Raw genomic sequence first — 116,942 nt, 5'->3', positions numbered from 1 at the left:
AGGAGCAGTGTGGTTTTCGTCCCGGCCGTGGAACACTCGACCAGCTCTATACTCTCTACAGGTTGCTCGAGGGTTCATGGGAGTTTGCCCAACCGGTTCACATGTGTTTTGTGGACCTGGAGAAGGCATTCAACTGTGTCCCTCGTGATGCCCTGTGGAGGGTGCTCCAGGAGTATGGAATTGGGGGCCCTTTATTAGGGGCCATCCGGTCCCTGTACGAGCGGAGCAGGAGTTTGGTCCGCATTGCCGGCACTAAGTCGGACCTGTTCCCGGTGCATGTTGGACTCCGGCAGGGCTGCCCTTTGTCACCGGTCCTGTTCATAACTTTATGGACAGGATTTCTAGACGCAGCCAAGGGCCGGAGGGGGTCTGGTTTGGGGACCAGTGGATTTCGTCTCTTCTTTTTGCGGATGACGTGGTCCTGCTGGCCCCCTCTAGCCAAGACCTACAGCATGCGCTGTGGCGGTTCGCAGCCGAGTGTGAAGCGGCTGGGATGAAGATCAGCTCCTCCAGGTCCGAGGCCATGGTTCTCGACCGGAAAAGGGTGGCTTGTCCTCTTCAGGTTGGAGGGGAGTTCTTGCCTCAAGTGGAGGAGTTTAAGTATCTCGGGGTCTTGTTCACGAGTGAGGGAAGAATGGAGCGGGAGATCGACAGACGGAGCGGGAGATCGACAGACGGATCGGTGCGGCTGCCACAGTAATGGGGGCGCTGTGCCGGTCCATTGTGGTGAAGAGAGAACTGAGCCGAAAAGCAAAGCTCTCAATTTACCGGTCGGTCTACGTTCCTACCCTCACCTATGGCCATAAACTTTGGGTCATGACCGAAAGAACGAGATCCCGGATACAAGCGGCTGAAATGAGCTTCCTCCGTAGGGTGGCCGGGCACTCCCTTAGAGATAGGGTGAGGAGCTCGGCCATCCGGGAGGGGCTCGGAGTAGAGCCGCTGCTCCTCCACATCGAGAGGAGCCAGTTGAGGTGGCTCGGGCATCTATACCGGATGCCTTCTGGACGCCTTCCTCGGGAGGTGTTCCAGGCACGTCCCACTGGGAAGAGGCCCAGGGGACGGCCCAGGACACTCTGGAGGGACTATGTCTCTCGGCTGGCCTGGGAACGCCTTGGGCTCCCCCTGGAGGAGCTGGAGGAGGTGTCTGGGGAGAGGGACGTCTGGGCATCTCTGCTGCGTCTGCTGCCCCCGCGACCCGGTCCCGAATAAGCGGAAGACGACGAGTACGAGTGTGTGTGTGTGTGTGTGTGTGTGTGTGTGTGTGTGTGTGTGTCTGTGTGAAAAAAGGTAAATGATAAATCTAATAACATTTAATTTAAGTAAATGTATTCAGTGAGGGAAGGAAAACCAAAATAAATCCACCAAATAAATTTAAGAAATGATTGTTACCAAAATCTCTGTAAAACAATTATTGGAACCTAACAATCACCATTAAATTAAATGTGGCTGCAGCAATTTCAAATACACTCCACTGTTTTAAGTTTATGTGGGTTTCCAGGAACTTTTTTATGATATTCTGTGACTTTGAACCCATGTTTATCTGGGGTATAAATATGAAATATGACATGCCAGAGAAAGACTTAACGTTAAATAGATTAAGGTAAATGTGTACTGAACTTGTAGTCTAAGGAACTGGCTTTGAGAAATTAACTACTTACGCGAAAGTAATTGCTCTTTTCTACTGAATAAATACTCAAATTAAAGGTTGATTTTTTTTCAGTATTTTTTAATCTGAGATTATGCAACTGGAAGCAGAATAATTATTTATTAGTTTGTTTTGTTTACACCTTTTTTTCAGAATTGCTAATAAATGTAGCGGGTAATGTTTTGTAAAATTCACTTCATCTTTATGTTGGTTATAAATATAACCCCAAGAGGGGTTCCCTGCTTCTCAGATACAGTACAGGTCTTAAAAACTATAGTTAGCATTATAAAGAATTATTTTAAAACATTTGTAATTAGCAAATATTAAACAATTAAAAATTCTTTGAAAATGTACAATTATTTAGCATTTAGAAAACTGGAGAACATGCTAGGTGTGATCATACAATGGACAATATTAATACTTTGAGAGGGATCTCATGGAAATTGTGGAATATCAATGAATCGTTTATCAGTCCCATCATTTATTAATCAATTCTGCTGCTTGTGTTAGTGCTGGACTTAAAATATGTCCACACTGTCACTTCAAATCATTTTATGCTGCTAGTATAGGGTGTTAAATGCGCTAAATAAATAAAAAAATCAATCTTAACAGATGATTATTGCTGTGGTGGCTGGTGAGTGATGCTAGTTACCAGCATCAAACAAAATTCTCTGCCCCAACCAATCCGCTTCTGGTCCGGATTCCTCTTCAGCCAATCATCGCTCGAGGCTTCGCTTGAAAGACCTTCATACGCAGAATCTCCTTCTCTTCAGCTGAGCTTCGACCCTCCTCCACCCCATCTCCACCATCGGGCTTCAAGCTCCTTCTGACTCCCTTATCTCCTCAGGCCTCCACTCCATCACCAGTATCAGGATCCCGAGGGGAAGACTTCTCTGATTCTAAGATGTTTATTCAAGCTCATGTCATTATCAGCATCCATGTTTTCCACCGGGGTCCGAGCAACAAAAGAAAACAAACATCAGTTAATAAACTTCTCTAATTGCCATTAGTGTTTCTCACATTTGTGAGTCTTTTCAGGATGGAATGTGTTTTAACTTGCCTAAATACTTTACACAATTACTAAAACGTTTTGTAAATTTCACTCAGCATGTAAAAAACATTGTCATTTCCTTTTTTCCCCAAACATTCAAAATGTTGACCTTGCTAACCACTCCATAAGATTACACACATTTAGAGAAACTTTCTTCAGCAGGACTTGAAAATGTCTGCAGTTAGTAGAAATGCAATAAAGTTGTTGTTTTTTATTGATTAGCAATTATTTTATAAAGAGAAAAATTCACACAAGTACAACCACACTCTCAACTAGCAGGCTAATTTACTCTAATTTAGAAAGCTGTATTTGTCATCAAAATAAAAACAGATTTTTTCTTAAAATCATGTGCAACACCTAGAAAACCTATTGGTGTACTTGAATTTTGAATTAGGGTTTCTTTTAATAAATATGTTACCAATCACATAACTGATAAATATTTATTATATTATTTTATAACTGATAAATTTAATATTATAAACAAGAAATGTGAATGGCACAATAGATTATGACTGCAAAAAAAAGCCCAACGTTATCCACTAGAGGTCATTATTTGACAAGAAGTGATTTCAGCCATTTGGATCCCAGGTTTCAATACAGATATGAAGTCACTTCCTGACCAGAATGAGATTATTCTTTAAAAAAAAAAAGAGAGAAAATATGACAAGATAAAAAGTACTGAATCTGATTTATGTGAGTTATTTGTAGCTGGTTCATAATAAGAATGTATGTTTTTAAGCAGAAAATGTTATGTGTTCCAAACCTGTTAAACATTAGCTCCCCCTGTTTAGCTGTGCAATTCTGAATCATACCAGATGCGCTTAGGGTAAAACGATAGATCAAACGCAGAGGGGAACATCTGTGAGCCCAGCATTGACAGTCCAGCCATGAGAGTGATAAAAGTTGCACTGTCCTTAATAATGAGGCTGAAATCATCCAGAAAACACCAGATAGGGTCACTCTAAAGTTCAGATTTTTGTGTTCCAATCTAGAACCTAAACAACTACATATGTGAGACAGTTCTTAAAAAAGGATCTACCACAAGGGAGAAAAATGCAAGTTGGTGGAAAATAATTTACCTTGGTTTACAAAGGAAATTAAAATCGAAACATTGGACCAAACATGGAGACTTACTGTGACTTCTACTTTTTACGCTGCGCGTGTGGCCAGAGAAAAGGTTCAAACCTCCACAGAGGAATGAACAAAAGAGAAAAGGGGAAAAAGAACTTGCTCTTGGTGTTCCTAAAAGACATTTAAAGCAACAGGAACCCCAATGTTAAAAGGTCCCCCTCAAATGTTGATGTCGGAGGATTTCAGGTTGCAGAGCATGCACTGCTGACGGCAGCCACCTACACAGACCCTAGAAATTTAACTGGAACTCCAGATTGTATTTTATAACAAATGTGATTTCTTCATTTCCAAAAGAAATTGAAAAGCTCTAGGAGGCCCTATTTAAATGTCTCTTTTTGAGCTGGTTTCACAAACAAAATCAGTATATCAGCATGTTAGCACACTCAGAACAACCCCTGGAAGGAATGTGGTGTGAGAAAATAAATTAGATCTATTATTAAACTGAAATAATCTGACTGGGTTCTATCATTGATCCTGCTTAATGCATTTTTTCTTTTCATCTTTTTTACTTTACTGTCACACACAGACGAATAAAAGTTCTAAAAATATTGCCCTCTAAATATTTTAGCATTTTGTCACATAACTAAAAACATTTATAACACAAATAGTGCATAGTTGTAAAATGAAAGCACAATATTTAATATTTAATTAGTGTTATTTTATTTTTACCAATAGAAATCTGAAAAGAATGGAGACTATATGTAGTCAGCCCATTTTACTCTGGTACCTCTATATAAATTCAAATAAAATCAATTGACTTTAAAAGTTGTCCAAGCCCAACATCTCTCCGAGCCACTGTTCATTTCATCATTCGAAAATGGAAACAGTATGATACGACTGCAAACAAACCAAGACATGGCCGGCGACCTACACAGACCCTAGACACTCTAGAGGAGCTGCAGAGATCTACAGCTCAGGTGGGAGAATCTGTTCACTGGATTAGTTGTGCAATCAAGAAATCATAACCTTTATGGAAGAGAGGCAAGAAGATCAGATCAAAATTTAACCGCATGCAAAAATACTATGTGCGGCAGAAAAGTATCACTCTGGATTAAACCATATCCACCAGGAAACATGGTTTTGGCAGCATTATGCTGTAGGGCTACTTTTTCAGCCGGGACAGGAAACTGGTCAAATTGGTGGAAGCAAAACATTCCTGGAAGAAAACCTGTCAGGGGCTCCAAAAACTTGGGAATAGGGTGGAGGTTAATCTCCCAGAAGACAACAACCCTAAACATCCAACCAGAAAGACAATGAAATTATTTGGATCAAAATAAATATTCATGTGTGAGAATGGCTTAAAGTAAATTCTAAATGAGAATCTTTGCAGGAAAACTGATGTTCAGAGACAGTCTCAAAGTCTCAAAGCTGGTAGAGACAGATTCCCAAAAGTATTATTTCCCTTCCATTTTACAGTTATGCACTACTTTGTGCTGTTCAGTCACATAAAACTCCAGTAAAAGATATTAAAGTTTGTAGCTGTAATGTTAGAAAATGTGAAAAAGTTCAAGGATATTAATACTTCAGCAAGGCTGCAGAGCAGCTCAGGCTCAGGTCAGGACTTGTATTTTTCTGGAAGGATGTTATCAGTCTTGGAATAAGACGCGTTAGATATATTTTTAGCTCATTTCTTGTCAGCGATATGAATAACTCCAAAAGCTTCTGCCTTCTGAGGAAATGGAGACATCTGAAGACACAATGACTTCAGCGCTTGAAGAGAATGTCTTTTAGCTACACAATTCTAAAACTAAATACCCATAAATAAACAGCTAACTAATTACAGGAAGGCTAACCTCAACTATCAGTTCAGCTTCAGTGAAAAGAAAAAGCAAACATTTCGAAAGAGTAACTGGTAAAGTGATTTAAAAACAATCATTCTGTAATCACTTCTCACCATTCTTTTTACATCTGTGGCAGCCTTCACTATACATTGCAAGGACTGAAATCTGATCACAGAGAAAAGTTTTTAAAGCTAAACATGCTCAGAAAATGGGTTTTTTTCTCCACATGCAGCACATATGGAACAAATTGAGCTTGGACTTGTTCATGAATAATTCTGTTATAAGCTCCAGCTTAAATTACAAAGCCCTGGTGCTTTATTGCTAATAGGTAATGAGAACATAATGTATAGTGTGGAGTTATAGACTGTTTTCACCATTAACAGCTCTCGCATTCACACAAATATAGAAGTTGTGTATAAAGATATCAATCTGATAAACTATGGCTAATCATTTTTTCCACCTATACAGCACAAAACAGTTTTTATCAACAGATATAGTTGAGCCCTGCACAGTGTAGTAGTTGGTAATACGTGGTAGTCCTTAGTTTGAATTTCAGTCTGGTGTTTTTCTGCATGGAGTTTGCATAGGTACCTCAACCTCAATGGCCTAAGGGCGGCCCTCAGACAATTGAGGTTACGAGCCTCAAGACGGAGACTCAGTTGATCCCATAGATTTTCTATGGGATTCAGGTCTGGAGGGAGTGCAGGACAATCCATTCAAGGTACCTCAGTCTTTAGAAGGGTTAGGGTTATGATGCAACCTAGATGAGCTGGAGCATTGTCTCCATGAAGGTAAAGTTAGGCCTGTGTTGTTCACACAGGGGCACAAGACTGAAATAATTAGGTTATTCAGGTAGTCTGGGCTTGTCACTGTAGCATTCACAAAGTGCAGGGTAATTCTGTATTGACTAGACACACCTGTCCACACTGTAACACCACCACCACCAAAGGCTTGCCTACTGACAACAGCAGCTGATGCATAAGCCTCTCCTTGACATCTTCATCAGCATTTCTGTTCAACGTAAATCGATTTTCAACAGAGAACAGCACTGAGGCCCACTGGTCCCTCATCCAGCATAAATATTCCCTGGCCCATGAAAGTAGATGATGCATGGTGGTGTGGTCAGGTACCCTTGCAGGTTGTTTAGCAGGCAGACCACGCTGACGCAAACAGTTTTGAATGGTCTGATGTGACACTTGGGTGCCTCTCACCTCCATTAAATGAGTCTGGAGTTGAGTAGCATTCATCATCCAGTTCCGTAGGGCACTGTTCACAATGAAACAATCATCAGTGTGAGATATGGCCAAAGGACATCCACTTCTATGACTTTCTATGACTCTTCCAGTCTCTCTGAATCTCTGTTGCAACCTGCTGATGACACTCTGTGACACTGTGTGAAACTCTAAGCTCAATGGCCAACTCCGTCTGAGAACATGTTGTTTGAAGCCTCGCAATATTGAGGTCCTGCTGATCAGTTGTCAGGTGTCATCTTGGTCTCATGATGTCAAAATGTGAACAGCATGATAAAGAGTTGAATACGAATTCTGATTAAACCGGGAAATTATGGGTCGATTCATGGATCAAACACCTGTTGTGAATTTTGCCGTTAAGCTCCTTGTTAGAGAACAGCAAGTTGTGCAACAAATACTGAAAAAATTTAACAGATGGACATGTGCATTTCAAACGTTTAGAGAAGGTCACATTAAGTTCACCTGTAACGGTCATTGTGCATTTTAGGTTCATCCTGAAAATTCATCCAAAAGTCAATCGTTGCTCGGTTGGTTGCTTGGTAGGTGGGTAGGAGGCAGGCAGGCAGACAGACATGCACACAAATTGCCAGTTACTCCTGAGAGAACTACAACAAATATATAAATGTACATAAAAGGAGGCCATGTGCTGTGTACCCGTTTAACCTCACCACGTAATTCGATATTTTATTTTACTGAGCTGCTGTACATCTCATCTAAATTGGCTGTGCACACCCACGCATGTGTTTGCAATTACTCTGATTAGACCTCTCCTTAGGCTGACAGTAGGTGGAGATAAATATTACACGAAGTCCTCAGACCTAGTTATTAAATAAAACAGATAGTTGCGCTGTAAGGTCATGAGTAATAAGTCAAAAGTTAAAAGGCAAAATCAAACTGACCAGAGTGGAAAATACTAAAGATTAGATCTGCAACTAAAGGCAGATAAACGCTCCTGGACCAGAGAAGCACACATCAGTAAAGCGGCCATGATCACAGCTCTAATCAGAGAAAGTCCAGATGTCTGAGCCACTTTACCGTGGCTGAAATCTATGTAGTCACTTTATTAACGGCTGAATTAAACATCACTGCTTGAAACCTTAATTTATAGATGCAGAGATATATGTTGCCACCTCTGGTAAAGATGTGTAAAAAGCCTTAAAACAAATTCATCGTTCATGGCTGTAGCATAATCATAAAGGAAATTTTGAAAATAAAAACTTTAATTTGAGGACATTTATTCATTAGTGATTTCACGCCATGTTAAAAATATGTTTTAAATCATGAGCGGCACAACTGTTTCCTGTTGTTAATTTCTTGGACAACAGCATCTGCTGGTGTGGTGTTGTTTGGGTTCTGGACTAGTGGCCTATGGATGCGTTGGGCCGACTGTGGGCAGTTAGGGCCGAGATAGGCTCTGGTAGGAATCCCTTCCTTACTGGGTGTGATGGCACTGTGCCCTCCATTTCTTAGACCTTCTGAGTTATTGCCAGCCCAGTGGGTCAAGGGCTCTGGGGGTATTTCTCCTCCTGGGTGATGAGTGGTCTTGCTGCCAGGGGCTTGTGTGGGTGCCTGGCTCATGGGAGTCAAACATGGCCTGCACTGAGGGGTCTGGCAGCAGAGCTGGATAAGGCCCTGTGTCTCTCCTTCTGCCTATTTGGCCTGGGAACTGCTGCTCCTGTGCTTCGCTACCAATCTACCTTGGGCGTCAGGTGTGTGGCTGTTCTGTGGGGGTGCCCGGTGTCTGTCTGCCTGGGGCTGCTGTAGCCTTCAGGGTCCAAGGCTACATTCCCTGTACACACACACACACATGATTTAAGTCATGGATTGCGAATATGAAGTCCTCAGAAACTCTGATCAGAACTTAAATAAAAGTAAAGAAAATTTGTTCTCTTTGTGTCTCTGCTCTGTTCTCTTAAACCCCAGTCGGTCGTGGCAGATGGCCGCTCACACTGAGCCTGGTTCTGCTGGAGGTTTCTTCCTGTTAAAAGGGAGTTTTTCCTCTCCACTGTCGCTACATACATGCTCAGTATGAGGGATTGCTGCAAAGTCAACGCCAGTGACCGTCCACTGTCTCTACATGCTCATCCAGGAGGAGTGAATGCTGCAAGTCACTGACTGGATGCAATCTGCTGGGTTTCCTTAGATAGAAAAACGTTTTATCCAATTTGAATAAAAAGCTAACTCCGACTGCACTGTTCAGTGGTTAGGATTAATTGGAATGTATGTACTTGATTGTTGTGAAGTGCCTTGAGACAACATGTGTTGTGAACTGGCGCTATATAAATAAAACTGAATTGAATTGAATTAAAGCATAAATAAAAAAAATAAATAAATGTTTTAGCTACATTGTGAACATACAATTATTTATTTACATTGGATCCTTTCCCACTGCTGGATAAATATTCTCATTCATATTCATATTTCTTTTGCAATGAAATCTGAATACAATTTATGTTTTTTTTTAAACTTCCTCACCAGGGTGCCAAAAGACTTTTTTTTCATGAAAAGACTATCACAGTTCGAAATGATACATTGTGTGATAGTGGTGATACCTTGCAACAGAATAAGTAAAGTCTGGATGTGATGTGCATTACCCATAATAAACTTTTAGGTTCTGTTATTATTCATGGGCCACATTGACAGTTCTTACTGGGATGCCTGCCTGCATCTTTATGATGCCTTGACTCTTTTAAGAAGCACCTGAAGACTTGTGTTTTCAGACAGGCTTTTAACTAGGCTTAGGCTGGATGAGTTTTTGTTGTGCAGGCTGTTTTATCTTTCCCTTTATGTCCTTCTATTTAATGTTTGTGTGTGTTTTTTTAAGTAGATATTTTTATTTTAAAGCAATTGTGGATCTTGACTTATGAAGAGTGCAAAATAAACTTTTCTCATATTAACTCTTTAGGGGCATTTATTCCTGTAGTATAAACCTCAATTGTGATTAGCAAACTTTTTTCTGATGAATAGCCTTGTAAATTAAAACAGATCAAACTAAGACAATATCACAGCTAATTTGGTTAACTTAAAAAGTATCTTACTAAATGAAGCAAAACCCTGAAAACCAACATCAATAAATAAAGTCAAGTAGCCATGGTACTTCATGCTATAACAGCAGAATCACTAGATTCTGAAAGAAATGGATTTACATTGACTTGGTAAAGGTTTCATATCCCATTAACTATTAACATTTTGTTACATCACAGCCAATTACAATTGGTTACAATGCGTTTGAACGGGATTTATTGGACAGGCTGACACACAGAAACACATTTGTAAGTAAAGTGTAAGAAAAATAGTTTTCAAAATTTTTGATAAATATAAATCTAAAAAAAGTGGCATTTATTTTAGTTCTGGCTGAATTTTTAGTGATGTCCTGCTGGAAGGTGAACTTCAAGTCTGATGTATTTTGGACCCTGTAACAGGTTTTTCCTCCAGCACTGTTGTGTATTTAGCTCCATTCATCCTCCCATTAGCTGTGACCAGCTTTACTACCCCTGCTGATAAAAAGCATCCCCACAGGGGCATGCTGCCGCCACCATGTTACACTGCGAGGATGGCAGATTAAGGGTTATATGCCATGTCCATCACATAACATTATGCATGTGGGCTAAAAACGTCAGTTTTGGTCTCATCTGATCAGAGCAACTTCTTTAACATCATTGCTGTGTTCTCTACATGTCTTGAGGCAAACTTGACTTCTTCTGGCTTTTCTCTTGCCACTCTTCATCATTACCAGATAATAGTTGTTTTATCAACAGATTCCCTCACATGAGCTGTGGATCTCTGCAGCTCTTTCAGTCACAACAGGCCTCTTGGCTGCTTCTCGGATTAATTATTTCCTTGTATGTCCTTTCATACTATGATTCTTTCCGTTTCAAATGATGGGTTAAAAAGTGCTTTCATTACCCAGCCCTTCTTTTAATTTCCCCACAGCTTTCTCCCTGACGTATCTTCTGTAGTTCTTTGCCTTTAAGATGCAGTTTGTTCAGGAAGATTGTATAGCAAACATCTGAAGGCTTCACAGAGCTTTTTTACAAATATACCCTGTGTCTTGGCCCGTCCCCTAAAATCCAAATAACACACATTGAAGTTTGTGTTTGGAACTTGTCAAATGGTGGAAATGTACATGGGGTGTGAATACTTGCACTGTAATCTTAAATAAAATTGTCAAAAGCATTTTAAAATTTTACACACGATTTTATAAACTTTAGATTGATATACGATCATCTAAAAAGATCATTTTAATTCAAAGCATTTTGTAGTACAAGCATAATGTTTTGACTACTTTGAGTGTACTGCAAATTTATTTAGACCATGATCTAAAACAGTACTGTTTGCACAGTGGATTCTGTGTAATGGATTAATATCTGAAAATGGGTGTGTATGTAAAATAGCTACTGGTAAAGCTGAGGTGTATTAGGATGATGGAAAGCCTAACATAAAATAAGCTCAATATTCCTCTACAGATATAATTTGAAATTTGTCACCTGGTAAAACCTATAATTCTATTGTAAATCAGTATCAGAGGCAGCTTCAAACTACCAAAACAGGGGCAGTGTTTTTCACTGCTGTGTGCACCATTTATGTGATAGTCATGTACATGTGAGGAATCTTCACCTTCTCTTGATTCTGCTTTCAGTTAGTTTGTTGCATTACAGTAAGGGTGTTTGTGAACATTATAAAGAATAAGAAGCACCGTTTTACCTTTGTGTGTGTCAGCATGACCTCCCACCACCTGGCACACATGTGTTTACACACACATACACACACAAACACACTACTACTGCAGTTTTTTCAATGCACCTCGTCTAATTCACGTTAACCCATAAAACATGTCTGACATATTAATCAGCTCTGTGTGTGGGGGTAGCTCTACTGTCGCTCTGCTGTTCGGGGGGGAGGACTCTCATTGGGCCATCTTACGCATACAAGCGGCCAATAAGGAAAGACTAAATCTCTCCTCTCCTAGCAACAAGACTCTTTTTGCTCAGTGCGGCGCAATCAGCAAACTGACACCCATAATTTTACAATATGAATAATTGCAGCTTTACAGCTTTTGCAACAGAAGCAGCAAAACAACTTTAGCCTTTTCCACATCCACAGTGGAACATCTTTTTCTTCCCTCTGTTCTGCATCTTGTCAGCAGCTATGACTCCGAGTGCATTCAGGCTACTCTTGTGTTACAATCTTAAAGGGGCAGGCCTGCATGTTTAGGTTTTTGTCTGTGTGTGCTCACAGGCGTAATGGTCTGTACTTGTTGACCTCTCAGTGCTGAGTGCTGGGGCCTCTCTCAGGAGGGAGAAGGAATAACTTGGCACAGATCTATCGTTTTCGAGAAGCTATGAGGCCTTAGAGCTTCTCCTTTTGTGCAGAAGCTCCTGGTGGCTGCACAAAACTGTATTTCTTTAAAAATACAACAGAATTATATTGAGATAATTCTTCAACTACAGATATCACAGAAACTACAAAGGAAAGAGAGCAAAGAGAAAATGTCATGTGTAGATAAAACAGAGGAACACATTGATTGAAAGTTTACGGTTATTATCAGGAACTCGGCTCTGACTCTTGTGCAGCACCTGTTGCCATGTTACAACTCTGCACATGTACATAGCTGTCCCAACCCATGACCCTGAATACATTCCTGTCCCTTCCTTTTGGAAGTCGAAGAGAGTTCAGCATATGTCCCTGTCTGCACAGCAGATTTTGGAAAACAGTAATCTCTTTTATCTTTTTGCATTTTATTGCAGTGATGGTTTGGAACAGAATGTTTGCATGCATTTTATCTTTTTTAATCCCCAGGGTGAGTTTGGTATTCAGCTTGTTCAGTGTTTATGCATTAAATCAGAAAATGAAGTTGCATGGCTGGATATCTGAAGAGAAATCTCTGCTCTGAAGCCTCTGTCTCTCACAGCTCTGTGAAATTTGACATTTGGTGATTTGTACTATCAGTCAAAACTTACACTTACAAGATTTCTCAAACTTAGCAGAAAATATCTCAGAGGTCAATTAGGGTGGGATACACAAAACTCCTTGCGAACAATTAACTACTCATATGGGCTCCTGCCTTCTTCAGCATCTTCAGTCGAGTTCCTGAATATCTGGCAGCAGGAACAAAATCCCCCACAAAGCTCATTTAGTCCACTTTCAATGAAGACAGACAAGGAGAAAGCGGCCCTTCTTTGAAGTGTGTTCCCTCCATCCTGCTCCGGCCCCACCTCCTGTCTAGCAGATCAAACCGTTACAGTATAAGAGCCGCTCTCGCACACAACCGGTCTTCAACCTTAGGTGACCCTTGCACTCATCAGACCCGCTCTCCTGTGGAGGAATGCTGCTTGTTGGAGATTTTAATATTCTCCAGCCTTGTGTGCCCTCAAATTTGGTGGTGCGACATTAACACAAGCTGACACCACAGATTAGCCACAGACATCAGGAATGCCGCGGCCTTTTTGTGCCACGTGGATTTTGGCCAAAATAGCCTTTGGATGTAGGGGCCACAGAGACCTGAGATAAACGGATCCACAATTTTAAGACACAATTGACACGGCTGTTCTACTGTTGGCTTACTACCTGCCTATCTTTATGAACAGTTTACAGTAGTTTGCAAAAGTCTCTATATTCCCAGACTGTTTTACACTATGTCACAATACCAAAGACTTCAATGTAATAAAGATTTTTAAAATTCAGCCTGCGTTTTTCCAAAAACTATGTAGAGGACTCAGGAAATGAGGAAGAGGATACTCTGGTCAGATGACACCTAAACTGAAAAACCAATATTTGTGGCGGAAAACTAACACTGCACATCACCATGAAAACACTGTAACAACTGTGAAACACGATGGTGGCAACATTACTTGGTCGGGATGCTTTTTTCAGCAGAGACAGGGGAGCTGATAGGTGTTGATGTTAAGATGGATGGAAGCTGAATACAAGGCAATCCTGATGGGAAGCTTGATGGAGTCTGGAAAAGACTTAAAACTGTGCTGGAGGTTTACCTTTCGGCAGGACAACTATCCCTAAACATACAGCCAGAGCTACAATGGAATGGTTCAGTTTCAAAAACATTCAGGAATTAAAATGGCCTAGTCAAAGTCCAGACATAACTCTGAAATCTAGATCCAACCTTTTTCCAGAGAAAAATGAACGAAAAAAAATTGGTTTCTTCTTTGCAAAGCTGGTAGAGAGGTACAGTTAAGAACAAGATTATTCATACCCATGGCAGACAGGTTCAAATAAATGTTAAAGTTTCTTCTGGCTGGAAGTAATATTACAATTTTGGATTGGCCAGAATCCAGACTTCTGTCGAGGGACCTAAAGATTAGTGTAATGGCCACAAGACCAAAACAGAACATTTTTTCAAATGGTTATCCAGAAGTGTAGGAATAATTTTTGATATGCCAGTTTTAGATAAAATATAAAAGGAAACAGTTTTTTCAAAATTGAAACTTCTTTTACGTTGTTTTATTTTCTTAATACAGATTGTTAGAGATGAACTTCTTGTTTGAACCAAAATTATTTTAAACCTTGTTATGCCAGAAGTAGAGAGAGAAAATGCAGTAAACACACAGTGAATAGGTTAAGTGTTTGTGCAACAAAAATCTTGTATTGATTTTCCTTTTATCCTTTAAAAGGAGATATTCAAAACATTTAAGATTCTAAGTTTTCCATACCTTAGATCAGAAATAGAGAAACAAAATTTTAAAATAATAATATAAAGTTTAAATTCATTTAAATTGATTGTAAGAATAACCATTATTCAATAATTATTTAAATGTATACATAATTATATAACTTTTTAATTCATTTGCTGTAAAGGTGCAGATGTTCAGGATGGGTTGTTTACATGAAGATACAATAATTCTCACACAAAAACTGAGACCATAACTGATCATTTCAGACAATATTCTAATTTTAATGCCACATTAACACAGGTTTGTATTCTTTAATAACACGAATACATAATTATCAATCATGCATATCTGTTTTTTTTTCTTACTAATAAATATCAAGATGTAAAAAGAAAATCAGTGAGCAGGTTTAACCATACTAAGGTTCTGATGAATTACCGTTGTTTTATACTTTGATATTTTTCTAATTTCAGATATTTAAAAATGGTGGCTATCACCAATCAACAAACTTCTCTGGACATTGATTTCCCACCTCAACCATAATAATACAAACTTGAAAAGAAAATCTGCATAATATTTGTTAATAAACTACAAAAATTATATAAGCCTGTGGTTTTAGTAATTTTATGGATTTACATCTTTATCATGTCACCTAAATGTTTTGTTTTAGGTGATCTTAGGCATCTTTCATGACTTTCATTTTGTGAAAACAACTGAAATTACTGATAACCACTTTTAAACTTTTGACCTAATAAAATTGCAGTTTTAGTCTATTAGCACAGCTGGGAACAGATGCTTCAAAGCATACAATGATTTTTTGTGACTGGTAAACTACTTTAAAACAACACTGACACATTACATAAAGGCAAAAATATTATCGCAACTTTATTTATATTATCTAACTAATGTGACAAAAGTTTTTTTAGTTCCAGAATCAATTCAGCTAACTTTGATGTTGTGTTTGAGAGCAACATAAATATCTACAACCAAAATTGAATCTAAAGGGCCGTACATAATGTATGAACCTAGTTTACTGCAACATAAAAATGTCACAAACACATTCACAACACTTGAACCGATCCCATGTTGGGGATTAGAAACAGGCAACATAAACGATGTGTAACCACAAAAACCACAGAAACCACACATAAAAACAGCATTTATAAAGTGAGAAAGTGTGGCAAACATTTGTATGCCAGTGTTTAGAGAATGTAAATACACATGTTGTTGGGGTCATTTGACCATGATGTGCAGAAAAGGGACGAATGTCACAGTGGACATGAAATTGTTTAGTATGATGAGGATTTCTGGGTGCTACTTCAGCAATGCATTGTGGTCATGTGCTGTGCTGCCTTTCCCTGAAGACCCATGATAAATTAGGAGGAAAAATAATGTAGGCCTATGGGTGATTTTATTTATTTATTTTTTTTAACTTTAAGTTTTATAGATTTTTTGCAAAATACAAAGAAATATAAAACAGAAATCTAACTTCCAATCTGGGGTAAGTCTCCCACACCTCAAGACCCCGTTGGCAGGATGAGGGGTGGATCTCTTCAAAGAGGGCCCCTCTCTGGAGATGAGATGCAACATTTGATCTCGACTATACCACTGAAGTGGTAGCGCTAAGTATATGTTCTGGTAGATTTCCCTTTTATTTCTTTCAGCTCAGCTTTCATATCTTCTTTAATTTCTTTCTTGAGTCTTTGGAAATCCTGTTTGTTTTCATTTCGGAATTCGTGTGGGGTTGCTGATCATTCATTTTCTTCTCTTCTAGTTGTATTTCTCATCTTATTTGACTTCTAGTCTTTGTGCCCCCTATCATTCCAGTGTGGTTCATGAGATGAGCCGATTTTATCTAGAATTTGGGAGTTTTGTCATGTCTGCCATACCAGATGACACTTAATAGAAAACTCTGCACATCTTTGATCTTTTTAATAATCAACAACTACTGTGTGATAAATTTGTCCATCCTTGAATTGTTTTCTCTTTCAGATCGGGTGTGAGTTCCCTTGATTCCTTGCTTTACATTCCCCGCTGTGTGTTTATTCATCTGGTTTGCGATTAAGCTTAAAGGGTCTTTGTTCAAGTAGAGCTGCTATTTTTGTTGTGACTCCAGAAATGAGATGTCTGGATAATAAACATTAAATTTCCTCTGTTTCTTGTACAAATTCCTCAGTTTTCTGTTGAGTTTCATCCTTGTCATCCTTTCATACTGTCTCTCATTTGAGGATTAAAATGTGGTGCAAACAATGTCTGTATAGGCTCAGGTTTAATTAGCAGTGTCGCCACCCACTCATAATTTGAGACAGGGTTGAGTTCATTCATGCAGTGTCAAAATGACATACATTTATGAAAGGGAATCTGTGTGCACAGGTCCATAAATATGAAAGTTTCTGCCTTTGTTCTCGAACAGTTTTAGTAATAAAACTACAAAGCCATTAGACGTCTGTGTTATTTTGTCTTTGTATAATAGCTGTAAATTGCCTGTTTTTTTTATATAAGTTGTCACTTTCTAACACAGAATGCTTAGTGGTGCATATCAGTAGTTTAAAGGAGTTACAAAGAGAAGTAACTGAGCAAATATGTCATTATGCTATTGCAAGACTGTCCAGTGTGGCCTGGGGGCCATGGACATTATTGTGTGTGGACCATGACCACAATTCATCAGTGGTACAAACTTGGCCTGTCAGCACAGGCAGTTGATGAAAAAATTTACACATTTTCAGGGTGAAGGCCTTCCAAAAAAGATAGTCATATTAAAATATTCTTAAAATGAAAATGTTTGGTACAAAAACTATTTGTCTTTTATCGACAACATTTTTGCTTCCATTTTAATTTCATAGAAAAAAATGACCACACACATCCACTTTCTTATTCAAAAGCAGACTTGGATGAATCCATTCATTAAAACTGAAAGAGTGACCTCTTTGTAACATTTTATAGACCAAGAAAACGGAAAAATAAATGAAAAAAATGCAAATTAGTCATTTGAACCTGACAATTTTGACCTAAGTGGCAAAACGTTTGGACACAACTGCGCTGAAGTAAACACTATTTTAACAAGAGGACCTAGAAAAAGTTCAAATTAATTTTCAGATGATATTGTTTAACCCACAATTTTTTCCAAAATTAGAGTAAGACTAAAATTACTATAAAATGCATTATATTTAAGGCATTATACTTTTCTTTCATTTATGATTGTTATTATAATTCAGAAAATATTAGTCCATTGTGCATTTCATGATACAGTTAAGAGAGTACACACTGTCCAAATGGAAAAAACCTGATAGCAGTTAAACGCATTAACTTTAGCACCAACCTGAACTTTGACACCACAAACATGGCATAAACACATCGTAGATCATCACCAACAACCTCCACAAACAAGAGTGTGAAAAACCAACAGCTTGAATCAATACTTTGTTTAAACAGAGAGCAGCTGCTGATGGAGAACCGAGATCACGAGAGCTCGATTTCAAAGAGCAAACGAGCAGCTGGAAGGAACCTGAGTTGGGTGGATGCCTTGTGTTTGGGAAAAGCTCCATCTGCTCCCTGAAGTTCTGGGGTTCTTCAGCATCACGCTAATCTTTGCAAAGTTACTCCAGTCTTATTCATGATTTGCAAGTCAAACAATATCTCAAATCTTTGGGTAGAAGAAACCCTTTATTACATTTCTAGTGTTTTTCAAAAGCATTCTCATTTTTGCATTATTTCACATTACAACCAAATATTCCAATGAAATACATTTATGTGACAGATCAACACAAAGAAGCAAATAATTAAAAAGCGGAGGCCAACTGTACATGATTTTAAAACTTTTTAACAAGCAATAAATAGTCTGGCATTTGTGTTCAGTAATCTGAGTCACTTTGTGGAACCACATTTCACTCCAATTAGAGGGGTTTTGGAGTTTTTCCTCTATCTGCTTTGTACATCTAGAGACATATTTTCTGTCACTTGTTTCTAAAACAGCTCAGGTGCAGTCAGATTGAACGGGGACCATCTGAATATCAATTTTCTTACAGTAGACTATGATGGGCCTTATTTCTGGATTTTGCCGAGATTATTGTCACATGAATATGTGTTGATCTAAACCCATCAATTGTAGATCAACCTCACCTGCGTCTAACAGGGTTTCTTCAAGCACTGGCCTATATTTAGCTCAATTTAGTTTTCCATTAACTCTGACCATTTTCCCTGTACCAGCTCAATGGTGAATGGTAAGTGAACTAAACTTATACAGTGCTTGTCCAGTCATGCTGCTTTACACTAGAGCAACATTCACCCAATCTCACTCACAAACACACATATTCATACACTGGTAGACACACTGTCAACCTGAGGTTAAGCTGGAATCAAATCCACAACTTTCAGATAACTACTCTACCTACTGAACCACAGTCGCTGGAGGAATGTATCCCCACAGCATTTTGCTGCCACCACCATTTTTCCACATAGGTATAATTGGTTCAGAGTGAAGTGTTAGGTTTAGGTTTTTGCGACATGCTGCCAAAAAGTTCAATGCACCTTCTTCCACATGTTTGCTGTGTCCCTTACATGGCTCATAACACTCTTCAAACAGGAATTCTTATAGCTTTCTTCCAACACCAGTTTTCTTCATGTCACTCTGAAAAGGGCTTAATTAGTGCAGTGCCCAACTAAAAGGTGTTCTGTCAAACAATTATGGATCTCTGCAGCTCCTCCACAGTAACAATGGGGTTCTTGCCAGCTCCTCTGATCAATGTTCTCCTTGCTTGCCCTGTCACCTTTGAATGTCAGTCATGGTTTGGTAGGTATACAGATGTGCCAAACGTCAAAGCTTTGGAAGCCATTTTAAAACTTAACCTTGCTTTAAGCTTATCCACAACTTTACCCCTGACCTGTCTACTGTGTTCCTTGGTGTTCATGTTGCTGTTTGTTTCTTATGTTGTCTAACAAACCTCTGAGGCCTTCACAGAACATTTGGATTTATATTGAGATTAGTTAGACAAAATCTTTTTATTAATTAGGTGACTTCTGAAGACAACCAGTTGCACTGAAATTTATTTAGGGGTATAGAACAAAAAGTGGCTAAAAAGAAATGCACACCAAACTTTTTCCGTTTTATTTATACTTCAACAACACTAAATGCTGGATACATTGAATCTGTCTACCCATAACTTAAAAAAGCTGGAGTCAGCCTCGTACAGCTAACTTTTAAGGAGCCAGCTTCAAAACTGTGCATAATTTTCCTTCCACTGCACAATAATGTGGGACTCTGCATTGTTTTATGACATCAATTTCAAATAGAATACATTACAGTGCAACACAGTGTGGTCCCTCCACCACCTGTTGCTATACACTGTCAGACACTTGGCCCAAGAAAGACTACTACATATTTCTAATACTTACAGAACAGCCCAATTCATTTGTATGGAAATACTGTCAATTGCAAAAACATGCAGATAGTCAAAGTAAAGGAGCAGCAACCTTGAGTCTCTGTCATGACTCATTGTGAAGTCGGACCCAAGAGCAGACAGGAAAACAACACTCCAATGTGGGAGGTGATTATTTTTTAGAGAAACTTACAAGATGGGGAAGAAGCACAAGAGGAACTGGAGAGCCGCCAGCAAGAACAGCAAACACTGAAACAACAGAAAACAGGTGAGGCACAAGAGGACAAGCAAACTAGCAGAGCAGGTACAGAGGGATCTAAGAAGGAGGTAAGGAAACTGACTAACGTATATCTGCTGGGGTGGGGATCAGTGACCTGGAAACCAGGTGAGACCAATCAGCAGAATGCAGTTCAGCTGAGTGAAGACCAGAGCTGAGGAGCTGAGGAAAGCTGACTAAGAACACAGAAATGATTTCATATGCTTCTAAACAGAATCGAAAAGTCAGTCAATCTACTAAATCAAAAGCTAAGGACTAGCACTAAAGTTAGAATATAACCCAAAACATGAAGAACGGAGCGCAAGTAAGAACCAAGAATATCAAAACAAAAGGGAGAACCAAGTACGGAACATCATGAGTGACAAAACAAAACGAAAAAAATCACAACCCAAAACAATCTGACAAGAATGACTCACAGATTATGGCACTAACACTGTTTAGAAATGACAGGTGGTGAACTTTCACCTTATTGGCAAGCTGTGTTAAAGTAAATAAATCCTGTTAAGCATTGTTGTTTTAAATGTTTTTATTTATGTTTTAAAACTGTGGCTTTAACTCAAGGTTCTCACACCAATAACTTTTTTTGCAGTTTTCATTCTGCACTGTGAGTCTTATGGAGGATTAACTGTAATTATGTGGATTTCTGACAAATTTTTGATTACATTCAATGATGGAGGAGAGATGAGAAATATTAGCACGTTGCAAACAAATAGGAAAACAAATAAGTTTGTTGCCAGAAGATCATTATCAGGTCCTCACTCAGCTGCAGAGCTATCTCCGTCCTGAACATATTTAGGTTTATCAGTCTGTTCAGGTCATATTGACGTGCATTTTACTACACCTTGCCTTATTTTGAAGCAGGCTCCTAAGGGTCAGGAATCATCGCTGTGCAAATCCAGTAACAAATTACTGGATTTGCTAACGTGTCAAAGTGTTTCACCCAAAACATTCTGATCATCAAAATAAGTAACTAACAGGGAGAGGAAAATAGGTCATTGCTGAGAAATACAGCAGCAAACATGTCTATAGTATAAAATAATAACCTATAATGCATGTATGGGATGTATTTAATAACCCTAATAAACTTTGCACCTGTTGCCTTAAGTGAGTGAATAATCATGTCTGCACATACAGTATATAAACAACAACACAAAAGTTTGTAAAGACTCAGTGAACACGTTGCTTTTCTAAAGCAATGATGTCATTTACTGGAGGTTAACACTGGGAAATAACACAATTGTGTTTTTGTGACCCACATTCTGCAGAGTAAGTGATGTACTTCCCAAATCAAGTGAGTAATGGAACCTGGAGTGAATTATCTCAGAGTTATATAAACTCATATTATAAGGGTACATCATGATTAAAGTGATATAATTCAAGCATTTATTTCTATTAATTTTGATGATTATGGCTTACAGTTAACGAAAACTCAAAATTCATTTACATAGAAAATGATAATATCACAAAAGATAAATAAAAATGAAAAATTATAAAGAAATGTCCGCCTTCTGAAAAGTATCTCCATGTATATGCAGCATATGCACTAAATACTTGATCTGGCCTCATTTTGCGTGAATTCCTGCATCAACGCAGCACAGCTCCAAGACAAGCTGGAGGGACTATGTCTCTCGGCACCTGGGAACGCCTTGGGCTCCCCCGGGAGGAGCTGGAGGAGGTGTCTGGGGAGAGGGATGTCTGGGTGTCTCTACTGAGTCTGCTGCCCCTGCGACCCGGTCCTGGATGAAGCGGAAGACGACGAGTACGAGTACTGATTTGCTATTATGGAATATTATGGGTAGTATTCCTAAATGTTTTGGTTTTGGTCAACTTTATCTACTTGTTAACCCGTTGTTTGGTATTAATGCAGAGCAGGTTTTTTATGTGCAACCATCACAATCAAACCAGCTGAGTTTGCTAAACTCTAAAGGGACTTTAAATGGACTTATAACAAACACTGGGTGGATTTGAATGCATGAATCAAAGAATGAAAATGTGAAGGAACCCTTTTACTTGCAGGAGGTTCTGCGATGCCCTAAAAATCATCTTAGATGCATGGCATCATAAACTCTTAAAAATGCCAGACATTATGTATTAGAAATTAGGTGAACTCAACATGTAAATGGAAACTGGGTCATCACAGGATGGACATCACAATAAGGAACCAAAACATGTGGACAAATTAACACAGAAATAGTTTGCCGGACTCAAAGTCGACCTTCTTCCAGGACTTTCAGTCGTTAACCCTAAAATCCTTTAGAAAACCATTTGTTTTAGGAAACCATACAAACAGGTAAGCTGACAGATCCTTCTCTCTGTATGAAAGGGGTTTAACAGCAGGGGTAACTGTGTAATTTTGAATTGTTTAAAATAATCATTATTAAACTTGGGGGACCTTTTTTACCCACTGAATAAATGTACTCAAATGAAACATTGAATTTCTCTAAATGTTTCAGTGTGAACTTATTCTACTGCAATAGAATAATTTATTTAAAGGATTTTAACACATCTTTACAAGGGGTGCCAATAAATGGAGCCTGTAGTATACATCAGGCAATTCTCTAGCTGTTTTAGTTGTTTTGCTCTGTCTGTGTTCTTTCTGTGATGCAGAAACAACCATCCTTCTGCCACAGACACGTCATGCAGTAATCTCATCTGCACCATTTATTAATCTCTAAAAAAGCAGTACCTCTCATGTGTTTTACCTTTCTCAATCTGTTCTTATTTGGCTTCTTTTCCATTACCTACATCACTGAGTTGCATAAATGTAATGTTGATAAAACTAAAAGCTAGTTGATTACATACAAGGAGCTCATCTGTACTTCTTTTAATGTGGGCAAGTTGGCTTCTTATGAGAAAGAACCTACAGAAGTGATGAAGTAAGTTGTGAGTGTACTGCAGACTATTGCAGTGCTCCTGTTGCCATGAGGGGTTACTGTGACAGTGCATTAGCAGCCATTCTCTGTGTCCCCAGAGAGACCAGAGGAGGCATATTAACATTCTCCAGAAGGGCCACAGGATCTGCCTTCAATGCTGTCTGACTCCAAACAAAAGATGGTGTTTTTGTGCAAATGCACATGTGTGAAACTCAGCCAAACAGCCAGTGAATGTGTGCATACCTGTGGGCATGGGAAGCAGCAAAAAACAAAAACAACAAAAAAAAGAGAAGAGAAGAAACGGGGAAACAGCCTAGAGTGGGAGAAGAGGCTGGGTTTATTTAATATGTAAATAAATCATGAATTTGCCTGGGTAAATCACTGGTATTATCTTAATTATCCATTAACGGAAATTATACATGTTTAGAGGAGCATTACAATTTAAGTATCTGTTTCCCTTGGTCACACAGAGAAGCAGATGATCTATGAGCTGCAAAGCTAAGTCTGAAATTCTTGCTCAACAAAGAAAGCAAATTACCATAACTTATTGAACTTTTCTACAACGGTTTCTTGAACATTTCCTAAATTTTTCCGGTGACAGCCAAAAAGTCCATAAGTATGAAGGGAAAGGGAAACACATGGATCTCAAAATTGTTTGGCATACATTTGTATCTCATATCCCTAAATAAAATCAAGTGCAACCTGTTGCTTTCATAAGTCACGTATTCCTACCGCTGGATATTTTGTCTTTTTATCACAGCAACAAACTTCAATGTATTTTGTCAGATTTGCGTGATTGATCAACAGAAAGTAACACATACAGGGGTTGGACAATGAAAGTGAAACACCTGGTTTTAGACCACAATAATTTATTAGCATGGTGTAGGGCCTCCTTTTGCAGCCAATACAGCGTCAATTCATCTTGGGAATGACATATACAAGTCCTGCACAGTGGTCAGAGGGATTTTAAGCCATTCTTCTTGCAGGATAGTGGCCAGGTCACTACGTGATACTGGTGGAGGAAAACGTTTCCTGACTCGCTCCTCCAAAACACCCCAAAGTGGCTCAATAATATTTAGATCTGGTGACTGTGCAGGTCATTGGAGATGTTCAACTTGACTTTCATGTTCATCAAACCAATCTTTCACCAGTCTTGTTGTATGTATTGGTGCATTGTCATCCTGATACATGGCACCGCCTTCAGGATACAATGTTTGAACCATTGGATGCACATGGTCCTCAAGAATGGTTTGGTAGTCCTTGGCAGTGACGCGCCCATCTAGCACAAGTATTGGGCCAAGGGAATGCCATGATATGGCAGCCCAAACCATCACTGACCCACCCCCATGTTTCACTCTGGGCATGCAAAAGTCTGGATGGTACACTTCTTTGGGGCTTCTCCACACCGTAACTCTCCCGGATGTGGGGAAAACAGTAAAGGTGGACTCATCAGAGAACAATACATGTTTCACATTGTCCACAACCCAAGATTTGCGCTCCTTGCACCATTGAAACCGACGTTTGGCATTGGCATGAGTGACCAAAGGTTTGGCTATAGCAGCCCGGCCGTGTATATTGACCCTGTGGAGCTCCCGACGGACAGTTCTGGTGGAAACAGGAGAGTTGAGGTGCACATTTAATTCTGCCGTGATTTGGGCAGCCGTGGTTTTATGTTTTTTGGATACAATCCGGGTTAGCACCCGAATATCCCTTTCAGACAGCTTCCTCTTGCGTCCACAGTTAATCCTGTTGGATGTGGTTCGTCCTTCTTGGTGGTATGCTGACATTACCCTGGATACCGTGGCTCTTGATACATCACAAAGACTTGCTGTCTTGGTCACAGATGCACCAGCAAGACGTGCACCAACAATTTGTCCTCTTTTGAACTCTGGTATGTCACCCATAATTTTGTGTGCATTTCAATATTTTGAGCAAAACTGTGCTCTTACCCTGCTAATTGAACCTTCACACTCTGCTCTTATTGGTGCAATGTGCAATCAATGAAGACTGGCTACCAGGCTGGTCCAATTTAGCCATGAAACCTACCACACTAAAATGACAGGTGTTTCAGTTTCATTGTCCAACCCCTGTACTTATGCATGGAAAGAAAAAAATATACATGGTGTTCACATTTTAAAAAAAATACAAATCCTTCTTCAAAATGTGATATCCATAAATAAAATCCAGTACAACATACTGCCTTTAAATGTCACGTCATCCTCAGACGTCTTTTTAAAGAGCATCAATGAACAAGCAATATCATGAAGACCAAGGAGCACATCAGATAAGTTAGGGATAATGTTGTGAAGAGGTATAAGGGTTAGCTTAGAAAACAAAATCGCAAGCTTTGAACATTGAGCACTGTTCAAACTATCACTGACAAATGAGTGAGTTATGGCACAGCTGCAAACTATCTAATGATGATGACATTAAAATTAAACTTTTTTTCTTACAAACAAAATTTGTGGAGTGTGGAAAAAAAGTTAAACTGCTGATTAATCTGAACACACCATTCCAACATTAAAACATGGAGGGGACAAGATTATACTGTGGGGATGCTTTTCTTCAGTAGTAACAGGGAAGCTGGTCAGAGTTGATGAGGAGATGGATGGGGCTAAATACCTGCTTCTGCTACCATATGACCCCTTCTCTTTTCCAATGGTTATAATCAGTCTAACAGAGAGAGTTATCCTGATGCTTGTGGTTTTTAGTATAACAACGGCCATCAGTGGGCTCTAGGTGGACAACCTTTATCAGTTTATTATTTTACTTAGTGGCCCTACACGTGGCCCGTTCTGGGGTGGCCGGGCTCTGGTACTCGGTGGTTTGGTCTGGACTCCCTGGCAGCCCCACGCCGTTCCGGACCCTTTGTGGGGTGCCTTGAGACGACATTGTTGTAAATAAGCGCTATATAAATAAATAAACTGAAACCATCTCTGTAGTTATGCTGCTATAGCCTTAGGCTGCTGGAGGACATAATGACCACTTTCACCCTCTTCACTACATTCTCACACTACTCTCCAATTTTGCATTATTTCCTGTTATTTCAGCTTCTAACTTTATGTTCTCTTTCTTTTCTCTTCCTAGAAGCTACACCTGGCCTGACTCTGTGTCTACCTGTGACACCTTTCTGGAGAGGGGCATCGTCCGAGTTTCTGCTGGCAACAACTTAATGCTCACCCTCTACCGATGATCCACATAGCCCTGTCTTTTAGTGTTTAACCCTTTCTCTCTCCTAGACATGGTGATTGACTGAGCTTTTACTGTAACTAATTATATGTGCTCTCTTTCAGACTCTAACCTTGAAAACTGGCTCAGAGTTTATCTGTTCTTTCTTTCTAGATGAAACAACTAAAGGAGCGACATCCATTAACATTTACTTTTCCTTCCCATAGAAAGAACTCCTGGATCAGTGCTTCTTTGTTCTCTTTGTGTCTCTGCTCTGTTCTCTCAAACCTCCAGTGGGTCGTGGCAGATGGCCGCTCACACTGAGCCTGGTTCTGCTGGAGGTTTCTTCCTGTTAAAAGGGAGTTTTTCCTCTTCACTGTCGCTACAAGCATGCTCAATATGAGGGATTGCTGCAAAGTCAACGCCAGTGACTGTCCACTGTCTCTACATGCTCATCCAGGAGGAGGGAATGCTGCAAATCTCTGACTTGATGCAATCTTCTGGGTTTCCATAGATAGAAAAACTTTTTATCCGATTTGAATAAATAACTGAATCTGACTGCACTGTTCAATGGTTAGGATTAATTGGAATGTATGTACCTGACTGTTGTGAAGTGCCTCGTCTCTGTACCACATGTGCCTCTGCATAGCAACTACATCATAACGTGTCATGTTATGATGTAGTTGGGCACATTTTACAGTTTTATTTGAAAAAAATCTTTGAATTAATGCATGAATCATTTTCCTTCCACTGCAAATGTATGCACAATTCTGTGTTGATCTACCACCTAGAATCTAAATAATACTTTAAAATTAGGGGTTGTAACTTGACAAAATGTTAAACAGGTAAGAATTAGTTTTCTGTGTATATCTTTACAACCACTTATGAAATACTTGAGAGGTTTTGCTTCATGAGAATACTGCATTAGTTGCTATGCAAACTGTAACTAGGTGACTTACATGCAGCTCCTCATAAATACTCCTACTCATGCACTGCTACTATTTTTATTTGCTTTTCTGTTTATGTGATGCTCTTTGATTACTGTTTCTCAGAACTGGGCCTGGTATTGGTTGTGCTGAGCCGTAATGTGACAGCTTATTTGTCTCTACAGCGGAAACCACTGCTGGTGCCTGCCTGCATCATTTTCATACAGCACAGATGCAGATGACTTCAGATGCATAACTGAAACATCTGGCCTTCATTTCTGCCTCAAATATTTCTACATTCCACATGGTAACCACTGCATGTCATGCAATATATTTCTACTCTGCTACTGTGATTATAATTCACAGCGGAAAAGCAGAGACTCCACTCATCTTCTCCTGTACAAATAAAACAAAGCAGCAGTCACTTTTCTACAGCTACTGAGTCAATAGCCAGTGAATATAGGATGTGAATTTCTAATAGTTATGTACTAGTTAAATTTCACACTACAGCAAGCGTTTATATTAAATTTGTGGTTTTAAGACAGCTAGAGGTCAAAGACTCAGCTAAGTTTACTTTTTTGAGCAGTGTGAGGACCAAAAACAGGTAAAAAACAAATACATGAGGCTTAGACAAAGAGAGAAGGACATGAACAAGAAGCCAGAACTATAAAACATGCTCAGTGTTTGTATTGACAGGCTTAAGGTATCTTTAAGCCTGTATTTGTATATGTATATGCACACTTAGTGTGATAAGCAGACTGACTCAATTTGTGAGCACACAGATTCAAAGCAGATGGAGTTGGCATCGGAGGACCAATCAACATCTTGATTGGGAGGAAAGATGCCAGAAAAAAATTAATACAAAATGAATAGGTTTATTAATGAAAGTAGGGGTGGATCAGATACTTACGTGAATTGGTTTCTTTAACTTATTATGCTGCAGGTGCTTTCTGCTACTGCAGCAGAAGAGACAGTTTCAGATACATTCAAAATGCTCTTTATGCAGGAAGCGAAGATAAACGGAAACGTCAGTGGGCTCAGGTTAATTTTCTGCCATCCACTCTTACCTAATGAAAACGATAATTAAAGCTAAACACTGAGCCGATCTGTAATTTTAATTATTTTAAGAAACATTTTGAAGGATTTTGGTGCTCATGAAAAGGATTTTACACTGACTAAATGAGGAAATATGTGATGCACTTTTAAACTGACAGAAAATAAAGTACAGAAAGTGGTGTTTTTTGCATGAATAGCGCCTGGGGCAAGCCCATCCTTCTGCTGCAACCCAGGCATTGCCTGGACATGGTTCAAATCAATAGAAGAATAGTTCACTGCACAACTGACATGTAAGTTTTATTGTTAGCTGGTGCCACTGAAAAACATGCCCTTGAATTGGTCAGAGGGGCTCTATTCTGGAAAAAATGGAATACTCGGGTTAGGGTTAGGGTTATGATGGAAATTGGGTGGTTTTGGTCTGCTCTGTTCAGAAATAAAAACTCCATGTTCTTTGATGTTTTTTGTACTGATTTAACTACAAACTTTATGAAAAATTAAAGAAGGTTGGGAAATGTTATTTGATGTATAAATGGGGACAATCATCTAATTCCTTTAAAAATACATGAGAACAAAGAAAAAAGACAAACAAAGTTGCCAATACATTTGACTGAAACATATTTCAAAAAAACATGCCTTGTCAAGTTGAATACATTATATCCATTTAAAATCCCCAAAATAGTCATTAATTTAGCAACTGCAGCACCATTGTACAACGCAGAAGAAAATGCAACCTGGAACACAGCAGTATTTATATTCAAAAACAAATGTGCACTATTCTAAACAACCTTTCTAAGATAATCCATAAAAGTACCAAGATCTGTAAAATATAGAGGATGAATTAGAAGGAAAATTTATCATTCCTTCAGGTAAAAACATTAAACCATTTTGGTTAGTCACAACCCAAAACATTTTGAATGCAGAAATTTGTAAAAGTAAAGCCAATACATGGTCAGAAGCACTAAATATGATGAGTAAAACATCTGGGAACAAATAAAAAGAAAATGTTATTTCCAAAAATCCTTAGATTATTGCCATATGCTTAATGAAGATGGTCTAATGTCCTACTAGTTATTTTACAGGGTTCCTACAACTTTTTAATGTAAATGCACTTTTCCACATTCTATTTTCCAGAGCTCCCATTCCCAGGAAATAACTGAGGAAGGAAGTAAGGAAACATTGATGAAAGAATAGAAGGATGCTAGGAAGGAAGGACATTGCTGAAACTTACAAGTATCTTGGCATAGGAATTGACAATAAGCTTTCATTTAAGTTGCATATGAAACATGTTGTAAAGAAGTTAAAGATCAAATTAGGATTTTTCGTTAGACAAATCTTGCTTTTCCTTAAGTGTCAGGAAGCATCTTATCTTAGTGATCTTACAACATCTGTTAGCATACTGCTAGTATACTGTGATGTTAATATGAGTGCACCTCCCACCTCTCTGTATATGTTGGATGTGTCTATCATGGAGCATTACAGTTCATAAAAAGGTATAAATCTCTCACTTCTCACAACTTGCCCTCAATCTGTAAACTAATTTTCATCTATAAACCTGTCCTTGGACGGTTCCTGCCTTATCTATTCTCCTGCATGTAACTTAAACAGTGCAGCCAGACTTCTTAAGACTTTATCTCCTTCATTGTTTGGTTAGTACAATAGGAACTTGAAAAAAAGTTGCTCCATCAACCTGGAACAGCAGAATCTAAAACTATCCATGTTGGCCAATTTGAAATTATTTTAAGAATAATGGAGAAAACTTCCCATAAAACTTATATTTTATATGCTTATTTAAATTGAGTTGAATGTTTTAATTATTGGTACTGTGTTTGTTTTTTATGTTTTTGTTTTTGTTTTTTCAAACCAGTCTCTCTTGTAAATGAGATATTGAATCTCACTGAGACAACCTGTATAAAAAAGGCCTATATAGAAAATTAAAATAAAAGGTAGGAGGACACAAGGAAAGGAATGAAGGAAAAAGAAACAAGAAAAGGACACAGGGAAAGAGGAAAGGAATGATAAAATGGAAGACTGGAAGGATGGACACAAAGAAGGACGGAACAAAAGACATAAGGAAAGAAGAAAAGGTGAACACAAGGAAAGAATACAACAATTTTTTTGAATTTCTGGAAGTGTTACAATCAAATTTGACACTTTTCCAGATTTTTACAGACTGCATAGGAGCTCTGTAAAATGGGGTTCACTCTCAACATCAACAGTCAGAAGCAAACCAAACTGGAGGTTCGAAGAAGGTAAACCTCCTTTAAAATCTTGACAAACATTGTTCTCATGTGCACCTGATGTGATCTTCCTATGTGTAGTTTTAACTATTTCAAGTGAGAATAAATGTGGGGTATTGGAATTTATCCCTCACCAGAAATTAAATGGATTACTTGATAAAAGATTACAAGAAAAAGGAGGGAAATCAATATCAAAAGCCTCAAATGGTCCCATAGATACAGTTGGAAGCATAATTTAGAAGTTTAAAAGAATTTTAGCCATGATATATGGACATAAAAGAAGATAAAGCTATAGGCTGCCAGTAGATTCCTGAGGAAAAACCCCTCAACTGACCGTAGAAGACCTAAAGTTGGTAGCTGCAGCCAATGAGGTTTCAGTTTCCATCTGACTTCATGCCTGGACACCAAAATGTGCACCATTTCTGCCCCAAAGGCTCAGGAAAAGCCAGTTTGCTCTTCCTACAGGATAATTATCCCAAGAATATTTGTTTCATAAAGGTTTGGTTTCAGAAGATGTCGTGGAAGATACTAGAGTAGCCAAGTACAGGGGTTGGACAATGAAACTGAAACACCTGTCATTTTAGTGTGGTAGGTTTCATGGCTAAATTGGACCAGCCTGGTAGCCAGTCTTCATTGATTGCACATTGCACCAATAAGAGCAGAGTGTGAAGGTTCAATTAGCAGGGTAAGAGCACAGTTTTGCTCAAAATATTGAAATGCACACAAAATTATGGGTGACATACCAGAGTTCAAAAGAGGACAAATTGTTGGTGCACGTCTTGCTGGTGCATCTGTGACCAAGACAGCAAGTCTTTGTGATGTATAAAGAGCCACGGTATCCAGGGTAATGTCAGCATACCACCAAGAAGGACGAACCACATCCAACAGGATTAACTGTGGACGCAAGAGGAAGCTGTCTGAAAGGGATATTCGGGTGCTAACCCGGATTGTATCCAAAAAACATAAAACCACGGCTGCCCAAATCACGGCAGAATTAAATGTGCACCTCAACTCTCCTGTTTCCACCAGAACTGTCCATCAGGAGCTCCACAGGGTCAATATACACGGCCGGGCTGCTATAGCCAAACCTTTGGTCACTCATGCCAATGCCAAACGTCGGTTTCAATGGTGCAAGGAGCGCAAATCTTGGGTTGTGGACAATGTGAAACATGTATTGTTCTCTGATGAGTCCACCTTTACTGTTTTCCCCACATCCAGGAGAGTTACGGTGTGGAGAAGCCCCAAAGAAGTGTACCACCCAGACTTTTGCATGCCCAGAGTGAAACAGGGGGGTGGGTCAGTGATGGTTTGGGCTGCCATATTATGGCATTCACTTGGCCCAATACTTGTGCTAGATGGGCGCGTCACTGCCAAGGACTACCAAACCATTCTTGAGGACCATGTGCATCCAATGGTTCAAACATTGTATCCTGAAGGCGGTGCCGTGTATCAGGATGACAATGCACCAATACACACAGCAAGACTGGTGAAAGATTGGTTTGATGAACATGAAAGTCAAGTTGAACATCTCCCATGGCCTGCACAGTCACCAGATCTAAATATTATTGAGCCACTTTGGGGTGTTTTGGAGGAGCGAGTCAGGAAACGTTTTCCTCCACCAGTATCACGTAGTGACCTGGCCACTATCCTGCAAGAAGAATGGCTTAAAATCCCTCGGACCACCGTGCAGGACTTGTATATGTCATTCCCAAGACGAATTGACGCTGTATTGGCCGCAAAAGGAGGCTCTACACCATACTAATAAATTATTGTGGTCTAAAACCAGGTGTTTCAGTTTCATTGTCCAACCCCTGTACAAGGAAGCTGCAGCATGCTAACCTAAGAATATTATTAACCTGGAGGCCTGCTAGTATGCTATATTTTGCTCATAAACCTAATTAGCAGAAGAAGTTGAATGATTTTAAGCCACTATTCTACCTCTATCAAAAGCCATGTAGCAAATCTTCTGTTACAATTAATTGTTAAATCTTTATACATTTTATTAAAAACAAAATTAGCGTTGGTACGTCAGACATCGTAGAAAACAGGGAAATAGGACAAATCATATCATGGGCTGTATGAGTATCACAGTGTTTGCATGACACCAAAATATTGAGTCCTTTTTTAAGAGGAATGTAATTGGTGTTTCCATCATAAATTGATTCAACAATTATTCTGTTTACAATTTGTTAAACCAAGAATTATATTAAATATTGAAACAAGACTGCTTCTGGTCTTGGTGTTTTAGCAGTTTTGTCCCCATTAGAGGATAACATGAGAAAACACTATTTATTACTGTTTGGATCGTTCTGTCCTTCACAATTTAATGCTCTGTATAGTCAAAAGTAGCTTTATCATTCTAAATATCACATAAAGGATTAATCAAATGAACCAGGAAATGTTTACTAGAACTGCATTTAAAGCTTTTAAGTCTAAACAAAAAATCACATCCTAGGTAGTAAATTACAAAAAGAACAGTGATATATTCTTGAGTGAGTGAACGTTTTAAATGGCATACAGTTTAAACATGAAATGAGGCAGGCTTTGACCTTGTAAATGCAGGGTCAGTGTAGATCTACACAACATGTGGAACCAAACATACAGAGGAAATTATAAATCTGCCTACTGCAGATGGATATATGTCTTCTCCTGGGACAGCTTGCTTTCTTTAAGGTCTTTATGATTTGAGAACAATGCTGTGTTCTTGGCAGAGTGTCTAAGCGGATTAAAGACCTTCTGAACTTACTGCTGAATCTCTTTGGCCTCCACCTACTCACATCTACATGTTTTTCACCAAACCGGAGACATGTGCAGCACCTCAGTGAGGATGAATATGCACACTCGAATCAGTTTCTTTAATTTAAAACCATTGTATTAAAATATTGTTTGTTTAAATCTGTTGCCAAGCATCTGATTTTGTATAACTTAGGTTGACTTTGTAGCACACCAAACATGTAGAACTAGTATGAAAAATTTGACAAAATTTATGAAGTATTTCCAGTATATGATTTGACTTTGCAAAAGAAAGTGCACAGAGCCATGTTACAATTCGTTCTGTGTATGAATGATAAACAGCAAAACTTTTTTCATCCAGAACAAGTCATTTACAGATGTGTGTTTAAATAAGCTATACCATATACTGTATACTATATACAGTACCTTGCAAAATACTCATACCCTTTGAACTTTTTAAAATTTTTTCCATATAACCTCCACATACTTGAAGGAATTTGATCAGAATTTTATGCGGTAGACCAACACAAACTAGTGCATAATTGTGAAATGGAAGGAAAGGGATTTAAGATTTTCACTATTTCTTTACAAATTATTATCTGCTAAGTGTTCAGCCAGCCAAAGTCAATAGTACAGGTCCTTCTCAAAACATTAGCATATTGTGATAAAGTTCATTATTTTCCATAATGTCATGATGAAAATTTAACATTCATATATTTTAGATTCATTGCACACTAACTGAAATATTTCAGGTCTTTTATTGTCTTGATACGGATGATTTTGGCATACAGCTCATGAAAACCCAAAATTCCTATCTCACAAAATTAGCATATCATTAAAAGGGTCTCTAAACGAGCTATGAACCTAATCATCTGAATCAACGAGTTAACTCTAAACACCTGCAAAAGATTCCTGAGGCCTTTAAAACTCCCAGCCTGGTTCATCACTCAAAACCCCAATCATGGGTAAGACTGCCGACCTGACTGCTGTCCAGAAGGCCACTATTGACACCCTCAAGCAAGAGGGTAAGACACAGAAAGACATTTCTGAACGAATAGGCTGTTCCCAGAGTGCTGTATCAAGGCTCCTCAGTGGGAAGTCTGTGGGAAGGAAAAAGTGTGGCAGAAAACGCTGAACAACGAGAAGAGGTGACCGGACCCTGAGGAAGATTGTGGAAAAGGGCCGATTCCAGACCTTGGGGGACCTGCAGAAGCAGTGGACTGAGTCTGGAGTAGAAACATCCAGAGCCACCGTGCACACGCGTGTGCAGGAAATGGGCTACAGGTGCCACATTCCCCAGACCTGGGCTACAGAGAAGCAGCACTAGACTGTTGCTCAGTGGTCCAAAGTACTTTTTTCGGATGAAAGCAAATTCTGCATGTCATTCGGAAATCAAGGTGCCAGAGTCTGGAGGAAGACTGGGGAGAAGGAAATGCCAAAATGCCAGAAGTCCAGTGTCAAATACCCACAGTCAGTGATGGTCTGGGGTGCCATGTCAGCTGCTGGTGTTGGTCCACTGTGTTTTATCAAGGGCAGGGTCAATGCAGCTAGCTATCAGGAGATTTTGGAGCACTTCATGCTTCCATCTGCTGAAAAGCTTTATGGAGATGAAGATTTCATTTTTCAGCACGACCTGGCACCTGCTCACAGTGCCAAAACCACTGGTAAATGGTTTACTGACCATGGTATCACTGTGCTCAATTGGCCTGCCAACTCTCCTGACCTGAACCCCATAGAGAATCTGTGGGATATTGTGAAGAGAACGTTGAGAGACTCAAGACCCAACACTCTGGATGAGCTAAAGGCCGCTATCGAAGCATCCTGGGCCTCCATAAGACCTCAGCAGTGCCACAGGCTGATTGCCTCCATGCCACGCCGCATTGAAGCAGTCATTTCTGCCAAAGGATTCCCGACCAAGTATTGAGTGCATAACTGTACATGATTACTTGAAGGTTGACGTTTTTTGTATTAAAAACACTTTTCTTTTATTGGTCGGATGAAATATGCTAATTTTGTGAGATAGGAATTTTGGGTTTTCATGAGCTGTATGCCAAAATCATCTGTATTAAGACAATAAAAGACCTGAAATATTTCAGTTAGTGTGCAATGAATCTAAAATATATGAATATTAAATTTTCATCATGACATTATAGAAAATAATGAACTTTATCACAATATGCTAATTGTTTGAGAAGGACCTGTATGTAGGACCACTCTTTGATTTGGAATTGGAGCTACAAGTCTTTGGGGTATATCTCCACTACCTTTTCACATCTAGAGGTTGGGATGTTTGCACATTCTTCTTTGCAAAATAGATCAAGCTCAGTCAGATTGGATAAAAAGTATCTGAACCATTTTTAAGTTTTGCCATAGGTTCTCAACTGGATTTAGGTGACTGGGTCATCGTAACACAGGAATATGGCTTCATCTACACCACTCCATTGTAGCTCTGGCTGTATGTTCAGTGTCATTATCCTGTTCAAAGGTGAACCTCTGCCCAAGTTTATTGTAGCCTCAAAAAGGTTTTCTTCCAGGACTGAACTGTTTTAGCTTTATCCATTTTAACTCTGGTCAACTTTCCTAACCCTGCTTAAAATTAACAATTGCCAAAGCATGTTGCTGCCACCGCCATGTTTCACTGTGGGGATGTTCAGGGGGAAGTGTGGTGTCAGGTTTCTGGCACACATAGCATTTTGCATTTAGGTCCATTTTGGTCTCATCTTACCAGAAACATTTTGTCCCCATATTTGCTGTGTCTCCTATATGACTAGTGACTAGTGCCAAACTATAATCAGGCTTGTAATGGCTTTCTTTGACAATAGTTATCTTATTTTCACTTTTTTATAAAAGGTCAGATTTGTGGATAAGTTGATAAGTTGTGGATTTCTGCAGCTCCTCTGGAGTTACCATTGGCCTTTTGGGTGCTTCTCCTAATAATTGCCTGGCATGTCAGTTAAGGTAGATGTCCATGTCTTAGTTGGTTTTAAGTTGTGGCATACTGCTTTCATTTTTGGATTATGAGCACAAGCTGCAAGCTCTATGCTAAAAAAACTTTTTGGAGATGCTGAGGTGATTGTTTGATCACTTTGGTGTGAGATGTTCAAAACTTGGGACATTGTCTTATAACCTAACCCTGCTAAAATGTTCTTCATAACTTTATCTTTAACCTGTATTGTGTGTTCCTTGGTTCTTATAGTTCTGTTTGTTCAGTGATGTTCTCTAACAAACCTCCAAGGCCTTCACAGAACAGCTAGATTTACCTTAAGATTAAATCACACACAAGTGGACTTCTGAAGGCAATTAATTGCATTGGATTTTATTTAGTAGAATCATGGTAAAGAAGGTTTCTGATATCTATTTGTGAAAAAAATAAGAAGTACAATGTATTCTTTTCCCTTTACTTTACAATTATGTGCTATTTTTCCTTGGTCTATCACAAAACATTATCAATAAATACATTGAAGTTGGTAGTTGTGCAATGCACAATAAGTACTTCATGGACTAAATCACAATCAAAATTAGGGACAGATTGTGACTGATCATTTTTTTAACACAAAAACATAACGTAACTGGGCGATCACTAAATACTGAGATGATATCGATGCTGAGCCAATTTCCTTTACTCTTTTATTTCTCCATCATTCACTCTCTATATGCTTTAGCATCTCAGTTAATAAAATCCATATTAAATGAGAAGGTTAGGGCTATGAGGCTAATGTATTATTTCAATGCAGAATTTGATTGCATTGCATTTGAAATCCAAGAGCCAAAAAAAAAATATGGTATCAAAGCAATCATTTGTGATTGCCACTGTGCACATACAGATACTATTCAAAATGTTGCGCAGCTCTATTTAACAGGTTAAATTTTCCAATCAAGATCTCACTTCTGACAATTATGTAAGAGTTTAACTCATCCAGCTTGTTTGCAACAATAAGCTAGGGGCCTTTTCACAAACTACTGAAAAAAGATTTCTATTCAAGCAAATAGATCCAGACTTTGTTTGTAGTATACAATCTGGAATAACACCGGAAAGTTGCAGTTTTCCATCAGTAGCACCAAGATGTTGAAATGTAGCCATTGTAGCAAGAACAGGCATGGGTTAAAAACTAAACAGTTCTGGCAGGAAAGAGATGCTGGGTTAGACAATTTGGTTTAAGCTCAGAAGCGACGGGCAGACTGGCAGCACATGCTGTAACAAGATGGCGGCAGTCTGCTGCAGAGAATGTAGTGCTCTCTGTCCAGGGAGAGCCGAGACAGAAATAAAAAAACAATCTAGACAGGCCAGCAGTGCCAAGTGTTACAATGATTTGGACCAGAGCAGTGAGATCAGATCCAGAACCCCTCAAAGCAGTGATAGGTGAAGCGGGTGCAAGAACAATGGAATGGCTGCCGCCCAGACAGACTGCCGTACTGCAGTGATAAGGGAACAAGGAACGAGAGAGGAGGGGGGGTGCAAGAGGTAGACACACCTGCTTCTGCTGCTGAAGCAACAGCAGCTTTTATACCAAGCAAATAGCAGAAAAAGAAGGAGCTCCATCCAAACACGAGCCCATGCTTCATACAGCAGTCAGAGGGCATCTCAGGACTCTGCAAGAGCAGTAGTGAGGTCAAAGCCCAGGAGAAGAGCTGCAAGTAATAAGATAGGGAGGACAAAAAGCTTACATAAACCACTTGAACATTCACACATGTACAAATATGTACTTAGAAATCAGAAACTAAACAAGGGCCAGAGCTAAAATTATCTAAGTTAAAAGCAATAGATGCTTTTTTATTTATTGTTTTACCACATATAGAGAAATAAAACATGCTTCACCTCCAAATAATATTTGTTGTCATGTTGATTTGATAACAGAATTTTAACAAAACTCAGAAAGTCTCTTTTATAGAAAATAAATTGAATAAAAGACTCGTTAAACCAGCTCAGGTAGGAAGAAGTGAAATATACCTCAGGAACATATACACCCCAGGCACTCATAATAAGATTACATAATGCAGTCTAATTTTAATTTATGACCAAAATAGAATCATAAGCTTATGTTCTGTCAGTCAAATGCTCAAACTTGTACCTCCTTTATCCCTCACCTGACAGTAGATGAAATGTATCTGAGAGGAACTGACTATTTTTTCTTCAATGGTTAGAAAATAAACGCTACCCAACTGGCATTTTAACATTGAGTCACTGTTGAATCAACATTAGGTAGTTGAGTTGGATAACCGTTGAATTTTGTTTTGATTTTGCAAATCTAACCAACGTTGAAATAGCAACGTCATTTCTACATCATGTATCATCAGGTCTGGATATTGGAACAATGTTATTTTTCAACTGACATATTTCAGCAATATTTTTAAAAGTCATGTTTGTAAAAGTAAAACATGATATTTCAATGCTGAATCCATGGTGAGTTAACAACACCAATTCAATTGTTTGGTGTTCAACATTGTTTTGTGGTTAAATTAATGTTTTTTCTTAAACTGACATTATTTCAACAACATTTAAACATTTAATGTCAGTCGAATGCCAGCTGGGTAATGGATTTCTAAGGTTTTAACTAAGGTGAGAGACCTTAGTTATTTGACAAATGTTGGCATATTTAAGGTCAGTTTTCCTATGAAACCTGGAATAGGTGTATTTGTCCATTATGTCTCTAAAACATAATGTCACAAACCCAGGCTTAAAAGCTAAGCTTATATAAAAGGCAGCATTAGTGTGACATCAATGAAACTGTAACCTAAAAATACTAAAACGTGCAACACCTATATGGCTCTTTGCATTACTATTCATACTCTTAGAACTTTTCAGATTTTGCCACATAACAACCATAAATGTGAAGTGGAAGGAAAACAATTCCTTGTTTTGAAAATTTTAACAAAGAAAATCTGAAAAGTACGGCATGTTTTTGTATTCAGATTTTTTTAACTTGGTGCCTCTAAATAAAATCCAGTGCAATCCATTTTTTCTTTTGAAAGTCACATAATTAGTAAACATCTGTGTGTAATTTAATCTCAGTATTAATCCAGCTGTTCTGTGAAGGCCTGAGGTTGGTTAGAGTACATTAATGAACAAACAGCATCATGAAGACCAAAGAACACAGCAGACTAAATAGAAGATTAAACGGGTTAGGTTATTAAATAAAATCCTAAACTAACATCTCAAAGGGCACTGCTCAATCAATCTTCTGAAAATGAAAAGAATATTTTTAACGTTTTATGGCCTATATCAAAGACTGACAAAAAGAAAGCCATTATTGAAAGAAAGCCATAAGAAATCCCATTTGCAATTTGCCAAAAGTCGTATATTTGTATAAGACACAGCAAGCATGTTAAAGAAGGTGGTTTGGCCACATGAGACCAAAATGATGTGTTGCAGAAAATTAACATTGCACATCACCCTGAACACACTATTCACATCGTGAAACATGCTGGTGGCAGCATTGTGTTGTGGTGATGCTTCTCTTTAGCAGAGACAAAACCTGAGACTGAGACAGAGGATTAACTTCCAGCAGAACAACCCATAAACATTTTGCAAACAAGAATGGGCAAAAATGTGATTCTCTAGATGTCCAAATATGGAAGAAACATGCCCTACAAAACATGCAGCAGAAGGTGTTTCTCAGTGGGTCTGTGTAGAAGGGCATGCCATGCTTTTCAAATTTGTAATTGTAACAAACATGCAACATTTTCCTTTTGCTTCAACAATAGTGCACTACTTTGTGTTTATTTGTTATTTACATTTTTATTTACACAAAATCCCAATATAAAGTACTGATGTTTGTAAAAGTGATGTGAAAAAATAGAAAAAAGTTAAAGGGTTAATAATACCTTTGCAATGGACTGTGCATAATGTATATTTCAAACCCAAACCATATATTTACCCGCCCAAACATTCATCGGTTGGCTCTCCAACATGCCAACTGAACACTCCATCATGTAGCGATATAAACGTCATCATGTTTCATGTATCTGTATTTGGAAAGTGAAATTATTATGGAAAGTGTTGTGACTGTACAGTCTTGAGTCTTCATTTTGAAACAGCAACAATTTGTGCTTAGCAGCAGAGTAGCTAATAAATGTTAAAGCTAATAAACATTTATCATGTTTCATGCACCTTCTCTGCATGTGTGTGTGGATCAGGGCAAATACTGACACAATGACCTACCGCAGAGGATGTTCATTAGATTCCTTAGATCTAATAATAAAAATGAATTTTATTAGGGCACGCAAAATATAATATATTTTCTTGATGGCATACTAACAAAGAATAAATATATTTTAGAGTGAAACCCTTTTATATTTCATGATTTTATATTTGCTAACAAAGATTTAACATCCAACCTAAACTGTTTGGTTGCCATGGCTGCACAATATACCACAAATAAAGTGTCATTACAATATCAGTCTGCACAATATTATTATTGCAAAAGATGTTTTGAAATGCAATACGTGTTAGCCATATTATTTTAAAGTGAATTCACACTTTGCATGCCAATAGTTTGTTAAGCATGTTAGATGGAGTCTCACTGCTGTAGATGTGCACATCTGACACAAATGACAGGGTATAGGAAGCTAAAACATGAGGGAAATATGGGGATTTATCACATCCAATATTGTCATAGCAATATTTAACAGTAATATAGCAATGGTATTAGTTCCTAATGTCTAGTAGCTACCTTACAATAAATACAGTTTAAGCAATTTCTTTTCCAGCTATATGTGCTGAAATAAACCGTAATCTGTGGAGAAAGCCTATTGATATAAAAATGTGTGACAATCAATTGCTGGTTTAAAAGCTCATTAAATTTCTTTGTTTAAAATGCATTCTTTAAGGATGACACAATGCACCAAAAATGGTAACCTTTTGTGTCGGACATGAACAAAATGTCTTCAAAGTGAAGCTGAAAATAGTGTCTGAGCTCAAACTGATCCATCCTTGAACCACAGAACAGCAGTCCAATCAAACTAATGCAAGAATAAGGACAAAACATCAAACAGTGTCTGTATTAAAATGCTGCAGTTAAACACTAAGAGCTACTTGAGAAAGGATTAAAAAAATAGAGTTAATGCACTATCACATGCTGCAGGAGTGGAGGCAGGGGGGACAGAGCTAAAAGTGAAGGTTGTGGTCATCACAGATCATCTACCCATTATAAAAATTTGACATATGTCTCAATGCACAAATGGAGGAACTTTGATTCTAACAATGCAAAAGTTTGGCAGTCAGCAGATGAAGACCTCAGATGACCTCCCTTACAGTATTGTGCGGCAATTCTTGACTAGTGCTCCATTTACTCTAATCTCCAGTCAGATCTATTAGAAACACACTTTGAATGTAATGTTTCATCTGAGCACATTCCTGTCATTGTTAACGAAGAAGCCATCCTGCTGCATGGATGTATGTATGGAGTATTTATTAAGTTCTGAAACATGCAAAGAATTTCTTCTGTTCGCCTGTAATAACAAAGATGACCTCACTGGTTAGATATAGACAAAGATGATTTTCATGAGGTCAAACACAAGTGTACTGAGCTTTTAGTGTCACGCTCTCACCAGTACTTTGTGCTGCTCTCAAGATAAGACATAAGGAGCCCATGGACAGCTAGAAACAGGAGGTGTTTTTTTCTTTACAAGGACTATGCTGTGTTGTTAGCCATTTGCTGTAACATCTCAACTCCTGTACATGTTACTCTACACAGCATACTGTGTAGAGGCACAGTCCACTGTCTTTTACAGCCGAAGTGAGGTTCTGCTATACTTTGTCTGCAGCATGTGTATGATTAGTCACTGTGGGTGTAACCTCAGTCCCAGATTCCTTATTCATTCACTGTACCTCCCCAAAAAACAACACTGCTGAAAATCTGACAGTGCATCGCCATGTCACCCCACCTCATCTGGTCATCCCTCCTCCCAGGTCACATGTCTGTCATAGCCCCATCCTCTATCCATCTTTCCCCTCATCCCCACTCCTATTGTCCACAAGCTTTGCCTGCCTCTGGGTCCAAACTCTTCCATGTCCTGAAAGAAACCCAGTGTTCCTCCTTTACGTTTTCTATTCTTGCATTCGTTCTGGATCGAATTTGCCGCTGAAAAAACAAACGCTGGGTTTTGTCATTGATGAGGTTTCTGTCCTTCCACCATGTTAAGCGTGGTTTGGTGTTTTTGTTTTACAGAGACGTGTGAGTGCCCCTCGCAGCTCCCAAGAACCCAACCCGTGCACCTCACAGCAAAACGTCACAAGTTAGGGTCTCAGGGAATGAGAAAGGTACTGATCACCTCTTGTCTGGGCTTTTTCTATGCAGACACTGTGGCTTGGGCTAAAGCAGCTTCGTGTCTCCGTGGCTTTGTGCTGTACAGTAACCGATCTGATAACTTCGACACCATCACCAGTCTCACTTCTCTCAATTGATTAACTGACCCATTTGTATCCTGGATATGCTTCAAATACGATACATATTGTAAATAAAAAAAATTATTCTATTAAAAACTCTAACCCGATCTGATCTTATCTTAATGCATCGTTGTTTTTGAAGTGTATATGCAAATACAATAAGTCAACAGTGACTGGCCATAAACACCCTGACAGAGACCCCTTTACTCTCACATGTTGCTCATGAATTACACTCAGCATATTTGGCTCTGCCACAGCCTGACTCGGCTAGACCTGCATCAAACAAAACAGATTTTTCATTTAAAAAGCCGTAATCTGGCAGAGCAGTCAGATAGAAAGGAGAAAAGCAGATTTCAAATAGGGGCTGCAGAGTCTCATACTTTCTATCATAATGACGTCTCCAAACACACTGGGACTGTCAGACCTGCAAGACTGCACTAGTCAATTACTCTATAGGGGAAAACTCATTTGTGTGGTGGAGTGAATAAAATCCAACCTGCACACGAGATGAAAAAGGAGAAGGAATAGGAGGCTGGGAGGAGTGGTGAGAGGAAGCGAGGAAGGAGAAAATGAGAAAAGAGAAACTCACCCTGTTGGCTCAGGCGATTTACGCTGCCGCAGTCCTCAATGTCTGTGTCTACGCAGGTCATCCTGGCAGAGGGAGAGAAGATTTGTCCAGACAAAATGTAATAAGAGAGAGATCTGCAAGGAAAAAACAATAGAGAGAGAGAGAATGCTGCAGAGAAAAGTAGAGGAAGATTTTAGGGCTGCCTTCACTGGCTTTGTGTAATGGATCGGCCGAAGTAGCACGCGAGGCTGCTCGAGCAGATTGCTGCTGTCTAGCCGTCTGCTGCTCAGACATGCAAGACTGTACCATGTGCAGCCCGAGAGAAACAGAAGGAGAGGCAGAGAAACACAGAGAAAGATGCAAGGCAAAGCAGGTGCAGCGTTAAAGAGTGAAGGAAAGACGAGTTTAGATAAAAACGTAGTGCGGATTGCTGACAGTGACAAACTCGGAAAGTGATTACATGTAAATCTACCTTGAAGTATTTTTTGCAAATAAATATTAGAAAACAATTGAATGTGATGTGGTTTAAATGGTATGCATAAGTAAAAAATGCACAGATAAATTGGCCTGAGCTGCTACAGCAAAAGCGTGCTGATTAATACAGAAGAGAGAGAACAAATGAAAAAATACTAAGAAAGAGGGAAAAATAAACAAGTAAATCACAGTAAAGGACATAACATTGTATTAGAAAAGTATCTAAAATTGTGGGATCCAAAGAAAATCCCCCAAAGCAATTCGAACATCCATACTTTGTGCCACAAGAATGTAAAATCTCAGCATTTCCTAAAGTTGTCCACATAAATTACAAATCAGATCTTAAAATGAAAAAGAGTAACAAAATCGAGATTTAACCTAACTTTAGCAGCTCTGGCACAAACAGAGGGCCTAAACCTCTAGCGGAGTGAATATTTGGGGAAAAATGTGAAACGCCTGTTGCTGTAGAGCTCCTGCCTCCTTTCTCCATGTGACTCAACTGTCTGCCTGTCTATCTGGTCTCCTGGCACAATCTGCCTCATGTTCCTTCCTTGGGCCTTTGTCTTTGGCTGTATCACACCTCTCAGCTTGAGCTTGTGCCGCTTTGATTACCTTTCCCTCCTCTGCCTTGCATGCTTCATGGTTTTGTAGGCTCAAGTCCCCAGGGCAGACAAACTGTGGAGCCCCTGCATGCCCCTCTGCCTGTGAAACACACACACACACACACACACACAACATCGAAACAGCAGGAGAAGAGTGAGGAAATTCAAATAGATTTCTATTCATTTTCTTCCACAGCTGAAATCACTTAGATAATAAAGGCCTGGTGTATGGAGAGAAGCAGAAAAACAGAAAAGCAGAGGAATAACAGAGAAAGTCTTAAAGAGAACATGAGCACATAAGAGAAGAGCAAAGAAAGCAAAAAAAAGAAGGCATGTTTTCATCTTACAGTGTCCGTTCCCAAGCTGGCTTTCAATTCAGACAAAAATTTCCCCTTCATTCGGCAAGTCCACTATTCTGTTCCTGTCTTCCTCGCCCTTGGTGTCTGTGAAAGTGAGTCGGTATTACAGCGTGCATTTCATGGAGAAAAGGAGGGTGGGAACAAGAAAAAAAGGAGGGAGCAAGGGAGTAAACGCACTGGTTCAGAAAGAGGTAAATAAAATGTAACTGTACGCCTGCTGGTTGGTACTCTTATGTCTGATCAATGTTACTCCTTTAAAGTAGCAAAAAAGGATTGTGGAAAAAAAGAGATGAAAGACAAAAGCGAGAGCACTGAGAAGAAGAGGGAATTACCGGAACAGGGTTCTTTAGAGAGGCAGCACACAATGGACAAAGATCAGTGAAGGCAGAAAGAAGCCTGTGTGGTCTCATTCTGTCCCTCTGCTGGTCTAAATGCGTTTATCTTTGTCTTATAAAGCTCAATCAGATAGAAACTGATTATTTTGATCTGTTTTTGTCTTTTTTCTTTTCAACCTAATCTCAATTTTAAAAAAAAGTTTATTTTTTCCAACGCTCCATTTTCAGATCCAAAATTACACCAAGAGCATGTAAGCAACTATCAAAATTTTCAGATAAAACACAAGAGAAGTGGTCTGTGTGCACGAACGATAAGAGAGAGCTCGACGGTGCCTCCTGCTGTACACTGTAACACACTACCCCACAGCGAGCGAAAGATCTCGCCCAAAGAAGGATGCAAAACAAAACAAAACAAACTATTTGCTTGCACGAGGGCAAAAACATACAAAGCAGAGTTATTATGCACTGCCTAAATAAACCGCGTAGATTAATGTAGTGTCTGCTGTAACTGTAAACGTTCCCGCTCTGAGAAAAGCTTCCCCAAACCCAGGGCCCCTTCTTCAATCTGGCTCAAAGAGCTCCCTAACCCCACTGCTACGAACCCAGTGGCCTTGAGACAGAGAGCAAAGAGTTTAAGTGGAAACAGCCTCTCATCACCACGATGCTCCACGTACTTCACATCTGCACACAGCAGCATACCACACCGCCAGGGACAACCGGCCAATGCCTGTTTGTTCACATCTAAAAACTTATTTGAAAGGAAACATAAACATGCTGAATTAATAATTACTGTTTATCTCATTGTGTGTACAACCACCTTTAATTACCTTTAATAGACAATTTACAAACAAAATCTCTCTTTAAATATGGATTTTTATCTGAAGTTTATTCACAGACCCAATGGCAGAAACGTGATGATCAAAACCAGCTGAAATATCTTTGAGCGTGTACAGGAAATACATCTGAGTACACCCCAAATTAAGCAATAAATAAGTAAACCTCCAGTTGCTGTAATGATCCTAGATGATTTGGGGGTCTGTGGGTTTCCTGGTTTGAAGCAGTGAAAGTTGTTTTGATCACAGCAGTGTTTTCACCACATAGTTGAACAAAATAAATATATCGTTTTGGTTAAGTGACATTGAACTTCGTTCATAATTGGCTGCCAAAACCGTGCTCTTCCCACTGCGGGTGTATGGTGTTTCCCCCCAGTGGTATCTCTTTCATTACTGCGTCCCACAAACCTCACTGCTGCGGTAATTTTTCCTTGACTCTCAAACATCTGAGGCATTGTCCTGTGCTCTTTCAGGATTTTAATTAGCTCTTTTTCTCATAAATACTGTCATAGAGAAGGAGACGTTTGTCCAGGTTGCTCATATTTTCTTGTGTTACCAGGCTCTGTAAAAATGTGAAACATAAAAAATTTTAACATAAATTTATGAACAGGTAAAAAAAAAAGCTAATACTGCAGAGTTGTTGGTATTAAAAATTCTCCTTTCGGTGTACAGAGTGTGTCGTGCTTCCTCAGGGAAAGCTAGGAGGCTGTACAGTTATCTCCTGTGGTGTCACTCTGAACTATACAACCTACTACCTCAACCTGCGGAACACAGAAGTATGACGGCTCAGTAATGGCAGGTGAGCTGTAGGGATGGGTAATTATATTGTTTATCATTACCGCTAAAATTAAAAATACACACTGTATATTAAGCATTCATTTAGATTCAAGTGGTGGCCATGGAGCTGACAGCCAACCATTGGCATGCTGTGGCATGCTGGTATCATGGGTGCATAACATCCTGAACCCAGCATTTGTCCAACAAGCTGATATGCATGGGTGGCTCTATGTGTGGATGGGTGTTTTTGTTTTAATAGTCATATATGTCACTTCTTGTCCAACTTGTAATTGTTCATGTATGTTTGCATGTTAACTTATTTCTAAGAAAAATAAACTGTAATTGAAATGGACAACAACTTACAGTATGGTTGGAATTCTTACTTTTACAGTCTGAAGCGTTTTCCACTATAGGTTCCATGAATAAATGGTGTGTTAATGTTTAAAATATGACCAAATGCAGATATTTTGTACTGTTTAGCAGCAAAGTTGCAGTATTAAATGATGTAAAGTAGCCTTTTAAATATTTGGGTAGAGATGCACCGATCAGTATTTTCCTGGCCAATATGAATTTTGAGTTTTCCATGAGATCTGATCTGTTGATTTCAACTCACTTTTAAAGACAGAGAGTGCGGAAGATGGGATCAGAAAACTGGACTTTCTCAGTGCTAAGTCTGGAAATTTACAATTTTTTAAACCAATTTAGACCAATTTCTTTTAACACATTCTGACTATATTTTGGACTGATTTATAATACCAACTCATCGTGATGCCATCTTACTTTCACAGACACACAGGTTGAAGGAGACGGGAACAGAGTACTGCAGTTGAGTGGAGGAGGATTTTTCTTAAATCCAACCTGTTTTGCCGACTGAAGGGGAATCCTTTTCCAAAAATTAACTAATTCCAACTTTTGTAACCAATTTTAAATATAACACAAACAAGATATCCACTTATAAATAAATTTAATTCACACAGGGAATGAAGAAATTATAGGATCATCTGTATTTATCCATCATAGTATATGTCCCTAACCATCGTCTGATCATTCTTAAGCTAAACAAAGGGATTTAAAGTGCATGCTTTTTTCTATTAATTATAGTCTAAGTTCTTAGTTTTAAAGTATTAATGGTGAATAAAATGTCTTCTGAATTTTTTGTATTTCAGGGGCTGAATTCTGATCTTTGGCCAGTTAATCGGTGCATATCTATGGGTAACCTTTCTTTTTAGAAAAGTATTTGTTTATGTAAAGCTCTGGTGGTATGTGGCAATAGGGTTAATATCCGAAGACACTGATGATTTTCTTAAAAACCTTTTTTTATCATCACTGCAATAAGTAAAACCAAATATGACAAAACTGTAAGCTCTTACTGCCAAACCCGGTGAGCAGAACGAGTCTGTACATGTAAATTTTACAGTGCACTATGTTAGCGGACTGGGTCATGACACAGATCAGAGAACTGTAAGGAGACAGTTTTACACCATGACAGCCCAAGTCTTCCACTTCCACTGGGTGGGGTCACTGCACAAAGACGTCACGTGTGGGATAATTATTCCAGAGAAAACCCTGAATCCTAGGATTCAGGGTTCGTGTTGTTTCATCGCTAGAACACAAACAAAATCAGTTCCAGCAACTATAATTATTCACTAACCAAAACATGCGGCAGAGTTATTCTGTCAGTTCTGTTGTTGATTTTTCTGACAGGCGAAAGGCGAGAGCAGAATTTACCAGGAAGACACATACCTATAGATACGAGCTTGTGTAGCCAGTCAGCACAAGTTCGGATCTACGGGTTTGTGGCAACTGGCATTACCCATTTCATTGCATGTAAGAAAGAAAAACAAACCAAACATTCAAATGTGAAACTCGCTGTATGCTCTCGATACAACTCTTGTAACGGTTGAAGCCATAGAGAGTGAGCGAGTCTTTAAGCAGAAAAAAGCAACAAAATCATAAAAATGGTACAAATTTAATTATAGATGAAGATAAATGGTTTAAAAACAGCAAACAGGAACAATAATATGTATTTTTTTATATTTTTTAAAGACCTGTTAAAGGTAACCAGAATACCTATGGATCTCAAAGTCCAACAGAGGCAAGCTTTGAAGTTGCAGTAATGTTCTTGAACAGGCCAGAGCACATGACTGTGAGGGTAATGAGGTGTTTGTGTAGCCTACTTAACCCATTCAACTGAGGTCAACATTTCTTTCTAAAATATCACCCAATACTAAAAGAAAAGTTTGTAATCTTAATATAATACCACACATAATAAATGAGTTTATGCAACAAATCTGAAATTACCTGGAAGTGAATCTAAGTGAATAAAATGTGAGGCTGCACTATGAATAAACCCCTCCATAACAAGATGAATATTACAAGATCATATTAGAGTTATGAACTACTGCAAAAGCTGCAAAGGTAACCCTGCAGTATTTTCAATGTATGTAAATTAAAAACAAGGAACAAAAACAATAAAACCGAAAAATAATCAAAATACAATTGGTTGTGTACAAATGTCCTCTTCATAATAATCTGATCATATTTACGCTTTAATCTTTTCGGCTTTCATCGGACAATACCACCGGCCATACAAAACAGTAAATAATCGTTCAGAACAGAAATAGCGAACAATATCAAAATACACACATCCTGATAATATCATCAGACACACATCATATGATGCTGATTGGAGACCACTCTGACAGAAAGACAACTAAAAGCAGTCTGAATTGCCAACATACCAGGGGACACAGGCTGGACCTGATGGTCAAATGTCCTCTAAAATCAGATGAAGTCAGGCTTGAGGAGTAGTGCAGGCCGGTGCTTTGGCGTAAATAACAAAAACCCTAAAACACAGATATATAAACCATCAGTATAAATGATCTGTGATCAGCAAAGCATGAGTGGCATTCAAAAATGGGATATTCATGCACACATGTTCCAAAAATCACACACTTACAAACACGTGGTGGTCCATACACACCCTTACAGTAAGACACATAAACGGCCAAAAAAACTACAGGCAACATAGCAACAATTCAAAGAAAGTAATGAGAAAAAAAACTAAATAACACCCGAAAGAGAGCTGATAATATCCCCTGGTTCACTCCCTGTTACGCCCTCATAACCCGCTGTCCGGTTCCAGTTTTCCAAGGTACAAAACCTCAAATCGCTTTTGAAAAAAAGGTACGGCAAGAGAGAAATGGCAAAAGGTTGAATGCGGTAAGATGTGGATGAGGAGGAGGCGCAGCACAGGGCTGGCTACAGAGAAAGTGGAATTTGTGACCAAGCAAAGGAAAGGGTGGCGTTTTCTTTTTTTTTCTTCTCTTCTTTTTTTTGGTGCTTCATTCTGCTTGGCTTTTTTGGATCCCAGCAGGATCCTTGGCTTCAGCTCTGTCTTTTCTTATCGCTGCCAAAATCTGAACATATTCCTTTGTCTTAAATTCTGTTACATAAAATTAGACTGAGAGACGGGCAAAAGATATAACTGAACAGAGACAAGAGCCAAATGATCTGTCAACAAAAGTGCAGTGAAAGTTATTAAAGAAAACTCTAAAGAGGAGAGATGATTCATAAATAAAGGAAAAAAGTCACGATGGATGCAGGTTTTTGTTTGCCGATCATTTTTTGTCCTGCAAACAGATTATTTCCAAAGTGCAACAGCCGAAACGTCTCCAAAGCTATGCCACGTAATGAGAGAGGGAGAAGGAAAGCAGCCACTTTTTCCCCTTTCCAAAATGGCTGAGGGCTGAGAGAAAGCAGCTCCGAGCAGAGAGGAAGAGAGGTGCACCCCGTCCTGCTCAGAGGAGGGCTGGGCAATTCAGCCAGCATCTCTCCCTCATTTCCCCCTCCTTATTTATGCCTCCTTTCAGAGGGAACGAATGGCGTACAACTGTGTTGTTGTGAATCCATTAGAAACTGTACTTGGCCTACCAGCCAGAGGAGGCTACAACTGCATTAGTATGTCAGCCTTTTAATAGGAATCTCCCATTTTCATGAAGATGTTTTTATTAAATCTTTTACTTTTATTATTAAATGTTGTTGAATCTGTTTATTACACTACAACTGAGAGGACAACTACATTTATATTTTATTATCATACTAGGTAAATCTAGATTTCCTTTGTGAGCCTATAGGACCAACAACAGAAATTTACAAATTTGAGCTTTTAATTTTTTTAATGCGTTTTCTATCTGATTCGGTAAAGTGTTCAGTAAAGTCCTGGTGTTGTATTTTTGTTGTTTTTGAACCTAAGGATGAATCACATTTATTCGAAGCACAGATTTAGCTGAATAGGGGAATCTGGTTTCTATGCTTTCTCACTGATGTCACAAGACTACAGTACATAGTGAAGAAGCTTCACTGCTGCAGTTATCTACGCTCTTGTCAGAGTATCTCAAGGCTAAAACCAGGGGCCGATTCTGATCATTGTCTGCTTTATTTGCCTTTATCCCTGAAAAGTGCTTCAGATTCAACATAATCCACTGACTGCCGCCAGCTGAATGCAATAAAAACGTCAGAAATTAGTAAAGTCCACCTTCGAATTAAAAAATTAACTTCTTATTAAATTCAGTACAAATAAAAATACAAACATTTTAGCGAGCTCATAATCTTTTCTTTTTTCACTTAAAATAAAAAACAACTGACATCACAATAAGCTTCCTGGTAAGACTTCCCAATATCATTCTTTGCACATCACTTTTTGTCAATATATTTCTGCTTCGATAAATCAGTGCACGCTTAAAGTTAAAGTTTCAGAGCAGCATTCTTCACTCACTATGCAGTTCAAGTGCCTTCACTGAAGCCACTCCTCTTAAGTATCCTCAAGAAAAGAAAAACCAGAGGAGGGCGTACAGTAGTCTGATTTGCACTGACGTTTAGCCTCTGCAAAATAAGTTAACATGCAAACAGATACATGAACAATTACAAGTTGCGCAAGAAGCCACATATATGGCTATTAAAACAAAAACACCCATCCACACATAGACCCACCCATGCATATCAGCCTGTTGGTGTTTATTAAATAAGGACAAAGGCTGGGTGCAGGATGTTATGCACCCATGATACCAGCATGCCACAGCATGCCAATGGGCGGCTGTCTGCTCTATGGCCACCACTTGAATCTAAATGAACAGATTTGACTTTCAGGATATTGCCAAGAACCCTGCCAGAGAAGGGCCTCTCCAGAAACAGAAGGTTGTAGAAAACAGAGTGACCAACATGGGCACAACAGCAAACCTAAACCAAGGTAACCCCTGAAAGGCACTCTCAAAGCCTGGGAAAAAGTGGAAGAGAAAGGTAGCTACCAACAATAGGCAGAAATTACCTTGCTGTTTTATACATTACGTTCCAAGCACTCGAGGTTCATGGACATCTTTTTAAGGGCTATTTAATGTTGACCAGTCTGAATTTATTTAGCCCAGAAAAACATGTTTGAATTGTGACATTTTTAGAGCCCAGGTCAAAATTTAGACTTAACAAGGACACTAAAGGTCAGACATGGTGTGCCTATTTCATCCACCCCAACCACATTTAGACATGAATAGACATCTTCATCTAGACGTCATTTCACCTTCGACTTTTTAACCGCAATTTAACATTGTTTGGATCCAAGGCAATGCTGTCTTTTCTGTGTCTATTCAATGAAATAGACATAAAATACTGGGAGTACTGTTATTTCCGATAATTTCAGTAATGAATAAGTCCAGACCTGACAGCTATATGGACTGTTTTTATGTTTTGGATTTAAAAATTGTAAGAGTATATTTTTGTCCTCTAGCCTGCTTAGTGACTGTAGCCCACTAGTCAATAAGAAGGTTAAATAAAATTGCTTAATAAAGAATAATGATTCTTTTTTTTGAATCACAAGCAAAGATGCACCAATCAATTTACCAACAATTGGTGATAGACAGGTAAAATAGAGAACGTTTTTTCCTCCTTATTAAATGCGGCAAAGCTAAAGACTTCCCCCATATACTCCATAAAAACACAAAAACCAACAGCATGTCCTCTGATGCTCTTTCTCAGTTTGGGAAAATAAAATAAAGGTTGGGGACATAGACTACCAGAGAAAGATTTTAGACAAACTTTCGTATTTAATGGTTTTCTTTATGTTCATAACTATTTACATTGAACATAGATTAGACCTTGTATTAGATCAGACCTTGAAATAATGTTTTGCAACTTTTTACAGGTTTAACATGACATTTAGACTGTACATGTTAATGGAAAAAATTTATTACGGGCAAAAAAGGTTGTAATAACCTGATTGCGCTGAGTGTGCACACCCTTAAACTAAAGCACTGTTTGATTCAAAATCAACACTCTTCTTTGATTCTCTCAGCATATCTCATCTTGATTTGATACCATTTGTGACACTCGATGTTACAAAATATTTAGCAAATCTGTGAAATTGTGAGAACATGTTGTCCATCATTTTCTCCAGGGCACCTCACAGATTTTATGTCCAATTTAGTTCTGAACTGAAGCTCAGCTGTTTCATTTTATAATTTTCAGCAGGTGAAAAAACATGCGTTTTGGAATTCTGGCCCAAAAATGTAAGCTAGGTTTCATCAGCGCATAACACCTTCCACAAGTTCTTTGAATATTTTGCCCTGGATGCTTTCTTTACACAACCAGAAATTGCTATAAATTCCTGCAGCTTCCTCAGGGTTTTTATTAGCCTCTTTGCAGACTTCCTGACTAGTTTCAGTCTGGTCTTTTCATCACTTTTGAAGAAATGTACAGTTTCTTTAATGTCACAGGTTTGTTTGTTTTTTTCGTGTTTTTGCGTAATATACGTTTTTTTGTGTTGTTTCACCTTGTCGTACAACAACTTGGCCCTAACAAGTGTGGTTTTAAATGTGCCGTAAAACAAATTGACATTGACTATTATTCCGTAATTTCTCCAATTCCAGAGTACGGTTTTCACTGTACCATGGTGTACACATAATCACTACGGAATTTCACTTTAGAATTTCTGAAACATTTCTGAAATTTATAGCTTTTGCTAAAGAATAGAAATTGTGTAAAAATCCTGCAAAGACAGCACAACGTTATTTCAGGTTTGTCAGACTGATGGCAGGTGTGCCACCAAGAAAACTGAATGTTGAAATTGGATCAAAACTTTGCATTAAAAAAAAAGAAAACCCTGTCTAAGGGTGTGCAGTTACGCAACACAGTTAATGCTGCTTTTCTACTTTTTATATTACCTTCCCAACACGTTTTGGTGGTTTTTCAGTTGAATGAGACAGAATATACAGTATACAGTTTGTCCTAATTTAAATGATTTCACATGATTGTAATTTTTTACATCAAGAAAATATTACAAGGCTTTGTTGCATTAGTTGAGACTATCTTGAAATATCTTCATTTTCTTTTGGATTCAAAACTACAATCTCAATCAAATCTACATCAAGAACAGTTTGATTGGGGCAACTTGTGTTGTGTTGCCTCTTCAAGCTTCTTTCATAATTAATTCTGAAGTAGTGAAAGAAGCATCAAAATACCGATTGGTTGCTGCTGTTGGAAACTTTCAAAGTGGTCTCCTAACTTATAAGAATCAGCATGAAATTAAACTAGACACATAACAGCTCTGTTTGTGCTTTTTCAGGTGAAGAAAGAGATGGACGTGACTATTTGAAGCAAAATTTGTTTACAGAAGTGAAAGAAAAAATGCTTCTAGTTAGCTAACTCCCAGTAAAGGATAGGCTGCTGTGCAAAGATGCAAAGAAAATAACAGAGAAAGTCTTGGTTTAGATCATTGATCTCTTATTGCTATAGGAACAACATATACAAGTCTGTGCAGATGTTGCAGCTCCCAAGGTTATTTAAGACATTTTCAAGTTCTTGACCTTAAAGTTCAGATGATGTCTGTAATCAATCTTTGGAGACAAGTCTTTATCACATGAGAAGGAAGGTTTTGTTTTCCTTTTGCAGAAGAAAGACTAAAAGCTTTCATATTCATTTACTCAAAAATAGAAAACTTTTTTTTTTTTCAGATTCACATGTTACATCAGAAGCAAGAACTCCCACCATTTTCTGGTTTTAAACACATCAGTCCAAAGCATGTACATTGATGTAGCTCTTTTAAACTGAATGAAGTCTGATAAAGATAAGGGAAATATTCTTTAGTGCAGAAATAGGGATAATCTTGTAATTGCTTCATTTTCTGCTAAATTATTTCTGAAATTGGTCAAAATTCAATTCAGCTGGTTAGACCTGAAAAAAAAAAACAGAAATCGGTACCGGCCTCGAAAAGCCTGACTGGTGCATCTCTATAATTCGGAAGATTATCATTGCAAAGTACATATTTTATACTTTGGCAATGAATAACTTTATTTTTACACATAAAAGCATCTCTCTTTCTGTGTCAGGTTGACCTTTTGATGCAATGTCAGTTGATGTCAATGTCCTGTTATATTCCTTGTTCTTCATTGGCCTTAAAATATATTTCTGCATTGAATTTCTGATGAATCTACAGCTTGCTGAGAATTACTCATACAGCATCTCCCCTTGGCTATTTGAGCAATCTATTTTCTGGTTTTACTTCATGTGCTGCTGTGGGTCTGTGCTCCAATTAGTACAGAACAGACTGTAGGAGTTTAATCTGGTAACCAGACCACAATAAATCAGATACAATAAGTGAAAACGCCTTCACGTTTGTCATAGCTTTAATTGCCCCACAGATTACAGACAACATTCAGAACTGTAATGAAGTTAGGATGTTTTTATGTTGCATCCCTTTCTTACACACCCTTTGTAACAAAAGAGCATTAGTGTAGATAAGATTTTTGTGCTAAGATGTCAAGAAAATGCCTAGTATTTTTCTATAACTTTCAAATAACATCTTTAAAATGCGGAAAACATTCACCACTAAAGTAACATTAAATGTATAGACACACTAGATATTTTTTTACATATTAGGTAGGAGTTTGGTCTAGTTGTTACAGAGAGTTTGAACAAACGTCCCTTATTCAGGTTAAGGGGGAAAAGGGGCAAAAAATACAATAGTAAACTTAGCAAAGCAACTTCAGGAAGGCTTTCTGGCTCCTGACACTTCAAATAAAGAACCATTCCTTTCAGGAATACTCTGTAACTGTGGACAAGCTTCAGCATTCTGGATGAGAGCAAATGGAAATGTCTGATTTCAGATGTTTGGCTCTGGTAGTGCAGAAACGAATTAGTTCACATTACAACGTATTTAAACTGTTATGAGAAGAACCAGAAGTAATATTTTATACATTCACACAATCTGGATATTCCACTGGGTTCACAAATGGAACACCAAATGTAAATGTGAAGTACAATTAGTCATTTATGAAGTAAATAGAAAAACAGAATCATTACTTAATTACAGCTCTGAATTGCACAGATAGAAGTATTTCAGAGCAGAGCACCTTATTTACTTACTCTGCTCCCTTCATCCAAAGCAGATTAAAACAGATTTAATGTATTTGCCTGCAGGAGACAATAATGTAAACCACAAATAAAACTGAAAACTTTATTTATTTGTTCAAAAGCATGGCCAAGTATTTTTTTAAATAAAGTCAAAAAAGATGTGCAGTTATAATAAAACAAGTTTAACAGCAATTATTATTTCCACACATACATATAATTATAAAGTAGAAGATGTTCTGCTTGGTTTTTATATGCCATGTGATTTCTTTAATATTGTCTATCTACTGAACTTGCCTGAGATGTATATTTCAGCAGTTTGTGATAAAGACTGTGGGTTTTAAGATTGATTTTTTAACCTAATAATACCTTTAAATGTGTAAATCCTTCACAACAGTGCTCAGTCAGACAAGAGATCCAAATAAAGCATCATTGGAAGACCTCAGGCAGCAACTATGTTAATTACCCAACATTTTATTATTCATACTGACTCACTACATTTTTGCATTATGCAGTTTTGATTCATTTTCATCCATACGCCTCCTTTCACCAAACTCGTTTTTTGCTGCTCCTTGTCCCTTACTGGTCCTTTCTCTCGCTGGCTCCATCAAATATTCTGCTCACGCACAACTGCGGCACCCTTTCTCCGGTCCTCCCCATTAATCTACACCACAGACATCTTGGCCCACTGTCTCATCTCTCTGACAGCGTGCATTCAGAAGTCTTAAAGTCTAGCCCGTTTCAGAGCCTCTACATTTTTCTCAGGCCACAAGGCCTATTGCAGAAGATGCCTCTCACTGTATAGATAAACCGTTCTGTTCAACCATAGGCTCCCTTCCTCTAAATGCCACTCAATGGAAAACATGCAGCATCAAAGGAGAGGTCAAATCAGGATAAACGGACCTTCAAGTTGAAAATGCTTACAGGACACACAGCACATACTATAAGGTTAATTTCAATAGTGTTTGGCTGGTTTATGCACACTGTGAGGACATTATTACGTTTGTTTATTAGAATTGCTAAAAAGTATTTGAAACCCACAGAGAATAAATTTCATTGCAATTTTAGAAAATTTTTATTATGCCATTATTTCAATTAAAATAATAATACTGTAAATTATTCTTTTTGACATATTTTAGTCAATTTCATTCTTCTAAAATGATTTCAAATGTCTTGAGTAAATGTAAATATGTCTGGACAGTACCAGAAAACAGTGTATATGAGTGAGAAACTTTCCTTTTTGGCACACTGGTCCTTTAAGCACAATGACATAGCAGGGGTATGGCTGCACGAAGAAGAAAAAGATCTAATTACTGTATTAATTGCTTAATTTCTATTCATCTCTGGTATCCATGTGATGGTACTAATCACTTAAAGAATGCAGCCACATTCTCTGTATTAACACATCTTTCGTGACAGGAGGGTAGGGCGTGGAGGGTAGGGTATTCACAAGGAAATGCAAAGATTTATCAAGGAATAAATGAAGCAGTTCCTTAAGCTTTGTTCAGATAGCAGCTTAATGTGGACCTCAAGGAGGGAAATCTGGATGTTTTATGTTGATGTTGATTCCTGATATGCTGCATCCTGGCAGATGCAGAAACAATAATTTTCAGATCTTTCCTTCTGCTAGATCTTGGGTTTAACTCATTCTTCTATCTTCCTTTATAAAATAATGATTCAAACTAGATTTTACTGAGGAGTTTAGAAATAGTCCACAGTGCCTCATCAACCACCCTCTTTTTTGGCATTTCTTTCTTTCTCTCACCCTCCACTCCTGCCGTTTCAAACCCTTATTTCCCTGCCCTCCTTCCCCTCCCTCCTGCCTTTCTCTCTCATTCATTCAGTTTAATTTTGAACTCTGCACTTGTAGACAGGCAAAGAGGGTAGCTCCATGGTTACCTGGCACTGGGCCATCTCATTACACTGCCAATTGATTCTAGCCTGCCGCCATGTCCGCTCCCCACCTCCCCCACTCCCCACAACATCTCTGCATCCCAGACTGTCTGTGGCAAAGGAGATTTCAGAACACACAGGATGGAGACAAACAGCTTTACTTCAGAACATCAAACCAACGATCCATCCATGCACTGCTGCATACAGGAACACAAACACATAAATACAACCCTAACATGCAGAAAGAGTACGGGGAAAGATTCTTTAAAAAAAAAACACGGGCCTAAAATAAGTGGATTACTTATAGTGGATTATAGTCACAATAATAAAAACGATATATATATTACAGACCAAAAGTTTGGACACACCTTCTCATTCAAAGAGTTGTCCTTATTTTCATGATTATGAATATTGTAGCTTCACACTGAAGCCGTCAAAACTATTAATTAACACATGTGGAATTATATACTGAACAAAAAAGTGTGAAACAACTGAAAATATGTCTTATATTCTAGGTTCTTCAAAGTAGCCACCTTTTGCTTTGATTACTGCTCCACACACTCTTGGCATTCTGTTGATGAGCTTCAAGAGGTAGTCACCTGAAATGGTTTTCACTTCACAGGTGTGCCCTGTCTGGTTTAATAAGTGGGATTTCAAGTCTTATAAATGGGGTTGGGACCATCAGTTGTGTTGTGCAGGAGGTGGATACAGTACACAGCTGAAGGTCAGTCAGTCCGAACAATTGGGAAAACAGGTCAATGCCACACAGAGTTCTAGCACCAGACACATCTCTAGAACAACTGTTAAGAGGAGACTGTGTGAATCAGGCTTTCATGGTAAAAAAGCTGCTAGGAAACCACTGCTGAGGACAGGTAACAAGCAGAAGAGACTTGTTTGGGCTAAAGAACACAAGGAATGGACATTAGACCAATGGAAATATGTGCTTTGGTCTGATGAGTCCAAGTTTGAGATCTTTGGTTCCAACCACCGTGTCTTTGTGCGGCGCAGAAGAGGTGAACAGATGGACTCTACATGCCTGGTTCCCACCGTGAAGCATGGAGGAGGAGGTGTGATGGTGTGGGGGTGCTTTGCTGGTGACATTGTTGGGGATTTATTCAAAATTGAAGGCATACTGAACCAGCATGGCTACCACAGCATCTTGCAGCGGCATGCTATTCCATCCGGTTTGCGTTTAGTTGGACCATCATTTATTTTTCAACAGGACAATGACCCCAAACACACCTCCAGGCTGTGTAAGGGCTATTTGACCAAGAAAGAGAGTGATGGGGTGCTGCGCCAGATGACCTGTTCTCCACAGTCACCGGACCTGAACCCAATTGAGATGGTTTGGGGTGAGCTGGACCGCGGAGTGAAGGCAAAAGGGCCAACAAGTGCTAAGCATCTCTGGGAACTCCTTCAAGACTGTTGGAAAACCATTTCAGGTGACTACTTCTTGAAGCTCATCAACAAAATGCCAAGAGTGTGCGGAGCAGTAATCAAAGCAAAAGGTGGCTACTTTGAAGAACCTAGAATATAAGACATATTTTCAGTTGTTTCACATTTTTGTTCAGTATATAATTCCACATGTGTTAATTCATAGTTTTGATGCATTCAGTGTGAAGCTACAATATTCATAGTCATGAAAATAAAAAAAACTCTTTGAATGAGAAGGTGTGTCTAAACTTTTGGTCTGTACTGTACAGGGGTCGGACAATGAAACTGAAACACCTGTCATTTTAGTGTGGGAGGTTTCATGGCTAAATTGGACCAGCCTGGTAGCCAGTCTTCAGTGATTGCACATTGCACCAGTAAGAGCAGAGTGTGAAGGTTCAATTAGTAGGGTAAGAGCACAGTTTTGTTAAAAATATTGAAATGCACACAACATTATGTGTGACATACCAGAGTTCTTTAGAGGACAAATTGTTGGTGCACGTCTTGCTGGCGCATCTGTGACCAAGACAGCAAGTCTTTGTGATGTATCAAGAGCCACGGTATCCAGTGTAATGTCAGCATACCACCAAGAAGGACGGTCCACATCCAACAGGATTAACTGTGGATGCAAGAGGAAGTTGTCTGAAAGGGATGTTCGGGTGCTAACCCGGATTGTATCCAAAAAACATAAAACCACGGCTGCCCAAATCACAGCAGAATTAAATGTGCACCTCAACTCTCCTGTTTCCACCAGAACTGTCTGTCGGGAGCTCCACAGGGTCAATATACACGGCCAGGCCGCTATAGGCAAACCTTTAGTCACTCATGTCAATGCCAAACGTCGGTTTCAATGGTGCAAGGAGCGCAAATCTTGGGTTGTGGACAATGTGAAACATGTATTGTTCTCTGATGAGTCCACCTTTACTGTTTTCCCCACATCCAGGAGAGTTACAGTGTGGAGAAGCCCCAAAGAAGCGTACCACCCAGACTGTTGCATGCCCAGAGTGAAGCATGGGGGTGGATCAGTGATGGTTTGGGCTGCCATATCATGGCATTCCCTTGGCCCAATACTTGTGCTAGATGGGCACATCACTGCCAAGGACTACCAAACCATTCTTGAGGAACATGTGCATCCAATGGTTCAAACATTGGATACTGAAGGCGGTGCTGTGTATCAGGATGACAATGCACCAATACACACAGCAAGACTGGTGAAAGATTGGTTTGATGAACATGAAAGTGAAGTTGAACATCTCCCATGGCCTGCACAGTCACCAGATCTAAATATTATTGAGCCACTTTGGGGTGTTTTGGATGAGCGAGTCAGGAAACGTTTTCCTCCACCAGTATCACGTAGTGACCTGGCCACTATCCTGCAAGAAGAATGGCTTAAAATCCCTCTGACCACTGTGCAGGACTTGTATATGTCATTCCCAAGACGAATTGACGCTGTATTGGCCACAAAAGGAGGCTCTACACCATGCTAATAAATTATTGTGGTCTAAAACCAGGTGTTTCACTTTCATTGTCCAACCCCTGTATATATATATATATATATATATATATATATATCAAATTAAAAGTCAAAGTTACACAACATAAAATGCGCAAAATCATAAACTAAGCTTTACTAAAGACTAAAACCATTCCATTTAACTGTATGTATATAACTAGAATAATTTCTGGCTAAAGATAAATAGCTCATCAATAATCTAATTTCCCCTCGGGGATCAATAAAGTATCTTTGAATTGAATTGAATTGAATAAAAACAAAATTTGACACGAAACAACTTTAAGAAAAAATCAGAGCATGAAGAAACATTGTCATTGTTAGAATAAATGTCGGAAACAAGCCAGTGGTGAAACCCAAATAATAAAATATTTTAACAAAAACCAAACTATAGTTAAACCAAATTATTCTTCCCCCTTGCAGATTTTGATTTTAAATTGTTTTTATTCAGCCAAACAATGGATGGATGGATATTTCATATCAATATTTTAGACTTCTAGTTTTCAGTTCCTTTTAGACCACTTAAATGCGATTTCCCCAGTGGTCAGGATTTAACTATTGAACCTGCAGAAACCAGACTATAAAGAGGGTGGGTGGATGGATAGATGGATGGATGGATGGATGGATGGATGGATGGATGGATGGATGAGGTATGTAAATATTTCTTATGCAGTCCTGAAAGATACTTCAATCGAATTCCTGATTGTGTAGAGAATAAAATATGTTACAACTTCCTCACTTTTCAGTCCAGGAAAATTAAATAAACAAAAAAACTGAAACTGAAGTAGGGCTGAAACAATTAATCAGATTAATAGCAATTAATCAATTATTGAAATAATCGTCAACTAATTTTGTAATTGAATAATCGTTAACTGAAGTATACAGAATGTAAAACATACCATTTGCTGAAAAAACAATGCACTCATATAAAAAAACTAGGCAAAAATTGTACAAAAACTATATATATTTTGGATTTAAGATGAAAAGCAGTCTAAACCTTCTTTAGTTACAGCCCTACATTGAAAGCACAAGACACAATCAATTTCTAAGAGGGATTTCGGCAACTGCAGCTGGGTTGACTAGTGGCCTCCAGCTATGATAGTTTTGCATTTTCTAGGGTCAGTCTTATCCTTTTCTATTGTAATTTCACAACTTGCTGTGTCTTCAGCTGCTTCTAACTGAGAGAAAACTATCACAAAAAACACATCTGGAACTGAATACAAATCCACAATCCCAACCAAAATGGTGTCTGTAGACCTAACAGAAATGTTCTGAGTGAGAAACCATCTTCCTCAGAGGCGCCACATCCCAGAGTGTTAGATTAGTCTCAGTGACACCAGACTTATGACACCAGGTGTAAGATCTCACCCAACAATCTCAAGTAACTGATGCTACACACTCATCCTTTAGAAAACCACACTTGGCAAGCAGGAAAATTACTCAAGTTTTCTAATTTTACACTGACAAGTTTTCATAGCAGTTTACACAAAAATAAAATTTTAGAGTGCTCAACGCCTGAAGTACTAACTTGATTAGATTGGTGCTAAACGAGGCGCATGTCTCACATCTCATCATTTCACTTTCCCTAGAAGAATCCTAAAGACAGCAAACATAGGAGGTTGGTTCTTTTACCTTACATAAAGGATATTTTCTTGGACTTGCTCAGAAATTGCTGATGCTCCTTCTGTCAGTGCAGATGCTGGGGTCATGGCCTTTTACTCAAGGGGGATTTACAGGGATCAGGAGTCAAAGGGATTATGAAGCCATTATGATTTCTTCTGTGCCTTATGTATCATTACATCCATCAGGCAACCATTTACAGTCCAGTTAAAGGTATAGCAGTCATACACTACCGGTTAAACGTTTTAGATACACTTTGTCACTAATGGGTCTCTTTATTTTCATGACTATTTACATTCTAGATTCTCATCAAGGGCAGCACAACTTTGAAAGAACACACATGGGATTATGTAGTACACAAAAAGTGTGAAATAATAAACATTTTTATATTTTAGATTCTATTTTAGATTATAAAAAACCATCGTAACACATTGTGTTGTGTTAGTAACTCATATACTCTTTTAAGCTCAGGAACACATAACACGTTTGTTTATTTTCATAACCAAAGTAGAGATGTATAGAGAGAACTGTTGGGGCCTGGATCAGGCGATTTTCAGCTTAATCTGCCCTGCTTGGTAACAAGTACGACTGTCTTAAATGAATTCAGAGGGAGGCAATAAGAAGCTACAGTGCCTTTCGAAAGTACTCGGCCCCCTTGAACTTTTCAACCTCTTGCCACATTTCAGGCTTCAAACATAAAGATATAAAATTCAAATTTTTTGTGAAGAATCAACAACAAGTGGCACACAATCATGAAGTGGAATTAAATTTATTCGATGTGTCAAACGTTTTTAACAAATAAAAAACTGAAAAGTAGGGCATGCAATATTATTCGGCCCCTTTACTTTCAGTGCAGCAGTGAGGTTGGATGGAGAGCGTTTGTGAACAGCAGTCTTCAGCTCTTTCCACAGATTCTCGATTGGATTCAGGTCTGGACTTTGACTTGGCCATTCCAACACCTGGATACGTTTATTTGTGAACCATTCCATTGTAGATTTGGCTTTATGTTTTGGATCATTGTCTTGTTGGAAGATAAATCTCCGTCCCAGTCTCAGGTCTCTTGCAGACTGCAACAGGTTTTCTTCCAGAATGGTCCTGTATTTGGCCCCATCCATCTTCCCATCAATTTTGACCATCTTCCCTGTCTCTGCTGACGAAAAGCAGGCCCAAACCATGATGCTGCCACCACCATGTTTGACAGTGGGGATGGTGTGTTCAGGGTGATGAGCTGTGTTGCTTTTACGCCAAACATATCGTTTTGCATTGTGGCCAAACAGTTCGATTTTGCTTTCATTTGACCAGAGCACCTTCTTCCACATGTTTGGTGTGTCTCCCAGGTGGCTTGTGGCAAACTTTAAACGAGACTTTTTATGGATATCTTTGAGAAATGGCTTTCTTCTTGCCACTCTTCCATAAAGGCCAGATTTGTGCAGGAACGACTGATTGTTGTCCTATAGACAGACTGTCCCACCTCAGCTGTAGATATCTGCAGTTCATCCAGAGTGATCATGGGCCTCTTGGCTGCATCTCTGATCAGTCTTCTCCTTGTTCCAGATGAAAGTTTATAGAGGGACGGCCGGGTCTTGGTAGATTTGCAGTGGTCTGATACTCCTTCCATTACAATAGGATTGCTTGCACAGTGCTCCTTGGGATGTTTAAAGCTCGGGAAATCTTTTTGTATCCAAATCCGGCTTTAAACTTCTCCACAACAGTATCTCGGACCTGCCTGGTGTGTTCCTTGGTCTTCATGATGGTCTCTGCGTTTTGAACAGAATCCTGAGACTATCACAGAGCAGGTGCATTTATACGGAGACTTAATTACACACAGGTGGATTCTATTTATCATCATCAGTCATTTGGGACAACATTGGATCATTCAGAGATCCTCACTGAACTTCTGGAGTGAGTTTGCTGCACTGAAAGTAAAGGGGCCGAATAATATTGCGCGCCCTACTTTTCAGTTTTTTATTTGTTAAAAACGTTTGACACATCGAATAAATTTAATTCCACTTCACGATTGTGTCCCACTTGTTGTTGATACTTCACAAAAAATTTGAATTTTATATCTTCATGTTTGAAGCCTGAAATGTGGCAAAAGGTTGAAAAGTTCCAGGGGGCCGAGTACTTTCGCAAGGCTCTGTATTTGAAAGGCTCTTTCAGGCTGCAAGAGACAGTGAGACTTTTTAGGGAGATAACAGGAAGGTGCTCTGTTTTATCATTTAGAGCTTCCATTTGTTTTTTTGTCTGTCATGAAACATGTTGGATTGCTAAATGCTGACAGACTTTTGGAAATTCCGCAGTTTAGGAAATAAACTACATTCTCTAAGGAATACACAGAGAGACTGCTGTTTTAGCAATGCTAGCTGTGCAAACTGCTATAAAATGCTGCAGACAGATTTAAAAGTCAACTAATTAATCATCATCAATAACTTTGTCTTTGTTTTAAAATGTTAGTCATGTTAAATAATTGTACATTTTAAAAGCCTCGTCCTCATCATCTGCCTGCAATTACACCTCATTTGTTTTGCTTAGCCTCTTAAGCAATGGAAATTTATATATTCCATAGTTCTCTGTAATTTTTGTTTATTGAGATAAAAAATGCTTTTAAGCATAGTCAAATTCAAAACGTTAGCATATTTTTCTAACAATAGTAAAAAAAACATCAAATTAATTTCAAATCAGTAATAATTCACAACAAATGTAATCTGTAAACACAAAACAAACAGTTCCATTTATATAAAACCCAATTCAGTCCAGTTTCAATGAAAAACAATAACATAGCCATACTCAGACCCAGTTCACTACATTCAGTCCAACACTACTGATTATTTTTATTATTTAATAGCAACTGAACATCATCAAAGCAGATGATGTCCAGGGGAACATCGACATGTAGCAGAAGGAAGTGGGAATCAAAGCAGATTCCGTTATGGTATGCTATGGTTCCTTGTGGTATGGTTTCCCCAGTGTGCATAGTAGTGTCACCAGTCATCAATATTTATTTATGTACTATTCACTTAAAAAGTGGGAAAAATATAATACAACAAAAATATCATAATGTGCTAAACTGAGGGCATGTTGTCCAAGAAACCCTTAATACAGTCACTAACAGCGGAAAGAGAAGCTATCATGGCTTTCATGTGATTTATATGTTTCAGGCAGTATAGTGGCCTTGATTTCTTTATTTCAGTCTCCAACAATTTATAATCCATTAGCCAACAGTAACACTGGTTTAACGGAAATGAATAAAAGATATCCACTGGCAGGGAATCAATGTTTGTCTTTATTTAAAGTACTTCGCCAGTTTGTTCAGTTTACTTCTAATTCACTGCTTTACAATGTATAATGCAGAAGTGTGAATTTTTATTATCGGTTTTCCTTAATTAACCGTCATTGCCTGGTCACAATGTATGTCCGTTTGCATTCTGGCAAGCTTAATATTGGCATTGCAGAGAACAGACACACTGGAGTAAGTTGTCAACAAAGAAATCTGCACAGAGACTGCTCACTGTGAGTTCCTTTAGAAAAACCAGGGATTAAAGATGGGCCTCCCCAATCTGGGGCCTCTTTCCTGTACATGCGCTCGGGTTGTTTGAGGACACAGTGAACCAGGCTACCCGATCTAGGGAAGGGGCCAGGCAGGGGGAACATTGACAGGACGGGCAAGTGGAATAAACTCTGAATTGTAAGAGCTCCAGCTGCTGGCTTAAAGTTAGAAGGAGCAGTGCGGGCTGGAGGAGGGAGAAGACTGGCTCATGTAAGGAGAGAGGGAGGGGTCAAATCTAATAGGAGGAGGACAGATTCATAAAATCTGCCGACAGCAATAAAACAAAAAGCAAAGACAGAGATCAGAGTGCAAGCTCTGCTCTTCAAGGTGACTTAGAGAAGCATAGAAACAATTTAGTCACAACTCCTAACTTGGGAATGTCTAAAATAAAATGAAGAAAGATATGTGTCAGTTAGAATTTTTCTCAAAATAAAACTCAAGAATTTAGCCCTGAGTTCAGCAAGTTTGAGCTGGTCTACAGTGACAACCCATCACACCTGCACTATTGGGAGACAGGGGGTGCTGCCACACAAACAGTTTGCCCAGCCCTTCTCCATTTCCCCTCCCCTTGTTACCTTTCTCTGTGTTCCTCTCCTTCTATTGCTCCCCTTACTGTGTGAGTGTGTCTAGGTCCCGCTGGAGAGGCTTTGTCTGTGAACACTGGAGCCCTGACTGGCCCACGGGGGCCCAGTCCATGAATACCCACACTGTGAGAGCCGCTCTTTCACTTCACACCACTTTCTCTTCGGGAATGCCTGAGCAATGAGGTAAGGAAGCTCATATACACACTCTAATGTGCATACACATCCGCACGAAAAGAACACGCACACATTTTCTCATTTTCTACGCCTTATGTATATGTGAATGCACGCAGATGTGCATTCACATATACACCATACTTTACACACCGACTGAATGAGTAGTGCAGTAATGAAAAGCCAGTGTTTTGTGTGTGAACCCTCTCACCCAGGACTAACATCCTGAGAGCCTTTCTCCTCCATCAGTCCCTGCCAAGCTCTCGCTCTAATTAAAGACCATAGAGTCCAGTAGCATTGGTCCAGCTTCCCCCAGACTGTGCCCCTTCTACAAGCATAGAGGTCCTGAGCTGAGTAGAGTCCATAAGGAATGTGAATGGCTGTGGTGATTAACAGCTTCTCAGGATTTCTAATTCCTCTCTAAATAGAGTGCTTGGATGCATGACCGATGCCAGCTTTGCAGAGGCCTTATACATAGACTTCAGTTGGCAAGAAAAAGTCTGCAGTAGTGTTACAACAGACATTTACAGCTCCAGTCTGAAGTTTAGATCTTAATGTTGCTGATATATTGGGCTTAAAATCACCTTCCTTTTACGTCTGCAATGTTTTTTATTGACAAAGGTCAAATAGGTGCATCCATTGTCATCACAATCATCAGCATTCACAATATCAATATCAAAGCATTATCTGGAATACTATTATATTTGAAGGATCAAGAACTCATGGATTGCATGCCAATATTACACTCAGAGGCCTCAAAAAAGCTTGGTTGCACAGATTCAACAAGGTGTCAGAAGCATTTGTCTGACATTTTGGTCCATATAAACGTGACAACGGATTTATTGGCTGCATTTTCATGAAGCAAATCGCTGGATCTGGTGACTGTAGAGACCAGTAGAATACAGTGAACTCATTTTCATGTTGAAGAACCCAGTTTGAGATGATTCAAGCTTTTTGCCATGGTTAACTATCTACTACTAAGAAGTAGATGTTAGAAAATTGGTACACCATGGTCATAAAGTTAAAGATTCCTCAGTTTGTACTAAGGAGCCCAAATTGTGGTGAGAAAAAGTTCCCCATACCATTATACTACCACCACTAGCAGTGTGAACCATTGATATATGACAGGATGAATCCATGCTTTCAAGTTGTTTGAAATTCTGAACCTACCATCTGAGTCTTGCAGGTCAAACTGGAGCAGGGAAAGTTTTTCCAATCTGTCACTGGCCAATTTTGGAAAGCCTGTATGAATTCTAGCCTCAGTTTCCTGTTGTTACAAAACAAATGGACTTTCCAGTCATACCAACCACTCAAAGGGCTTTACACTAGAGCCACATTAACCCAATTGCACTAGCAAATGCTCACATTCATACAATGATATGCAGATCGGTAGGCAACTTGAGGTTAATTGCCTTGTCCAGGGGAATATTGACATGTAGCAGAAGGAAGCGGGAATTGAAACTGTCTCTCCAAACATTTACTCCTCATTCAGTATTTTCTCTTCCTTGGACCATTCTCTGTACACCAGATAGATGGTTGTGTGTAAAAATCCCAGTAGATCAGCAGTTTCTAAGTCACTCAGACCAGCTCAAATGGCATCAACAACCATGCCACACTCAGAGTCAGTTAAATCTAATTTCTTTGACATCCCGATGTTTGAACTCTGGCAAGTTACCTTCATTAAATCTATATTTCTTAAATGTATTTTGTTGCTGCCATGTGATTGGCGAATTTGCTGTTTGTGTTAACAAGCAATTGAACCGGTGTACCTAAAACAAATGGTCAGTAAGTGTATATTCAGAGTATGGAGTCTCACTTCATTAAATGTCCACATTCAATAGCTCATAGTACCTAAGATGCTAAAAGAGAGTGCTTCAAAAGCATAACAATGAAAAAGTGGATTTATCACAAGGACAAATTTTGAAAATATTGTAATTTTATCATTTGCTAATATTGTGTAGCTCTGACACAGCATAACATAAAGGTCAAGAAGAAGTGTAACTCTACATGTATAAAAGTACATACAAACTTTTATGTTACATCTACTGAAACAAGCTTAAAAAGAAGACAGATCATTTTATGTATTTTGCAAGTTATGTGCAAAGAAAGATTCATACCTAGCTATAGCAAAATAGGTAATTGGACACATCTCAGCTATGATAACTAACGATTGTTGATATTTGGGTAAAATCTATATTGACAATGACAAACATAATGCAAAGACAGTGTACTCAACTCATACATTCAGGGTAAAGCTCTGAGACTGTCTTTCCAATATAGTAAAGAATGACCAATGGATTTCATGCATACTTGAGAATGGCACTCGTTTGTCTCACTGAGCTAGAATTGTCAAGATTAAATCCTTTAATAAAATATAACATTTAACAAACACTTTTTTTTTTTTACTTTGACTTTTAGGGACAAATACCATTGGAACCACACAATTAAATTATGCATAAATCTTTACTCCACTTTCTCTATGAAAGTTTTACACTGAAATTACACTGAAAATAATAGTTCCAGTTGAATACGGTAAAATGTTACATATTGACACTAGGCAACAATGATGATTATTTTTTTTATCTAAGGCATTAAAAAACTAAACTTGTACCAGACGTTGGTCATTTGGGAATGTTTTTGAAATTGCATGGAACATTTCCGTATTTTCTTTTCTAAATTTCGAGGCAACATGGCAAGTAAAGTTATAATCAGTTTAAAATGGTACAAAATTTATGAAGTAGATTAAAGGCCATAAGCTTATTGCAATTGGGAACTGGTGAGGTTCGATGACAGAAGAAAGTTATATCTCGTGAATGGCTTTTTAAGAAATAAGAAATGTGCTTAACAAAGGGATAATTCTAAGGCCAAAACCACCTTTTCTTGCAGCTGGTATGTTTTTTTAAGCAAAGACCCTAATGGTCAACCAGCAGGAGAGACAACGTATGCCAAACGCAGAGAAGAAATTGCTGAGATTTGGTTTGGACCCCTTTCATAACTGATGCAGTTATGTTATGTCATTTTCAATGGCAACCATTTATTTTTCCTTTTAGACCATTTTCCACGTATTTTAAAATCAGTTTAGTTTATTGAATGTCTCTGTGAGTCAGTCAAAAGAATGTTTTGACGATTACACAAAAACTTGTTGCCATTAATGTTTTCTCCTAATTATTGGAGAAAACAATTATGGCAATTTGGGTAAGTATAAAAACTTTCAAAAACATAGTCACAACATCGTAATTGCAGTCAAAACTATAATTATCAATTGCACATCTCTTAGAATATTACTATCTTGTATAGTGTGACAATCTAATTATACAGTTAATCAAGATGAGCAAAACTCTTGAAGTAGCTATGAGGGCACAGCCTAAGTGCAGAGTCTAGTGCAAAAAACAATAAAGACTCAAGGTGTTTCAAAGGGACAACTTCAGTCAAAGGGAAAACAAAACAACATTTTAAAGTCTGAAATACACATGTTCTGCATTTGCTGATGAATAAAAAATAACTTCTGATGATGGTTGATTGTGTTGCAGATGAGGAGATACTTGTATATACTGTATAAACAACACAACGTAACATTCATTCATCCATTCATTTTCTGCACCTGCCTTTTACTGCTTAGGATCACTCAGAAACAAAGCACAGAAGAAACCCCTAAATGGATCATCAGTCACAGGGACAACAGAGAGCAAGACAAGCCAACATCCATAAAAGCACTTGCTCCTAATGCTTTTAGACTAGGCGAAGATGCGGGGCTGTTAAGCTGTTCTAAAAATGTACTCGTACTCATACTTGTCGTCTTCTGCTTCATCTGGGACCAGGTTGCGAGGGCAGCAGACTCAGTAGAGATCCTCAGACACCTCCTCCAGGTCCTCTGGGGGGAGACCAAGGAGTTCTGAAGCCAGCCGAGAGACAGTCCCTCCAGCGTGTCCTGGGCCATCCCTTGGGCCTCCTCCTGGTGGGACATGCCTAGAACACCTCTCGAGGGAGGCGTCCTGGAGGCATCCGATACAGATGCCCGAGCCACCTGAACTGACTCCTCTTGATGCGGAGGAGCAGCGGCTCTACTCTGAACTTCTCCCAGATGGCCGAGCTCCTCACCCTATCTCTAAGGGAGTGCCCGGCCACCCTACGGAGAAAGCTCATTTCCGCCGCTTGTATCCGGGATCTCGTTCTTTCGGTCATGACCCATAGTTCATGGCCATAGGTGAGGGTAGGAACGTAGATCAAGAGCTTCGCTTTTTGGCTCAGCTCTCTTTTCACCACTTCGGACCGGCACAGTGTCTGCATTACTGCGGCAGCCACACCGATCCGTCTGTTGATCCCCCGCTCCATTCTCCGCTCACTCGTGAAAAAGACACCGAGATACTTGAACTCCTCCACTTGAGGCAGGAACTCCCCTACAACCTGAAGAGGGCAAGCCACCTTTTCGAGAACCATGGCCTCAGACTTGGAGGAGCTGATCTTCATCCCAGCCACTTTACACTGGTCTCCAAACCAGAACCCCTCCGGCATTTGGCTGCACCAAGAAATCCTGTCCATATAAGTTATGAACAGGGCCGGTGACAAGGGCAGCCCTGCCAGAGTCCAAAATGCACTGAGAACAGGTCCGACTTAGTGCCGGCAATGTGGACCACACTCCTGCTCCACTTGTACAGAGACCGGATGGCCCCTGATAAAGGGCCCCCGACCCCGTACTCCAGGAGTGCCCCCAATTTCTAAAAATGTTTCTCATTTATTATGACAGTATCTATACAATATACACATTAAACACCCATCTGTGGAACTGGGTGTGACAAAGACGTAGTACAAGACCAAATGATTCATACTTCAGAGTAGAACCCCTCCCATTTGATGACATTTGGATTAGCAAATCCAGATCCTTTGAGTAAAAACCTTCTTTTAGAAACCAATGATGTCACAGATGCTGCATACTTGTACTTTCTGCAGTCTGCGGTCATGCCAGTCCCTTCTGACAAATTGTTATTTTTCATTTTGGACAGCACCCTCAGGAAACTGCGTCAGTAACTCATTTCAATAAATGATTATGGGAGCACACTACTTTGGAAAATACCAAAATGATGTGGACATTGCCAGACTGTTACACATGTCTGCGGAGGAGGAGGGAGCCAGGAGAGACCCAATGATTTAAATCTGTTATATGGGAGCAATTGGTCTGAAACGTTAGTCAGACATAGACAGTAAACAAATAGAATTTAACATTAGGCCAATTCCAGACAATATCAGAGCAACATGACGATAAATAATAAACCCTAATATCAACCTAAATATTGTGAAAATAAGCAATTTAGTGATTCAGTTTCTCCAACTGTAAAGCATAGTAATCTCAAAACGTAGTGCAATTCTTTTCCAAACTAGTCTATTTTAATATTATTATAAATATTATTATATTTGCTTTCATGACTGTGTGAACCATAGATATTGAAGATTTGACACAACATCACAATCCATTGTATGTTTTTATATTTTAGTATAATAGTCAGTCAGTCAGTCATTTTCTACTGCTTATTCCATAGTGGGTCGCGGGGGAGCTGGTGCCTATCTCCAGCAGTCTATAGGCGAGAGGCAGGGTACACCCTGGACAAGTCGCCAGTCCATCGCAGAGCAACAAACAAACAACCACTCATTCATACACCTAAGGGCAATTTAGAGTGACCAATTAACCTAACAGGCATGTCTTTGGACTGTGGGAGGAAGCCGGAGTACCCGGTGAGAACCCACGCATGCACGGGGAGAACATGCAAACTCCATGCAGAAAGAACCCCGGTGGGAATCAAACCCAGGACTTTCTTGCTGCAAGGCAACAGTGCTACCAACTGCGCCACCTTGCAGCCCTAGTATAATAGTATACATGCTTTATAGTAATTATTATTATTCTTAATCTTATTATTATTATTATTATTAGGGGCTGCACGTGGTCGCATTTGATTGCACGGTTGCCTTCCAGCAAGAGGGTTCTGGATTCAAAACCCAGCCTGGGTCTTTCTGTATGGTGTTTGCATGTTCTCCTCATGCATGTGTTGGTGTGCTCCATGTACTACGGTTTCGTCGCAAAATCCAAATACATGACTGTTGGGTTAACTGGTCTGGTAAGTTGCCCTTAGGTCTGAGTGTGTGTGTGTGTGTGTGTGTGTGTGTGTGTGTGTGTGTGCGTGGTTGTTTGCCCTGTGTGTCTCTGTGTTACCCTGTAATGAACTGCTGACCTCTCCAGGGTGTACCCCGCCTCCTGCCCAATGACCGCTGGAGATAGGCACCAGCTCCCCCGCAGCCCTGCATGGAACAGCAGGTATAGACAATGGGTTGATGGATTATTATTATTATTATTATAGGTCAGAGGCTGTGCATAGGCTCTTGTAGCTGCCTGTCTCTCTACTTGCAGTGTTCCAACTGTTTCTTACTGCCTTTTTGTGAATTTTATTTTGCCAAATTAAAATAGAAAAGAAGTGACTTCAATAAACATATTAAATACATGTGGAATGATGACTGACTAGAGTGCTGGGTGTAAGTTTATAACATGGCATTGAAAAGGTGTGTTAAATGGGAAAATAAACTTCACAGTAAATATTACAAAAATAAAGTGCATAAATGTTACTTGTTACTATTTTAAACCAGGAGAACAGATTGTGGGCAAGTCAGTTTTGTAAATATTACATACTGAATATGATAAACCAATATGTCTGTAGAAAAAAACCCTTATCTGAGTACTTTAGTTTTCCTTTCAGTCACACACTAACACAGATTCCCAAATATTCAAACTTTTAAAAGTGGCCAAATCATTTCCTCTGCTATTTTTTATGCATTTGTCATTTGTGGCAACCATAACTCTTGGCTGTCTGACAGATTTTCCCTCCCAGGATCACCATGTCAGTGAAGCTATCAGGAGAAGCTGTGAACCCAACTAATTCATGATGAATATTTTCCACCATGTGGCAAATGTGGCAAACATCACATTACATTAGCTTTCTTGCACTGCTGAAGATCAAGCTGGGCTTACAATACACCTGCAGGGCTGAATGATGTAAACAATACTGTGACAATGGACAACATTAAGGTTCAGCACTCTTTAACAGTCTTACCGCAGTGGCGGATGCAGGTCTTTCAAGGAGGGGAAGCTCAATTTCAAGATCGCTGATTCGCTCATTTCGCTGTCAATCAAAAAGGGATTCAGCCTCAGACAGATCATCCAATCATCACGCAGAAGCTGAGCGTCTGGGCCAGCCGAGGCCAGCCCACTGCCCCATAGACCCCCAGAGACGCTGAGCGTCCGATGGGCGGGACAAAGCCCAGTATTTTTGCTTTGCTATTGAACTCACTGTTTAAAGCACTGTGAAGCTGCGGGAATGAGTGAGAGGAAAGCCGCCTCGTTACCTGTGATAAGAAGCTGATTCTGAACAAAAGTTGAGCGCATTGTAGCGCATATTTAGTCAATGACACACAACAGTATATATTTGATCACTTATTTTTTGACATTTTAGGGAAAGCTGAGCTTCCCTTGCAGTCTTAGAGCAATCGCCACTTAGAGTGCAGACACATAATAGTCCATGAATGTACAACACAAAGTACAAGTAAAGGTGTTTTCTTACAGACCCACTTGAAGTAGAAACTGGTCTGGGGGCCTTTTTTGTCTTATCTGGACTCATAAACACTAATTTGCTTATTTGTTAATGGGCTTATGTAAATAATGCTGCAACCCTCTCTGAAGATTGAGGTATTGACTTTTTGCTTGTTAGTTTAGTGTGTTTTTTGTGTTCACTGTGCAGATCTGATCACACATGAATGGGTACGTATGAATGGCGTATGATTCAGTATGTGAGGTTAGGAATGTAGTGGAGAGGTTGTGAACGTTTTTTTTTATTTGTCTATGAAAATATTGTATTTTTCTTTTTTGTATAATTGAGAAATAAAAAAAAACTAAATTGTGAAAATGGACAACATTGAGTTTGGGCACTCTTTAACAGTCTTACACACACATAGTAGTCCATGAATGTACAACACAAAGTACAAGTAATTACTTACAGACCCACTTGAAATGGCCTTAAATGTAGTTTAACACATTTTCATGTGATTCACTTGCACAAAGAACCACATAATTGTGCAATAGTTGACAGAAAAGTATACCTAAATATAAATATTTGTTTTATAAATAAAAATCTGAAGTGTTCTTTGCATTTATATTCAGTCCCTTTACTAATAACCCTGAATAAAATCCAGTACAAGTACTTGCCTTTGGAGCTCGTGTAATTAGTGAAATGAGTCAACCTTTTAATTTAATCTCAGTATAAATCCAGCTGTTCTGTGAAAACCTTTAGTTTGTTTGAGAACATGAGTAAACAAATACCATCGAAAAGCCCAAGGAACACATGAGACAGGTCAGGGATAAAGTTGTGGAGCATTTAATGAATGGCTAGGTTATAAAACAGCATCACAAGCTTTGAGTATATCACAGAGAAATAATCAGAATACCCACCAAGAAAACCCATGGTAACCCTGGAGGAGCTCCAGAGATTCAAAGCTCAGGTGGGAGAATCTGTTGACAAGAGAACTATTGTTGGTGCACTCCATAAACCTGGCTTCTCTGGAAGAGAGCAAAAAACAAAGCCATTTCTGAAAGCAAGTTTTAAGATATACCTCTTTCAGTTTGCCACAAGCCATGACTGGAGACTAGTAAATGTGTGGAAGAAGGTGCTCTGGTCAGATGTCACCAAAATCAAACTGTTTGGCCTATATGTCAAATGCTATATGTGGCAGAAAACTAATACTGCACATAACCCTAAATACACCATCCCTTGGGGTGCTGTGCGTGAATTGATGGTAGAGCGCGCAACTCATATATGGAGGCCATCCCTTGTTTGAGTCCCGATCTGTGCTGCATGTCTTCCCCCTCTCTTCACCCCACTTCCTGTCTGCTACTTTGAAAAAATGACATAAATAAAGGCCACTAATGCCGCAAAAAAATATTCCATCCTTACAATAAATATGGTGGTGGGAGCATCTACTGTGGGGATGCCTTCTCTTAGCAGGGACAGCAAAGATGGCTAGAGTTGATGAGAAAATGGATGGAGCTAAATACAGAGCAATAGTAGAACTTGGGACCCTAAACATACCGCAAGAGATTCAAAGGAATAGTTTAAATTGAAACATATTTATGTTTTAGAATGGTCCAATTAAAGTCCAGACCTAAATCCAATGAAGAATCTGTGACAGGACATGAAAATTAATTGAACTCCCTTATCTTATTTTTGCAAATCACTGTAAAATTGGGTAATTATAGTGCCAAAGATTTACATTTTTTTAGTGGAACAATCCCTCCTGAATACATTCAGTGACCCATACTAAATCAGTGTTGTATTGTGCTGTATTGTACTCCAACTACAGGTCAGCAGTTCAGAAACATGTGATAACACTCTGTTTCTATAGAATGACTCATTCAGTTAAGAAAAAAAAAAAACACTTTGATGGGTGTGTTTTTCCAACAACACGAGACATGATTTAGAACAGCGGGAAGCCATTATGAGGGCACAAAAGTCCCAAACTTCACCGACCAAATAAATCGAGTGTGTTCATGCTTACCTCACTGCAGTATGTACTGGTACAGGAACCTGCTGTAGTTTCCTATGTCATTGTGTTTGCCTTATGACTCAGTTGCACTTTCACTTGAAGTGAATTAAAGAAACAAACTGGTCAGTCAAACCCATTTCCAGGACACTGGACACAGGCTGATTCATATTCTTTTCCACACACACAAGTTCAAATCAGCCGGACATGGTCAGTTTCTGACAGAGTTGGGCGGGCATTCTTTCACGGACACTGGCGTACAAAACCTTTAGCTGTTGTCCATTTTCTTTGTGTTATAGTAAATTTATAAGATATCCCAAAAAACTGCATTGAAAGATGAAACATGTCGCTCAACATTTTAGTAAGATTAGTAATACTTTTTAATCTGCAATAAAAATAATATAATAATAAATAAATAAATAAAAAAGATGGAAAGGGAAATTACAGACAGCAAATAAGATGGCTCGCAGGATTTCTACAGCACAATCCAAAAACATTAATTCACTGGAAATGTATCCAGACGAAGTAAAATAAGCTACAATGGACTAACAACAGGACAACACTATTTTTCAAGTATTTTTCTACAAAAGAAAAACTCCATATTCATTTAATATAGGCTTAAACCTTTATAATGTATTCAGGTAGATTAGATCTTTACAAATATTGGAGGTCAAGCACAAACTTAAAATCCTAACAACACTCCCCAATCAATAAAGCATGACCTTAAAACTAGAAAGTAAACAGCCTGAGATAAACAATATCTAAAATCCACGCCAAGGTCAGTGAAACTGCTTTTCTTATAAGACCATTCAACATTTAGACAGACCTAAAAGCTACAACCAGCCCTAAAGAAGAATTCAGTTGTCTAACCTAATAGAGATGCACTGGTTAAGCTTTTACATGCCACTACTAACTTCTGTTTTTTTTTTTTTTTATCTTGTTTTATAATTGATTCTTTGTTTTACTGATTTATTTGATTTTTTCAGATTCCAATGTTGACTCATACACATACAACACAAGCTAATTTTGATAATCTTGGTTTAAATCAGATAATCTCCATTTATGCAGCAAAGAGTACATCCCAAACGTTTATGTTTGTCTAAATTCAGAACAGCATGCATGAGTCTTCAGGAGTTTTTAGTTCAGGTGTATTTAAGGAACAGGACAAAAAAACTGTATTTGGGCTGTTAAACACCAGTGAGATGTGTTCAAGAAAAATCTGACTTGATTCCAAACACTGGCTGACTGGTGCATCTCTACATACAAATACATGATAATGCCCATAAAAAAAAATCACTTTACACCGCCACAGGGGTCATAATCTCAAGGAGTGAGATTGTGAAAACGGAAAAGATGCAAGCTGTGGTCAGCGCAACCATGATCCGCTATTGTTTGTTAAAGCAGCTCTAACTGACCCGCACAGTAACAGTATACTCAAACTTAATCAGAGCAAAATCATAAACGGTTAGTATAACTTTTCATTTACACAAATATAGCTCCATGAAATTATAATAGTTAAACATGTATTAGTTTAACATGCTCTTTGTTCAGTTTCTTGTATTATTATTATTATTATTATTATTATTATTATTATTATTATTAAGTCATAAAAATTAGCTTCAGTGTCTTTCATATTAATCAATCATATAAAATCTTTTTGCACAGATGGAAAGAGAGAAACAATGAATATTTAAAGTTTGTCTGAGGCACAAAAGACAAATTTGGACTTATAAAGCTTATTTATCCATTTTTCTTTTTTGGTCTGCTGATATGCTTTGAAGATTACTTGTTTATAATACCTAAAAAACCTTATCTTCAGAAGTAAAGACTCATCATGCATCTGTTGCAGTCATAGTGCATAGTTTTATGCTAAGTAAATCCTAGGCTGAGTCTGACTCTAAATGAGCTAAAGATGAATCTGTTTAACAAGGTGTCTGCGGTAATAACATGGCCATGGAAATATTAAACTTTAAAGAGGATTTATAATGTTTCTCTCTTTAAATGAAGTATTTCTCAAGCAGCCCTAAAACTTTAGGATTCTCACATTTTAAATTCAGTCTTGCAATATTGACCTCTGATCACAAATCTAAAAGATTTGTTGACTTAAATCTTAAACAGAAAAAGATGAACAACAATCACTGCAGGTTCTAACCTTGATTCAGTTCCCTGTCACGTAAACGTGCAGTAAATATCAACTTGTTTCAGGAATAATACCACTATGGGAACCGACAACATGTCCAGTAAAGTGCTTGTGAATATAGAGGTCTGATTTCTGAGACTAGACATGTCTTTTTAAGACCGGACGACCAAGCTGTGTCCGACAAGGAAAGAGGTTCTGATCGGTTGTGACCGAGCTGACAGACTATAAGCTGATTAGCCATATCCTTCCTCTGTTGATTCTTTAAGAACTGACAGAGGCTGAGTTATGAGTGGTGTACAATAACAACAAGGCACTCCACATTTCTGAGGTGGTAAATGCACTTTTCAAACCTAATGAGATTCACCAGACTATGTTGTGTTCCTTTCCTGACCAAAATGTACTGATTAGAGTGAGTTTTAGTCATTCACACTTATTATGTGATATCATTTGTCTACTGTAGATTATTGATAAGCTAAGAAAATTCAATCAAAAATTAAAAGGGAAAAGTGACTCAGTGACAAACCTATTTTTTTAAACATAGACCAAATTGTCCCTGGGGTATTACCCTTTCTTTGTTCCTTTTACATCTGTGAAGGGAAAAACCTGTAGCTTCACAGGAATGTCAGACATCCTCTAAATCTCCATTGACAGTAGGAATAAAGAAACAAAGTTAAAGCACTGGACATCTGCATGTCTCAGAATTAAAATATTAAGACTGAATAACTAAATTTGTTAAAATTTAGGAATTACCTTATTTCATATATAACTAGACTTGACTTAATTTCCTATTTGAAATTTTGACACATACAAGTACTAGAGCTCTGATACGCATTTTGAATAAATTCTTATTGTATTTATTCTTCCGTCTGCCTTTTTTACTGCTGCTGCTTTCTTTGCTGCAGTGCTCTGTGATTGGTTGAATCCATGTGTCAAGCACTGTCAGTATAAGGAGTCTTATTGGCTGGTAATTCAACCCCACCCCACACCCTACCAACCACAAACCTCCCCAGGGCAAGGCGTAAATGAGCAGGCAGAGGGATGAGTGGCTCAGGTGGAGTTTCGTTACTAAAGAGAGGGGAAGAAGCACTCTTCATCGCTCCAGGTAACACAGCACTAGCATGAGGACAGTGGAGCAACTACAGACACAGATAAATTTCTTGGCACTGATGGTTAAAAATAACATTTAAAAAGCCTTTGAAAATATTAAACTCACACTGAAAATGTTATGAAAATCAAACTTTGAGTACTTGTATAATAAATCCCATGCAAATAAATGACTTGTACAGAATCACTGGTGCCAGAACTGTTGCCATCCTTAGCAAACAATTTAAAGCAAATAAAAAATGAGTATAAATGTGATGTGAAACACAGAAACCCAATTGTTTTGTCCTCTACCCACTAGGCTGGACTAGGACTCATATTTATGTTGTCACCATGCACAGAGAGCAGGACACCGCTGAATATTTTCCTAACCAGTAAAAAGCAGTGTCTTTGAGTCACTGAGCCTTTATAACAACCATGCGACGCTATCTTCATTCCAACTGGTTGTTTGGGAGGCATGCCAAAAAAAATGGCTTTTTTTATCCTACCAGCAACAACAACTCTCCAGACAGAGCATTTTCTGCAACAGACACACCAGGTGGGTTTGGCAAGAAACAAACAATGAATGTGTTGCAAAACACCTCTCTGTGAAGTAATGCTGTGGGCCTTTTGTATTTTCACAGGCCCTGGGAGCCTTATTAGAAGGGATGTAATTCAGCTCTGAAATACTGGAACATTTTAAATAAAACTCTGATGGACTCTTAACAGTAAACTGATACGGGTTGTAATTGGGTCTTACAGCAAGATAATGATCCAAAACATAGGGATGGGGAATGTGAGCTCAAAATGTTATCACAATATTTGTTTTGGCATTATTGAAACTGATCAAATTAATGATATAAAATTTTTCAAAATTCAGTCTTTTTGTAAAAACATCTGGCACTGCATGAAGTCCAGCTCTAAAAATAAAACATAACCTAATCAGAAGGGGAATTCAGTACAAAAGTTACCTTAAATAGCGCAACCATATTACGAAATGGCACACAACAATTGCATTCAATTATATTTTCAAATTTACTATTTACTGATGCTCCATAGAAACAACGGAGGAAAGAATTGTTCCAGCAGCAAAGTAAAAATCAATTTTTTGGCTTTTACAAATTGCATCAATCAGTTTATCATTATCATAATAAATCACAATTCTTGACACGCTATTTATTTCCTCAATAACATTAAACAATACAAAATGTGGCCTTGCATAATGGACGTCACCCAAGGGAAAACCCAGGGGATGAGCTGAAGGGCATAAGAAAGGACCCAGGAATATGGAGGACACAGGATGGGCTTCGTGCATCGCAGGCCGGGTTCCTAAATGTTTGAGTTAAATGTTTAGTAATATCCTCAGCCTGTCACCAAGTCCTGCTGGACACTGACCTTAGAGGACTGGAGCTGCAAACTCATGATCTAGACAGACTGTGCAAAGATGAATGGTCAAGGATCCCTGTCTCTCTCTGTGTGCTTCAACCTTTTGAAATGTCATAGAAGAAGACTCAGTGCTGTCGTCTTTTCAGGAGGAGGTTGTACAAAGTTTTAACAGCAGGGGAACCAATAACTGTCCCACTTGCCATTTGGTTCAAAACAGTTATTTCCTAACTTGTTTTCCCCCTACTTAATAAATACCCAATGACTTGATTTCTCTTAAAATCATCAATTTAAGAATATGTTAAAGCTTTTTAAGCATCTTCAGCAGAGGTTCCAATGTGTTTTTCACATCTGTATATCACCTCTCTTAAGAAGTATTTATTCTGGACAGTGCAATTGAGCAAACACTATATATTGGGGAACTAAAGTAGTTTTACTTTTTAAAAAAAAGACTGCTATAAGCTTCTGATAATTTTAAATCGAGGCATTGCTTTTCTGAAGTCCTAATCAGCACCCCCAAAAGCTTTACATGTGCTCACTTTAGGGTAGCCCATCAAATCTGAAAAGTGTTTGCAAATCTAGCTGACATCACAGACTGACATTACAATCACATACACCAAAACTGGGTCACGTCATTGCTTTGATTCACCTCATGTTGTAGACCACTAATCGAAATAGCTGCATGAACACGCAGACCACAGCAGAGATGCACCAAAAACACACAAACACACACATTTGCCTAATTTAGTACTGAGATGCAACAGCGTTCAGTGTCTCTTGGTCACAGCACATCAAAAATCAGGAGATAGTGATGATAAAAAGGGAGTTTTCCAACAGCGATTCTGCCAATATTGTAGTCTGTCACACAGTAGTAGGTGTGATTTCCACCTGCAGGCCAGACAGGAAAATAAAGCTCTGTGAGGCTTCAACTTACCAGTGGGACTTGGTTGGTGCTCTCCATCCACTGCAAGAGCTCTTTCAGCCACCTAAAAGAAAAGAAAAATAATGAGTGAAGCAGATGTATTTGTCCAAATCGCAAAATGGTGTCTGAAACTGATGCTGTGATCTACTGACTTGTTGTGTTTCCATTTTGTTTTTTTGCCCCGGTGCGCCACATACACCAGTGCTAATATGAAGCCTAATATTCAGATCAGAGCAAGAGTGGCCATTTCGCAGATTGAGGTCAGGATTTGGTACAGAGCGTTATGTAACTCAATATATGGGCCAGAATAATAGCATTACATACGAGACAGCAGTTCAAATGGTAGTCACTGTGGAGAAAGGCAAGCTGAGACAAGCTGCAAGAGCAACTATATTTTTAGGCCATGGCTCAGACAGACATACCCCAGGGAGTTTTTTATTTTAAAAGCATTTAATTGCTCTACTTCACTACTATTTGTAACTCTTCTCTATCCCCCTATATTCCATCTCTGTGTTTTTGCTATTCCCTGATTTTACCATTTCTGCAGACTAATGCTCTCACTTTTGCACTTATACATAAAGATCTCATTCAGGTCTTGTCAGTCTGTCATTACTACGTCTGCTTTTTGTTCTCCTCTATTGCTTGAAAAGGGTGGGATATCCGCATTGGTTGCTATGGCACCAGACAGGTCCTCAATTTCTCAGTGAACTGCTATCTGTGATTGTGTGTCTCTGTGTGCAAGACTCTGAACATGTCTGCATGTGTGTGTGTGTGTGTGTGTGTGTGTGTGTGTGTGTGTTTGTTCTTGTACTTGTTGCTGAGTGAGAACCATTTTTCGTATTTTCATCGCAAAGTGAGGACATTTTGACAAAGTGAGGACATTTTCCTGGTCCTCACTTTTTCAAATTCCGTTCTTGGGAAAGGAGTTAGGTTTAGGACTAGGGTATGAATTGAGTTATTGTTAGGGTTAGGGTTAGGTATTAACTGGTTAGGGTTAGTGTTAGGGTCAGGGTTAGGCACTAAAAATCAAGGAAAATGAATGGAAGTCAATGGAAGTAACCGAAAAGTCCTCATAAAGATAGTAAAACACGGATGTGTGTGTGTGTGTGTGTGTGTGTGTGTGTGTGTGTGTGTGTGTGTGTGTGTGTGTGTGTGTGTGTGTGCAACCATCTGTCCACATGTGGACACAGGCACTGCATACATGCATGCATACAGTTAATGTGTGGAAATGCTAAACTATATGCCAAGCTCTTCACTAATGTGACCTGCTGGATGTCACATCTGGTGAACATCTGTTTAAAGTAGCGGTATATATTTCAGTGCCTCAGTCTGTGAGTGTGTGTGTGCAAGACTTCACAACGCCCTATATTAGGAGGGAATTTTACGATTTGCACAAAAGGATAAACCTGTCATAGAATAAGCCAGCTACTGGACGGATAAGAACTTGCAAGATAATTATTAAAAAAGTAAAAAGTTACTTAATTATTTTTCTGTGTCTGCTTCATATCATTCAGGGGTGGGAACCTGTCTCAGATTTCAATGGGCAAGTGGGGTGGGAGAGTTACACTGAGATTCAGTAGTTAGTTCACTAGTCCATCACACAGACACACTAACACAGAGCTACATTAGACAAACAATGCACAAACATGCCCATTTCTATGGGCAATTTGCAGTACAATCAACTTTTAACCTACAGTGAATGTTTTCTGACTGCTGAAGTGAGCCAAAGTTGCTGGTTTCTATACCCACTTATCCTTAGAAGATAGCCGGGAGACTATCTCCAGCAGGTAATAGGAGAGAAAATACAAAACACTTAATAAATTGACTGATTTCCAGAATAGTTTATGTTTTCATATTCCATTTTTGCTATCTGGTTTGCAATAATTCTTTGTTTCCTCTTTGATCATTTTATTTTTCTTGTCTAATTTAATCTTATAGCTAACTATCCACTTTCCCTGGAGTCCTCTTTTTCCTGATTTTGTGCACCAGCAGATGGCAGTGTCTTCATGGCACTTGCTTTTTTCCAAACAACATACAATCAGTGGTTTTTAAAACAATGCAAATATCTAATCAATAAGAAAAAGAATTGAAAACTTTACAGTTCTTTATTAAGCTTTTTTTTTTTACATTTCTTCTTCACAAAACATTTTTTTACTTTAAATCTCAGAGTAAATACAGACTAAAATAGAAAAGGCTGTTAAAACAAAACACAGAATAGAGACTTTTTTTATATCTTAGAAATAATTTGAATTAAGTAATATCACAATGAGTGCCAAGGAGGACTTAATATTTATAAAGTACAATAAACCTACTTGCCATAAAACATCTGAACTAAAGTAGCCTGAAACTGAAGGAACTCCCAAGAACTTGCTGTTCTGAGAGCTGATTAAAGGTGGTATAAAAGAAACGTGAGGAGCATGGTCCGTGTGTCTCTGTTCATGTATGCGTATGTGACGGGCCTTTAGTGTAAAGTGAACAGGGTGTGTTTTTTCCACTGTGCGGGGCCTCAGGCTGGGGTAGGGTGAGGCGGAGCTCTGGGGAGGCGCAGCGTGGGGCGGGCTGTTCCAGCTGAAATCGGTGCACTGTAACCACGCTCAGGGCGGGAGGTCACAGAGTCCAGCATTCCTCCAGAGCTCTGTCTGTTTACATGACTGCTGCTGCGCCTGGGGGAGGTGGCAGCCAGTGGCGCCGGAATAGGGAAGGGGCCAGGGGGCCATTGGCCCCCCCCACTTTACGGCCCTGGCCGGCCATGGTCTGGTCCCAAAAATTCACGTGGGCTTGACCCGATTGTGCTGAGAGGCTGTGACAGATCTCTCTTTCTCTCCCTCTCTGGCGCTCTCGCTGTCTAGAGACAGACAGAGTCACAAACAAAACGTTTGTGCCTCTTGAAACCTGACAGCATCCGCAAAAACACGCGCAGCATGTTATACTTTCATGTGCAATGAAATCGGAAGCGCAAAAAACACCCCTGCCTCAATGAACGTGCAATACTGGACGTTTCAGCGCAAAGTTGTCAAATTCTGGAAGAGTTGTTGCCAATATGTTTCTATAACACCTGTAGTGTTAGTATCTCACTAAAACTGCAAATAGCTGCGTTCATTATTAGTCTGTCATCCATGCGTGATCCAAAAGCAGCTGTCATTTGTATGGAGGTAAATTTGTCTCAATATTATTCAATCGAACAAAAAAATAATCTCAATCAAAAAAAAAAAACAATCTCAATCAAAAAAATAAATTGTGGTCAAAACTTTTGGAATATACAATCAAAAAAAACTAATCTCAATCAAAACATATTAAGTTGTGATCAAAACTTTCAGAGTTGTAACGATTTATTTTTTTTAAATGGAATATTTTATTTTGTGGAGAAATAAAAATTGTTTGAAAAAACTTTTTATGATTAAAACGACTCATTTTTTCTCACGAAAAGAAAAAAGTTATTTGCAAAACATAAACTTTTATTTGCGCATGTAAAACATCTTTGGTTACGACTCACTCTTTTGGTTTTGACGCTCTCTGTTTTTGGTTGAAGTCAAAGAATTTTGCGTTCTGGAAACATGAACATCCTGGGCGGGGCCTAAAGACAAACGCTGTAAGACGTTTCCCTATTGGTTAGCGCTGACTAAAGCGGCCACTCGAACTGCAGGGCTTGCAGCGTCGCTTCAGTGAGGAGACATCAACTGTACAGAAGAAAACTGCGGTCAAGTGAGGCAGTCAGAAATACGCTGTCCTGCCAGCCGACACTAGTTCTCTCTTAAAGATTAGCGTCGCGCATACAAGACGCATTACGGTAATGGAGCAGAAAGGACTCGATCCTGGCAACAGTTGAGAAAATAAGAGGAAAACAGAAAAGTAGCCTACAGAACATTTATATTAATTAAATTTTTACAACCTTCACATTCATGTTTTATGTAAAAGAATAAATATTTAATATTTGACTGTACAGTTTTGGAGAAATACACAACTCAATGTACCTCAAAATGCTCAACCATTATATGCATTTGTCCCACTTTCAGGAATTTATTTCTCCAAAACCATGAGAATCACACAATCTCTTCAGATTATATTAGAGGGTCATCTACGCTATAACCAGAATTAGTATTTCATAATTTCACTGAGAAATACACAACTACCCCAACAAAGTACCACAAACGCTTCTTTTTGGTGAGGTCGATGAGGTCCTGTGGGAAGTGGTCTGGACAACTTAAAGTGCAAGAGTATCCAGATCTCCTCTGACCTCTCCTGGACCGGAAACGCCCCTCGCCTGTTGAAGAAGGTACAACAACAGCTCTTCTTCATCAGGAAATAAAAACAGACTGTTCTCTCTCCTCAGCTGCTTACAGATGTCTACAGGGTCACGGTGGAAAGAACTCTGTGTCTCAGCATGACAGTGTGGTGAGGGAACTGCACAGGAGAGGAAGGAAGTATCACAGGTTGTGAGGACAACACACAGGATTATGGGATGCTGTCTGCCCGACATGGATTCTGTTTTATACTACACTTGGGGTAGTTGTGTATTTCTCCAAACATTTACAGTAAAATTATGAAATATTAATTCTGGTTATAATATAGATGACCCTGCACGACGCTAATCTTTAAGAGAGAACTAGTGTCGGTTGGCATGACCGCAGTTTTCTTCTGTACAGTTGATGTCTCGTCACTGAAGCGACGCTGCAAGCCCTGCAGTTTGAGCGGCCGCTTTAGTCAGCGCTAACCAATAGGGAAACGTCTTACAGCGTTTGTCTTTAGGCCCCGCCCAGGATGTCCATGTTTCCAGCACTCAAAATTCTTTGAGTTCAACCAAAAACCGAGAGCGTCAAAACCAAAAGAGCAAGAGTCGTAACCAAAGATTTTTAACATGCGCAAATAAAAGTTTGTTTTGCAAATAACTTTTTTCTCTTTGTGAGAAAAAATGAGTCATTTTAATCAAAAAAAGTTTTTTTCAAACAATTTTATTTTCTCCCCAAAATAAAATATTCCATTTTAAAAAAATAAATCGTTACAACTCTGAAAGTTTTGATCACAACTTAATATTTTTTGATTGAGATTAGTTTTTTTTTATTGAATATTCCAAAAGTTTTGACCACAATTTATTTTTTTGATTGAGATTAGTTTTTTGTTTGATTGAATAATATTGACACAAATTTACCTCCACACATTGCAACAGCACCACGCAGTGCGCACGATGGCAGGTCGCTATGTGGAGATGAAAAGAACAGCAACGACCTTCTCTGTTCGTGTGAACATCTTTGAAATAATAGAATAAAAAATAATCCGGACCTCTCGCAGCCTGTCAGGGTCATTGTTTCGTTTTTTGAATGCAACGTCAGTCAGGAACGGCCGTCACATAATCTCTCCAGACACCAGGACGCACGAAACCGCTTTTAATAAATGAAGAACTTCTATTTTACTTTTTCATTTATTAAAAACAATTGGTTAATATAAAAATAAGGAAAAAACGGTTGTTTTGTCAGCAGAAGTTATGCAAAAACTGTTCAAGAACATAACGACAAAACGGAAGACAATGTTTTATTTTATTTTTTAATTGTCTTTATTTTAACAAGAAAATATTACATCTGACAAATCAGATTAGCAATGAAAACACCCCTGTTTATCATTATTCTACCGGTTCGTGTATCAATGAAGGCCTAATGATTGTTCTTAATAAATTGTTGTTGGGATTATTTGTGATATAATAATAGCCTGTAACATGAACATATTTGGTATTTCCCGGGCTATATTAGATCTCAGTTCAGTGACGTGCGGTGAGGTCCATGACTGGTGGAGTCGGATGTACAAATAACCCAATATAGAAAATGATAAAAGCTAATTATGCTTTAATTAATTATATACTGTTCAACAATACGACAGTAAGAAAAACTAAATATTTAATATAAGGTCAAATTTGATTATCTAAAATTATTTTTTTATTTTCCGCTGATCCTGCGGCTCCATGGGTTGCAGGAGGAACTGTGACCCGATCCAGAGGCTGCGGGTTCAGGCGAACTGGAGCAAAACCACAGAGGCACCCTGCGCAAATGAACATGGAGGATAAATCAGGGCGGAGGCTGACATGACAAACCTGCTGCTGTGGACAGTGACGATACAGCTTAACAAACTGTAACAGTCCAGAAAACCAGGAGCAAAACATAACAGAGGGGGAAAAAAATCAGCAGCTGGATCATAATGACGCCGCACAACAACCTCCTGAGCAGAGGGCATCTGTTCGCTACACGGGAAATCGCGCAGTGCCAGGCCAGCTGTGGTTCTCACTGAGTCCACAGGAGGATCCGCAGTTAGGAGTGGACGACCTACTTTGGAGCTAAATTGGGGCCATAAAGTTTGTTCAAACGAAAAAAATTTGAACCTGAAAAATAAAAGTTTGTTCAAAAGAAAAACATTTGAACCTGAAAAATTATTTTGAACCTGCCCAAAAAAAATGTGAAAACAGAAAAAAACAAAAACAAAAAACAGATGTGAAACTGGAAAAAAAAAGTTCAAAACTACTTTTCAGATTCAAGTTTTTTTTTTTGAACCTGCAGATGTTTTTTTTTTGGCTTCAAACGTTTGGCCCTATTTTGGCGTGGGGGGCGGGGCCTCAGATCACGGGGTGCTGAATCATGACTGACAGCTCAACACAGCGGCTGGACAAAATATTCCCAGCTGTTGCATTCAGGGACCGTGGGAACTGGAATTATCTGTAATGCATCATCGATATTCTATATATATGTGATTGGTTTTGAAAGATAACATGCTTCATCGATAGAAGCAGCTTACATGAATACACGACGTGCATCTTAGAGGAGAAAATATGATCTTGACATATTTACACAGCATTTTAAGTCCGTGTTGGAGATTTTCCATGCTCTAAACATAAAGCAAAAGAACCACCAGACTAAGCGGCGGTAATGAAACCAGATGCAAAACGAGCCAGTATCTTCCAAATATCCTTGCATAATTAAGCCTGGACTTGTTTTCGCATGGACTGCACTCGGGTTTCGGTTTCTGGTGCATTTTTGATTAAAACGTGTTTGGTCTTCATTTAGTGAAGTGACTCACAGCCAGGGGCAAACTGGCATACGGGGCAACCAAGGAAATCCCCGGTGGACCGTTCACTTCACCCCGTGAACCACCTGCCCACCAGCTGAACCACCGGCCCACGGCTGCACAGACGCAGGGCGAGCGCGACACCAAGTATGCAAGAGGCGACAGTTTCTGGGACGCTGATATTTTTCTGGACCATTGTGCCCTAAACTATGCCATATCAACCTGTTAAGAATAACCTTTATTTATATGACTCCTAGCAGTTTTTCCCACTTATACCATAATGATATAAAGCATAAGTTCTAATGTTTCCTTTTTGTTAGAAAAGAATGCTCATCGACACACATTACAAGGATAAATGGCCCAAGGTGTTTTTGAATGAGCTGTGGCTGGGACACTGTTTTGATGGTGGAGCAGGTTGTAACTGGTTTGATTAGAATGCAGCAGCACACTTAGAGTAAGGATGGACACCAGCTACTACAAAACGTACCAGGTGACACACCAGTCTACTGATAAACACTGAGGGAGTGCACATCCATTGCATTGGAGTGCCAGATATAAACTACATGTGACCTTCTTTCGGGGCTCTTCGTCATCCTTTTACAGACTGCGACGGTCCGACACGAGAGCCTCAGCGCCGATCCCTGTAATCATTCCTCTGCCTAATTTATATTAAAGGAGCTGAAAGTTAGAAATTGTTTGAGAGTTGTTCCTTGAGAGTCAGTGTTAGATAGAGTGTGATTGCTTTTGGGAACCAAGGACCGGAGGAGCTCCAAGAGGTCTGACCGCCAACAGGGTGCGGTAGCTCGGACAAACCTCTCCTCTGCTCCAGTCAGGAAGATCAGCTCTGCTGTGCGCTGGCGAACAGCTGATCTGTAACACATGAACATGCGCTGCAGGGTGGCCAGCTGAGCTGACAATGAAGAGCAGAGATCAGAAAAAAAGCACAGGCTACTAAAACAAACAGTGGAACTTATAAAAAACTATATATATATATATATATACAATACAGACCAAAGGTTTAAAAACACCTTCTCATTCAAAGAGTTTTCTTTATTTTCATGACTATGAATATTGTAGCTTCACACTGAAGGCATCAAAACTATGAATTAACACATGTGGAATTATATACTGAACAAAAAAGTGTAAAACAACTGAAAATATGTCTTATATTCTAGGTTCTTCAAAGTAGCCACCTTTTGCTTTGATTACTGCTCCGCATACTCTTGGCATTCTGTTGATGAGCTTCAAGAGGTAGTCACCTGAAATGGTTTCCACTTCACAGGTGTGCCCTGTCAGGTTTAATAAGTGGAATTTCAAGCCTTATAAATGGCAGTTGTGTTGTGCAGGAGGTGGATACAGTACACAGTTGAAGGTCAGTCAGTCCGAACAATTGGGAAAACTTTGAAAGTGTCCCCAAGTGCAGTTGCAAAAAGCATCAAGCGCTACAAAGAAACTGGCTCACATGAGGACCGCCCCAGGAAAGGAAGACCAAGAGTCACCTCTGCTGCGGACGATAAGTTAATCCGAGTCACCAGCCTCAGAAATCGCAGGTTAACAGCAGCTCAGATTAGAGAACAGGTCAATGCCACACAGAGTTCTAGCAGCAGACACATCTCTAGAACAACTGTTAAGAGGAGACTGTGTGAATCAGGCCTTCATGGTAAAATAGCTGCTAGGAAACCACTGCTAAAGTGCTAAAGAACACAAGGAATGGACATTAGACCAGTGGAAATCTGTGCTTTGGTCTAATGAGTCCAAGTTTGAGATCTTTGGTTCCAACCACCGTGTCTTTGTGCGGTGCAGAAGAGGTGAACGGATGGACTCTACATGGCTGGTTCCCACCGTGAACCATGGAGGAGGAAGTGTGATGGTGTGGGGGTGCTTTGTTGGTGACACTTTTGGGGATTTATTCAAAATTGAAGGCATGCTGAACCAGCATGGCTACCACAGCATCTTGCAGCTGCATGCTATTCCATCCGGTTTGCGTTTAGTTGGACCATCATTTCTTTTTCAACAGGACAATGACCCCAAACACACCTCCAGGCTGTGTAAGGGCTATTTGACCAAGAAGGAGAGTGATGGGGTGCTGCGCCAGATGACCTGGCCTCCACAGTCACTGGACCTGAACCCAATTGAGATGGTTTGGGGTTTGGGTTTAATTCATAGTTTTGATGTCTTCAGTGTGAAGCTACAATATTCATAGTCATGAAAATAAAGAAAAGTCTTTGAATGAGAAGGTGTGTCCAAATCTTTGGTCTCTACTGTATATATACAGGGGTTGGACAATGAAACTGAAACACCCGGTTTTAGACCACAATAATTTATTAGTATGGTGTAGGGCCTCCTTTTGCGGCCAATACAGCGTCAATTTGTCTTGGGAATGACATATACAAGTCCTGCACAGTGGTCAGAGGGATTTTAAGCCATTCTTCTTGCAGGATAGTGGCCAGGTCACTACGTGATACTGGTGGAGGAAATGTGACTGAGGCTTCATAAAATCCAATCGGATCTGGAAGACCAGATTGCATGCAGCTTATCCGTGTAACATCTTGTAACATGAAGTATTACAAAAGTTCTTATGCAGGTTTGCTGACCAAATAGACAAACATCATACGACACTGCCTGAATTTGATCTGTTCTTTTTTTAAGAGTTTCGACATAGCTTGAAACCCCGTTGTGGATATAAACATTAATAAAGGTGAGAAGACACAGCTTCAGCTTGCTATTGGCTTGCCAATTTCACTTAGTGAGCTGACATACACACAGTGAGGCTTTCGGTAGGGTGATAAAATAGGTATAATGCATATAGAGTTATAGAAATAAACCTTTAATATAAAGTGTGATACAGGAGGCCCAATGTAATGAAATAGTAACATATTAGGTTGCAGTATTGTACGTAGAACCATACAATGACAGTTCAAACCTATAAAGAAGGATACGAAGAGGGAGATGTTTTCTTCTACCAGAGCAACAGATCGGGTGCAGATTTTGACAAGCAGACTGTCAGTCATGCTAGCAGAAAATGCTGTATAAGGGGCTGTAAGCTCATTTGCATGGAAACCATAAAATGTCAACACAATCTTTGATGTCTTGACAGCGGCTGAAAAAGTGCATGAAGCAAAAAGATCAAAGAGACGGAGAGCAACGGCAACACAGTTCAGACTGCCGGCCACTGCATCCCGTCGTGCTTCACAGATATAGACTCAGTCTTTAACTGATTTTGTTGTTTTCAGGCACAGAAGACTTCAAATCAACCATTCTGAAAAGGTTCACTCATTTTCCAAGGATTATGGAGCATACTTTTGCCTTTATATCATTTTAAGTAACTTTCTTTAATAAAGCTTCTCAACACAAAGGAGGTCATGAGATGCATATTTATTTAGTAGTCAAAATGACTTTGTTTTAGCAAAGCTGGTCCAAATGTACAGGGGTTGGACAATGAAACTGAAACACCTGGTTTTAGACCACAATAATTTATTAGTATGGTGTAGGGCCTCCTTTTGCGGCCAATATAGCGTCAATTCATCTTGGGAATGACATATACAAGTCCTGCACAGTGGTCAGAGGGATTTTAAGCCATTCTTCTTGCAGGAAAGTGGCCAGGTCACTACGTGATACTGATGGAGGAAAACGTTTCCTGACTCGCTCCTCCAAAACACCCCAAAGTGGCTCAATAATATTTAGATCTGGTGACTGTACAGGCCATGGGAGATGTTCAATTTCACTTTAATGTTCATCAAACCAATCTTTCACCAGTCTTGCTGTGTGTATTGGTGCATTGTCATCCTGATACATGGCACCGCCTTCAGGATACAATGTTTGAACCATTGGATGCACATGGTCCTCAAGAATGGTTCGGTAGTCCTTGGCAGTGACGCACCCATCTAGCACAAGTATTGGGCCAAGGGAATGCCATGATATGACACCCCAAACCATCACTGATCCACCCCCATGCTTCACTCTGGGCATGCAACAGTCTGGGTGGTACGCTTCTTTGGGGCTTCTCCACAACGTAGCTCTCCCGGATGTGGGGAAAACGGTAAAGGTGGACTCATCAAAGAACAATACATGTTTCATATTGTCCACAGCCCAAGATTTGCGCTCCTTGCGCCATTGAAACCGACATTTGGCATTGGCATGAGTGACCAAAGGTTTGGCTATAGCAGTCCGGCCTGTATATTGACCCTGTGGAGCTCCCGACGGACAGTTCTGGTGGAAACAGGAGAGTTGAGGTGCACATTTAATTCTGCCGTGATTTGAGCAGCCGTGGTTTTATGTTTTTTGGATACAATCCGGGTTAGCACCCGAACATCCCTTTCAGACAGCTTCCTCTTGCGTCCACAGTTAATCCTGTTGGATGTGGTTCGTCCTTGGTGGTATGCTGACATTACCCTGGATACCGTGGCTCTTGATACATCACAAAGACTTGCTGTCTTGGTCACAGATGCGCCAGCAAGACATGCATCAACAATTTGTCCTCTTTTGAACTCTGGTATGTCACCCATAATGTTGTGTGCATTTCAATATTTTGAGCAAAGCTGTGCTCTTACCCTGCTAATTGAACCTTCACATTCTGCTCTTATGGTGGTTCACTTCACGGGCTATGGTGAACCACCGTCCCACAAAGCCAGCGGTCCGCCACGGATTTCCCCCGGTTGCCCCGTATCCCAGTTTGCCCCTGGCTGTGAGTCACTTCACTAAATGAAGACCAAACACGTTTTAATCAAAAATCCACCAGAAACCGACACCCGAGTCCAGTCCATGTGAAAACAAGCCCAGGCTTATTTATGCAAGGATATTCGGAAAATACCGGCTCGTTTTGCATCTGGTTTCATTCCCGCCGCTTAGTCTAGCGGTTCTTTTGCTTGATGTTGAGAGCATGGGAAATCAACACGGACTTAAATTGCTGTGCAAATCTGTCAAGATCATATTTTCTCCTCTAAGATGCACGTCGTGTATTCACGTAAGCTGCTTCCATCGGTGAAGCATGTTATCTTTCAAAACCAATCACATATATATAGATGATGCATTACAGATAATTCCAGTTCCCACGGTCCCTGAATGCAACAGCTGGGAATATGTTGTTCAGCCGCTGTGTTGAGCTGTCAGTCATGATTCAGCGCCCCCGTGATCTGAAGCCCCGCCCCCCACACCAAAACAGGGTCAAAAGTTTGAAGCCGAAAAAAAAATCTGCAGGTTCGAAAAAAAAAAAAAAAACTTGAATCTGAAAAGTAGTTTTGAACTTTTTTTTTCCAGTTTCACATCTGGCTTTTTTTTTTTCAGTTGCAAAACTTTTTTTGCAGTTTTCACATTTTTTTGGGGGGAGGTTCAAAATAATTTTTCAGGTTCAAATGTTTTTCTTTTGAACAAACTTTTATTTTTCCGGTTCAAAGTTTTTTTTCTTTTGAACAAACTTTTATTTTTTGTTTACATTTTGTTCGTTTGAACAAACTTTATGGCCCCAATTTAGCTCCATACTTTTCTCCCACTTTCAGCAATTTATTTCTCCAACACCATGGGAGTTGACAACACACTCTTCAGATTATATTAAAGGGTCATCTATACTCTAACCAGAATAAATATTTCATTATTTTACTGTAGAGTTTTGGAGAAATAATGGCTCATACATAGAGAATGTTCAGTCCTACTGGACCTCCAGTAATCCACTGACCACCACTGTCAGATGTTGGATACTGGATGAGCATTTTGAGGTACTTTGACCCGTTAATTCTCCAAAACTCTACAGTAAAATTATGAAATATTTATTCTGGTGATGACCCTTTAATATAATCTGAAGAGATTGTGTTGTCACCTCTCATGAGTTTGGAGAAATACATTCCTGAAAGTGACACAAATGCCTATTCTGGTGAGCATTAGTAGGTATTTCACCAAACATCCTTAGTGAAATTATTAAATAATTTTTTTTTTACATAAAACATGTATGTGAAAGTTGTAAAAATGCCAGTATTATAAATGTTCTGAAGGTTACTTTCCTGTTTTCCTATTATTTTCTCAACCGTTGCCAGGATCGGGTCCTTTCTGCTCCATTACCAATGCACCTTGTATGCACAAAGCTAATCTTTAAGAGAGAGCTAGTGTCGGCTGGCGTGACCGCATATTTCTGAATGTCGGCTCACTTGACTGCGGTAGCAGGTAGCAGGAGGAATAATCATAGTGGTCAAAATACATAAACAGAGACTGTAAAGGGCAACTTTTAAAGAGAGAACAGGAGGAAGGAGGGTTCTGGGCTAAAGCAACCAATATATCAAGACCCTAAAAACGCCCCTTAAGTACACACCAACATTATAGTGTGAAAAAAGAAATTTAGCTTAGTAACACAGTCACAGCAACACATACACTGCTCTACCTCCTTATTTTATGCTCAGTTTCTGGTGAAGTATATGCATAACCCGAGGACGCAGTACAGTTGTCTTACTGCTGCCTACAGAAGATATCTGTTTGCTGAATTCTTGTCAGTGAGTTTACTGATATGTAACAACTCAATATGACAATCCAAAATTCATATGCTTTTATTTATTTATTTTTGTAAGAAAGAAAAAAGAACATTTGTATATTGCTTGTGATAATTTTTTTTATACATTTGAAATACAAGGACAAAATAAAATTACTGTAATATAGTGTTTTGCTAAAGTATTCATACCCGTTTAACTCATGTCATATCAGAAACCATTTCCCTTCATTTGTGATTTAATTTGCAAAAAGAATCTGCCTGTGTATAATTTAATGTCAGTATAAACTAATCTGTTCTCTGAAGGCTGAAGTCATGAAGACTAAGGAGCACAGTAGACAGATCAGAGATTAAGGCGTAGTGATGTTAAAACCAGGATTAGGATATAAAACAATATTTCTATCTTTAAAGCCTGAGCACACAAGGCACAGTTCAGTTAATCATCTTAAAGTAGAAAGAGTATGACACAAATGCAGTCCTACCAAGACATTTGGCCGAAAACTGACAGGTTTAGCAAGGGAAGCGTTAATCAGAGAAGCACTCAAAAGAACCATGGTAACTCTGGAGGAGCTGCAGAGGTCCAGAGCTGTGAGAATATGTTGGCCGGTCAGCTCTTGGCTGTGTACCCCACAAATCTGGCCTTTGTAAAACAGTGACAGGAAGAAAGACGGCTAAAAGAAAACATAACACTTCCGGGTCGCAGGATGCTACAAACCCTATAGTCCCGAAGTCTTGCATCTGTAATTTTAGCTAAATGTTCTCTGATTTTTATTTGTAAAACAAACTAAAGCCCATATGCTTTTCCTTCTACTTCAAAATTATCCACTACTTTGTGTTGATATAATGCAGGGGTGTCCAAAGTCGGTCTTCAATGGCAAATGTCCTGCATGTTTTAGATGTTTCCCTGCTTCAGCATGCCTGATTTCCATTGCTGGCTGATTTACTGGCTTTTGCTGAACTGATCAGGTGTGTTAAAGCAGGGGAACATCTAAAACACGCAGGACACCAGCCCTCGAGGAGTGACTTTAGACACCCCTGATCTAATGTAACAATCGCTATAAATGATGTTAAATTTGTGATTGTAACATTGCAAAATGTGAAATTCAAGGGGTGTGAATACTTTAGTAAGGCACTGTAGAAAGCAACTGTCAGTACCTTCTGTGTGCTAAACTAGTTATTTCTTTCTTAAATATAAAACTAGGGATATTGTTCCAAGCTAAATACTTATTTTGTAAATATTTTATGTTGTCTTCATCCAGTTCAACTCGTCTGAAATGACAGAGCTTAGTAGTGTATTTAAGTCGGGACTATTTGGGTTGAGTTGCTGCTGGCTAATCAGTGCTGAACGTTGACTGCAGCTCCTCTGTGCTGATGCTTCACATCCCAGAGCCTAGGAGCCAGCTGGTCAGCTCCAGGGGAGCACAACAGAGATGGGGAGTGACATCCAAGCCCTTGAGAGACAGTGCTCTGACTGTACTGTGGACTGGGGCGGGAGGGTATGGCTGTCAAAGGCTCCATTGTCTGACAGGCCAGCATAGTTTCACGTGCAGCGCATGATTCCCACTGTGGGTCTGAACTAAAACCCACTCTGAACTAAACTGTCCAGGAGGATGTGGCTGAGGCCTCCTCGAGCAGGTTAAAGTGTAACTGTGTCCGTGTTTTCTCAGGGAAAGTATGTTTATCTAGAGGACTGACATGGAGGCCCTTTTGTTTAACCAAGTAGCAAGGCTCGCCCTTAAAGTAAAGCTCTGTGAAACACAGGAACAGGTCGGCCCCTCTGTGTTGCATTCGCTGCGCTTTAGGAAAAATCTGTGATGTACAGAAAAACCAAAAGGCATGTGAAACAAAAAAATTGCTATCTAAAGAAGTAATGAGGAGATGCACAGAGAAACATGAGATACATGAAGACAAATAATTCAGAGGCATCTATTTCAAGAGGAGAATAGAACAGCAGAAGCAACCAAATAAATCCAAACTGCTGTGTCAGAAAGGAAATACTGTGTCCTTTAGAGCTTATTTTCACTTTGAAACATTACAAATTATTGAACATTAAACCAGTAATTATTTTTTTTTTGGCATAAACCAGCTATGTACAGATTTATCAACTTTCAGAAAATTTAACAAAAGTAATGACAGCAAAAAACTGCAAAGCAAAATTGGTTCAAAAATTGTATCAATCTATTTCAACTTTAACATACCGGAATACTATTTATTATAAATCAGCTCCGAAAAGATGATGACTTTGCAGTTATTAAAATGTGAAACAAAGATTAGGACAAATGACATTTTAATCTGATTATAGCTCTATTTTAGAAGTGGGTGCTGCATGATTTCTTGATTTGACACACCTGATTTAACTTAACCAGTCATTAACAAGCTCCTGTAGAATCTGGTGACAGACTGAGGAGATAATTCAGCCATTTAAAAGAGGCATGGAGCTGGGATATTTAAATCAGGCAGATCACTGCCTCATAAAGGCTCTACAGTTAAAACCAGAGTTATTCATAAACCTGGTAGATTTAAATTTATTTTCATTTAACATAGAAGTTTGATTCTGATACGAAATTATATATATATATAGTTATATGCAATAAATTGGAAGACACATTCACATAAAGTTCTGTGTCTGATTAAAAGCACCTTTTGAAAATAACAACCTTTAAGCAGGTATTAAACATATTTTTCATTAAGCCTGCTCCTTTGTTTTAAAAATTTTGTTATGGGTCTGATGTTATATTTTAATTTTCTAAGACATTAAATGTTGGGTTTTCATCAGCTGTAAGCGAAATATCATCATAATAACAATAACAGAAATAAAGGCTTGAAGTAATCATTCTGTGTTTAGTTCATGTGTACAGTCTATGTAATCTCAGTCTATGTGTCTCACTGAATTAGATAACTGGGAAAAATGAACTTTTCAATAATATCCATATATTTTTTTAAATATTCATGAGCTTAGAAATTCACTTTTCAGTCAAATCATTGTTTCTTATCAGCTTCAAATATGATTCAGTGTTACTGATGCAATAGGCTATTAACTATTTTAGCACATAAAGTAATCCTTAGTTACTGAAAATGAACTCAAATAAAAAATGTTTGTTTTAAGCCTGATACCTGCAGCAATGGAGCGCTGGCTATGTTCGCCTCTGTGACTTGGAGATAATGTGATAACATATCTATGTTACATATGTAAGATGGTTGTAGACTTTGACATGAAATATTTGTTGTGGATCATCAAGTTCAGCACCAGTTTGTTCAAAGGGAAAGAAACAGTGTGGGAAATAAAACTATACATTTCCATACTATACATACGTTTTTTTGTTTTTTTTTGGTAAACCACTTAAAGTATCCATGCAGTATATAAATAATGCAGTATAAATTCTAAATACAATTTAAACTGGTGAGTTTATCATACAGCCAGAAATTACCCAATGAGACACAGATTCTGTTGTTGTCTTTTCATGAACTAGAAAATAAACATCCGTCCATTGTCTTTGCCAGTGGTGTCGAAACATTTTGTCATGTGGGCCAAGCTCGCCAAGTCAGAAGTACTTAAAGGCCACAAATATATAATTTTCCTAAAAAGTAAAATCCCAAAAACATTTTATTGTGATTTTTCTTTTTTCTCTGCTTAGAGAGACACAGAACCATCAAGTGACAGCAGCTCAGGTGGTTATAATAGAGCAATGCTTGCATCAGCTGCCTACTACCCATCACAGACTCAGCTCTATGAATCTGCCCCTTTATAGCTCAGAGATGTGACAGCAGCGGGTTAATTTCAAACCTCCACATGCTGCCTCAGGCCTTTAAAGAATCACACCTAGACAGGAAAGCACCACTTGAAAGTGTTTTGTTTATGAAAGAGGACTAAAGACATATAAGATAAATGGACATGTGCATCCACACTTTCTCCTCAGCTCAAGTTAGAATAAATTTGTACAGAGAAGTCCACAGCACAACTTTGAACACTTACAATGAACATTCATGTTTTATTTGATCAAAATCTGATTATCATCACATTACAAATGTCACAAAGAATGTGTTTCATCATTTGAAGAACATTGCCAGAGTCCAAAGATTTCTCTCTCAGGTTACATCAGGAACATTAATGTAAACTCCTGATCAAAATCTTAAGACCGGAAAAAAGTTACAGGTACTCCGATTTCATAAGACTAGACTGTAACGTTGAACGTTGAGCGTCAAAATGCAAAAAGAAGGAACAGGAACAAAGACCAAAAAAAAACTTGTGGGCAAATTATTAAAAAACGACCAGAGTCCAAAAAAACTGCAAAACAGAACTAAAACATCAACAGTGGAGTAGCTCCACCATTCTTGCTGATCCCTTCAAAAATGTATTAAGACATGCTCAATGTGATTTTTTTAGAAGGTTTGTGGGAGTATTGCTCTGTGTGGTAAAGGTTGCTTTACGAACGACATCCATGTCTGTTTTTGTAAACCTCCCTCGCCATCGATCCCCAAATGTTTTCAATTGGACAGTGACATTTTTCAAATGGGCCTTGTACACTGCAGAGATCCTGTTGAAAGTCATCATTGAACAGTGAAGATGGATGCCAGCGGCAACATCTCACCATATCCAGCCGCTGTTTTTTACTCCTGCACAACCAGAAGATCTATTGTTTAAAATGACTAATAAATAATGATGTTAGTAGTTCATTGTGCTGTCGTGCACAATGAGGAGGATGAGGTAGAAACAGAAACTCTACAGTTCACTTTTAGACGGGTGCAGCAAAGAGCTGCATCTCGGGGTCAACAAGTTCCATGACAACCATCAGAACTCGGCAGGTAAACAAAATTTCTGTCCTAATATCACAACCTGTGAAGTTTGCTCAATACTACTGAGACTTTAACCTGAACCCTTTGCAATGATCTGATAAGAATCATCTGCTTTTGGGTCTGGCATAAAACAAAGGATGAATATGTGAAAGAGCACATCATATTCACTACTAAGACTGGTGGGGGATCAGTGATGCTGTTGGCTTTTTCTCTTCCAACGGGGATCCTCTTAAGAGTGTTTGGCAGCATAAAATCTTTGAAATAATAATCCAGTGGACTCTGATGGACTGAAATGTGTCATCATGGATCTTTCAGCAAGTTAATAATCCAAAACATGTGGTCAAATTGACACCAAACACAATGCAAACCATCTGAGTCTCCAGGCCTAAATACTATTGAAAACCTGTGAGGTGAGTTAAAAGAAGCATGCATAGTTGCATGCATAGCATGCATGCATAGTTATGCATGCATGCTATGCATGCAACTATGCATGCATGCTATGACTTTAATCTAATCTCTAATCTAGAGAAATTAGACAGAGAGGAATTATCAAATCCTTCCCTCTGTGTATGCTCCAGCCTTGTGAATTGTGGAACAGGACAGTGGCTCCAAACCCAATTTTTCCAGCCTTCTATGATGCTCAATTAAAATTATATTCACACCTGGCAACTCAGTTCAATTGAGCATATCTTCATTTGATTTTTTTTTACTTTCACACCGGCGAGTTCCTGCCTCAAGTGGAGGAATTTAAGTATCTTGGGGTATCTTGTTCACGAGTGAGTGGAGAATGGAGCGGGGTATCGACAGACGGATCAGTGCAGCTGCCGCAGTAATGGGGACGCTGTGCCGGTCCGTTGTGGTGAAGAGAGAGCTGAGCCGAAAACGAAGCTCTCGATTTACCGGTCAGTCTACGTTCCTCCCCTCACCTATGGCCATGAACTTTGGGTCATGACCGAAAGAACGAGATCCCGGATACAAGCGGTGGAAATGAGCTTCCTCCGTAGGGTGGCCGGGCACTCCCTTAGAGATAGGGTGAGGAGCTCGGCCATCCGGGAGGGGCTCGGAGTAGAGCCGCTGCTCCTCCACATCGAGAGGAGCCAGTTTAGGTGGCTCAGGCATCTATACCGGATGCCTCCTGGACGCCTTCCTCGGGAGGTGTTCCAGGCACGTCCCACAGGGAGGAGGCCCAAGGGACGGCCCAGGACACGCTGGAGGGACTATGTCTCTTGGCTGGCATGGGAACGCCATGGGCTCCACCTGGAGGAGGTGGAGGAGGTGTCTGGGGTGAGGGACGTCTGGGTGTCTCTACTGAGTCTGCTGCCCCCGCGACCCTGTCCCGGATGAAGCGGAAGACGACGGGTACAACGAGTACAAGAGCTTACTCAGTTTGAGCAGCAGAATAGACCACCACGTTCATGCTGCAGTATGAAAAGATGAAAGAGAGAGAGACTAAAATGTGATGCACTGTATACACAGATGTAAAGTAAGTTATTGCATATATTGGATATTAAGTTTTCAGATCACATATAAGTCTGTAAATAATGTGTCACATCTTTCCTTTAGTTCACATTCTCTCTTTGGTTCGCTGGACAGTTCATTTGTTTTCACAGTGTCAACAAATCACATCAGGGTTCACTTGCAAGTGAACTGAGAGCCCTCAGCCATAACAGAGTTGACTTGTCTACACCCAAGGTCAGTTTTGACACCGGCCTAAACAACGCAGACTATCTCAAGGAACAAATGCTGGTCCATTTAAACCAATCTAAATAGTTCTGGTGGGAAAGAGGCCTTGGATATGTCCCTGCTGCTGCAGACCTGATTTAAATCGTTGCATTTTCCACCAAATAAATAAATGTACTCAAATTAAACACGCTACTGCAACAAAAGATTAATTTGTTTTATATTATTTAGAACCCCTAACAGTGGTGCAAATTAAACTGGGTGATGCTGCATGAGCACCCTCCTTACAAAATGCACAGGTTATGTAGTTTTGCAAGTATTCATATCTGAATGGATAATATACAAAATACAGTACTTCAGATTCAGATCAAACATGGTAAATATTTGGGCAAACATGAAACAACCAGTCTCTGAAATTCATACAAAACCTGCAATGTTTTCTATTTGGCTAAGAGTCACGAGAAGAGGAGGAGACAGCTCACCAATCAGGAAGGCTGAAGAGAAAATTAATGGAGGCAAAAACATAAGAATCATAAAAAATACTATTTATGCACTAAATAATATTTGAAAAATAATCATTTCTTAGGTTTTATAAAAAGCAAACAAAAGACAATTTTTTGAACCGTAAAAGTTATTTTTAAATCTATGTGGGGTGAAAAGAATAGACACATAACTTAAAAAAATTGTAAAATTGAGCAAAGCCAAATTTAAAATGAGTGCATCTTCAAAACAACTATAAATTGTAAATGGAAATCCACACTTTGTTTTTCTATCACCTCTTGGAGACAAAACTTTAGGAACATTTAAATTTAGTCTAGTCTTTCTGTTTTCTACTTTCCTTTACACCTCTACTAGTCAAACACCTTGTATGTTTTCAACTTCTTTCTCCACCTCAAGATTCACATTCCAGGTTTTTTTTCCATGTACAGTACAGACCAAATGTTTTAGAACCACTTTCTCATTTAATGGTTTTCTTTATGTTCATGACTATTTACATTGTATGCAGATTTTTACTGAAGGCATCAAAACTGTTAATGAGCACATGGAATTATGTAGCAAATGAAAAATTGTAAAAGAACTTAAAATATGTTTTATATTATAGATTCCTTAAAGTAGCCGCCTTTTGCTGTGATGACTGAAATATGAACCTTTGGCCATCTCTCAACGAACGGCTGGGAAGTTCTTTCAAGTTCATTTCAGGTAACCCCCTCATGGAGGGAATGCTACAAGATTAAAGCGGCCATCAAAGCAAAGGGTGGCTATTAAAATGTTTAGAGTTATTTCACACTTTTTGTTTACAACATAATTCTATGGGTGTTCATTCATAGTTGTGCTGCCTTTGGTGAGAACCTACAATGTAAGTAGTCATAAAAATAAAGAGACCCATTAAGTAAGAAATTGTATCTAAAACATTTGACCGGTAGTGTATGTCCTAGTGAAAAATATACAATCAACTGGTGTCAACGAGCCAGCATAACACTACAGAGCATTCTGCTTTTCTAGCATGCTAATCCTACTCACTGAGATCCTAGCTTGTACAAAAATACTAACAGGGATGCTCAACATGAACTGCTATCATTACTGTGCAAACCACAGCTCTGTCACATCTGTATATGTACTGAGGGCTGTAATTCAAGAAGCTCTTAATCCCCTCACAATATTATGTTGTTTATTTTGGGTCTATTCTCCAGCCAATAGGCAAATTTCTTAGAAGCAGCCAGCAGGTTAGCAGCAAAGACACAGTGAGGCTCTAAAAGCATGAAGTAATTTACATCCAAGTACATTAAGTACAACCTTTATTCCATTTAAAGATAAAATAAGCATAGGTGAATTGATCAAGACAGTGTATGCAAGCTGTGTGTATTCAGACCAGGAAAGTCCTTTGGTCCGCTTGTTTGGTCCGGGCCAAAAACGAACTTTATTGTTTTATTTGGTGCGGTTTGTTTTCACATTGTACTTTTTGCAAGTGAACTATTACTTGTCAACAAAGCCACGCAGGTGACGATCATTGTTCCCATTGGACAGAAATGATGACAGAGCGCAGACCCGGAAATTGAGGAAAACAGTTGTAGACGTGCTGCGTGCAGCACCTCTGTTCTGCATATTTGTGCCGTTATTAAAGCTGCAATATTATTGTGAGAGTGGAGAGCAGCTCATTCAACACAGACTTTGAGACGTTCCATTTATAAGTTTAGAACCCCGTCGGAGAATGCGTGCTGAACGCCGACGTTCTCTACGTGCCTTGTCCCACAACAAGCCAGTAGCGTTGCTAAGCAACACACAGCTTATCAAGTATGATTACCTTACAACACACACCTTTGCAAATATATCAACCAGGTAATAAATTAGGTCAGTTTTTGCAATTATTTAAATACCAGCATACCTGTCTGAGTTCACTCAACCTATAAACCAGGCTGCACATCTGTGTTGCTGCTGTGCAGACGATAAAATTGAGAAACAGGTGACAGTAAAGCTTCCTGTCAATCAAACAGGTACAGGCAGACCTCAGAGGATGGTCAGAGGGCCACCAGTCTCTGGGCTCCTGGAGTATTAAAAGCCTTCACTCAGGCAGCTTCCCTCTTTCTGAGGCAAGTGCAGCAGATCTGAAAAAGCATACGAAGCACCTTTAGAGACCCAGAAAGAGAAAGATTTTACTGATACCCGATAAAGTCACTGTATGTGTTTTACATCAGGAAACTGGCAAAAGATTTGCAACTTGGAAAACACACAGATGTTAAAAACCTATTGGTAAAAAGAATTATGTAGGAACCATTTGATCAAAAATAGTTAAATAACACAGCAAAATTAAGCTTTCCTAGATTTAAAATATGAGCAATGGGCAGAGAAAAACCTCATATCTGTGGACACATATTACTTACTTTTTTGCTAGGTGAATATTAATATTGCTTTTAAGTTTAAATGTAGTCTTAAACATGCTACAGCTATGCATTTTCCAACTAATGCACCCATGACAACTGCATACTGAATTTGACTGAGATTTACGAAGCACAAAAACCTCAAAACTTGTTGACAGTCTAACAATAACGGACACAAAAGGTTGAAAACAGCATAAGACAATGGAGACAGAAAAAAACAGTACAAATAAGGGTCAAAAGGGCAATGTGAGAAGAGAAAAGAGGAAGCCGAGGCTCATATTTTACAGCCGATGGCGAGCATTTGGTTTTGCAGACGTAACAGGAATTAGTTTATTAGAGTTGCTCCATTTACGACGGGCTGTCCTACGAGAAAAAAAAAGAGAACAGGCTGAAACTAGTCATTTCTGCCTACTTCGTGAAAAATGGATATGGCTGAAAAAAGCATTGTTCCTACTCCCTTATCACCTGACTAATCTATAGGTAACTGCAAATTCTGGTTTAGAGCTACAGCACTCCTAAATATACCAAATTTTACAAATAACCTATTTCTACAAATTTTAACAGGAAACCTTTTATTACAATTTGATATAATGCAACCTCTTTAGAGTGAATAGAATCACAATAAAGATTGAGTAATTTTCTCAATTACAGTTATTTTAAGCAGTAAAACGTGACATTGTTGTGAGGAGTTTGTCAGGCTGTCAGGCTTTGTACATGTATTTGGCACTAAGGAGCACACAGTCATGATAACCACAAATACAGTGAAAATAGTCACTTTTTAATTTAGAGCCCTACAACTTTTTCATGTTTTATTTTATTGGGATATATGTGAAGCAGAAAGAAAATTTTTACAAAATGAAATTTTAAAAGTGTGCCATACATTTGCACTCAAATTAAAATCCAGTGCAACCTTTTGCCTTGAGAAGTCCTAATTCATAAATGCAGCTGTACTGCAATGGTCCCTGGCGTTTTTTTGGAAAAAAACTAACGAACAAGAAACATCATGAAGACACCGGCAGGTCTTCACAATAAAATTGTTAGTCAGTCAGTCAGTCATTTTCTATACCGCTTCTTCCATATGATAAAATTGTGGAGAAGCTTAAAGCAGATTTAGGTTATAAAACAATATTTTAAGTTAACACCTCACAGAGCACTGTTAAATCGATCTTCTGAAAACATAAGTGCAGCACAAAAGCAGATCTACCAACAAATTGCCATCCACCTAAGCTGACAGGCCAGACAAAAAGAATTTTGATCAGAGAAGCAGCCAAGAAGCCCATGGTAACTCGAGGAGCTACTGTTGTCACCAGCTAAGGTAGGATAACCTGTAGAAGGAACAACTATTAATTGCACACTAAACAATTTATGCCTGTATGGAGTTTTAACTAGAAAGTGATGAAAGAGAGCTACAAGGAGTTCCATTTGCAGATGGGCACAAGCCAGGTAGGAGACCCAGTAAACGTGGAAGAAGATGCACTGGTTAGATAAGGCCAAAACAGAACTCTGCAAAATGCTACATGGAGAGCAAGACTAACATTGCACATCACTCTAAACACAACATCCCTACAGTCAAATATGGGGGTTATAAGATGATGCTATGGGGATGCGTATCTTCAGCAAGAACAGGGAAGCTGTTTGGAGTTGATGGAGAAATGGATGGAGCTAAATACAGAGTAATTCTGTTAGAGACTGCAAAAGGCTTGAGACCAGGTCAGATGTTTACTTTTCAGCCGAACAACAATCTTAAAGATGCAGCCTGAGCTGCAATCGAGTCATTTAGGTCCTCATTTTTCAAACTGTGGTAAAAGTACCACAGGTGGTTCTTGGGGCGACCCTTGTGGTACTCAGAAGAAACTTGAAATGAATCAGCTACTAAAGAACATGAGAATGCCATCAAACCCAATTGAACAATGCTTCAATTGTATGCTCAGGAAACAGTGGGATTTTTTAATTGATTGCTCTGTCACCATGATAATTATTAGGAATACATATTAATAGTATATTTCTCTGCATTTTGTACATTCAATCACTGTAGCAACGTATTCACTAAAAGAGATTGTATAGTACTCAAAAGTGCAAAAAAACATTTTTTACGGATAGCATTTCGTGTTATATGAGGCATCCATATTAGAGTTTGAGGTCTTGGGTGGTAAGAAACCTCACACGTTTCGACTTTTAAGGCTTAAAATGTTTTAACAACAAACTGTGAAATTATTGCTGCACAGTGGCGCAGTTGGTAGCACTGTTGCTTTGCAGCAAGAAGGTCCTGGGTTCAATTCCAGGCCAGGGGTCTTTCTACATGGAGTGTGCATGTTCTCCCCATGCATGCTTGGGTTCTCTCTGGTTATTCTGGCTTCCTCCCACAGTCCAAAAACATGACTTTTAGGTTAATTGGTTTCTCCAAATTGCCCTTAGGCGTGAATCTTTGTTACACTGTGACGGACTGGCGACCTATCCAGGCTGTACCCCACCTCCCGCCCATAGACTGCTGGAGATAGGCATCAGCTTCCCCGTATTCCTATGGAAGAAGCGGTAGAAAATGACTGACTGACTGACCGACAATGAAATTAATGATTAAACAGAATCTGTGAACCAATCAAGCAATGCCAATGGGTAGGAATGTTATTTTTCTTTACTTTGTTTTTTTCAGTTAGAACAAACTAAAAAGTCCAACTTCTGCTGGAAGACAGTTTTAAATGTCTGTCAAGATGGTGGCACTTGGAAAACTTGGTATCTACTAAGGTGGAACTTGTTATAACCACTGGTTTAGACCAAAGCATATTCATGTGCTTAAATGACCAATTTAAAGTCCAGACCTAAATCTGTTTGAGAATCGGTGGCAAGTTGTAACAAACGATTGTTCAGAGATCCTCTCCATACAGTCTAACTACCTCCTTAATCTGATTTGCAAAGAAGAATTTGAATTCAGTTTAACATGTTTATTTTTGTCAATAGATGTTTTACTTTGTATGCAATGAGCCAAGCAGATGTTTTCACTGCCTCTAAAGCCTTTCTAGTTTGTTTAGGGATTACTCTAAACCATTTAGTGAAATGGTGTGTGATCCGGGTATTGAGACACTGATACTGTCTTTTCTTACCAATTACAACAAAGAAACTGAGTTTCCATTATATCCTTTCTCCTGGAGGTTATACTTCATACTTGTCATTGGTTGAGAGATAAAGTTCTGCAAAATATGTCCGATGAATATTTAATTCTGAATGGATCTCATAGATAACTTCAGCCTATCATAATAATCAAATGATTCCAAATAAATCATTCTGCATGTGAAATGAGCCTCGATAATCATTTGAGTCTGCAAACATCAAGCCTGGTACCAGAAACAAGTCAGTCTCATCTACTGGCTATGGCAGTGTGACCTTCAAGCGCGGCTGTTATTTTCCGCAGAGGTCAGCAGCTAAGAATGTGAAGTATTCAAAGACCGAAACATGCTGTTCTTGTCCCAACAACTACCACCATCTCTTTATAAGTTTGTCAATAACTTATTTTTTGCTGTTGCTTATTTTGCTGATCCTACAAAAAACGCATTGAATCTTCTTAATCTGAAATGAGTGTACCATGTAGAGGATATTTTTTTTCGTTCGTATGTTACAGAAATGTGAGCACTACCATGTCAGTATTTCTCAGAGGAGTGCCTACAGGAGAAACCTGAGAAAGAAATAGAGTAGAAAAAGCTATTTTTATCAGTTTTCCTGCAGGATATCCTGGGACAGCATGTACATTTGAAACGGAATAACCCACAACAGAAAAAAACAAGTGAAGCTCAGTGAAGCTTAGTGTTGTGGTCTTTGTTAAACTGGATTCAGAATTTATTCAACCATATTATAATCAACATGGGTGCTCTCTCTGCTTGTGGAAATAAGCTATTTAATAGTGTGTACTGTAACAGTATGAATAACTCATTTGAAACACTTCCCAGCAGGAGTTGTTAGTTAAAAATGTTATCTCAATATGGGAATGGACTTAAACACAATTATGGGAGAAACCTGAATATGTTTATTTAATTTCTTACGGCAGTATCACTAAATACAAGATGCATCTGTGCCACATAGCTGTAAACTAATTATGTCCAACTTCTTTTTGTTTCACCCAAGATACCTATTGAGAAATGCCTTCTGTTAGCATAATATTTTTGTATTACTTTCTTTTTATTGTTTATATAGTTTCAACAAAGTAAGACACAGTACAGCACATAGTTTTTTTATATATATATATTCAAATACAGCAACTATTTTATTGTTGCCGTATTTGTTTTTACGCTCTAACTTCTGTTGTTACAAGAACCAAGATACAATTTAAGCACGCTTTTCTAATATAAAACAAAGATCCGTAAACGTAAACTCCTTTTGATAAAGTCACAGTTACTACAGTAAGTCAAACTCTGAATGGGGATCATTAAATACTAGGTACTCCCGCCATTTCTGGACTATGAACACGTCAACCAACTGCATGTTCATTGATGCACTTTTTCTAGTCTAATTAGTCACATTTAGGGTAGAAACAAAACATGTATTTCCCTTTTTCTGAGACAGGCTTGTTACAAGTAAGACACACCATGTTGCCATTTGCTCTTTCTTTGTACTTCAGCTAAAATTAGAGTTTTGATTCGGTTTCCTTGGTCACTTTTTTGCTGTTTTCATGGGTCTTATTTATTGAAAAAAAAAAAAAATGTCCTTGTCAACATTGCTTTGAAAAAATATCAGTAATAAAAAATGACACCTTCTTTGTTTATAGCCAACACAATGGTTCATAAAAGCCTTACCAGCAAACATCCAGTTAAGCTCCTGTTAATGTTTGCTAAACGATATTTTACACTATGTGAGGAAAGAGACTATTTGGACGTTAATTAAAATAATACCTAAAAATATCTCTCTGCTGAGTGAACTAACCACAGCTAAATGCAAACAAATGTACATCATGTCCGTTGGGCTGCAGGTCCAGGTTTCACTTTACCAACTGCCACACCTGCCTGTGGTTATTCATTACCTTCCTCAGTGCACATATATGTCCAGATTTTCTTATGCTCTTTGTCAGATTCTGGTGTTTTGTTGTGTTTCTCGTCCAGTCCTACTCTGCCTTGTGTTTCAGATTAGTTTTCTACATTATGGACATCTACCACGTCAGTGCTTTAGTTTTACTAAATGCTATAATTTATCTTCATCATCCGTCTCACACTGGAGCTCCGCCTGCATTTAAGTCCACTAACCATCACCAAACACAACTATACATAGCAAGATGTTTTCACAATGAACAGCATCCAATGCTAAAATCCTAAGAAAAGGCCCTTGAGATAATTTAAATAACACATAAAAAATTCTATCTTCAGTACTAGATCAATGATTTTTAGTCAACTACCAAAAATCCCTGATCTAGTGTCTGACCTGAAGTAAAGACGTAATACTGTCTTGTTGTTTCCTGTGTGTGGCAATACGTGAGTGCCAGTAAGTGTGTTTATTTCTGGACATGTGAGATGTCTGTACAAATGATCACGGCACAACGAGACATACCCGGAGAGAAGCAGAGCAGATTGGTCTACTCTAAAGATCAGGCACAGACCAGGCAACACCTCATAAATACACAACACACATGCACGTTCACACACACACAAACACAAAGATACAAACAACACATGAAGAAGAAAACTGCAGCAGAACTTCAGCTCTGCAGAGTTCTCCACAGAATGCTACTATAGAAAGGTTTTAAAAGCTTGCAAAACTTTTCTGTGTATCTAGGTTGAAGCCAAGCAACTTCAGCTGTTTATGAGTAACTCACCCTTTTCCTCACACAAGCCTGCCTGTTGTCAGTCCTCGGCTCCAACAAGGCAAGTTTGTTCCTCGGATTCGTTGCGTCTCAAGATGGAGGGGAAAAAAAGCTCTCCAAACACAATTCCTTTGCTCTGAGTTTTGTTATTGTAAGTCTACCAGCTCCAGTCCTGTCTCCCTTCTACTGCCTCCTGCACGGACTACTAACCTGACAACACAGATAAACAACCTGTAGGAGTGAGAGAAACCAGTGAGTGCTAAAACACACAGGTGCATGGAGACTGACAGATATTACAAAGGCACAAAGAGAGCTCAAAGGAGAACTGTATGAAACGGCTCCTTTGCCAGTGATCCCCTTGTGTGGGACTCCAACCTTACTCCACCCCCTCCTCCCTGTGCCTCCCCTCCCTTGCTCCCAAACAGCTCAAAGACATATATGTGAAGGATTAAAAAACTCCTATTTCTCAAAATCTAACTTTTGAACAGCTCTAAATGAAATATTAAGAAACGTGTTTTATTTACTTGCATATTTCGCAGAACAGATTAACTTCTTCAAGAGCAATTTGAGAGTTTTTATCTACAGTATCCGAGAAGAAAAATGTATTTGCCTGTCACAATAACATTAGATCAGATTAGAAAATTCATGTTGTCTGTTGAATAATTTGTCAGTATGTTTGGCAAGCACTGAAATTTTCAAAACATGTCGACACTGTAACCATCCATAATTAATAGCAAATGAAAAAATCCCCACCCAAACTCTGACTGCTTATTTTAATGATGATGACATTTTAAGTTATAGAAAATTAACATCAATCAAAGCCTTCCTTAGGCTAATTTGGGCCTCAAACAGAGCCAGCTCTTACTTGCCTAAATCTGGAAGACTGACTTGTGATCATGTAAATCAAAGCAGAAGTGTTTCACAATATTCAAAAAGTTAACCCTTCATTTAAAATGGAAGCCCAATGCACTCTAAAAAGATCCACTATAATCATTGCTGGTTTACTTTTACCCATTCAAGACTTTACAGAGAGATTGTATTTCTGGCTATGAGCATAAGTAGTAGTTGTGGTGTCTGTTTACGATTTGCAGAGGTCTCTAACTCCTGATAGCAGCATCTAAAATCTGATTTTTGATCAGGGTAATTAGCCCTAGTGTAATTAGGCTAAGATAACAACTTCATTACCAATGCTGTATCGGTTGAAACATTTTCATAACAATGAGTTGATCCTGTTTTTAAAAATCAGCGGGCCATCTTGCATTTTGACCCTAACCCGGGTTTAAACCATGATTGATACTGAATGCAAAACATTTTACTTTTGTGATCTCATGTTTTAATTCATTTGAGTTTATTTATACAGATGTAATCTCAAGGCATTTTGTAAGCAGGTGTAAATCATATTTTTTTCGTAATCAAATGCCCAACTAGAGGCAGACACTGCAAATTAGCTTAGACTATAAATGTTGTAGCATTCGGTATCATCCCTATATGAATGAATTGATTAAGGAAATAATGAAATATAATATACAGCTATGTAGAATCCACTTTGGTCCATATTCAGTCACATCAATTCAATTCATAACAAAACAATACAATCATACATTCACAGTCAGATAAATGTTTTAAGATCAGATAGGCAACTTTATAATTAAATGTATGGCATGCCTGCCCTTTCTCTCCTACATCAAGCACAATAACCGAAGCAGCAGGAATAAACATGCTTAAAATAGGCAAAAGGGTCACATTATGCCAGAGTCACCTTTTACACAGTAGTTTTTCTGCTATTATGCCATCTAAGTGAAACCTCTTATGCTGTTGTTCATATGCAATTTGGATTTTCGTATTATTGAAATAAAGACCAAGGCCAGACATTTGCTTTTTTATGATGACAGAAAAAAATCCTAAATTTTATTTCCAGTCATTTCCTGGGTGATATTATTACCAAGCAGACTTAAATGAAACAAAAGTACTCCAGAGAGCTTTAATTTACATCCTACTGAAGCTGTTAAATAAGACTATATAGGTGCAAAGAAGTGAAAAAAATTTAGCCAAAAAGAAACTTCACTTCCTGATAAAGATGCAGCAGGGAAGGAAGATTTGCAGCAGGCTCCTTAACAGAGCAAGTCATGATGAATGTGACAATTAAAGATGACGGGATTACAAGATTATTCCAAAGGAATGTCCCTAACCTTTATCTGATTTTTATTCAACTCAAAACAAAGTGCAGGATTGATGACTGCTTGTCTAATTCATTACTTGCAAGTGAGCTATTGCTCAGCAAAATCAGTAATCCTAATTAAAAAACAATTCAGTTATTTTAAATGTTACAAGCTGAACTATAATTTTTACCTTAAGACATTTTTTGAAGATAAAAACATTACATGTTGAAAATTAAATATTTGTTGTATAAAGCAAATCATTATTAAAGAGAAAAAAAATATAGGCTCTTTATATGCCACAACCAAAACCTGAAAACTGTACTCCTGTTTATCAGTCATTCTTTGGTTGGAGAAAGAAAACATTTTAACGTGATTTAATACTACATCAAAGTTTAATCAGAGGCAATGTCATATCATTGCTCTGGGATTTGATGCACAGAAAAAAAAAAACCTTTAAAACAAATGTAAGAATAAATGTCCACACACATGTTGTTGCAAAAATGATCAAACTGATTAAAAAATGAATTAAAGGTTCATGTTTAAAATACACCCAACATGAAGAAGTATCATTTCTGACGCATAATTTAGACGTGCCAGTTTTTATCTAAGGATATCTACTGTTATTGGTTCACAGCACCATCTAGTGTTTACCTCTATTTTATAAGCATGTACTGCACTGGTGTCTCTTATTAGATAAGCCCATTAATCATTCATTCCCACACTTGGAATGTATGTCTGTTGGAAAGACTCGTGTGGGAGTGAGAAGCTGTTATGCATACTATGCACAAAAAATATATCTTAGTAAGACATCTGGGCTAAAGATTATAGGGTTAAAATGGTCATAATGATTACTTCAAAAATTTAACAATCTAAAAATGTAGATTCTATATTAGTAGCAGTACGTTGAACTATTATGTATGTAAACGTCAGTGTGTTACATTCATTAAGACTGAGTTTAAGACAAATCTTTTTCAACATGTGGTTTGGTTCATTGAGGTTGTCTGCATTTCTTTTTTTAAATTCACAGCTGTCCTAAGGTCACACAAGCGTTACTCAGTCTGGTTGAGGTTTGGACTTTGACTGCAAATGCAAAACTTGGTTCTTTCGTTCTCAGTCTAAAGTTATGCAGTTGAACTGATGTCCATATATACAGTCATATTCAATAAATTAGAATATGAGTTCCATTGAGGCTTGTTTGTTAGATTCAAAGCACTTTAACAAGGTAATAATTTAGCAGGTATTAAACATACGTTTCAATAGTCCCACATTTCTGTATCAAAACGTTTTTTTGGTCTGATGTAATATTCTAATCCTTAATGTCGTGTCTTCATTAGCTGTAAGTAGCAAATCATCATACTTTACAGACATAAAGGATTGAAAACCTCAGTTTGTGTGGAATTAATTTATATAATGTGTTTCACTTACTAAATTAGGTTACTGAAAAAAGGAACTTTTCAATAATTTTCTAATTTATCAAATATGACTATATTTATATATATATATATATATATAAATAATCCAAAAAATCCCATAATGAGAAATATTATAGTACTTTGGTATCAGATCATTGGTCAATGTTTGGACATTCTGGTCAAAGGTTCCGCTCACCTTTGTTCACGCGGTGAAACGCCGGAAGAGAGGGAAACGGGCTGGGGTGCTGGTACGTCTTCGCCAGCGTGGACTACGAACACCGTTACCTGGAATATTTCTCTCTAACGTGCGCTCACTTCCCAACAAAATTGACGAACTACAACTGCTGTTGGGGAAAAACAAGGACTTTTATTCATCGGCAGCTTTGTGCTTCACGGAGACGTGGCTGTGTGGATTAATACCGGACTCTGCGCTGCAGCTGGCAGGATTCCAGCTCTACAGAGCGGACAGAGACACGGAACTCTCCGGCAAAGCGAAAGGTGGAGGAATCTGTTTTTACCTCAACAGTGGTTGGTGCAACGACGTGACAGTGATTCAGCAGCACTGTTCTCCAGACCTGGAAGCCTTCATCTTAAACTGTAAGCCTTTCTATTCCCCCCGTGAGTTCGCTTCGTTCATCCTGGTCGGTGTTTACATCCCGCCGCAAACTAACGTGCAGGTCGCACAGCGCATGCTCGCCGACCAGATACTGAGTGTGGAGCGGACCAACCCGGACTCCTTAGTAATCGTTGTTGGTGACTTTAACAAAGGTAATCTGACCCACGAACTTCCCACATATAGACAGTTTATAAAATGTCCGACCAGAGAGGACAACATTCTGGATCACTGTTACACCACCATCAGAGACGCTTATCACGCCGTCCCACGTGCTGCACTGGGCCAATCCGACCACATCATGGTCCACCTGATTCTGATTCCTGCATACAGGCAGAAACTAAAGCTCTGCAAACCTGTTGTGAGGACGACAAGGAAGTGGAGCAGTGAGGCTGTGGAGAATCTCCAGGCGTGTTTAGGCTGTACAGACTGGGATGTGTTCAGGACTACTACCAACAGTCTGGACGAGTACATAGAGGCTGTGACTTCCTACATCAGCTTCTGTGAGGACAGCTGTGTACCATCATGCACCAGGGTGAGTTACAACAACGACAAACCCTGGTTCACAGCCAAACTCAGAAGGTTAAGACTGGATAAGGAAGAGGCCTTCAGGAGTGGGGACAAAGACATATACAGAGAGGCTAAGTACAAGTTTGGCAAGGCAGTGAAAGAGGCCAAACGACTGTACTCTGAGAAGCTCCAAATCCAGTTCTCAGCCAACGATTCTGCGTCTGTCTGGAAAGGGCTCAAGCAAATCACCAACAACAAGCCGAAAGCCCCCCACTCCATCAACGACCGACGCCTCGCCAACGATCTGAACGAGTTCTACTGCCGCTTTGAAAGACAAAGAGACAGTCCTGCAACCATCCCCCACGACGCCCCCCAACAGCTGCAGCCACAATCCACCACCCCCACCTCCCCAACCTCAAGAGGGGCCTTGGCACCTCCAACCCCCACCCTGAAGTTCCCCCCCACCAGCCCCCTACCCACGCCGAGGACGGCTCTTTCCATCCAGGAGAGGGACGTCAACAAACTCTTCAGGAGACAGAACCCCCGGAAAGCTGCTGGTCCAGATTCTGTCTCACCAGCCAGCCTGAAGCACTGCGCTGATCAGCTGTCTCCAGTCTTCACAGACATTTTTAACACCTCACTAGAGACATGTCATGTGCCAGCCTGCTTCAAGTCCTCCACCATCGTCCCTGTTCCCAAGAAGCCAAGGACCACAGGGCTTAATGACTTCAGACCCGTCGCCCTGACCTCTGTGGTGATGAAGTCCTTTGAGCGCCTTGTGCTCTCACACCTAAAAGACATAACCGACCCCCTCCTGGACCCCCTGCAGTTTGCCTACAGAGCCAACAGGTCTGTAGATGATGCAGTCAACCTAGCCCTTCACTTCATCCTCCGGCACCTGGACTCCACAGGAACCTATGCCAGGATCCTGTTTGTGGATTTCAGCTCTGCCTTCAACACCATCGTCCCAGTTCTACTACAGGAGAAGCTCTCCCAGCTGAGTGTTCCCGACTCCACCTGCAGGTGGATCACTGACTTCCTGTCTGACAGGAAGCAGCGCGTGAGGCTGGGGAAGCACGTCTCTGACTCCCTGACCATCAGCACCGGTTCCCCCCAAGGCTGTGTTCTCTCTCCTCTGCTCTTCTCCCTGTACACCAACAGCTGCACCTCCAGTCACCAGTCTGTCAAGCTTCTGAAGTTTGCGGACGACACCACCCTGATCGGACTCATATCTGATGGTGACGAGTCCGCGTACAGATGGGAGGTGGACCTTCTGTTGGACTGGTGCAGCCAGAACAACCTTGAGCTCAACGCTCTAAAGACAGTGGAGATGGTTGTGGACTTCAGGCAGAACCCAGCCCCATCTGCCCCCATCACCCTCTGTGACTCCACAATTGACACTGTGGAATCTTTCCGCTTCCTGGGAACCATCATCTCCCAGGATCTCAAGTGGGAGCCAAACATCAGCTCCCTCATCAAGAAAGCCCAACAGAGGATGTTCTTCCTGCGGCAGCTGAAGAAATTCAACCTGCCAAAGACTATGATGGTGCACTTCTACACAGCCATCATTGAGTCCATCCTCACCTCCTCCATCACCATCTGGTACGCCGCTGCTACAGCCAAGGATAAGGGCAGGCTGCAGCGTTTCATTCGGTCTGCTGAGAAGGTGATTGGCTGCAGTCTACTGTCGCTCCAGGAACTGTACACCTCCAGGACCCTGAAGCGGGCAGGGAAGATTCTGGCTGATCCCTCCCACCCCGGTCACAGACTCTTTGAGACTCTCCCCTCTTGTCAGGAGGCTGCGGTCCATCCGGGCCAAAACCTCACGCCACAAGAACAGTTTTTTCCCATCTGCCACCAGCCTGGTTAACAAAGCCCGGAAACCACCCTGA

General features: G+C 39.1%; 1 long non-coding RNA gene across 3 annotated transcripts; it reads right to left on the bottom strand.

The window, feature by feature from the left end:
• Nucleotides 1-14,759: 14,759 nt before the first annotated feature.
• LOC124876083 lies at nt 14,760-110,711 on the bottom strand. 3 transcript variants are annotated; one of them, XR_007040204.1, is made up of 4 exons: nt 110,369-110,711; nt 81,727-81,778; nt 43,106-43,167; nt 14,760-20,314 (listed from the first exon to the last, which is right to left on the bottom strand). It is a non-coding gene; the product is annotated as an uncharacterized LOC124876083 (long non-coding RNA). The 3 variants fall into 3 exon arrangements; XR_007040203.1 differs by lacking the exons at nt 81,727-81,778; nt 110,369-110,711 and adding exons at nt 44,171-44,260; nt 44,508-44,725; XR_007040205.1 differs by lacking the exons at nt 81,727-81,778; nt 110,369-110,711 and adding an exon at nt 44,508-44,725.
• Nucleotides 110,712-116,942: the final 6,231 nt, after the last annotated feature.

The sequence above is a fragment of the Girardinichthys multiradiatus genome, chromosome 11 (genome assembly GCF_021462225.1).
Source record: "Girardinichthys multiradiatus isolate DD_20200921_A chromosome 11, DD_fGirMul_XY1, whole genome shotgun sequence".
In the NCBI taxonomy this organism is placed as follows: Eukaryota; Metazoa; Chordata; class Actinopteri; order Cyprinodontiformes; family Goodeidae; genus Girardinichthys; species Girardinichthys multiradiatus.
The sequence above is the reverse complement of the archived record's forward strand: the minus strand, read 5'-3'. Positions and strand labels throughout refer to the sequence as shown.